Genomic DNA, 144,179 nt, shown 5'->3' on the forward strand with positions numbered 1-144,179 from the left:
AAGTCAGCAAATGAGAGCGCCTGGGGAATAGGTGTAGTACTGGGGGCTACAGGGGTTAACCTCGACATCACGAGAGGAACAGAGGAGGAGTAGGATAAGGGTACGGCTAAGACCTATAAGAACTGGTCGTCTAGTGCATTGGGAACAGAGAATATAAGGAGCAGATTTCTGGGCGTGGAAGAATAGATTCAGGGCATAATGTACAGACAAGGATATGGTAGGATGTGAGTACAGGGAGGTAAACCTAGGCGTTGAGTGACGATGAGAGAGGTTTCGTCTTTGGAGGCACCAGTTAAGCCAGGTGAGGTCTCCGCATGTGTGGGGGGTGGGACAAAAGTGCTATCTAAGGCATGTTGAGCGGGACTGAGGGCTCTACAGTGAAAATAAAACAATAAGAACTAACCAAGACAGCAGTAGACAAGGCATATTGACATTAGAGAGAGGCATAAAGCAATTTCTATTTGATTTATTTCACCTTTATTTAACCAGGTAGGAAAGTTGAGAACAAGTTCTCATTTACAATTGCGACCTGGCCAAGATAAAGCAAAGCAGTTCGACACATACAACAACACAGAGTTACACATGGAGTAAAACAAACATACAGTCAATAATACAGTCGGAAAATAAGTCTACATACAATGTGAGCAAATGAGGTGAGATAAGAGAGGTAAAGGCAAAAAAAGGCCATGGTGGCAAAGTAAATACAATATAGCAAGTAAAACACTGGACTGGTAGATTTGCAGTGGAAGAATGTGCAAAGTAGAGAGAAATAATGGGGTGCAAAGGGGCAAAATAAATAAATAAATACAGTAGGGGGAGAGGTAGTTGTTTGGGCTAAATTATAGGTGGGCTATGTACAGGTGCAGTAATCTGTGAGCTGCTCTGACAGCTGGTGCTTAAAGCTAGTGAGGGAGAGAAGTTTTTCCAGTTTCAGAGATTTTTGCAGTTCGTTCCAGTCATTGGCAGCAGAGAACTGGAAGGAGAGGCGACCAAAGGAAGAATTGGTTTTGGGGGTGACCAGAGAGATGTCCCTGCTGGAGCGTGTGCAACAGGTGGGTGCTACTATGGTGACCAGCGAGCTGAGATAAGGGGGGACTTTACTTAGCAGGGTCTTGTAGATGACCTGGAGCCAGTGGGTTTAGCGACGAGTATGAAGCGAGGGCCAGCCAACGAGAGCATGCAGGTTGCAGTGGTGGGTAGTATATGGAGCTTTGGTGACGAAATGGATGGCACTGTGATAGACTGCATCCAATTCATTGAGTAGGGTTTGGGAGGCTATTTTGTAAATGACATCGCCGAAGTCGAGGATCAGTAGGATGGTCAGTTTTACAAGGGTATATTTGGCAGCATGAGTGAAGGATGCTTTCTTGCGAAATAGGAAGCCAATTCTAGATTTAACTTTGGATTGGAGATGTTTGATGTGAGTCTGGAAGGAGAGTTTACAGTCTAACCAGACACCTAGGTATTTGTAGTTGTCCACATATTCTAAGTCAGAACCGTCCAGAGTAGTGATGTTGGACGGGCGGGTAGGTGCAGGCAGCGATAGGTTGAAGAGCATGCATTTAGTTTGACTTATATTTAAGAGCAATTGGAGGCTATGGAAGGAGAGTTGAATGGCATTGAAGCTTTTCTGGAGGGTTGTTAACACAGTGCCCAAAGAAGGGCCAGAAGTATACAGAATGGTGTCGTCTGCGTAGAGGTGGATCAGAGACTCACCAGCAGCAAGAACGACTTCATTGATGTTTACAGAGAAGATAGTCGGTCCAAGAATTGAACACTGTGGCACCCCCATAGAGACTGCCAGAGGCCCGGACAACAGGCCCTCCGATTTGACACACTGAACTCTATCAGAGAAGAAGTTGGTGAACCAGGCGAGGCAATCATTTGAGAAACCAAGGCTATCTAGTCTGTCAATCACCACATCCTCATCGGCAGACTCGATAGCCTTGGTTTCTCAAATGATTGCCGAGTCGAAAGCCTTGGCCAGGTCAATGAATACGGCTGCACAGTATTGTTTCTTGTCGATGGCGGTTAAGATATCGTTTAGGACCTTGAGCGTGGCTGCTGTGCACCCATGACCAGCTCTGAAACCAGATTGCATAGCGGAGAAGGTATGGTCGGTAATCTGTTTGTTGACTTGGCTTTCGAAGACCTTAGAAAGGCAGGGTAGGATAGATATAGGTCTGAAGCAGTTTGGGTCAAGAGTGTCCCCCCCTTTGAAGAGGGGGAGGACCGCAGCTTCTTTCCAATCTTTGGGAACCTCAGACGACACGAAAGAGAGGTTGAACAGGCTAGTAATAGGGGTTGTAACAATTTCGGCAGATCATTTTTAGAAAGAAAGGGTCCAGATTGTCTAGCCCGGCTGATTTGTAGGAGTCCAGATTTTGCAGTTCTTTCAGAACATCAGCCTACTGGATTTGGGAGAAGGAGAAATGGGGAAGGCTTGGGCGAGTTGCTGTGGGGGGTCTAGTGCTGTTGACCGGGGTAGGGGTAGCCAGGTGGAAAGCATGGCCAGCCGTAGAAAAATGCTTATTGAAATGATCAATTATAGTGGATTTATCGGTGGTGACAGTCACAGGTGTTGATCGGGAGAGCTAAGACAACGACGGGTAAATGGCGATGAATGGGCAGAGCAGGTCAGTTAGGTACATACAGGACCTGAGTTCGAGGCTGGGGCCGATAGATAAGCAAAATGAGGTACCGTGTTATTGAAACAGTCCAGGGAGCATCAGCTGTGTAGCCGTGTGATCATAGGGTCCAATGAGCAGCAATAGGTAAGTCAGGGAGCAGTTCGGTAGTCACTACTACGCTAGGTGAGTGGGAGACACGCGTTCAGAAAGCTAGTGGTCCGGGGCTAGCAGATGGGGCTTCGGTGACATCGCAACGGAAAAGCCTGTTGAAACCACATTGGACGATTATGTTGGCAGACAAAACGAAACGGATTGGCGGGGCTCCGTGTCGACAATAAAGGGTCCAGGCCAATTGGCCAAAGAGGCATTGTAGCCCAAGAATTAGCTGGTTATGGGCCTAGCTCGAGGCTAGCTCAAGGCTAACTGGTGCTTGCTTCGGGACAGAGGCGTTAGCTAACAGTAGCCACTCGGTTGCAGCTAGCTAGCTGCGATGGTCCGGTGTAATGATCCAGAGCGGCAGGAATCTGGTGATGTGGTAGAGAGAAGCAGTCCAATATGCTCTGGGTTGATATCACGCTGTGCAGACTAGCAGGTGTTGTCCGAGCTAAAGCTGGCTGCTGTCCGAGCTAAAGGTGAAGACTGCTAGCTGTGGCTAACAAAGACTAATAGCTAGTTAGCTGGCTAGCTCCAGATGGAGGTTCCAGTTATAAGGAATAGCAATAGCAGATCCGTACCACATTGGGTGAGGCGGGTTGCAGGAAAGTATATTTAGTTCGTAGATAAAAAGTGAGATTAAAATATACAGTGCCTTGCGAAAGTATTCGGCCCCCTTGAACTTTGCGACCTTTTGCCACATTTCAGGATTCAAACATAAAGATATAAAACTGTATTTTTTTGTGAAGAATCAACAATAAGTGGGACACAATCATGAAGTGGAACGACATTTATTGGATATTTCAAACTTTTTTAACAAATCAAAAACTGAAAAATTGGGTGTGCAAAATTATTCAGCCCCTTTACTTTCAGTGCAGCAAACTCTCTCCAGAAGTTCCGTGAGGATCTCTGAATGATCCAATGTTGACCTAAATGACTAATGATGATAAATACAATCCACCTGTGTGTAATCAAGTCTCCGTATAAATGCACCTGCACTGTGATAGTCTCAGAGGTCCGTTAAAAGCGCAGAGAGCATCATGAAGAACAAGGAACACACCAGGCAGGTCCGAGATACTGTTGTGAAGAAGTTTAAAGCCGGATTTGGATACAAAAAGACTTCCCAAGCTTTTAACATCCCAAGGAGCACTGTGCAAGCGATAATATTGAAATGGAAGGAGTATCAGACCACTGCAAATCTACCAAGACCTGGCCGTCCCTCTAAACTTTCAGCTCATACAAGGAGAAGACTGATCAGAGATGCAGCCAAGAGGCCCATGATCACTCTGGATGAACTGCAGAGATCTACAGCTGAGGTGGGAGACTCTGTCCATAGGACAACAATCAGTCGTATATTGCACAAATCTGGCCTTTATGGAAGAGTGGCAAGAAGAAAGCCATTTCTTAAAGATATCCATAAAAAGTGTCATTTAAAGTTTGCCACAAGCCACCTGGGAGACACACCAAACATGTGGAAGAAGGTGCTCTGGTCAGATGAAACCAAAATTGAACTTTTTGGCAACAATGCAAAACGTTATGTTTGGCGTAAAAGCAACACAGCTCATCACCCTGAACACACCATCCCCCACTGTCAAACATGGTGGTGGCAGCATCATGGTTTGGGCCTGCTTTTCTTCAGCAGGGACAGGGAAGATGGTTAAAATTGATGGGAAGATGGATGGAGCCAAATACAGGACCATTCTGGAAGAAAACCTGATGGAGTCTGCAAAAGACCTGAGACTGGGACGGAGATTTGTCTTCCAACAAGACAATGATCCAAAACATAAAGCAAAATCTACAATGGAATGGTTCAAAAATAAACATATTTTAGAATGGCCAAGTCAAAGTCAAGAAAAAGAACTGAAAACTGCTGTTCACAAATGCTCTCCATCCAACCTCACTGAGCTCGAGCTGTTTTGCAAGGAGGAATGGGAAAAAATGTCAGTCTCTCGATGTGCAAAACTGATAGAGACATACCCCAAGCGACTTACAGCTGTAATCGCAGCAAAAGGTGGCGCTACAAAGTATTAACTTAAGGGGGCTGAATAATTTTGCACGCCCAATTTTTCAGTTTTTGATTTGTTAAAAAAGTTTGAAATATCCAATAAATGTCGTTCCACTTCATGATTGTGTCCCAGTTGTTGTTGATTCTTCACAAAAAAATACAGTTTTATATCTTTGTTTGAAGCCTGAAATGTTGCAAAAGGTCGCAAAGTTCAAGGGGGCCGAATACTTTCGCAAGGCACTGTATATGAAAAAACGACTATTTACACAGGATGAGACACAGGATAAGACAAACACACGTCCGACTGCTACGCCATCTTGGGGAAAATATCAAGATGTCTCCAACCTCCATTTCACACACTCACAAACTGAAAATATGTGAGAGAGAGAGAGACTTAAATATCACATTAATTTGTACATAATGGGCGTGTTCGAGCAGATCACTTTTGTCAAATCAGTGAACATTGTTGGTCACCGCCTTTAAAAGTGTGTTGCACTATGGGGATCAGAATTGTCCGACTTGCACATACATGTCGACTGCATGAACTTTACAAAAATCAAGGGATCACGATTGAGGGTATTTTCGTCCATATCGGCTGAACCGTTTAGAAATTACAGCACTTTTGATACATAGTCCCTTCATTTTAGGGGACCAAAAGTACTGGGACCAAGAGACTGAAAAACAGCTTCTATCTCAAGGCCATCAGACTGTTAAATAGACATCACTAGCCGGCTGCCAGCTGGTTATGCAACCCTGCACCTTCCAGGCTTCTGGCCTATGTACATAGACATGGAATCACTGGCCACTTTAATAATGTAACACAAGTCACTTTAATAATGTTTCCATACTGCTTTACTCATCTCATATGTATATACTGTATTATATTCTACAGATTTTTTGTCAAGTGGTTAGAGCATTGGAAGTTCAAACCCCCGAGCTGACAAGGTACAAATCTGTCGTTCTGCCCCTGAACAGGCAGTTAACCCACTGTTCCTAGGCCGTCATTGAAAATAAGAATTTGTTCTTAACTGACTTGCCTAGTAAAATAAAAATTCCTACCACGCAATGATTATATCAAGCATTTGCTGTTTTTTTTTGTGCCTAATAGAAATGTTAAATAATGTTTTGTTAATTTTGGATTCAGTTTTAGTGTAAATAAGAATAGAATATGTTTCTAAACATTTTTCTATTAATGCGGATGCCATCATGATTAGGGATAATCCGTAATGAATTGTGAATAATGATGAGTGAGAATGTTACAGACATACAAATATCATACCCCCAAGATATGCTAACCTCTCACCATTACAACAACAGGGGAGGTTAGCATTTTTGGGGGGTTATGACATTTATGCCTAACTTTCTCACTCATCATTATTCACAATTTATTCATTCAAAACAAACAGCAAATGCATCCAACAAGTCTGTAGAGTCACAAGCTTGATGTAATCATTTCATACTAGGAATATGGGACCAAGTACTGAACTTTTGACTACTTTAATACACTACAAATGAATTTGTCTCAATAGTTTTGGTCCCCTAAAATGGGGGGACTATGTACAAAAAGTGTTGTAATTTCTAAGCGGTTCACCTGATATAGATGAAAATATCCTCAAATTAAATTGTGTCATTTAAAATCCAAAGTGCTGGAGTACAGAGCCAGAACAACTAAAACATTTTCACTGTCCCAATACTTTTGGGGCTCACTGTATCTACCACAAATACCTTGTACCTATGCATATTGATCGGGTACTGGTACTTCCTGTATAAAGCTCCATTCTTGTGTATTTAATTTGATTTCTCGTGTTACTATTTTGTAAGGGCTCGTAAGCAAGCATTTCACAGTACAATCTACACCAGTTGAATTCGACGCATGTGACAAATAAAATTTGATTTGATAAAAGTCAGACTGTAGACGCTACACAACACTAGAGGGAGCCAGCAGCATTGCTTTTACTGGCACATTAGCCTAAAAGAAGCCGACAAAGAGACTGATATCAAGGCTACTGGCACCTCAACAGTTTTACAGGTGTCATATCTTAATTTGATCACTCTATTGTCACGGAGAGTGTTCCTGCACCTCAGGAAACTAAAATAAACCCTATGATTTACATTAATACCCTGAAAACCCGCTGTTCTTTCTCTCTCGTGTGCAACTACACTTTTAAAAGTTAATGGAAAGAGCAAATGGCACTTTCATGTTCACAGCAACAGGAAATAAATGTACACTGTATGTACTGTAATTACCAGAGTTTATAAATGTCAGGGTGTCATATATGTATTACAGGGTTCAGAAAGTATGGTGGTGTCGTAGTGAACACTAATGCAAGATCCCTCTGCATTAGACCCACTTAGTTCTAAGTGAAAGTGAAAATGTAATGGCCATGTCAAGTAACTTTCATTTCAACTCCTGGAATTACCCCCGCTCTGTGAAATGAAATGCAAAAGCACATATCGTCCTCTCACAGTGAATTCGAGAAGAGAAAGGAAGACGAGCTGACATTTTTTTCTGTTGGGACTGACTTATGATTAAAAGGTAATACAATAATTTTGTATGTCATTGGTATGTTTGCAGATTGGTAGATCGATGTCTAATAGGGAGTGTACGTCCAAGTAAATCAAGTAGGTCATAATCAATCTTTGAACTGTGTTCTTTGATTCATGAGATATGTGTTTTGAAATAACAGTATGTACTGCATCTTCACAAGGAATCTCTTTAAATGTGGTTAATATAGCAATCAATAAAAAGGCATGTTTCTGAAAGTTTCATAGAATAGAAGAGCCCTTTACTAATTTCAATGTTCTATTTCCCTAGCCTCTGAGGACAGTTGATAATGAGTGGCTCACCCCTGCTTGCACAGGTAAGCTGTGTAACACTTCCACAGAGACAAAGTACGGCTTCAGCGCCTTGTACTCACTATTTTTGGTGCCAAGCAAGTCGGGCTGTCTAGAGCCACTATAGGACAGCATTAAGTTATTAAGATGTATTCTTGTCCACAGTGTAACGTTGAGCAGTTCAATGGCTATGTGTTATGTGCACACGTCAAAATGTGATATGTTTATTGACCCACACTATTTACAGACAATTTAATCAATAGGTTGTTCATCTTAATCTCACAACTAATTGTTTATGACATATGTCTCTCTCTTTCCCCTCCCCACCAGTCTGTTCTTCCAACCCCACTGAAGTGCCCCAGTTGCCACCAGGCTGGGGCCAGAAAGGTCAAAGGTCAGTGTGCTGTGTGTAAGCGCTGCTCCGAGACCCTGCGCCGTGTCTACCAGTTCTGCTGGGCCTGTGGGAGGGAGTGGCACCAGTCAGGAGGAACCCTGGAGGGCCAAGGGGTCCATTTCTCCTGCCCTCTGCCAGGCTGTGCCCTCAGGGCTGCCCTCCTCTCCCCAGAGGTCATTGTTGATCCAAGCAGTTCAGCCCAGGGATGCCCCTTCTTCAGGGCCTGTCCTCACTGTAAGGCCATCCTCACTCACACTGGAGAGGGATGCCCCAATATCATCTGTCCACACTGCCAAAAGGAGTTCTGCTTCCGCTGCTTGAAGGAGGAGTGCTATGATTATGAAGAGGAAGATGATGATGATTTTGAGTATCCTTTACCATGCACTGTGGTGGACAACAGTCAGTCTCTCAGAGAGTTGGAACTGTAGGGGCTATGCAACGGTCTGTAGAACATATTTTACGGCCTCATTCATTACCACTTGCAAAAGGAAATCATCTTGATTGTAATTACTATTGGAATTATTACATTAGTTCTATGGTACAAAGACATCATATTGCTATGCTGCATTGCTTCTGTATAGTTAAATGCAATCTGTCTAATACTCAAGTAAAAGATAAATAAAGCCAGAAGTTATCATTTGTGTTTTCACACCAGTGGCGTGTATTCATGGATGCCAAGGGAAGCCAGGCCCCCCCCCCCAAAAAAAATTAAAATAAATAAACATATAAAATCGTCTGTGTTTTCATATCATTTTTTCAATTCACAAAAGGCTGAATGCACAGTATCTCACCTGAGAAAGCATCAGAGGGAGCGAAACAGTGGCCCTGTGATGGCCATCTATCTGATTCTGTCTGGTCATAAAGAGTATGACATTGTTGCCGCCCAAAGCATTGAATGCAAGGGAAAGAATAGCCAATCAGCGTTAAGCTAAACTGAGTGAGCTCAGCTGTGAATGGTCCTGGCACACAAAAAAGTCTCAAGGGAAGCCAGTTTGTATTTGACTTTACTCCTATCACATCGCATCAAGAGAAATATGTAATTGACAGAAACAACTTGAATTTGTCATGTACTGTCATGTTGTGTCTTGTCTCTGTCCTTTCCCTTCACCCTGTCTCCCTCTGCTGGTCATTGTTAGGTTACCTTTTCTCCCCCTCTTTCCCCCAGCTGTGCCTTGTCTCCTCCTAACCACCTCGTCACCCCTTTTCCCACCTGTTCCCTTTTTCCCTCTGATTAGGTCCCTATATCTCTCTCTGTTTCTGCTCCTGTCTTTGTCGGATTCTTGTTTGTTGTGTTTCATGCCTGAACCAGACTATCGTCATGTTTGCTGTAACCTTGTCCTGTCCTGTCGGAATCTGCCGGTCTATCTGAGCCTACCTATGTTTGGTTATTAAAGAAGCTCTGTTTAAGTTAATTCGCTTTTGGGTCCTCATTCACTCACCGTAACAGAATTGTTGCATCTTATTGTGTTGTTGTCCTAGCTAAAATGTTGTGTTGTTAGCTAGCTAAAATCGCCCCTTTCCTAAATTAGCCATGGATGGAGAAGGGATTGGACTTGTGGTTTTACTTATTTCTCCGTACTGGCCAGTGATCATGGCTCACATTAACATCATCATGCCGGAAACCCTAGACCCACTCCAATTAGCATACCGCCCCAACAGATCCACAGATGACGCAATCTCAATCGCACTCCACACTGCCCTATCCCACCTGGACAAAAGGAACACCTATGTGAGAATGCTGTTCATTGACCACAGCTCAGCATTCAACACCATTTACAACATTAACAATGTCTGCACTGTATTTCTGATCAATTTGATGTTATTTTAACAGACAAAAAAAATAGATTTTATTTAAAAAACAAGGACATTTCTAAGTCACCCCAAACTTTTTAACAGTAGTGTATATTATAGTTGGTGTCAGAGGAAGGTCCAAGAAATGGTCAAGACTCCAGTCCCCCAAGTCATAGACTTTCTCTGCTACTGCACAGCAAGCGGTACCGGAGCGCCAAGTCTAGGTCCAAAAGGCTCCTTAACAGCTTCTACCCCCAAACCATAATACTGCTGAACAATTAATCAAATAGCCACCTGGACTATTTACATTGCCCCCCCAACCCCCAGCCTCCCTTTTGTTTTTACACTGCTGCTACTCACTGTTTATTATCTATGCATAGCCACTTTACCCCTACCTACATGTACAATTTACCTAGACTAACACGTACCCCCACTCATCGACTCGATACTGTCACCCCCTGTATATAGCCTCATTATTGTTATGTCATTTTCTTGTGTTACTTTTTGATATCATTTTTGTACTTTTTTTTATTTAGTAAATATTTTCTTAACTATATTTCTTCAACTGCATTGTTGGTTAGGGGCATGTAAGTAAGCATTTCACGGTCAGGTCAACACCTGTTTTATTCGGCGCATCAAATCAAAATCAAATCAAATCCAATTTGTATTGGTCACAAAGACATGGTTAGCAGATGTTAATGCGAGTGTAGCGAAATGCTTGTGCTTCTAGTTCCAATATATTATTTGTTAGATATTACAGACCTACCAGTTTCCCAACAACTACATAATACACACAAATCTAAATATATGTACATATGGTTGAGCGGTGGCCGAGCGGCATAGCCATGGTCCAGACAGAGGATCTGCTTCGGGAAAGTCGTATTCCTGGTCGTAATGTTGGTAAGTTGACGTCGCTCTTATATCGAATAGTTCTTCACGGCTGTATGTAATAAGACTTCATATTTCCTCGGGTAACAATGTGATTATAAACTGTCTATGACATGATATGATTGCTGAACCCATTTGTCACATGCAGAGGTTGCTCTCTATTTTTAGCACATAATCAAGATGGCGTCGACAGAGATGGTCGCCTTTTCGAGTCCTTAGAAAACTATGCCGTTTTTAGTTTTTTTTATGTATTCTTTCTATTTTTCTGTATGTATTATTTGCCATTTCTCGCATCCACAGATGGTGGAACTTCCATTCCAGACTAGTGTTCTAACAATAATTATTTTGGCCTCTGACACTATATACTGTCATGTTATAATATAATCATACATAACTGGCACCTGGCTGTGGCATTTTAAATAGCCTATATGTCTGAACTATAGGGACTTCACCACTATTTTTAGCACAGGCTTATTTGCTGCTTACGGACTTAAAGCCATCTACATTTAATCTGGTGTAAATTCAAGGCTTTATAGAACACAGAGCAGGGTTACTACTGCTGGAAAATAGTAGTAGGCCTACTTCTTGGGGTGACATTTAAAAAACATTTTTTAAACTATATGCAGTACGAGATAACTGGATAATGCTTTTGGATTTCATATATTTCCATGCTGATTTTTATGATTTTTATAAACTGGGTGGTTCGAGCCCTGAATGCTGATTGGGTGACAGCCGTGGTATATCAGAACGCATACCACGGGTATACCACGGGTATGACAAAACAGTTATTTTTACTGCCCTACTTACATTGGTAGCAAGTTTATAATAGCAATAAGGCACCTCAGGGGTTCGTGATATATGGTCATATACTCCACGTTGCATCATGCATAACAGCCCTTAGCCATGGTATATTGGCCATATACCACACCCCCTTATTGCTTTAGTATGCTACTTACCCCCATCACTTGTTATTTCAGTAAGTGCACTACTAGAAGTCTTTGTTCTTGTGTGCGTGAGAGAGATATTCCCAGTGGCAAGGTGTGCAAATAGTGTGTATGAAGGGGTTAGGTGTCTGTGTGTTCACAGTAGTGTGTCTGGCAGTAGGAGGTAATCTGCAGGTGTAAAGAGGTCACTGAGATTAATAATCAGGTGTTTTCCAATGGGATCTAAGTTTGTTTCATAAGGCCTTTATTTATGGAGCGAGACCAGAGATAGCTGGCTGCCCCACTTGGATTCAGCAGCCTACTCTTAAACATTTTAGTCATTTAGCAGACACTCTTATCCAGAGCAACTTACAGGAGCAATTAGGGTTAAGTGCCTTGCTCAAGGGCACATCAACAGATTTCTCACCTAGTCAGATTGGGGATTCGAACCAGTAACCTTTCAGTTACTGACCCAACGCTCTTAACCACTAAGATACCTGCGTCTTTAGATGCCAAATGTGTCACAATGATGCCTTATACATAAATGTAGGTCCTCAGACCCTCATAGTGACCCTTTAACCGTTAAACAATTGCCCTGTAGTTCTACTCCAACATTACACGTCAGTATATCATTCACACACGCACATCTATTTTTAGCCTGCTTATTCATAGTCGAGTAACTCCATATAGCCTACAGATTAATGCTGGAGCCAGAATAGCTGCTATTACTTCACTAAGATATTTGATGTAGTCACCCGATCAATAGGAGGGGGGGGGGGGGGGGTGTCTGCTGTGTACCTAAGCTGCTTTCATGTTCCCTCCACCTACAGGTCTGCCGGTGGCCACTTTGACTTAAAGCTTAGGGAGAAGGAAAGAAGAAGAGAGAATTCCGTTCAAGACAGATGCTCCAATAGTATAGTGCACCTTTCTAGGATTGTGTCCTACTTACTACCTTCTACTCTATGCTGATTTTAGAGAGTTGCCTCCAGAATTGAATATTTAAGTGTTTCTATTGTAACAATGTGAGACATTGAAACAATGGAATTACATACCTCAAACAACTGTCCATGACAATAAACCAAAAGGCATTGTTATATGTGATATATTCCAAGGGCCCTCTCTTTGGCAGGTAGATGTTTCAATGTCACTTTGCAATATTTGTTACAATTGTACTTTTTTACATTTGATGTGTATGGATGTGTGTTTGCCCTAGATGATCTGACCTTACTTACTTACCTTATTACTGGGCTGTATTAAGACCAAATTACACTGTGACCACGGGTCAAAAGAGCATGTTCTCTCGTTGCTCTCTCTGTGGTTGCTACAGTTAAAGGGCCAGTGCAAGGGTTTGCTAGCTTTTTGAGGCTTTATCCCTAAGTGTGACCTTGCAGTGTCAGTGCAGTCAGCCTGTCCCACATGCTGCTAAGAGGCTTGCAGGTAGCGGCTCAGTTTAGCAGGACCCCATCTGACTAATCTGATTACTTTAACTGGTCGTGACATAGAAGAACACACTTGTGATCGTATGACCAGAAAGCTGTATGACAGCATTCTCCCAATATGTGAGTGTATGTGTGCATGTGTTTGCATGTGTGAGATATTTCTCCTAAGAAGCAGCCAGTCACAGCCCAATAAACTGTGCCATTCCCCCCTCTATCTGTATAGCAGGCCATTTCCAGGCATCCATATACTGTACCTACCATGCACATTGCATCTGAATCTATGGGCTGGCTTGGGTCAAAAGGCCAAAGACAGACTTGTAACTCACCCCAATATATTTTCAGCCGTGGTATCTTTATCACTGTCACCACTTTGCACTTTGTCCTCTAAATATATTGCCATCTTATGGTCCTGAGTTATAGTCATCGTTGTGGTTAGATTTGCCTTTCTCTGGTTAGCTGGTGGTTAGATGCACAAAGAGTGTTGTTCGTTGTGGTGTGCCACAGTAGGTAATGAAATTATGCTAAGCATTGTCCACACATTGTAAACTGTCAAAGAAAAAATGGTTAACTTATTTTCACATCTTTAAAAGTTGTCAATCATCTGTTCTCAGATTAAACATTTTCAGCTCTCTAAGATTCACCATTTCAGACCACCATTGGTGTCTGTAAATTGAAGGTGAGATTGTTCTCACAAAACATCCTTTCATACTAAATATCACTTAAACAACACTAAAGCCCATACCTGTACATAGCCAGGACAGTCTTTGTCCACTTTAAATACAAGCTGCTCTCTTTCCTTAAGCCCCCCTTCTCATCCTCTGCCATTATGTAAGGAGCACCTGTAACCACCTGTAGATAGCACTCAGACATCATATGAACAATAAAGTAAATAAACAATGAATTAAACAAATGACGGGCTCAGTGGCCTGTGTGAAATTGTGAGGATGAACTCATGGTAGCATGAAATCAAGATCTCAAAGTAATTGTTTCGGTGTAATGGCAAAGGATGCTAGACTTATCCATTCCAGGAAGTGGAATCCCCTTCGCCATGTCACACAGCCGGTGCAATGCCAATCCAATGGAACTGTTGTTAGGCAATCGGACGGAGGTGAAGATCAGGGGAGGGAACAAGGAGGGACATCTAAACCAATCAAAGCCCATTAGATTTGTTTCATGCTACTTTCGTAACCAAGTGGAAGTTGAGAATTTACCAGTTGCATTCACATGCTTTGAACTTTGAAACACTGATTGTTGATAGCCAACAAACTGTAAACCATAAACTCAAAGTACCGCTGTCATGCTTGTAAACAAATGATAGTGTTTAAAAACCATAGTAATAGATTGCTTTTTATAAATAATGTTTTGTTGTTGCATTTAATGTCCAAAAATGCTGTTATCAAGGTAATTTCCTTTGTAGGTGACGTCAGAGGTCAGCATGTGGGAGAAGTGGGAGCTCAGGATGATAGATGAGTTTCCCCAGTTGGAGGGCCGTTCAAGTGGATTTCCCAGCCGTATGTGTTAAATTTCCACTTCCCACACAGTTAGGAACGCAGCATTGGCATGCAATGTCAGTGTCACACTAACTGTAGTCCATGACTCCAATCTCACCACCAGATCAGTGTAACCACTAATGGGGATTTCCAGGTTCAGGTAGAGTTATGGCAGCAGTCTGCAATGTTGGTGCACATAGCATAATCCAAAACACATATGAACATGCAAGTTTACATGGTTCCTGCCAGAACCAGGACTTTGTAGAAGACGGAAATGGCCTCTACCATATTTTTTTTCTGCCAAATGTCTTAGTTATTATTTTTTTGCGGTTTGACACTGCTAATCAATGGGGGAATTCCAACCCCAGTCAAGCGCATGTACAGTATCTAGAACGCAATTCCTTTCTACATGCTTATTCTGACCTTGAATTTAAGCATGAGTTTAGGGTGCTATTCAAATCAAATCAAATCAAATGTATTTACATAGCCCTTTGTACATCAGCTGATATCTCAAAGTGCTGTACAGAAACCCAGCCTAAAACCCCAAATAGCAAGCAATGCAGGTGTTGAAGCATGTTGGCTAGGAAGAACTCCCTAGAAAGGCCAAAACCTAGGAAGAAACCTAGAGAGGAACCAGGCTATGAGGGGTGGCCAGTCCTCTTCTGGCTGTACCGGGTGGAGATTATAACAGAACATGGCCATTCAACCACTATTTGTTTGGGGTGGAGATCCAATAAATGAAGGTGTGTTGGAAGTCTGTCTATAGATATGCAGTTTTCTGACCTTTACTTAATTCCCTAATAATTCCAGCACTGTTATGTGCGAGGAAACCATGAATAAGGTCGAACGAACCTACTGGTTCCAAGTGGGAAAACCATTTACTACATTTTTTCATATAGAAAAAAAATACTATTCTCCATGCACTGTAATTTACAATTTGACAAGAGCTGTTGATAAGAGTAAGGTAACAGAATACTCTGTTTGGATGAGGGAACTGTAAATATAAATTACACTTGTTTTAGATCTATTTTGCCTTATAATCGCTGGAGACAAATGTGAAACCAAACTGAAGGATATCAAAATATCAACTTTCCCACAGTAAAGTTTATGAAATGTTGTACCATTATGCAGAATAGAAATTGTACATCCTTTTAACTTGCAGGGATGGGAACTCTTGAATGTCTTAATTATAGGCTACTCAGACTTCTCTGTTTATTATTTCTATCATGTTAAATACTAGCCACTATCAGTATTGACAGTCTGTAGGCCTAATAACCAGACGAATATGCATACAGTACCAGTCAAAAGTTTGAACACACCTACTCATTCAAGGGTTTTTATTTTTCAAAATGTTTTCTACATTGTAAAATAATAGTGAAGACATCAAAACTTTGAAATAACATATATGGAATCATGTAGTAACCAAAAAAGTGTTAAAGAAATTAAAATCTATTTTATATTTGAGATTCTTCAAAGTAGCCACCGTTTGCCTTGATGACAGTTTTGCACACTCTTGGCATTCTCTCAACCAGCTTCATGAGATAGTCACCTGGAATGCATTTCAATTATTAGGTGTGCCTTGTTAAAAGTTAATTTGTGTAATTTCTTTCCTTTTTAATGCATTTGAGCCAATCAGTTGTGTTGTGACAAGGTAGGGGTGGTAAACAGAAGATAGCTCTATTTGGTAAAAGACCAAGTCCATATTATGGCAAGAACAACTCAAATAAGCAAAGAAAAATGACAGTCCTTCATTACTTTAAGACATGAATGTCAGTCAATAAAGAAAATGTCAAGAACTTTGAAAGTTTCTTCAAGTGAGTCGCAAAAACCATAAAACACTATGATGAAACTAGCTCTCATGAGGACCGCCACAAGAATGGAAGACCCAGAGTTACCTCTGCTGCAAAGGATACGTTTATTAGAGTTAGCAGCCTCAGAAATTGCAGCCCAAATAAATTCTTCACAGAGTTCAAGTAACAGACACATCTCAACATCAACTGTTCAGAGGAAACTGCATGAATCAGGCCTACTAAACACTACTAAAGGACATCATTAAAAAGAAGAGACTTGCTTGGGCCAAGAAATACGAGCACTGGACATTAGATAGCTGGAAATCTGTCTTTAGGTCTTTGTGAGACTTGAAGCATGGAGGGCTTCCCGAGTGACACAGCGGTCTAAGGCACTGCATCTCAGTGATAGAGACCCAGGTTTGATCCCGGGCTGTTTTTTGTATGCTATTTTAATATATGAAAATTAACCAATGATATCAGGCCACACCCAGCCGTGATTACAGACACCTGTGTGTGTCTTTTGACTCTATATAAAACAAGTCACCCCGCAGTGTTTGTCATTATACCCTGATGAAGACAGCTTGTCTGTCGAAACGTTACATTTTTGCATCTGAGCTCCTAGAGTGTGCTGCTTGCTTTTATTATTTTAAGTGTTCCACTCTGCTAGCCAGCACCTCATCTAAATAGGCGTGCATTTCTTTCGCCTCTAGATTGATCCCGGGGTGTATGACAACCGGCCGTGATCGGGAGTCCCATAGGGCGGCGCACAATTGGCCCAGTGGCGTCCGTGTTAAGGGAGAGTTTGGATGGGGTAGGCCGTCATTGTAAATAAAAATGTGTTCTTAACTGACTTGCCTAGTTAAATAAAGGTTAAATAAATAAAAGAGGAGGTGTGATGGTGTGGGGGTGCTTTGCTGGTGACATTGTCTGTGATTTATTTAGAATTCAAGGCACACTTAACCAGCATGGCTACCACAGCATTCTGCAGCGATAAGCCATCCCATCTGGTTTGCACTTAGTGGGGCTATAATTTGTTTTTCAACAGGACAATGACCCAAAACACACCTCCAGGCTCTGTAAGCGCTATTTGACCAAGGATAGTGATGGAGTGCTGCATTAGATGACCTGGCCTCCACAATCACCCGACCTCTACCCAATTGAGATGGTTTGGGATGAGTTGGACTGCAGAGTGATGGAAAATTAGCCAACAAGTGTTAAGCATATGCGGGAACTCCTTCAAGACTGTTGAAAAAGCATTCCTCATAATGCTGGTTGAGAGAATGCCAAGAGTGTGCAAAACTGTCACCAAGGAAAAGGGTGGCTACTTTGAAGAATCTCAAAGATAAAATGTATTTTGATTTGTTTAAATTTTCATTCTATGTGTTATGTCATAGTTTGATGTCTTCGCTATTATTTTACAATGTAAGTAGCAAAAATAAAGAAAAACCCTTGAATGAGTAAGTGTCCAAACTTTTGAGTTGTACAGTATATTTAGATGGATTTATTTTATTTATCCCTAATATTCTGAACTCTTTCTCTCGATATACAGTGCATTCGGAAAATATTCAGACCCCTTGACTTTCTTCACATTTTGTTATGTTACAGCCTTATTCTAAAATGTATTAAACAATACCCATAATGACAAAGCAAAAACTGTTTTTTAGAAATGTTTACAATATTTGTATTTTTTTAATGAAATATCACATTTACGGAACTATTCAAATCCTTTACTCAGTACTTTGTTGAAGCACCTTTGGCAGCAGTTACAGCCTCGAGTCTTCCTGGTTTTGATGCAACAAGCTTTGCACACCTGATTTGGGGAATTTCACCTATTATTCTCTGCAGATCCTCTCAAGCTCTGTCAGGTTGGATGGGGAGTGGAACAGCACAGCTATTATCAGGTCTCTCCAGAGATGTTCGTTCGGGTTCAAGTTCTGGCTCTGGCTCTGGCTGGGCCACTCTGGATATTCAGACACTTGTCCCAAAGCCCCTCCTGCGTTGTCTTGGATGTGTTCTTAGGGTCGTTGTCCTTTTGGAAGGTGAACCTTCGCCCCAGTCTGAGGTCCTGAGGGCTCTGGAGCAGGTTGTCATCAAGGATCTCTCTATTCACCTTTGCCTCGATCCTGACTAGTCTCCCAGTCCCTGCCGCTGAAAAACATACCCACAGTATGATGCTGACACCACCATGCTTCACCATAGGGATGGTTCCAGGTTTCCTCCAGACGTGACGCTTGGCATTCAGGCCGAAGAGTTCAATATTGGTTTCATCAGACCAGAGAATCTTGTTTCTTATGGCCTGAGAGTTTTGATTTACCACAGGTGGACTCCAATCAAATTGTAGAAACCTCTCAAGCATGATGAATGGAAACAGGATGCACCTGAGCTCAATTGCGAGTCTCATAGCAAAGGGTGTGAATAATTATGTAAATAAGGTATTTCTGTTTTTATTTTTAATACATTTGCAAAAATGTCTAAAAACCTTGTTTCCCTTTGCAATTATGGTGTATTGTATGTAGATTGATGAGGAAAATATTTGATTTAATCAATTTTAGAATAAGGCCGTAACAACCAAATGTGGAAAAAGGGTAGGGGTCTGAATAATTTTCAGAATAGACTGTATTCTAGTGAGTATATCGACAAAATTCTAAATAAAAGGTACACCGTATTTAAAGGGATGGCTAAGATAAATATACTTAAAACCCTATTGAACAGAAAATCTGTTGACCAGCAAGTGGGAGGGTTTTCAGCGGTTGAATTAAATTTATTCAGAGCGCACAAGGTAGTCACACCTGCGAAGCACATTGATCTAACTTCACTGTCCAATTTACAGTAGCTATTACAGTGAAAAACAACTGTGCTATTGTTTGAGGAGAGTGCACAATTGTGAACTTGAAAATGTATTAAGCAAATGGTACCAAGAATATGCATATCCTTGCTTCAGGGCCAGAGCTATAGAAAGTTAGATTTTGGTATGTCATTTTAGGTGAACATTTAAAGAAAGGGGCAGATCCTTAAGAGGTTTAATAAACCAATTAGGCACATTTGTGTAGTCTTGATACAACATTTTGAACATATACAGTGGGGAGAACAAGTATTTGATACACTGCCGATTTTGCATAACATAAGTATTTGATACATCAGAAAAGCAGAAATTAATATTTGGTATAGAAACCTTTGTTTGCAATTACAGATATCATATGTTTCCTGTAGTTCTTGACCAGGTTTGCACACACTGCAGCAGGGATTTTGGCCCACTCCTCCATACAGACCTTCTCCAGATCCTTCAGGTTTCGGGGCTGTCGCTGGGCAATACGGACATTCAGCTCCCTCCAAAGATTTTCTATTGGGTTCAGGTCTGGAGACTGGCTAGGCCACTCCAGGACCTTGAGATGCTTCTCACGGAGCCACTCCTTAGTTGCCCTGGCTGTGTGTTTCGGGTCGTTGTCATGCTGGAAGACCCAGCCACGACCCATATTCAATGCGCTTACTGAGGGAAGGAGGTTGTTGGCCAAGATCTCGCAATACATGGCCCCATCCATCCTCCCCTCAATGCGGTGCAGTCGTCCTGTCCCCTTTGCAGAAAAGCATCCCCAAAGAATGTTTCCACCTCCATGCTTCACGATTAGGATGGTGTTCTTGGGGTTGTACTCATCCTTCTTCTTCCTCCAAAAACGGCGAGGGGAGTTTAGACCAAAAAGCTCTATTTTTGTCTCATCAGACCACATGACCTTCTCCCATTCCTCCTCTGGATCATCCAGATGGTCATTGGCAAACTTCAGACGGGCCTGGACATGCGCTGACTTGAGCAGGGGGATCTTGCGTGTGCTGCAGGATTTTAATCCATGATGGGGTAATGTGTTACTAATGGTTTTCTTTGAGACTGTGGTCCCAGCTCTCTTCAGGTCATTGACCAGGTCCTGCTGTGTAGTTCTGGGCTGATCCCTCACCTTCCTCATGATCATTGATGCCCCATGAGGTGAGATCTTGCATGGAGCCCCAGACTGAGGGCGATGGGCCGTCATCTTGAACTTCTTCCATTTTCTAATAATTGCGCCAACAGTTGTTGCCTTCTCACCAAGCTGCTTGTCTATTGTCCTGTAGCCCATCCCAGCCGTGTGCAGGTCTACAATTTTATCCCTGATGTCCTTACACCCTCTCAGGTCTTGGCTATTGTGGAGAGGTTGGAGAGCCGGAATTCTTACTGGTTGGTAGGTGATCAAATACTTATGTCATGCAATAAAATGCTAATTAATTACTTAAAAATCATACAATGTGATTTTCTGGATTTTTGTTTTACATTCCGTCTCTCACAGTTGAAGTGTACCTATGATAAAAATTACAGACCTCTACATCCTTTGTAAGTAGGAAAACCTGCAAAATCGGCAGTGTATCAAATACTTGTTCTCCCCACTGTATGCAATGGTTCATTAGACCAGTCTAAAACTTTGCACATACACTGCTGCCAACTAGTGGCTAAAAATTGCGCCTGGCCTGGAATAATACATTATGGCCTTTCTTCTGCATTTAAAATTAAAAAAATAAAAAGTTGTTTTTTTTGTATTATCTTTTACCAGATCTAATGTGTTATATTCTCCTACATTAATTTCACATTTCCACAAACTTCCTTTCAAATAGTGTCAAGAATATGCATATCCTTGCTTCAGGTCCTGTGCTACAAGGCAGTTAGATTTGCCGAAATTTTAAAAAAAAAGGGTCCGATCCTTAAGAAGACTGAATGAGGTAAGTCTGGATACCAAATACTGAGAAGTGCATAAGAAAGGCGAGCGTAGGAAAGGCGTTAATCTTCTACGTCTGAATTGGCCCGCAAGTCATTAACAGCCTCCTCAAATGAAACTTCCATTGTTACTCTGGCCTTGGTGGAAGCCACATGACCTTTGAGTTTTTCATTTTTAATAAAATAACATTTATTGTGTGCATCTTAAAGATATAGTTAACCCAAATTACAAAATGACACATTGGTTTGTTTACCCTGTAAGCAGTCTATGGACAAGGTATGACAGCAATCCATGCTTTGGTTTAATTTCTTTGTCAATGTTTTCGAATGCTAACATTTTAGCATTTGTTGCACAAATCCCATTCAGCTCATGGCACCGATATTAGCTTTTTGTGCATCATGTTCAAATGCATTGATTTCATGGTGGTACCGTGGTACTGCAGGTGGTCCGCAATTGTTTGAAAGATTTTGTATTTTTCTTTCAAAAATAGTAACAGTTGGGAGTATTAATGGCATTTTAAGCAATTTTACTTTACTATTTACAATGTAAATAGTTTATAATAATAACAAGAATAATTGGCATATCTGTTACATTCACTGAGACAATCGACTCTAAATTTGTCCGGCAAGATATTTTATATGAAACATATCTGCGACTGTGATGGTGGTCCTCAAGAGCTTTTGACAGTGATTTGTTGGTCCCCGGAATGGAAAAGGTTGAGAACTGCTGTACTACTGTATGACCCTGGGAATGGGTAGAACACATTCCTCTATTTTCACCTTCTTTCTCTTCTATCTAATCCCTTATTTCTTTCCCTCCCCCCTGAGCCTGAACTGCACACTCACACTCCCACACTGTTAATTATGGATTAAAAGCTAAAGCGGGTTGAGAAGTCAAAGCTTGCCTGTCCTGCTCAGCCATTCCCTACCCTTCAACAGTTTTCTCTTACCAACTATCAGTCTATATAGTGTATCTGTTATCAGAATGGGTGAATCTCACCCTTCTTCTTACATCCCTCTTAGTCCCTTGCTCCTAGGTTTGGGGCAGGTCCCAGTCCAAAACAGGGGCAGCAACTATTAGGACTAAATTACATGAAGCCTATGAATTTGCTTGGATTTGTACAAAACAGATTCTAACAAGAGGATTGTAAAAACAAGAGGAACAATTTTAAACTGCTCTGATTTCCCCATCCCCCTTTCTTGGAATACTTTTTATTTTATATTTTCATGCGAAGATACTGTACCTGCTCTATTGCTGAATTTCAATCTCCTCGTCATCTGGATCCCTGCCATTCAAAGACAGAGAACATCGATATGGCACTGTTATAGACAAACTATTCCAGGTCAGCAACACTTCCAATCTATATGATTTTGTTTGATTATGTTTTAGTACTTACTGTTTTTATTTCAATACATTCTAACCTAACTTGTATGCTCTTGTGCTGTCTTATAATGTAATTTATAATGTTTATCATTGTAAAACTATATATACAATTATAGTGTATTTTTCTTTCATTCAAGGCTCATCTGTAAATGACACCTTGGTCTCAGTATGACTCCCTGATAAAATAAAGGTTCAATAATTATGAATGAATTATTCAGTCAGTGGTTAAAATACTTAAAAAGGACTGAGCTTTTCAGGTAAAATTTTGTGAAATTGTTGTGCCCACCTGCATAGGTGTGTGTTCAGTTGGTGCTAATGTTTTCACTCCACAGAGATGGATCAACATCATCTATTGCAGCTGCAGTGATATCAAGATACCTGGATTACACAGTTATATTTCAATTTCAGATTCATAGAGGAATTTGTTTATGATGGATTCAATAATCCTAGAGTCACAGCACATTTTTGTTGTACGATCAGTAAAGGTTTTATCACCAAGAGACTTGGTGCTTTTCATTCTATATTTATCCAGTATTCCTTTCTCATAATGTGTTTCGTATCTCAAATCCTCACAGCTAATGTAATTCACTTGAATGTACTGGATGTCCAGTCATAATTTTATTTAAATACAACTAACATTGGATATGTTTCTGACATAAATTCTGTAAATGGGACCATGAGGCCTGCATCACTTTACAGCTCATGTCATCACTACAGCTACTCTCACCAAAATGCCTGATGTTAAGTTGCCTGGAAAAGTCATGGAGATTCAAAAGTGGTAACTGAAACAGAAAATGCAGAAACCTGTGTCAAGATGGCACAAAGGAAACTTTTGTTGATATGCAAACTCAAACACTAAAGAAATACATTTATAATGGAGATGTATTGGTTTAGTGGTTTAAATGGCTTAAACTTGTACTCGGGCTATAGCAATATTTATGGTAACGCATCAGAGCAAGGGGATAGCCTACTGTAGGCCTCAGTACTTAGCCTATTAGCAGGTTCTTAGCCATTGCCATTATTAACTTTTGATGATAGCCATGTAGCTTAGCTACGGCTTGTACACTGTGTGCTAGCTGTATGTCCTAGCTGCAATGCACAATAAACAATAACTTTATTGTTGTACAATCACCCAATTCAGCAACATTTGACTTTAATAGACTAGAGATATTTTGACACTGCTCAGACTTGCTCAGACTTTACTGAGAACCGGTCATGTTTTGTCATGTCAGCAGGGCAGAGTAAAAGATTCACTGAGGACACAGCTGCGGGAAGTAGGGTTGCTGACGGTGATGCATCACCCGTGAAAAAAATCGTAATAAAAAAAAAAGGAAAATAAAAATAGTTTTTCACAAAAGTTTTTCACACTGGTCCTTTAATAATCCTGTATTAGCGGCTGATATAGCCATCAACACCAGTGTCTACAGTGGGGAGAACAAGTATTTGATACACTGCCAATTTTGCAGGTTTTCCTACTTACAAAGCATGTAGAGGTCTGTAATTTTTATCATAGGTACACTTAAACTGTAGGAGACTGAATGTAAAACAAAAATCCAGAAAATCACATTGTATGATTTTTAAGTAATTCATTTGCATTTTATTGCATGACATAAGTATTTGATCACCTACCAACCAGTAAGAATTCCGGCTCTCACAGACCTGTTCGTTTTTCTTTAAGAAGCCCTCCTGTTCTCTACCCATTACCTGTATTAACTGCACCTGTTTGAACTTGTTACCTGTATAAAAGACACCTGTCCACACACTCAATCAAACAGACTCCAACCTCTCCACAATGGCCAAGACCTGAGAGCTGTGTAAGGACATCAGGGATAAAATTGTAGACCTGCACAAGGCTGGGATGGGCTACAGGACAATAGGCAAGCAGCTTGGTGAGAAGGCTACAGCTGTTGGCGCAATTATTAGAAAATGGAAGAAGTTCAAGATGACGGTCAATCACCCTCGGTCTGGGGCTCCATGCAAGATCTCACCAAGGTCCCCCTGCTCAAGCCAGTGCATGTCCAAGCCCTTCTGAAGTTTGCCAATGACCATCTGGATGATCCATAGGAGGAATGGGAGAAGGTCATGTGGTCTGATGAGACAAAAATAGAGCTTTTTGGTCTAAACTCCACTCGTCATATTTGGAGGAAGAAGAAGGATGAGTACAACCCCAAGAACACCATCCTAACCGTGAAGCATGGAGGTGGAAACATTCTTTGGGGATGCTTTTCTGCAAAGGGGACAGGACGACTGCACCGTATTGAGGGGAGGATGGATGGGGCCATGTGTCGCGAGATCTTGGCCAACAACCTCCTTCCCTCAGTAAGAGCATTGAAGATGGGTCGTGGCTGGGTCTTCCAGCATGGCAATGACCCGAAACACACAGCCAGGGCAACTAAGGAGTGGCTCTGTGAGAAGCATCTCAAGGTCCTGGAGTGGCCTAGTCAGTCTCCAGACCTGAACCCAATAGAAAGTCTTTGTGGTGAGCAGAAAGTCCGTATTGCCCAATGACAGCCCCAAAACCTGAAGGATCTGGAGAAGGTCTGTATGGAGGAGTGGGCCAAAATCCCTGCTGCAGTGTGTGAAAACCTGGTCAAGAACTACAGGAAACGTAGTTTGCAAACAAAGGTTTCTGTACCAAATATAAATTTCTGCTTTTCTGATGTATCAAATACTTATGTCATGCAATAAAATGCAAAGTAATTACTTAAAAATCATACAATGTGATTTTCTGGATTTTTGTTTTAGATTCCATCTCTCACAGTTGAAGTGCACCAATGATAAAAATTACAGACTTCTACATGCTTTGTAAGTAGGAAAACCTGCAAAATCGGCAGTGTATCAAATACTTGTTCTCCCCACTGTATATGAAAATGTCACATTTAGTACAAAAAAATATATAAAGTAAAAAAATTCTACCTGATGACATCTTCAAAAGTTAAAACGTTTTTAAAACAGTGATTTTCAAAGACTATGCGGTGATGTGGGGAGCAGAAAAGTACCCTACCATTTGCTAGAAACTTGCTGCATTTAAATAAAAAAATGTAATCCAACCCTTTGATGCCACATAGAAGCATTTTTTAGGACCTGTTTTCTTATCTTTTAAACAACAGATAATAGAAACACACTTTTCATATGTACACTGGTTTGGTGCTGGAAATATGGAATATGAGCTTGAAAAGTGGCGGAATTTCCCTTTAAAGAGAGAGGAACAGTAGGCCTTCACTTTTTCTGTTTAACAAATACACTACATGAAAGTAAAACTGATAGTGAACGAGAGTAAAAAGCTTTGGAAAGCCTTAAATGAAATTTTGGACAACAAGGCTAACTCCGCTCCATCATTCATTGAATCAGACGGCTCATTCATCACAAAACACACTGATAACTACTTTAATAATTTTTTCATTGGCAAGGTTAGCAAATTTAGCATGACATACCAGCAACAAACGCCAACACTACACATCCAAGTACAACTGATCAAATTATGAAAGACAAGCATTGTAATTTTGAATTCCGTAATGTGAATGTGGAAAAGGAGCAAAAAATGTTGTTGTCTATCAACAATGACAAGCCACCGGGGTATGACAATAATAGGATAATAGCGGAAGATATTGCCACTCCCATTTGCCATATCTTCAATCTAAGCCTACTGGAAAGTGTGTGCCCTCAGGGCTGGAGAAAAGCAAAAGTCATTCCGCTACCCAGGAATATTAAAGACCCCTTTTGAATTTTCATTTTATACATTTAAACTTTATTTAACTAGGGAAGTCAGTTAAGAACAAATTCTTATTTACAATGACGGCCTACCCCAGCCAAACCCTAACCCGGACAGCGCTGGGCCAATTGTGCGCTACCCTATGGGACTCCCAATCACGGCCGATTGTGATACAACGCAGGATCGAACAAGGGTCTATAGTGACACCTCTAGAACTGAGATGCGCCACTCGGGAGCTCAAAGAGCTGACCAATCAGCCTCTTACTAACCCCTTAGTAAACTTTGGGAAAAAATTGTACTTGACCAGATACAATGCTATTTTACAATAAACAAATTGACAACAGACTTTCAGTATGCTTAAAGGGAAGGACATTCAACAAGCACAGCACTTACACAAATGACGAATGATTGGCCGAGAGAAATTTATGATAAAAAGTTTGTGGGAGCTATTTTGTTAGACTTCAATGCGGCTTTTGACATTATCGATCACAGTCTGCTGCTGGAAAAACATATGTATTATGACATTATATCCCCTGCTATATTGTGGATAAATATTTACCTTTTTAACAGAACACAGAGGGTGTTTTCTAATGGAAGCTTCTCCAGCATAATCAAGGTAGAATCAGAAGTTCCCCAGGGCAGCTGTCTAGGCACCTTACTGTTCGGAAAATATTTGGTAAAAGAGGATGATAGCGGTAAAAGTGGTAAAAGAGGATGATAGCAGTACCGGTTATGTTATGTGTGATGATTGTGAGGTGCCATACATATTCAACAGTCACAAGACGGAACTTCAAATAACCTTATGGCATGTCAAGGAAACTGTAGCCTACAGTTTAGATTGGTTAAATGGAAACTGAAATCTGGAAATTGACTTACCAGAATAACTTATGAATCGACATCCCTGTGTTTTGAGTTTTACAGTTCTGCGCTTGGCCTATATATGAAGGGACTACATATATCATTTATCTACATATTTCACAGTGAATGCTTTTGTTTATGTGTTTTGTGCAAATTAATTGAACATCACCTAATGCATCATAAAAAAATATTGTGCCTATTTAATGCAACCCTTGCTGTTAATAGATCGCAAAGCAGCATACAACTGAACTAAACGTTTGGAACAAGTTCAGTTTCTCATTTATTGCCTAAAAAGGCATATCAAGTGCAAGTTAGCTGTTTAGCTCATATTTGAAGGCTGGGGGCGCATTTAGGACGTCATCTACTGCGGATCGCTAAAATATCCTATTGATTATGATCACACTTCCTCAATTCAAATATAATGGCGACACTATACCAATGATGGTTTGGTATGTTTTAGAAACTTTAGAACCAAGCTCGAGTTGTCAGTGTAGCCTGTTATCGCCTGGATTTGTTGAAATATCTTCACACCTAGAAAAAAAACTTCAGGATTCCTTCATAACTGTCCAATGGTCAAAAAAAAGAACGAATGAATTACAGGGAGCTGTTTGGAAAACAACGCATGCCGTCTGAATCGTCCTCTAGAATAACATATATTCTGCTGTAATAAATACATAACCAATGTTCTCTACTTTTGTCCTATATTTATATTGTATTTTTATTTTTATCCCAGGCCCTCTTCCCCGCAGGAGGCCTTTTGCCTTTTGGTAGGCCGTCATTGTAAATAAGAATTTGTTCTTAACTGACTTGACTGGTTAAATAAAGGTTAAATACAATAAAAAATAAATAGTAGTCCTGTGAAAATAGGGCTATAGCCTAAATAATAACTCCTGCAGAATTAAGCAACACTTGCAGTAAAATAATAGACCAAATGTTGGCAAAATTTGGATTTGGGAACAGGAGTGGAGAAACATGATTGATTTCTTTCTGCATCTTGAGAGAATGCCATGCTCAGTTAGATACAATCTGTAGAGGTGCTGTCTTCATCATAAAACACAATAAAATCTGATAGCATTTCAACCACATAAAATATGCATCGAAGGTGAACTGAACTCTAATCAGAAACATTTTGGGCCATTTTCACAGCTTTGGACATCTTGCACAGAAAATCTTTTAGTGTTTGCTCCCCAAAAGGTGATAGAAAACTTTACAGATGTCAACAAGATTGAAGCATTAATTCTACCGATCTATTACATTCTGTTGAGCAAGGGTTTAGTTAGTCTTCTAGGCTAAGGCAACATATAATGACAAAAGAGAAGCTACATGTATCTAATTATAGACCCTGGGAATGGGTAGAACACATTCCTCTATTTTCACCTTCTTTCTCTTCTATCTAATCCCTTATTTCTTTCCCTCCCCCCTGAGCCTGAACTGCACACTCACACTCCCACACTGTTAATTATGGATTAAAAGCTAAAGCGGGTTGAGAAGTCAAAGCTTGCCTGTCCTGCTCAGCCCTTCCCTACCCTTCACCTGTTTTCTCTTACCAACTATCAGTCTATATAGTGTATTTGTTATCAGAATGGGTGAATCTCACCCTTCTTCTTACATCCCACTTAGTCCCTTGCTCCTAGGTTTGGGGCAGGTCCCAGTCCAAACTACTAGCAACTACTAGGACTAAATTACACGAAGCCTGTGGGTTCAAGTTTACTAACAAATAGCCTACCAAAATGTAAGAAATTATATACAGAAACATATCTAAACCTGACAAAAAAAAATTGTTCTTCAGTTTTTGACTGTAGACGATAGCACATTTTCTATGCTTGCGGGTTAGGGTTGGGTGCGGGCCTCAGATATTCACTTTATCACATATAGTCAGGTGGTTGCAGATGGGTTATTAGCAATTGGAGACTTGTGCGGATGAACAAACAGTTGACCACCTACTATACAGTGCTATACACGTAAGCTACTGCAGCAACTGAAATGACTGCAGCACAAAGAGCTGCAGTTAGTTTCAGAATGGGTGGCAAGGAATAAATATTTCAAAAACTAAAAGCTTTGTATTTGGAAGAAATCATTCCCTAATCCCTAAACCCCAACTAAATATTGTAATGAATAATGTGGAAATTGAGCAAGTTGAGGTGACGAAACTGCCTGCAGTAACCGTGGACTGTAAACTGTCATGGTCAAAACATGTTGATACAACAGTAGCTAAGATCCAGGAGAAGTCTGTCCATAATAAAGCACTGCTCTGCCTTCTTAACAACACTATCAACAAGGCAGGTCCTACAGGCCCTAGTTTTGTCACACCTGGACTATTGTTCAGTCATGTGGTCAGGTGCCACACAGAGGGACTTAGGAAAATTACAGTTGGCTCAGAACAGGGCAGCACAGCTAGCCCTTAAATGTACATGGAGAGCTAACATTTGTATCAAGACTGCACAAATGTGTCTAATTGGTTAATTAATACATTTTCAAGTTCATGACTCTGCACTCTCCTCAAACAATAGCATGGTGTTCTTTCACTGTAATAGCTTCTGTAAACTGGACAGTGCAGTTAGATTAACAAGAATTTAAGCTTTCTGCCAATATCAGATATGTCTATGTCCTGGGAAATGTTCCTGTTACTTACAACGTCATGCTAATCACATTAGCCTACATTAGCTGAACCGTCCCATGGGGGACCCACCGATTATGTGAAGGTTAGGAAAATTACAGTTTGCTCACAACAGGGCAGCACAGCTGGCCCTTAAATGTGCAAGGAGTGCTAACATTAATAATATGCATGTCAATCTCTCATAGCTCAAAGTGGAGGAGAGATTGACTTCATCACAACTTGTTTTTGTAAGACGAGTTGACAAGCTGAATGCACCGAGCTGTTTAAACTACTAGCTCACAGCTTGGACACCCATGCATACACCACAAGACATGCCACCAGAGGTCTCTTCACAATCCCCCAAAATACACCTTATGGAACAGCGGGGAGTGTGAAGAGACATATACAGGTACAGACACATTCATACACACACTAGCACAAGCACTCTACACACACTTACATTGTAATATTGTTGTACGGTGGTATTATATATTTCGTATTGTAGATTGTATGTAGTGGTGTAATAATGTTATATTATGTAAGGTTTTATATTTTGTTTTATGTGTGATGTAAGTGCCTTAATGTGTTTGGACACTGGCAGCAGCTAATGGGGATCCCTAATAAATACAAATACTACATACACAACACAATTTTAGCAAATAGTACTTTTAGTTTAAAATGAGCACATTTCATTTGAAAACATTTAGTTTGAATGAGCACTTTTCAGACCCGCTTATACCTGGTTCTAACATATATCATTTTTCCTGTTTTTGTCCACATTCTGATTGTGCCCACATTTTCAGACAGGTGTAGGCGATAAAAATACTTATTGTGATCTGACTGTGATCAGATCAACCTGACCACCTCCGGAGGTACTGTATGCAGGCACGCATTCTGTCTGGATAACTTAAAAGTCTAGATGGATCTGGACAGTGACACCAATTAAATCTTCATAATCCCGCCTTCTAAAATGATTGACAAGTGGCATCATTGAATTATGGCATCAATATGTGTTTTAAAATAAATGTTAAAACACATTGATAAAGAATAGCTGTCAAATAAGTTGCATACAGGGAGGGACCAGGAAATCTGGTCACAATGCGGACACAGCAGAAGGATATGATGTGTAGACATATTTCTGAAAATGTGGGCACAATCAGAATATGGACAAGATCAAGACAAAAGATGCATGTTAGCACAAGTTATAAATGAGGCTTGTGTTAGAAAGTGAGAGGGAAAGGGTCAAGATGGTGACAATGGACTTCTCTCTCAAATCCAGTTAACTCCATCAGGGTTAAGGGTAAATTCCATTTAAATTCAGGAAATATTTAATTAAAATAAAATAAAATAGAATTGTATTGGTCACATACACATATTTAGCAGATGTTATTGCGGGTGTAGCGAAATGCTTGTAACATTTTGCTACACCCACAATTGAGAAAGGAAACTGAAATTCCAATTTTCCTCTAAGGAATTTCAGTTTACTTCCTGAATGGTCTGGATTTAAGTGGAATTGACCCCAAACCTAAACTCCACAGTTCTATAGACAGGACATGATCTCATAAAAAGTAAGTGATTATCAGATCAAAGTGTATTGATGGTCTTCCTAATCCAGTTATTTCTGAAGTTATTACAGAGTGAGATAGAGGCCACCAGGGAAGGAGAGGCTGACCAAGAGGTCACAGGGGGTGAGTGACTTCAGAGAAAGAGAAAGCGATAGGGACATGGAAGACAGATTACGAGCCACGTTATTTGGCACCGCTCACACCATGGCTAATGGCCCCCACCTGTGTCAGCAGCTAATCTGATTGCCACTTGCATGTCATGGAAGCTGCCTAGGCACAGAGCTGAGCATTGATTCAGCCATGGTTTCAGGGCACCCTGGTCTGAAGAGACAGATGGACTGAGCTCCTCCAACATCACATTACATTCTTATAATGGGGATAGTCTTTGTCAGTCTTGTTTACCAGTGATTTCTCTTACATCATTACTTAATATGTTCATACAGTATTTATGTTGTCCAAAAGTAGTTTAGGGCTCTATTCAATCAGATCCGCTTTAGCTGACATCCGCATAATGGTTGTTTTTGCAGTGTCAGAGGTGGAACTGCGTTGGATTATATAGCCTACCTAAAGCGGGCATTGCCATTGGCTGCACTGAGTCGCATTAACAGAAATCCCACACAGCCTTGTTTGCAAGTTCGAACAACGGAATGTGAGATGTAGAAATCCTAATAGAAATCCCCATTGAGCATAATTATTTATATTTTGCCTACACTTTCTCGTTCTGCAATTCTAACGTGAGTGGGGCGGGTGTGGCTTCCTGACAATGAGAGCGAGAGCAACTGCTCACCGATTTCGGTTCCAACCCAGTTCCACCTCTAACACTGCCAAAACATCTGCCATGCAGGTGTCTGCTATCGCCAGTTAACGCTTGATCTGATTGAATCTAGACCTATATATGTTATGTAATTAAACTATATTAATGATAATACAATTATTATGGAAACAGTGCCTTTCTGAGCTTCTGATGACATTGTAGCTCACTGACAAAGACAGAGCTTTGTCCTAGAAAATTGAGACAGAAGATAAAATATGCTTCAATATGTCTCATTTTGTTTTCTCTCACTCATATGTTCCATGGAAGCAGTGATGGCTGGGAATCCAGAGGTGACCTTCACAGCTCTGGGCTAATGCCCTACAGAGTGCTAGGGGGCTGAATCCCTTTCGTACACACACACACTCTTCTGTCACTTCCAACCCTCCATTCCTCATCTGTGGTGTCTGACTCTAGATCGAAGCCCTGTGGGACAATGGCATCTCACAGAAACTCTAGTTTCCTCCTCAACCTCTCCCACCACCCACGATGGACACAAGATCCCTTAATGAGGGAGAGAAGGAGACAAAGAAGGACAGAGGATACAAAAACAATGAACAGTCTGACCCCCGCATCCTCATCTGCGGTGCTACGCTCCAGAAGCTCGTGGGGAAACTGGCTGATGTTACCCCTGCTGATGGCCACCTATCTACCCTGTGAGGCCTGGGGCGCCACTTTCACTGTGGCCATAATTGGTCCCTGGACATGTGACCCTATGTACTCCAAAGCCCTCCCTGACCTGGCTGCCCGCCTGGCCACCGCCCGCCTCAACATGGACCCCTACACTAAGAAAGGCTACTGGTACGACTATACTCTCGTCAACGAGGACTGTAAAACATCCAATGCCCTGGCCCGCTTCTCCTCTCTGGAAGGCTATGGCTCGGCTTTCCTCGGCCCTACTAATCCAGGCTACTGCTCATCGGCTGCTCTGTTTGCGAAAAACTGGAATAAGCCCTTTCTGTCCTGGGGTTGCCTGAAACCAAACATGGAGGATGGACAGTATCCCACCTTTCACAGGCCCCTGCCTCTGTCCTCCCGGGTTCTGTTTTCTGTGCTGCGGTACTTCCGCTGGGCCCATGTGGTCATTGTGACGTCAGAGGATGACCTGTGGGAGGCTACAGGACACGAGCTGGCGGCCTCTCTTATGGCCCTGGGCCTGCCGGTTATCAATGTGGTCACCATGGAGCCGGACAAGGATGGGCCCACAAAGGCCTTGAAAAGGATTCGGGAGTTAGACCGTGTCAGAGGTGTGTATGCGCATTTGTATTTGGTTGTTCATGTGTGTGTTTGTTTACGTGTGTGCGTGCATGCATGCGTGTGTGTGTGTGTGTGAATGTCTGACTTACTGTCATGTATTCCATTACAACACACTGCCATACTGCAATGACTAATAATGGTCTATTCGATTCCCTTCTTCTGTCCTCTACTTCCAACTTTACTACCTTCTTACTTTCCTCATCCTCCATTCTCCCTTCTCTGTCTCTGCAGTGGTCATCATGTGCATGCACTCAGCGTTGATCGGTGGTGAGGCCCAGTATCAGCTCCTAACCTCTGCCTCAAACATGCGTATGATAGACCGTGGCTATGTTTTCATCCCCTATGACACCCTCACATATTCGCTGCCCAAGGGCACAAACCTTCATGCTCTGACCAATGACAGCTTGTTGAGAAAAGCCTACGATGGAGTTCTCACCATCACCATGGATTCTGGTGAGAACACTTTCTATGAAAGCTTCAAAGATGCTCAGGAGAAATTTGAGATTCGCACCAGCACTCCACCAGATCAGGTGAGACATCCCAGAGCACAGCTCCTGAGGCATTCATCTAGTCATCATTCATCATTAGCCACACATGCCATGGACATGCAGTACTGTAGCAAGCACATTTGGTTGCACAACAGTCCTACTGAGTTGTAGTTCTTCAGAAACAGGTACCCTTAAGGTATTTGTACCTCTTAAACATTACAACCAATGTTGTTGGAATGTTTCAGTACTGATGATAATGACTAGTGGTTTGTCAGTGTCTTGGCAATGGTACATTTCTCTATTCCTGTACTCCCTGCTTACCATCATCAAAACTCCTACTGCCAGTCTAAAGAGTCTACAGACAGTCTTCAATAACAGCTGGTCAGATCAATGATTGATACATTGTCACCACTCTTCTCCCCTACCTAGGTGTCTCCATTCTTCGGCACCATCTACAACATGATATATTACATGGCCTATGCAGTAGAGAAGAGTCGCATGGTGGCTGGGCGCTGGGTGGATGGGGAGACCATGCTCCAGAGCGATGGAGGGGTCGACTTTGAGGGCTTCAACCAGCACATCTCATCCGATGAAGATGGGTTGGGGATGCTGGCTCGCTACGTGGTACTGGACTCTGACGGGGGAGACAAACTCTACATGACACACACTCTGGAAGCCCCCCATACCCTTGGCAAATTTGGGGCGGTCAAGTACAATGGGCGCTCCATCCACTTTGCTGGCAGTAGCCCCAGCACAGACTCCCGTTGTTGGTTCAGTCCATACATCACCTGCAGTTGGGGTAGGTGGTCTAGCATTGGCGTCAGTGATGTACCAGTAGCCTATGGTAAAATTAGGTTTGTGTTCCCTCAAACTCTTTCTCTTTATCACTCCCTCTATCCCCCTCTCTGCCTTAAGGAATGGACGCAGGTACTATCTTCTTTCTGTTCATCCTGTTCTGTGGGTTGGTTGGAGGTGGAGCTGCCTTTTATATGAAGTAAGTTAAGCTCAAACACAGTGAGGAGTGTGTAAATCAGCTGCCTGTTTTGTCTTCTGTGTTGAACACATGCTTTTGTTTGTAATGAGGTTACTGATGTTTTGTGGTCTTGCCCTTTGTGTCTGTCCAGGAGAGGTGGACAGATTGGAACTATCTTTGGAGGATCAGGGGGAGGAGGAAGGCCCTTAAAAGTAGTCTTGAATCTGGATGACCTCATTTTCATCAATACCCAGACTAGCCAAAAGGTCAGTGTGAGGCCTATGATACCATAAAGGCCCATTTGTGTGTGTGTGAGTTTGTGTCTATTTAAAGTCCCTTATCTTTGATGGACTGTCTATTCTGAAGCCCTTGTAATCTCTCTCTGTAAGTAGAAGCTGAATGAGGACAGTATGATGAACAGTCAGCTGGACGTGAAGACGCCTCGCCACTCAGTGTCGGGACGAAGCTACTTTGGCTCCACCCCTGACAGTTCCAATGTCGCTGTCTTTGAGGTGGGTCACATGTCAATGTGGGGAATCTACTGTAAAACTACTGTAGAACAGAGACAGCAATCCAATATTCAAATGTTTGATGCCCTGCACTTAAGAAATAGTACTAATATGTAACTGGACCAAGTTCATATGTGATGATGCACTCACCCAATGTTGATACTCTTGTCTTCTTGACAAACAGTAATGAACAAAACTATCTCTGTTTAGTGTCCTTGTCCCTAATATTTTGCGTTTTCCAGATTAAAAATTGGCTAAACCTGTATATTCCACTAGGGTGACTGGGTTTGGTTGAAGAAATGTCCCAATGGAAACACTGTGTCAAGTGTCAGTGATGGCACTCAAAGTATTTTCACCAAGGTGAGTGACTGTCTGAGTGAGCCAGTCAAAACAGCAAGACATTGAATCTGTCTGCCACTGCACTGTTCCTCTGTCATAACCTACCTCTCTCTCTGTCCTCTCCCTCTCTCAGCTCAGGGACATGCGGAATGAGAATCTCAACCTGTTCCTTGGCCTGTTCCTCGACTCTGGGATCTTTGGTGTTGTGACAGAGCACTGTACCAGGGGCAGCTTGGAGGACCTTCTCAACAACGAGGACATGCGCCTCGATTGGATGTTCAAGTCCTCCCTGTTGATGGATCTGATCAGGGTAAGGAGGGAAACAACTCTCACGTTCATAGATATGTCTGACTATATCTCTCGCCTCGAGTCTACTCTGTCTCAATCCTTCCTTTCCCTCCCAGGGAATGAAGTATCTGCACAACCGTGATGTCATCCATGGGCGCCTGAAGTCCCGAAACTGTGTGGTGGACGGACGCTTCGTGCTGAAGGTGACTGAGTATGGCTTCAACGAGATCATAACGACCCAGGGTGTCGACTTTGACGAGGGCAGGCCTGAGGGTAAGTCCACAAGGACACATACACTACACTCAACATATCAGAGCCAGCAAATCCTCCTCCTTATCATTTACCAAGTCATTACACGAACAAAAGACACATGTGTCCGTTTTCCCCCCTGGTCAGGTTATGTGATCACGAAAAACTCATGGCCTTAGTAATGTTCACTCTTATCACCATGATCCTTTTATAGGGCGGCAGGTAGCCTAGTGGTTAGAGCGTTGGACTTGTAACCAAAAGGTTGCAAGATTGAATCCCCAAGCTGACAACGTAAAAAATATATACAAAATAACTGCTCCTGAACAAGGCAGTTAACCCACTGTTCCCAGGCCGTCATTGAAAATAAGAACATGTTCTTAACTGACTTGCCTAGTAAAATAAAGGAAAAATAAATAAAAAATCCAAATGTTTGAAGGAAGGTGAAATACACCAACCCCCTCTTGTCCCCTCCCTCCCTGGTCCACCTTGCAGATCAGCTGTGGACGGCTCCAGAGCTACTGAGGGACTCCAGTTTGATGAAGAGAGGATCGTTCCCAGGGGACGTTTACAGTTTCGCCATCATCATGCAGGAGGTCATCGCCCGCTGTGCTCCCTTCTGCATGCTGGACATGCCTCCCAAGGGTGAGAACTCATATCAAACAATACCACCATAACCTCATGTCAGATGTAAAACAAATACAGAAGGATGACCACCATGCCAATATGAACAGTACAATTGTTTGAGATCATAGGAACCACCAAAGGTTTGAAAACACTCAAAACAATGCAACAGAAGTTGTGTGTGTGTGTGTGTGTGTGTGTGTCTGTGTTTGACAGAGATCATCAGTAAGTTGAAATCCCCCCCACCACTGTGTCGGCCTACTGTGTCAGTGGATGAGGCTCCACTAGAGGTGATCCAGGTCATGAAACAGGCCTGGAGCGAGGAGCCAGACAAGAGACCCACTTTCGAGGAGATCTTCAAACAGGTCCTTTACTGTACACAAACATACACAAAGCTACACATATACAGTCAGGTACAAAATTATTGGCACCATTGATAAAGAGCAAAACTACTGCATAAAATAAATAATACAAATACTGAACTATATTGTATGCTAAAAAAATGGGAACATTTTATTATTTTATACTAAAACAATTACTCAGAGAAAGATTTTGTTTAACAAGTAATATTTTTTTTCTCAAAAAGATAGGGGTCAAAATGATTGGCACCCCTGTTTTCAATACCTTTCAATACCTCACCGTGCGAGTATAACAGCACTGAGCTTTTATCCCAAAAATTATATGAGATTGGGAGGGAGTATGGACCATTCAGAATCTTTACAGATCCTTGATATTCTTTGTATCCGCTTATGGGCGGCCCTCTAAATTCAACCACAGATTTTCAGTGGGGTTCAAGTCCAGAGACAGATGACCATTGCAAAATGTAGATTTTTGTGGTCAACTAACCATTTCTTTGTGTATTTTGATGTGTGGTTTTGGTTATTGTCTTGCTGGAAGGTCCACTTGCAGCCAAGTTTCAGCCTCCTGGCAGAGGCAACCAGTGCTGTTTTGGCTAAAATGCCCTGGTACAGGGTCAAGTTCATGATGCCGTTGACCCCAGGACCAGTGAAAGCAAAATAGCCCCATAACATCAAAGATCCACCACCATATTTTACATTAGATGTGGGGTTCTTTTCTGCTTATGAATCCTTATTTTGACGCCAAACCCACCACTGTTGTGTGTGGCCAAATAGCTCTATTTTCATGTCATCCAACAAATGCAAACCTCTGGAGTTTGCTAAACGGCATTGGAACCGGTGCAATAAGAGCTCTTTGGCCATGCACACCAGTAGTGGATTTGACATTGAATTAAGGATGCATAAGCAGAAAAGAATCCCATACCTACTGTAAAATATGGTGGTGGATCTTCGCAAGGTGAGGTATTGATAGGTTTTGAAAACAGGGGTGCCAATAATATTTTTTTGCGAAAAATATTATTGTTAAACAAACATTTTTGAGTATATAATGTATCTCAGTATTTGTATTATTTATTTTATACAGGAACTCAAAACAACATGCTTTTTGTGACCAACTTTTTATTTAGGTTTGTCATAAAAAGATATTGTGGGGGTGCGGGAGTTACAGGTACAAAAAAAAACATCAAAGAAATGCATATAAAGATAACCCAAACCCATCCCTCCTCAGTCCCCATCCACCTGCCCGCATCCTCCCTCCCCATCCGGAACCTGTGCCTCCTAACAACAACTCAAAATGACATGCTTTTGTGAACCATATTACAGTAATATGTAACACACTTCACCCCCCCTCACTGCATGCTGTATGTTTTCCCTTCCATCCCTTAGTTCAAGAGTATAACCAAGGGAAAGAAGACCAACATCATAGACTCCATGCTGCGTATGTTGGAGCAGTACTCCACTAACCTTGAGGACCTGATCAGGGAGAGGACAGAGGAGCTGGAGGTGGAGAGGAAGAAGACTGATAACCTTCTGGCCCAGATGTTGCCGAGGTCAGTGCCCCTCCCCTCTCCTGACACTTCAAATTAAAAGCTGCACATGTTAATTTGCAACATCACATTTTTTTTTTTTACTGTATTGAGAATATATTGTTTTCATCCATTGGTTGCTTGTCATTTATTCTCTACCTACACTCCTAACCTCCATCCACATCTGCATCCCTCTATCCACTCCTTTCTGTTGTCTAACCCAATAGGTCTGTGTGCCTGGCCCTGAAGACGGGCAAGCCTGTGAGACCAGAGCACTTCTCTGAGGTCACTCTGTACTTCAGTGACATTGTGGGCTTCACCACCATCTCTGCACTCAGCGAGCCCATTGAGGTGGTAGACTTACTCAATGATCTCTACACACTCTTTGATGCCATCATCGGGCAGCATGATGTCTACAAGGTGAGTATCCTGTCCTGCTGCAAGATAGTTGTGTCCAATATTAGTGATGCAATGGAAGCTTGTTCTAGTTTCAATACAAATCCTGGAAGTAAATGGGTGCATTTCTTAGTGTGTACGAGTTTGTGTCACTGACTCCTTTCTACGTGATTAAAAAAATAATCATCACAATTGGGACATTAAAGATATTTCATTTATTTTATTGAACCTTTATTTTATCAGGGAGTCATACTGAGACCAAGGTGTCATTTACAGATGAGCCCTGATTTACATCAATTATAGAAAATACACTCATCAAAAGATGAGTACAAAATGCAACCAGAAAGAAAAACACGGTCATAACAAACTAACACATTCATCAGTAATAAGGTCCTCAATCAGCTTTCTGAATCGCCCTAGAGGCACCAGAACATCACATTCATCAGTAATCAGGTCCTCAATCAGCTTTCTGAATCGCCCTAGAGGCACCAAAACATCACATTTAAGGACATTTTGAAGATTGTTTCACAAATAAGATGCAAGAAAACTAAAAGCTGATGTCCCTAACTCAGTAGAGACCAAAGGACTTTTTGTAAAAAGGCTTTAGAAATGAAAACATAAGAATGTATCAACCTATGTGACAACAGAGGGACAACCAACTTTCTGGTAGAGAATGCAGTGATGAGTACTAATAATAAATAATTAAGTGCAGTGGACTATGATAAACTGCATCTAATGGGTTTAATGAAGTGCAGTGGACTATGATAAACTGCATCTAATGGGTTTAATGAAGTGCAGTGGACTATGATAAACTGCATCTAATGGGTTTAATGAAGTGCAGTGGACTTTGATAAACTGCATCTAATGGGTTTAATGAAGTGCAGTGGACTATGATAAACTGCATCTAATGGGTTTAATGAAGTGCAGTGGACTATGATAAACTGCATCTAATGGGTTTAATGAAGTGCAGTGGACTTTGATAAACTGCATCTAATGGGTTTAATGAAGTGCAGTGGACTATGATAAACTGCATCTAATGGGTTTAATGAAGTGCAGTGGACTATGATAAACTGCATCTAATGGGTTTAATGAAGTGCAGTGGACTTTGATAAACTGCATCTAATGGGTTTAATGAAGTGCAGTGGACTATGATAAACTGCATCTAATGGGTTTAATGAAGTGCAGTGGACTATGATAAACTGCATCTAATGGGTTTAATGAAGCGGCAGCTGCGTTCATATAGATGATGTCGCTATAGTCTAGGACAGATAGGAACATCAAACTGAATAATCTGCTTTCTACTATTTAGCGAGAGTCAGGACCTATTTCAACTATTATTATTATGATACTATTATATTGATATATAATATTGATTGATTGTGTGTACTTCAGGTGGAGACCATCGGAGATGCGTACATGGTAGCCTCTGGAGTTCCAAACCGGAACGGTAGACGCCACGCAGCTGAGATGTCCAACATGTCCCTGGACATTCTCCACTGTATTGGAACCTTCAAGATGAGGCACATGCCTGACGTCAAGGTCAAGATTCGTATCGGCCTGCACTCTGGTGGGTGACACATCTCAAATTATTTGTCATAATGATATCCTCTGAATCAGTGTTCATAATGTAGACAGATTGACTGTCCTTTTCTTTAAAGCCATAATTCTTCATTTGTTTTTCAGCCAAACGGTAACCCCACTACTTAGTTTTCTAAAAATCTGGGTGATAATATAATAATAATAATAATACATGCCATTTCATGCTTACATGAGGCTGAAGAAATGTTACTCTCAAATTCATAGATGGAGCTATGGATAAAATGACTGGCAATCCATGAGGTCAACTGCTATAGATTGCAGTTCATGCCTGAGCAACCAAGTCAACAGATGAATTGTAAAATTCAATACATAAGCAATCTACACTTTTGCTACATCATATTGAAAATTAATTGAGAATGAGTACATTCATTCAATCCTTGTATTGGAATTCTCTGGAACATGGCATTAACGTCAGAGTATTGGTCAAAAGTGTATTTTTACCTGATCCCCGTCTAGAACGTATTCCTGGAACTGTGAAATGTCCTCCACTTAGCCCTGTCATCCTATTAGTCTTCACTGCCTAATGCTTTCTCGTTACTCTACCCTACCAATTCATATGGAATGTTTTACACATTTCTAGCAACACAGAGGTGGCTACTTTTAGGTATGAAAAAGGACAACTCAGAAATAACACAATGGCATAAAATACAAATATTCTAATGTCTCTTCTAAAGATTGAAAGGATATTCTGCAATCAAACTGATCAAATGAAGTTCATTTGCTATTTCTTTGCTCCAGAGACTTTTGTGAGACATATTGTAGGCTCTTTGAATAAGTCATGAATCACAAGTTATATATCAGGAATTATGTTGCTTCTGATCTTCATTATTTTATTTAACCTTTATTTAACTAGGCAAGTCAGTTAAGAACAACTTCTTATTTACAATGACGGCCTATCAAAAGGCAAAAGGCCTCCTGCGGGGACGGGGGCTGGGAGAAAAATAGAAAAATAGGACAAAACACACCACGACAAAAGAGACACCACAACACTACATAAAGAGAGACATAAAACAACAACAAAGCATGGCAGCAACACAACATGACACCAACATGTCAGCATGTGTATCATCTGTGTTTGTGTCTGTGTCTATCAGGCCCTGTGGTGGCAGGTGTGGTGGGTCTGACGATGCCTCGGTACTGTCTTTTCGGAGACACTGTCAACACAGCCTCTCGAATGGAGTCCACAGGGTTGTGTGAGTACCTCGCATTCGTTCTTTGGCCAGTCACCAGTGAAATCACGCTGTGTGAGGCCACTAAGGATAGGGACAGGTGTATGGCAGTTTGTGTGCCTGCAACACTAAAGAGGTTTATTATAAGCAGTCCTGACTAATCCTTTAAGACTATCAGTGGAATTAGTGGGCAAATTCAGGGTTTAAAGGCCCAGTGCCATTAACAACATGATTTTTCTGTGTTTTATATATTCTTACTCACCATGAGACCTTCAGTTTCTTGGCAATTTCTCACATGGAATAGCCTTCATTTTTCAGAACAAGTATAGACTGACGAATTTCAGAAGAAAGTTCTTCGTTTCTGGCCATTTTGAGCCTGTCATCGAACCCACAAATGATGATGCCCCGGATGCTCAACTAGTCTAAGAAGGCCAGTTTTATTGCTTCTTTAATCAGAACAACAGTTTTGTGCATAATTGCATAACATAATTGCATAACATAATTGCAAAATGGTTTTCTAAGGATCAATTAGCCTTTTAAAATGATAAACTTGGATTAGCTAACACAACGTGCCATTGGAACACAGGAGTGATGGTTGCTGATAATGGGCCTCTGTATGCCTATGTAGATATTCCATTAAAAATCTGCCGTTTCCAAGTACAATAGTAATTTACAAAATTAACAATGTCTACACTGTATTTCTGATGCATTTGATGTTATTTTAATGGACGAAAAATGTGATTTTCTTTGAAAAACAAAGACATTTCTAAGTGACCCCAAACTTTTGAACGGTAGTGTATATCTAGGGTATTTCTAGAGGTAAGGGGCAACCAGTATAGTAGCTATAGTAAGTAATTACTATTGTAGGTGGCAAAAGAGAACAGTACATCTCACATCTACTCCCACCAAGTGGCCATAGATATGAATTGCTGCACAAAGAGTGTATGGACTCGGTCAAAAATGTTCTTGTGAATATATGGGCTCAAACACAATAGATTACCTTGTGTTGCTCTACGCTAAATCAGTATATGGTCATCCATATAAATGAATCAAAGTCTAAATATATGTAGGATATGTGAATGCTGTATGAGTTCATAATGTTGATACTCTTTAGACAAATAACTAATGGTAATTGTTTACATTGAATTTGTTCTGTGTTTGAGTACTTGAAGTCTAATGCTGCCTTTGTGGTTGCTATTGTTGTTTATTATCCCAGCTTACAGAATCCATGTCAACCAGAGCACAGTCGATATCCTGCATGAACTAAAAATGGGCTACAAAGTAGACACCAGGGGCATGACAGAGCTGAAGGTAAATAAACACACACACACACACACACACACACACACACACACACACACACACACACACACACACACACACACACACACACACAGAGAGAGCGAGAGAGAGACAAGACAGAAAGATCCAAATTAATCTAACTCACTACTTATTCTGTTATTCCCTATTTCTATTTCAGGGGAAGGGAGTTGAAAACACTTACTGGTTGGCTGGGAGAGCTGGGTTTGACAAGGTTCTGCCCATACCGCCTGACCTTACTCCAGGGTAAGATTTAACATGCCTTCCTGCTCTATTTACATTGTGCTTTATGTTTGCCCTAACTATACTGTCATTGACTCTCAGTCCTGCTGGGTCCTTTTGCCAGCCCCCTTGTCAGTAATACTTATGCAACCCTGTTTGTATCAAAACAGTTGATTTTCATCTAGCTAAGTCACTGTGGATATAGAGGATAAGATGTCAGAAAATAATTTAGAAAAAACTGATAATGTGCTGACCCATTTGTCAGATTGCGTGGTTGGAACTAACAGTTTTCTAAATCATAATTTCTCATTCTATTTCTATGTGCTGCTGACATGACCATTGTGTCGTGCTTCAGTTCACACGCTGACCCAAATGTACAATTCCTCATCTACCACCTGTTTAATCCATGTTTAATTAATCCGTGTCTCCCACTGCACTACATAATGTGTGATGAACGCTCTGCCTGGTAGGCAGCAAACATTGCTGTAGTGTTTCAACACATTACCCTGGTGGTTGCCTCATTTAGCCCTGTCCACATTTTATAACTGTGTTAAGAGTTCAAACTGAGACACGGTTGTCACCAGGGGTTGCTGAAAACAGTTGTCATTGTGGACAGGGCTTTTGTTGCTTCATATGCTGGGATATTCTGAGTGCTCAGTGTGCACTACCAATCGAATAAGCCTTCTTTCTTTGACTTTCCTCAGGGCAAGTAACCATGGCATCAGTTTGGAGGAGATTCCTCCAGATAGAAAACAGAAATTCCTTGACCGGCAGGCGAGGAATAAGTAGCCTGTAAGGTACGCCTGGTTTCCTGTCAAATTCTAGATTTACAATGACTTTATTTCCCCAAATGGTTTGTAATGTGAGTGATGTCAATTCAGGTACATACAAATCCATTGTTCTGCATTTACGATATCCTTTTAATTGATAATATATAAGATTATTTTCCACAGATAGTGTGGCCCAGTCCTCCACCTACCTGTTGGAGTGAAAGACCAGAGAGGTGAATAGAGCAGGTTGGTAGAGACAAGAGGATGGGTTAGGGGTGCGTCTGACAGACAGTCTGTCGCATCCCCCCATGTGTCCTGTCAAGAGTGCTGATCCACATTGCACAAATAAGCCAAAGTTGGAGAGACACTGTCTGTCTTCAACACATTACATTTGTTGCACAGAGCAAAGATATGTTTAAACAAGAGTTTATTAAATGTACTGTAGAGCATATGTGGGAAACAGGAGGGATAAATAAAGGGATATTACAATCATGGACCAAAATACCAAATACACTACAAAAGTATGTGGACACCCATTCAAATTTGTGGATTTGGCTATTTCAGACACACCCGTTGCTGACAGGTGTATAAAATTGCGCACACAGCCATGAAATCTCTATAGAAAAACATTGGCAGTGGAATGGCCCATACTGAAGAGCTCAGTGACTTTCAACGTGGCACCATCATAGGGTGCCACTTTTCCATCAAGTCAGTTCTTGATTTTCTGCCCTGCTAAAACTGCCCCGGTCAACTGTAAGTGCTGTTATTGAGAACTGGAAATGTCTAGGAGCAACAACAGTTTAGCTGCGAAGTGGTAGACAACACAAGCTCACAGAACGGGACTGCCGAGTGCTGAAGTGCTTAGAGTGTAAAAATTGTCTGTCCTCGGTTGCAACACTCACTACAGAGTTCCAAACTGCCTCTAGAAGCACCGTAAGCACAATAACTGTTCATCAGGAGGTTCATGAAATTGGTTTCCATGGCCTAGCAGCCGCACACAAGCCTAAGATCACCATGCGCAAAACCAAGCGGCGGCTGGAGTGGTGTAAAGCTCGCAACCATTGACCTCTGGAGCAGTGGAAAAGTGTTTTCTGGAGTGAGGAATCATGCTTCAACATCTGGCAGTCCGACGGACTAATCTGCGTTTGGCGGATGCCAGGAGAATGCTACCTGCCCGAATTCATAGTGCCAACTGTAAAGTTTGGTGGAGGAGGAATAATGGTCTGGGGCTGTTTTTCATGGTTTGGGCTAGGCCCCTTAGTTCCAGTGAAGGGAAATCTTATTGCCACACCATACAATGACATTGTAGACGATTATATGCTTTTAACTTTGTGGCAACAGTTTGGGGAAGGCCCTTTCCTGTTTCATCATGACAATGCCCCTGTGCACAAAGTGAAGTTCAGTGAGATCGATGTTGAAGAACTTGACTGAGCTGCACAGAACCCTGACCTCAACCTCATCGAACACCTTTGGGATGAATTGGAACATCAACTGCAAGCCGGTCCTAATCACCAAACATCAGTGCCCGACCTCACTAATGCTCTTGTGGCTGAATGGAAACAAGTTCCCGCAGCAATGTTTCAAGATTTAGTGGGAAGCCTTCCCAGAAGAGTGGAGGCTGTTATAGCAGCGAAGGGGGGACCAACTCCATATTAATGCCCATGATTTTGGAATGAGATGTTCGACGAGCAGGTGTCCACATACTTTTAGCCATGTAGTGTCAATTGATGTACTGTAGGAGTCTCTGTAGAATGAAAACATCACAGGACAAACATGGGAAGAGACGGACTTCTTGAAAAAAACGTTAAATGTCCATTATATCGTGTACAATATACTGTATTTATCTCTACTTTGCTTTATAGAAATATTGGACAGATTTCATTTTAAACACCCCAACGGTGAATGAAAAGTATTCATACTCAACTATATGACATGCGTATATTAAAATGTAGCATGCACTGTAATGTATCTAACCTGTTATATTTAAGTTTGGTAACGTCGTCTCTCACAATAATACAGTACATCGATCTTAGAAGTTTTTTTTTTACAGATATAAGGTAGACTGTTAAAGAATTTGGTCCAAGGCGTTCTCGTTTTTTTATTTTCTTATTGTCCTGCTTCAGTAATTAACGCCTTCTATTTGTTTGAAAGATAATTTAGAAAATTCAATCCATTAGAAAATATTAATTCATATTTTTTTCACAAATTTGCCAGTTGGGACATTAATTGAATAATTTTCAAATCAAGTAAATATGTTGCAAAATCACTGTTCCCAGAAATTAAGCTTCACTTCAACAGATTATTAATAAACGTTGACTCATAGATCTAAACTCTTATCTATTGAGACAGAACCATCTATCTGCTCTTCTCTATCTTTCTGAAATCATGCTTTATTCATGTTTTCACTGTATTTTGTTATTCAACCAAATCCAGGTATGTATGTATAGACACATTTTGTTTTATGGTATTTATATATCAGTACTGTTTTATGGTATTTATATAACAGTAATGTTTTATGGTATTTATATAACAGTACTGTTTTATGGTATTTATATAACCGTATATCCCAATTTTATTTTTTAAAGAACTGTACATTTGTTTTAACATTAAGTGATATGCATTTTCTTACAACAATGACATTGAATGAGCAATGGGATTAATAAATGTTCCAATGGGATGAAAAATATGTAAACCCACATTATAAAATGATAAGGTCACAATCTCAATTCTTACAGGGTCATGTCATTCAAGCTATTTTCTGCTACATATATTGGTTCAAATAGTACAAAATGCAAGGGAATAATAATGGCTGCAGTCATTTTTAGTTTATTTCTACATATGCTACAATACACCTTGGAGTCATAGGGGACTGCTTACAAATTAAGAGCAGAGACTGGAATACACACCAGCTTGTACTGCACATGGTTCCTAATAGGAAGTGATGTATTCAAAGGATGAGCTACACGTATTTGGTCTGAAAGATATAGACTGTCTATCAAACCCAAATAGCAATGTTTTATTTGGTATCATGATAACTGAATTGTAAATCTTGCGGTGTGGTCTCATTGTGTGTGCTTGTGTAAATAAATAATGGTTTTAGTGATGTCTGAATGTACTTCTTATTTTTTGTTGTTGCATACAACACTTTTACATACAACAACACGTAACACGATCTCATTACCAACTGCACATGTAAACATGGCCGGAAATCCTTGACCTTTGGCTGATGGTTTTAGAATTTTGAGAAAATCTTAATGTTGAATTGATGGTTCACAGTATTGTGAATGACTTCATACAGTAAAGGTAAAATACTTTAAGTTGTCATGACATGATCAGTGATTATCTTTTCTATATTCTCTGCATGAAACAGACATCATTTTAGCTGAATGTCAAAATCCTGGCTGGTTTAAGAAAAGGCATTCCTTGTGAAAGTAACAATATAAAAACACAAAACTATATAGTCTAATCAAAAGGTAAAGATAAGGTTTTAAAGATGGTGCTGTTCGGGAAGGCCTATATCATGACTGCACGGTGGGAATAAGCTACATAAAACAATTTGATGAGAGCTATGAATCATACTATCCAGTGAAATTGTAGTATGCCTATTTAGGATACAGACTGATCCCCACCACTTGGTTTAGTAGAAAGCTGAGGGATAGGGCTGGAGAAATGTAACCACTCTCAAATTCAAAGACAGAGCGATTGATGCAAGGACTCACAGTCATGAGAGCATTTTTACATATTTTGAAGCTATACATTCACTCACCTGAAAGCAAAAACATAAACAAAAGACAATATCACTTTATATTTTCTTTGGATTATAATCGGGAAATTAGGCAGTTGTAGCCCAAAACCATTAGTCTTATATTCTTAAATAATAAATGGTTACTTCTATCATTTTCGGAAATTAGTAATAAATGTCATAATCAATGTAATAAATTAGTCATTACATTGGTGTGAGTTCAAGATAAATTGTATGGTCATAAAGCGTTACTGATAAATGTAGCATCAACTGAACGCTATTTCTGTTATCTGCCAAAGGCGGTAATATATATTCTGGGTTGTAGGATTATACGAGTGATGCGTGATATTGCCCATCCTAATGGAGCGGACTCAATCTGAACTGTACCAGAACCAGAGCACGAAGGCTCCGCCTACTCAGCTGGAACTAGCTCGAGCATTGGTCTGCATTGTGTTATATAGATAAGGATTCTGTGGGAGTGATTTGACTGTACAAAAATTCTGATTGGTTTGAGACTTTATCAGTCAAGGTAGCAGTAGCAATAGAGGCTTTCAGAGATAAATCATTTGACACAATATATCAACTGTTTCTGGTTACTGTCATTGACATCGAGTGATTAAGCCTGTTATTTCTCGGAAACTAATAGCAGGTGTCATCAACCACGCTCGAAGAGTCAGCCATCAAGCCTGGCCTTTTTTCTATTCGATTTGCTGCTAAACCGAAACGTCTGAGCAATTACTGGTTGATTCACATCTTGTAACACTATTTAATTGCTCACAATGCAGGACACAGCATCGCCAATAAGCAGATTCATTACGCGTTTCACGGATTTCCAGGAAGACCGATAACGAAAGGTAAAACTTGGATGAAGAAATGCATGTCATAGCCACATATTTTCTTGTATGCTACTTCTATTAAGAACAATGATTCATTTGGAAATGTACTATGTTTTGCTGTGTATATGCGCCAGTCGCTCTCTAGAACTTGCTTTAGGCCTATAGCCCAGTGGACTTTATCGGTGTCTAATATACATATTTATACATTGTGTGAAACAGTGTGATCATATGGAAATAATGCAACCGTTCGCCGCTGCAGTTATTGCGACGTGTCATTATGTCTCTAATACGAATCTCGGGTAAATATGTTTTAAAATGGGTATGGAAGTTTTCAAAATTTAACGGTCCTTTTTCGTTTCAACTATGTATATTTCTGTAGCCTAGTTACTGTTGTGTTGTTGAGCGCACGAGGGCGGGGCCAACCCAAATAAATGTGGGGAGGGAAAAACGAAGACAACAAACCCTCCAAATGTAGGCCACCGTGCGTGACCCAATTCCTCGTAACACAGCGACTGAATATGGAACACGGCGTTCCCCCGCCCCTCGTCACCGCTCGGCACAGTTCCAGGGCAAAGCTCTGTGTTTTACTGTGCCAGGATGGTAGGTTCAATAAAAATGACATTACAAGAAGTAGGTTATCACTATATAACACTGGATTCTAAAGGGATTCCTCGTATTGCTGTTATTTCACAGTCTCTACTGATGATGGCAACAAACACACACAAAGTATTTAAAAGAAACAAAATAATAGATTCACTATTGGATTGTGAATCAGAATGCTTAATAGTAGTCAAGTTTATCTTCTCCGTCTTCCCTTGAATCAAGCCATACTTCTAAAAGTGAGCAGGGTGAAGAGTTTTGTATTAAAGTATCGGGTTTTCTTTGCTCAAGCAGCTGTGTGACAGATATTTTGTTTTGGGCCCCTGGCAGTGTGATCAGTCTGTCTCTGACCTACTTTCCTCCTAACTTCATACCTGCAATGCTATTAATATCCCTGACATGGGGTTGGAGGAGCAGCACACAGCATATTCAACTGGACCTAGTTTTACCCTTATTATCAGTATCTCATCAACATATTATTATATTATACAGCTGCCTATAACTATTTCCTATTAATTATTGTGGTCAGGTCAGGACAACCTACTTCAGGGAACTTCAGCCCTGTTCACAGAGACCAACCCTCCTGTAGGTTTTCACTCCAACTAACCTGGTTCAGCTCATCAACCAGCTACTTATTAGAATCAGGTGTGCTAGATTAGGGTTGGAGTGAAATCCTACAGGACGGTAGCTCTACAGGTACAGAGATGGCGAGCCCTGGCCTACTTAATACCTGCTACTTCTTAGCACAGGGTTTCACAAACTCAGTCCTGCCCCCCCCCCCCCCCCCCAGGCCCACCCACTGAGGAGCCAGGCCCAGCCAGTTTCATCAGCTGTCCATGTGGCTGGCCTTAGACTATCCCGCAGGTGAAGAAGCTGGATGTGGAGGTTCTGGGCTGGCGTGGTTACACATGTTCTGCGGCTGTGAGGCCGGTTGGATGTACTGCCAAATTCTCTAAAACGACGTTGGAACTGGCTAATGGTAGAAAAATTAACATTCAATTCTCTGGCAACAGCTCTGGTGGACATTCCTGCAGTCAGCATACTAATTGCACACTCCCTCAACACTTGACAGATCTGTGGCATTGTGTTTTGTGAAGAAAACTGCACATTTTAAGTTACCTTTTATTGTCCCCAGCTCAAGGTGCACCTGTGTAATGATCATGCTGTTTAATCAGCTTCTTGATATGTCACACCTGTCAGGTTGATGGATTATCTTGGCAAAGGAGAAATTCTCACTAGCAGGGATGTAAACACATTTCTGCACAAAAGTTTAGAGAAATAAGCTTTTTGTGCATACAGAACATTTCTGGGATCTTTTATTTCAGCTCATGAAACATGGGACCAACACTTTACATGTTGCGTTCATATTTTTGTTCAGTATACATACATTTGATTGACACATCTAGGAAAAAAAGCTGGAGATACATTTAAGTGAAGTAGAACAAAGTTTTATGAATAATCTCCATTATCCTTCCACAGTAATGTTACTGGATATATTTGGAAATGCTTAAAAAAATTCAAGTCTGATTTTACCAATGTAGGTTATCTTTAATTGTGTTTGATGTGTTTTCAGAGGCCAGCCATGGAGGACAGGAGAATTCTCCCTACAGGGGTAGCAGGTGATCCAAAAACAATGGGCATACCCTTAGAGGTCAAAACTGAGCCGGACACAAACACCCGTAGGGTGAGAGAGGAGGCACTGCCTACCATACCCATCAGGGTTAAAAAAGAGGACGTCTCTGACGTGCCACTCAAAGTGCCCAGATTCCAGTACGTGGACTTTCCTTCGCTGCACCAGTGCATCCAGCAGCTCACCGTGCCACCCTTGGACAGCTGGCTGGAGGGTTGCCCTCTGGCCCTGGGAAGACCCTCTGGAGGATGTGCCCCTCTCACTTCCAAGGAGAAGGTTCCCAAGTTTAAGTATGTGGATTATCCCTCTCTGCACCACTGCATCCAGCAGTTGTCTGTGCCGCCTCTGGAGAGCTGGAGCTCGGGGTTGGCCAGGCCAGGGAGTGCGGCGACAGGGGGACCTGGATCCACCACCTCTCAGCCCAGCTTTGTGAGGGGGAATCAGACAGGACAGGGAGATGTTTCAGCATCGGCTCAAAAGCAGGACAAGTACACTGCTTTCCCCTTCCCTGGTCCTGACCCCAGTTCCATCCAGTTTGTGAACTCCTCAAACCAGGCATCCCATAAGCCTCAACTGCCTCAAATGCGCTTGAGCAGTCTGCCCCGAGCCAGTCCCGCAGTAAGCTCACAGGGGGAAGAGGCTCACAATAAGGTGGTGTGTTCAGATCAGCTGTCTCAAAAGTCCTCTAATCCCAAATCTTGGGTTGCTGGAATGAAGCGTGTCAGAGGAGCAGGGCTACTCCATCAGAGTAATAGGAAGTCAGCTGGTGATGATAATTGGCACGCAGACCTAAAGAAATCTCCAGAAAGTCATCAAGAGGCCAAAGTGGAGCTCAGTGACTCTCCTGACCTAGGGCAAGGTTTTTGGAGAACCATCCCAGAGTCTGTCTGCCCCTTTTGCCAAAATATGTTTTCAAATCCAGAGGAATTGCGGATCCACCAGAAGAGTCACAGAGAAAAGGTGAGTCTGTAGTACCTTGAAAAATGTTCTGAATATGTGACAAATCCTTCTTTATCCAATCAAATTGTGTATCAAAGAATGATGAATCTTGTCTCATGATGTTTGTCATATAATTTCAGAAGCCACATTGATGTCTTGACCAAGGACACGTACAGCTGACAACAAGGAATATCTTCACAACTGTGCATCTCCTTCAGTACTTACTACACAGGCGTGGATTGTGGCAGTCATCTTCACAAATTATTGGTCACCTGAAAGGGGTCCACTGAGGTGGTTTTGAGTGTTGTGTGTTTATCTTGATGACCTACTGTAAGTGAGGGACTACAAACAAACTCCTTTAGCTAAGAGCCTAATTCATAATTCAGTTTAGGAATTAAATGTGAAATGAAATGTAATAGATTGCCCTGCAGTGGCTCTTGATAGTCTTACAACTCTTCATTTACTTATGGGTTAATTTGCCAGGAGGTGGTACACATTAGATTAGATATAACAGGAAAATCAACCATTCGATGTTTCAATTCAAATGTCAGGAATTCGATTGAAATGCAAAGCAATGCATTCATTTTTGTGCTGCGGTAGTTGAGAATTTAGTTTTAATTTATTTTCCTTAAAAGGGATGCCAATGTTTTCCTGTTTACAAGCTCTTGTTGGTGAAGTTTCGCTTTAAGGCAAAAAACATTAGTAAATTGGGGTATCAGCACCTTGTTCACTGGAGATGGCTGCCTGTTCAGTATTTTTAACATAATTATCCAGCTTTGGATGCCTATAAAACTATTAGCTTTTGCTGCGAAACAACACAGGCTTCTTTATTATTATCTAATGTTTTTATGCTTTGTATTTTGATGTTTCTTTTTTTACAATGGTAATTACATATTATTGCTTGTAATGTCAAGAAATAACTTTACACTTTTCTTAAACTTCGTTTTCAATTGTCTGTGTGCATTAAAGCTTTTCTAGTAAAGATTATTACTCTACTTTCCAGCAAATGCTATACGCATACAAGTGTCACATTATTTTCAGTACATACTATGGTAGCCTACACTACACTGTTCTCTAAAAAAAATGCCAAGAAAACATCCATGATTATTAAGAGTTCAACCTTTCCATCAACAACATAATTACAAAAACTATTTGTGATGATGTATGGCTATGCCATTTAAAACTAGGCCCAAAACAGTCAATGTAAATATTCCGGGTGGCCATTTGATTAATTGTTCAGCAGTCTTATGGTTTGGGGGTAGAAGCTGTTAAGACCTAGACTTGGCACTCTGCTACCGCTTGCTGTGCGGTAGCAGAGAGAACAGTCTATGACTTGGGTCTTTGGGCCTTCCTCTGACACCGCCTAGTATATAGGTCCTGAATGGCAGGAAGCTGTACTGGGCCGTACGCACTATACTTTCTGTAGCACCTTACGATCAGATGCCGAGCAGTTGCCATACCAGGCGGTGATGTTGATGGTGCAACTGTATAACATTTTGAGGATCTGGGAACCCATGCCAAATCTTTTCAGTCTCGTGAGGGGGAAAAGGTCTTGTCGTTCCCTATTCAAAACTGTCTTGGTGTGTTTGGACCATGATAGTTCGTTGGTGATGTAGACACCGAGGAACTTGAAATTCTCGACCCGCTCCACTACAGCCCCATTAATATTAATGTGGGCCTGTTCGGCCCTCCTTTTCCTATAGTCCATGATCAACTCATTTGTCTTGCTCACATTGAGGGAGAGGTTGTTGTTCTGGCACCACACTGCCAGATCTCTGACCTCCTCCATGTAGGCTGTCTCATCATTGTCGGGGATCAGGCCTACCACTGTTGTGTCGTCAGCAAAGGTGTTGGAGTCGTGCTTGCCCTTGCTCATAGGTGGAAAGGGAGTACAGGAGGGTACTAGCTCGCACCCCTGAGGGGCGTGTGTTAGTGTTGAGGATCAGCGTGGCAAATATGTTGTTGCCTACCCTTACCACCTGGGGGCGGCCCGTCGGGAAGTCCAGGACCCAGTTGCAGAGGGAGGTGTTAAGTCCCAGGGTCCTTAGCTTAGTGATGAGCTTTGTGGGCACTATGGTGTTGAATGCTGAGCTGTAGTCAATGAACAGCATCCTCACATACTGTAGGTGTTCCTTTTGTCCAGATGTGAAAGGGCAGTGTGGAGTGCGATTGAGATTGCGTCATCTGTTGGGGCAGCCTGCCAGACCATAACTAAATGCTTTCATATAAACAATGTGGCATCACTGGCATGGGACCTTCCATTCAAAGAATAGGGATATTCCACTTGGGATGCAATGTTTCACTTACACATTACAACTACAGCTGAGAGCTGTGCAGCAAAAGTTTGATTGATGAGGACTATGCGAAGAAGACCTAAAGTTAAAAGTCTGTCTACTGAAAACCCTCAAAATAATAGATTTTAAGGTAAGGGTTGGGGTTGGGGTTAAGGTTAGGGACATCGCAAGGATCCAGAAAAGGGATCTGGTAACCCAGAAGTAAATTCGGTCAGCTGCATGATTAACTCTGTCTGTGCTTCTGTGTTCATACTGTAGGTGCAGAGGAAAAGGTGAAGCGAGAGGATTTTCTCTGCTCAAAATCCAATAAATGGCCTAGCTGGCTTCTGGTTGGCAGGTCATTTGACAGTCACCCAATAGCGCCCGTACTACACTTGGTTTGTTGGCAGGTGCCGCTGCAACTGCGAGTCACTCAATAACGCCCCACTGGATAAACCGGTGTCAGTGTCAGATCTGACTGCCTAACTAATCTAACTCACTGTTGCGCCGATCTGCATCACAAACATTTTGGAAGCTGTTTCACTGATTCTCTTCCATAACTCCACCCCATAGTTACTGTTGCTATAACCAGCAGTTACTGTTCCTCATCTGTGTGGGAGCGGTTCGTGGGAAAAGGGGAGAGATTGGGCAAAGTACTGCAAGCGAACGTTAGCTAACAAGCTAGCAGCTAATTATGCGGCTATATATTGCATGTAACTAGCTAACTAGTTAGCAACTCGTTTGTTACTGTATAAAATAGTATATAGACGTGTTGATTGTATTCTCTGAACTAATAGCTTCAGCACCTTGGTCAGTTAGTTTCCAGGCCAATAAGCTAGCTAGCAAGTTGTGTGGTCATTTAGCTAGATAGCTGCTGTGCAATATAATCAAAGCCATTTACAACCTCTAAACACATCATTGGAAAGTGTCAAGTTGTGTGTATATGTCAGCATTTTAAGGGATAAGTAGATAAGACAATCTACTAAAATCATTCTGGTTGAACACATTTTGGCACACAGTGACTGTGGGAGAAGAACCCCTTAGGCTGAGTTTCATTACAGTAGGCTATTTGAGTTTGTCCTTGGTGAGACAGTCTTTACAAATACTGCTGGTTTATCATTTGATAAAGTTTGTGCAGGTCCTGTTCTGACTGGAGATGTCCACCTGACTGCCCCTCCAAAACCATATTTTGTGAAACAGTAAAACTTGCTTGTGTAACGGATGTGAAACTGCTAGCTAGTTACCGCCCGGGTATGGGCGAGGGGACGGTCTAAAGTTATACTGTTACACTTGACTCAATACTGTTAATGCCGCTAGCCCTTAGTATAGCTATACTGCATAATTACTTTTTCTTTGCAAATGTCGACTGGAAATTCAGAGGCATAATAGCCGATAAGTGTTTAGTTAGTTTATTGCTTTGTCATGCCCATGCCATAGCAATCAGTCTGCACAATTAACAAATAATTGTATTAGTGACCTGTGATAGAGACATTGTTCTACAGGTAACAGTTATTCGTGTCCTTGGAATCACTGGTGTTCAAGAAACATGTTACAATTTACACAACATGTTCAACTAAGTTTCCTTGATAATGGTTTCTAACATACAATTGCCAGAACTTCACTGAAGAGCAAGAACATTTTTGTATTGTAATTCTATTTGTAGAACACCTTATTGAACATGTGACTTGTTTCTGGTAACAAAGTGGCAATGTAAATTTGACTGAACAGTTTCGCAATAGTGGATAAGTCTGCCCTCTTCTTCCTCATCAGTACAGTTAGAAACATTAGCAGTAGAATTGGGGACAAAGTGATGTTCCTCCTCTGTTTCTCTCAGCTATGGAGACAGGTCATCAGCCTGAAACATCTGTGAAAAAGGAGCACAACTTATGTATTGGTTAGCATGTGTGGAAACTTAAAACAGAAGAGGTCAGTCTAATGCACCAGGGTAGTCAAGGACAAATGAAGTGTGAATTAGACTTTCTGTGTCCCGATTCACCACCCTTCTCCCCCACCATACATTTATAAACATTGAATTGATGTCGTCATTGGCTATAGAGGGAGTTTCCATCATAAAATCCATGACACTGCACATTTTGGGAGATGGGTGGACAATCAGGACTTACGCCTTACGCCTTTACCCTAAGTCAAAGTAAGCACTCATACAATCACCCTCATGGGCTTAAAAGGAATAGACGGGTGTAAGGAATATGGTGGAACTGCAGTTGGTCAGTGGAACAACTACCTTCTCATAGTTTCCTGAGGGTTGGAACACAAAATAGATTAGTTGAAAGGCACAGTTTCAGTTCTCGAGCAAATTAACTTGTATAGAAAATACTTTTCTTCCAAAGATAACTTTTGTAGCCTTCAAATATCACATCAGAAAAATGAAACTGAATCAGACTATTTCCAGTCCATATCATAGGTCATACCCTTTCAGAGACTCTGGTACTGTCGCCACTGTTAACAACTGACAATATTTACTTGGTATGCATACAAGGCAAAGGTAAACATGTCGTCCCCAAAAAATTATTCCGTCCCCTTGGGCCAATTGAGATATTGCGTGTGATTAACACATTTCAGTTATTTACTATAGTTCCTGCCTTGGGTCAATCAGTATAATTATCTAAATGCTGGATCTCTATGGCAAGATGCATCATTCCCCCAAGTGCGGGCAAGTGTTGTCTGAGATATTGTGTGTGACGAATGTATGAATGGACAGAGACATATCCACAGTCTACTACCCCATTTCATTGCGGGGGACAACAAAACCCCGACTTGTGTGGTGGAAAGTAAAAAAACAGCATAGTATGCCTAATTAAACAGCATAGTATGTAATGAATTCATTTCCTCTACATATCCTCCCTTTTGAGACTAAGTCTCAACCTAATAGGAAATGACTTACGAGCATTTCCATCAAACAAGCATTAACATGAGGGGAAAGAGGGAAAGTAGAAGACTGGTCACTATGATGGTAGTGGCCTTTAACTTTTTCACACCACCAACATATGGGTGTGATCATTCTACAGTGGTCCCTGCAGCGTACGCTCAAACCGATGTGATTAGAATGCTTATTTAGAACGTCCAGTTTTGATTGGTGCAACAGTCAGCATTTGAGCTGACCACACTGTTTTTTTCACAGAAACATTTTGCACAAACACAGTCCTTATATAGTTATGTCCAGAATGTGACCAGTTTATTTTTGGATGCAATGTTCAGACATTCACAGAAGTAGCTACAACATAACACAATCTTCCAAACCGGAAAATGTAGGCTAAATTTATCCTAGCGCTAACTGAGGAAAGATTGAAGTAACATAAGCATTCATATTTTCATAACTCTCGGTTGATAGAAACTACAGCAGGAATTAGCTAATAGCAATTACTATATAAAAATAATCACATCATGGGTGAGCTCACCATTGATCTAAATAATTGTGTAAAACACTTTCTAGAAATTGAAAGTAATCCAACAATGGGTTGTATGTGCACGCCACCATGTTTGTTTTTTCTCATCAACCAAAGATAAGAGGAGACAAGATGGGTTTGGTCTGTTTATAGTATGCATGTTGAAGGGGGTGTGTGTTATGGATTTATTTTTCTCAATAATGACTAATTATGTATACATATCAATCAGGACTGACTAATCAGAATACTATTATGTACTGTATATGTATGAATTTTCTTTTAATCCTAGTACTGAATATAATGTGTGTAATTATAATCAAGAATTAGAACAATGACTGTCTGTTCCGTGGTAGAAATGAATGAACGTATCGTCAGACTGGCTAGAATGCTTATCTACACAGGAAGACCTTGGCTCAGTCATAAATGATCTAAATTGGTGTGGGACGATGCGGGAAGGCTTGAGAACTATACTGCCATTGTACAAGAGTGGAGAAGAGACGGGACAGTTCGAAAACTAATGACGTCATTTTCAGTTTATAACCTGTGGTAAATTGTATCGTGTTCAGTACTCTCGAGAATAAACGCTACTGATTGATTTTGAGACTGGTCTCTGACCATTTTATGCAAATAAGGGTCTTACAAATTCTTAGGAGTGGGCAGTGTTTAATTGAATTGGTTAAATAAAACATAAAGGAATTTAATTCCTGCAACAGTGTGTCGTCTACCATCGTTCACATCCCATCATTCACTTCTGGAAGTTTACTCAAAAAGTGAACCCTCCCTCACCTCATTTTGTTATAAAATCCTTGGTCCGACAGACGTTTACGTGAAACCCAGAATGCGTTGTATTTCAACAAACATGGCTCCACACATAGCTGGAATTAGCTTAGCTCATCATAATCAGTACAACCTTCATAAAAGTATTTTACACACATAATGTGTCCATTACAATCTATGCAAGAATCGGAATGCATGATTTGTCACCAGTACTTGAAAACGTGAATAAAACAGTATATAAATAAATAATTACCACACAAAACATTTTCTGATAATGATGTATCGATACAATTGGCACGTGCCGGCAGTCAATCACGTAACCTCTCACTCCCACTCTGAGCGATTCAGTGTTGTTCTTTCTGTATGTAGCTAGTGAGCTAAGCTGTAGCATTAGCAATGTCTTTCAAAAGGAGACAACTCACAAATGCGGAAAGATTTTGTACAATTCTGACAAAGTCAGGAATCAGATTCTGACAGTGACAATGAGGAGCTGCCCCCCAACCTTCTAGCCATTGAGAACCCTGAATCTGATGACCCCTTGTCCCCTGACGAAGCCCGAGGTCCCTTTGAAGATGCTGGTGTTGAAGGAGGCAGACTGACAGTGGATAATGTACAGGAGGTCTGTGGTAGCTGGAAGGCTGCCAGCCATTTCCTGGCCCTGCTGCTTGCTTTAATGAGTCCCAGTCTGGATTGCAAAGCCCCTTGCCATTTCCCTCTGAGGCAGAGTGCTTCATGCTGTTTCTGACAGAGGAGCTGGTGGGAGACATACTAGAGGAGACCAACCGCTATGCCTTGGAGCTGCAGGAGAAGAGAGAGCCAGGAGTGAGGGGGAAATTCGCTAAAAGGGTGACAATCACAATTAGTGAAATGCATACCTTCCTGGTGACAATCCTTCTCATGGGAATAGTAAAACATAACTCTCTAAGAGAATACTGGAGCACAGATCCTATGTTCGCAACTCCCTTCTTTGCCACCCTCTTTTCCCAAGGCTGCTTGCTATTTCTGCTGCGATGCCTGCATTTTGTCAACAAATCTACTGCCAACCTAAATGACCCGTTACACAAAATACGAAATGTTCTTACCAGCTTGACATTAGCATTTGGTAGGGTCTTTGTGCCATACAAGGACCTATGCATTGATAAGTCCCTGATGTTACGGAAGGGTAGGCTGGCGTTCCACCCAAAAGGCAAAGGTTTGTGGTCAAGTGCTTTGTTATGTGCGACGTGAAGACAGGATTTGTCCAGGACATTATAGTTTACACAGGATCCACCATTGACATCCAACATTATGAGGGGCTTGGGGTGTCTGGTTCCATGCTGGCTCCATGCTGGCTCCTCATCTCGGCAAGGGACACACTTTGAATGTGGACAATTGGTACAGCAGTCCCACACTCTTCCAGCAAGTGTTTTCTTGCTGTGTTTTCATCCAGTACTGTTAAGGAGTGAACTTTAGGATACTAAACCTGGCCTCAATCTTCAACTCCAAACATGTCCAGTTTCTGAAAGTGCAGAATAAAGAGGAATTATTAGTAATTAGAATACAATATCAGGATATAGCAATAAAACAATATTACAAAGAAGTAACACTGCTATAAAAATTATAAAATTGTATTGTCAAAATCAATAATATGAGTCATATAACAGTAAGAAACAGTAACTGTTGAGCTCCACAAGAGTGCAGGGCAGAACAGGGCTATGCTAAACATGCCAATTGAAAACAAACCATGGTCATAAGGCCAGGGTAGCTTCAAAAGCCAACACAAGCTAATACTTCTCCGACGCAATTATCATTGTTTTACAGAGCTAATAGAAGAATGTAGGTAGCTACATAAGCACGATTTACTCAAACACCATAAAGGTTATGAAATTAGTCATGTTACCTTGCGTGTCCGCGGTTATAAGGAATACACACACATATATTATGCTCCAGACATACTGTGAGCTATAGTAGAAACAACATAACGGCATACAGAAACTTGTACAATGTAATAAGGCACTTACTTTGTTAGAAACGCACACATGTTCAAAGTTATTATCATTTAGTAATGAAAACAATAATGAAGGTGAAGCGGAAAATGCTAAAAAGTTTGTGCAGGTCCTGTTCTGACTGGAGATGCGCAAATGTCTGCATACTTGATCTGCGTGTCACACCCTGATCTGTTTCACCTGTCTTGTGCATGTCTCCCCTCCCCACCAGGTGTCTCCCATTTCCCCCTATTATCTCCTGTGTACCTGGTTTTCTGTTGGTCTGTTGCCAGTTCGTCTTGTTTTGTCAAGTCTTACCAGTGTGTTTTCCTGTTTTCCAGTATCTCTTGTTTCTGTTTTCTAGTCCTCCCGGGTTCTGACCATTCTGCCTGCCCTGACCCTGCCTGCTGTTCTGTCCGATTTCATTTGCCTTGGATTACTGACCTCTGCCTGCCATTTGCCTGCCCCGTTTTGTAATAAACATCTGAGATTTGAGCGCCCTAGTTTGAGAGCAGTGCAGATGAACTATCCTGTTGTGTAACTGACATCATGTGTATTAAAAACTCACGCTGGGGCAACCGCTAGATATATTTGGAAGTCAAGTGTGAAAAGGTTAACTCTACCTTGGGAGCACCATTTACAGAATCTTCGCAGTGGGCATGGCCTATGCACATGCTGCACCATTAACTCAATGTTTTTAGATGGGTGTTATGGATTATCATCATCTCCATCAGACATGTAATCAGGCATAGGAAATTAATCTGGTTTTACTGCACAATTTCTTAACACAAGATATAATAAGCATTATTGCAAAAAAAATAACTAAGCCATAAATCAACCAATGGAATATTGTAGCTCCAATAAGACCAAATAATGACTGAACCCATCCAAACGGATTCCAATCGTTGTCTGGTTGGTGTTCATTTGCGAGATCACAGCTGAGCTCTTTCAGATGTTTCACATTTTTCTCTTATGTCATTGGGCCAACTCACAATAGCATCTCTGAATTCTTTATTAGATTGGAATTTTCCGTCAGCAGGGAAATGCTGCCCAATTTTATCCATGATTAGATTTATTTTCATATTTGAGCCGAATTTGTAGAATGTTCTCACACTTCTTTAAGTGCCGCTATGGCTTTGCTATAGTTAACCTCTTCTATTCCAACTTTTACGGGAGTGTCAGAGACAATGGATGACATTTCAATGGTGGTTATTTCTGTGCCTCTCTCAACGGTGTCCAGGGTGTTTAGATTTCCTCACTCACGGTTTTAATATATGCCAATCTTAACCATTTTCCAAGGTAGTGATACCCACTTCCCTGGAGAGTAGGTATGGTATTTGTGCCTGTTGATTGGTCATGGCACCTGATACCTTGTATTAGAACCAATACTGAAGCTTCTGCCAATTTACTACTGGAGAATATGGGAGACCTAATGTCTTATACCATTCTCACGCTTCAAATATCACTGTTGTTGACAACACATATTACCAAAATTAGGGTCCATCGTCCATCCATAATACAAATATCTCGTCAATACACACACACTCAGGAAACAAAAACAAACACACTCCCTCAAAATACTTTTTAATCACTCTATGTAATTTTACATTTTGTACCCACATGGTAGTTCCTCCAATGCAAATATCCATGTAGGGTTTAAATTTATAGCTGGTTTCCCAATCATAACCAACTGTTCTACCAGTCCACTGATTCAATTATTTTCTTTAACAATGTTTTCTAACCTGCAGGAATGTTTTTCTATCTTCTATCTCAGGATTGTGCCCAGGGATCACATAACTCGTAACCATGTCATGTCATCCCATGTCTGCTTCTGTGCTCAACAGAGAACCCCCCTACCCTGCTCCAACAGGGCAAGTCGTCCCAGAATTTCTCCTTTAATTAAAGATATCTCTGCTGCAACAGAGTTCCTAATTAAAAATTATAGGACTTCCCCTATTAGAAATAACTGAGTTTCTAACTAGGGGTGTCTTTTGTGCCAACAAAATACTTAAAGTGCACAATCTGTTCCCAGAACAGGATTTTCTATGATGTTTGAAAGACAATCAGTCTCACTCTTAACTCCGTATGTTCGGGATGGCGTATCCGTCCACTAACGCTCCCTGCCGGGTTCGAGGCAGGTCCCTTTCTGCTCAGCTTAGTGTGGGCTCCCTAAGCCACGTCTAACGCAGCCTCTGTGCGGAGATAACCTTGGTCACCCCGGGAACGAACAGCAGACGGAGTTAGCCATCCTATGTCTTTGCCAAATTGTGATGGGAATTCTAACCAAAAGAAGAGAGACTGTAGATTTCTTCAAACAGTAAGATTTGCAACAATGAGATTTGCAACAATGGAGTAATCAATAATTACTCATATAGTTCAGAGTTGAATGCCCAATGAACAGTTGGCTCTCTCCTTTTATAGAAAGTACATCCTCGTATCTATGTGACAGTTGCAGATGTGCATAAACAGTGCCAGTGAACAGAGTTGTAAAAAGTAGTTTAGCTCATCTGTGCAGATCAAGATAGCTGATATCGCCACCATTCTATGTTCCTCCCTGCAATTCCCACATAGCTAAATTCCTGCCGATTGTAAACACAGGTCACATACTGCGGTCGTACCCAAACGGCTCCTAAATCTGTATGCTCGGATTTATGACTAAGTCACACAAGACAGGTTTGTAACAGTAAAAAATACTAGGATATAACAATGTAAAATTCTTTAAGTAAAAAACAGCATAGTATGTCTAATTAAACAGAATAGTATGTAATAAATTAATTTCCTCCACATTTGCAACAAGCAACATGTTATATACAGGAACTCAGTGGGAGAGGATGGGACTACAATATGAATAGAATTAAATGTCATGCCGTAGAGTATCCCGTATGTTCTTTTGTTGGCATAGAGGTGATTGAGAGAGCACACAAGGGCTACGTCCCAATTCTCCACCCTTCTCCCTAAGTATGCACTTCTTGTCATGAATTGAAAAGCATAGGATTGGTGTAAGCATTGAAAGGAGGGCGTTTCCATTGCTAAATCCATGAAAAAAAGTATAGAAGTGCACACATTGGGAGAAGGAAGAGAACCTGGACACAATTCAGCAACACAATGTAAGTCCAACTCATTTGAGTACTGCCTATGAGGAGAAAGAGTGTTTCACACACAGTCTGTGACACATGATGTGTCTTTGGGTTGCACAATCAGTGCCAAGTAATGACTTACAAAGACTTGGAATCATAGAGTTAGATACAGTACAGAATCTATACCTGTATGCTTGCAAGCCCTCTACCTCCTATCTATCCAAGCAGTAGTACTTAATATGGGACACCATGTTACAGGGCCGGCGAATCAGTTAGACAGGCCTTTGAATTCCACATTTTTCATGGGATCTCCTATGTGCGCACGACAGTGAAGAACCACCGTACCTGTTTAGCTAAAAGAAACAAAAAAATGTGCATGTTATTTTGGCATTACTTCATGCATATCAGTTTGCAAACAATGTAAAAACATGAATAATAATCCTTGAGTTTAATAAAGCCGCATACAAACATGGAGGCGTTTCAGCCTAGCTCAGTGATTTCTGTGGTGGAGGGGCAGCCATCGAAAGCACAGAGCGTAGGTGTTATTAATTTTCTCTAGTTGCACCATGATTGGCTCAGTGTTCTGTCACTCATGGGGACACAACATCACTGCAGAATCTTCAGGAAGAGCTAGGCAGTTCAAGCCCCCTTGGGTGCTGCCATTGATTTACATTATAAGTGCTCATCCACGAAGGCTCAAGGTCATTGGCCATAGATATAATGATGCCAAATCACGTTATATCTAAGGTAGCTTTGATTGGACTGATCATGTCAACATCATACTTTCAAAATCTTATCTAGCAAGGTAGCTAGCTAGACAAGCAGTCATCGTCATGAATACGCTTGACAATCTACTGGCAAATCCTTTTCAATCCTTGTCAAATGAAGAGAAATTATAGATAAAACGTATCGGTGCTCATCGCCATTGGACATAAACATTAACCAACAAGTCGGAAATCCCAAATTCAACAATGAGTGGTTTGGAATGAACCAGTGGCTAACTGCAATGCAAAGCAATCACTATTTTGCTTCCCCTGCTTGCTATTCGAGGAGAGAGTGTGTGGTCCAAGTCTGGGTTTAAGTATTTAAAATATCTGTCTGAAAGAGTCACTTTTCCAAGCTTAAAAGGATAAACATTCACACGCAACACCATGGGACAGAAAAGGTTGAATAGATTGGCCAGCTGTCAATCCAGCATGACTTCTGCCGTGTTCAAAACAACTGGGAACTTAGAAATCAGAACTTGGAAATATCTAACTTCGGTGTATTCAAGACAACTGGGAACTTGGGAAAAAACTAACTCAGACCGGGAAAATATGCGGTCGTCCAAAATATGCGGTCATCCAAATTCCAAATCGCGAACTCTGGTCTCTTTCTAGAGCTCCGACTTTATTAAGACCTGAAGATCACTGACGTCATGATTCAACCTTGTTTTTTTTGAGTTGCCAGTTATCTTGAAAGTACCATATATCCAGAGAATGCCAAACTTTAATGACAAAGTGTGCCCACAGAAGGTCTGCCACGCCACCTTCCTGTTCAAGTGAGCACAACACAACAACGGTCCAAAAATAAGCCTGTCTTGTATGCTGCTGTATAAATTATGTAATATGCCAGGGATATATGTATACTGTAGCTAAGACAGTAATACTATGTGTATGTTGTGTAGTAAGCTGTTAGTAGCCCATGTGTCTCACCCTAAACATTTAGTCCCCCTCTCCCTCTCAGATCTTAGCCTATAGCCTACAGTTCGGACTTGGTGGTGCACGTTAAATAAAGGTTAAAACAACAACAACAAAAAATGTTTTATTCTATAGCCAGTTTTAGAAAAATGTCATCATCGAATATTGTAAAAGCTTTCATTGTCTGTTTATATGCCCCTGTTATTTATCCTACATTTCTGACTTAGTGTACAGGGAGAATACTGTAAGAACGGCCCATGTTCTGAATTCTGTCGCTGTCCATTTCAAAAGTGCTGAGCAAATAGGCATATTGTCTGTCTGAGCTCGCTCATTGTCTTAACAAAAAATTATGGCTTGCCTCGTCCTCTCATCGTCCCCTTGTTATATTGCCTATATAGGTCTGTCTCATTAGTATCTAATTCATATTTTTAGGCAATGTTGGAATGATGCATTTCTTTGTTTTGCTTATTTTGTTTATTATAATTAGCTCATATGCTTTTCTCCACAAGGAGGGGATACTATAATGTTGTTCGGTCTGTAACCATGTTATGAAGAGAAAGTTCAGTAATAGACCCATGTAATTCAAGTTGATTTTACGAGGGTTGTGTTGATTGCGCAATGCCGTCTCTGCATCGGTATAGGCCTATTGCCTGTAAGTGGATCCTCATGATTGTTCCCTTCCTTTTTTGACCACATAGGCATAATAATAATAATAATCTCGATGCGGTAACACATGGCAGCCGGTGCCAAATGTAATATCTAAATTACCCTGCAGTAAACGCCTCAACATCTTGCTGAATTTATCTGAACACCGATCTGAAACTGGGGGAAACGTAGTCGAATATTTACCTTTTCTACGCCGTTGGGTGGACGGCGTTCGCGCATGTTGGATGCATCTATGTCTTGTCGTTTGTCGTTATCCGACTGACCGGTGTTGCCAGGGGAGCCATCTTCTGCCTCTCCTCCCCCATCGGATAGCGGAGTCGAAGGAGCACAACAAGAGGAGCATGGCAATCAATGATGGTCGCATGTCGTGAGCCATGGAAGCCGAAGACAGCATCCTCGTGCAACGCAGTCTCCACTCCCAATGAGAAATTGATGATAAAAAGATTGTGGGGGCTGCTTTGTTAGACTTCAGTGCGGATTTTGAAGTTATCGATCATAGTCTGCTGCTGGAAAAACGTATGTGTTATGGCTTTACACCCCCATGCTATATTGTGTAAATAGAGTTACGTGTCTAACAAAACACAGAGGGTGTTCTTTAAGCCCAGACTTGGACCACACACCCTCTCCACTGAATAGCAGTCCAGTGATTGCTTTGCAATGCTTGCAGTTAGCCACTGATTCCTTTCAAACCACTCATTGTTGAATTTGCGATATCCAACTTGTGCAATGCTTATGGCCGATGAGCACCGATTCGTTTTATCTATCATTTTTCTTCATATGAAAAGGATTTGCCAGTATATTGTCGACTTGATTCATGATGATGGCTGCTTGCTAGCTAAGATTTTGAAAGTATGATGTTGACATGATCAGTCCAATCAAAGCTACGGTAGATGTAACGTGATTTGACGTCATTGTATATGTAGCAGGTGAGTCTTCTTGGATGGGCTCTTCTAATGTAAATCTATGGCAGCACCCAAGGGGCTTGAATTTTCAATCTCTCCCAAATCAAATATTATTGGTCACATACACATGGTTAGCAGATGCTAATGTGAGTGTAGCGAAATGCTTGTGCCTCTAGTTCCGACAGTGCAAGTAATATAACAATTCCACAACTACCTAATACTCACAAATCTAAAGGGATGGAATAAGAATATGTACATATAAATATATGGATGAGCGATGACCGAGCGGCATAGGCAAGATGCAACAGATGGTATAAAATACATTACATACATACAGTGCCTTGCGAAAGTATTCGGCCCCCTTGAACTTTGCGACCTTTTGCCACATTTCAGGCTTCAAACATAAAGATATAAAACTGTATTTTTTTGTGAAGAATCAACAACAAGTGGGACACAATCATGAAGTGGAACGACATTTATTGGATATTTCAAACTTTTTTAACAAATCAAAAACTGAAAAATTGGGCGTGCAAAATTATTCAGCCCCCTTAAGTTAATACTTTGTAGCGCCACCTTTTGCTGCGATTACAGCTGTAAGTCGCTTGGGGTATGTCTCTATCAGTTTTGCACATCGAGAGACTGAAATTTTTTCCCATTCCTCCTTGCAAAACAGCTCGAGCTCAGTGAGGTTGGATGGAGAGCATTTGTGAACAGCAGTTTTCAGTTCTTTCCACAGATTCTCGATTGGATTCAGGTCTGGACTTTGACTTGGCCATTCTAACACCTGGATATGTTTATTTTTGAACCATTCCATTGTAGATTTTGCTTTATGTTTTGGATCATTGTCTTGTTGGAAGACAAATCTCCGTCCCAGTCTCAGGTCTTTTGCAGACTCCATCAGGTTTTCTTCCAGAATGGTCCTGTATTTGGCTCCATCCATCTTCCCATCAATTTTAACCATCTTCCCTGTCCCTGCTGAAGAAAAGCAGGCCCAAACCATGATGCTGCCACCATTATGTTCGACAGTGGGGATGGTGTGTTCAGCTGTGTTGCTTTTATGCCAAACATAACGTTTTGCATTGTTGCCAAAAAGTTCAATTTTGGTTTCATCTGACCAGAGCACCTTCTTCCACATGTTTGGTGTGTCTCCCAGGTGGCTTGTGGCAAACTTTAAACTACAATTTTTCAGTTTTTGATTTGTTAAAAAAGTTTGAAATATCCAATAAATGTCGTTCCACTTCATGATTGTGTCCCACTTGTTGTTGATTCTTCACAAAAAAATACAGTTTTATATCTTTATGTTTGAAGCCAGAAATGTGGCAAAAGGTCACAAAGTTCAAGGGGGCCGAATACTTTCGCAAGGCACTGTATGAGATGAGTAATGTAAGATATGTAAACATGATTAAAGTGACGTGTTCCATTTATTAAAGTGGCCAATGATTTTGAGTATGTATGTAGGCAGCAGCCTCTGTATTAGTGATGGTTGTTTAGCAGTCTGATGGCCTTGAGATAGAAGCTGTTTTTCAGTCTCTCGGTCCCAGCTTTGATGCCCCTGTACTGACCTCGCCTTCTGGATGGTAGCGGGGTGAACAGGCAGTGGCTCGGGTGGTTGTTGTCCTTGATCTTTTTGGCCTTCTTGTGATATCGGGTGCTGTAGGTGTCCTGGAGGGCAGGTAGTTTGCCCCCGGTGATGCATTGTGCAGACCGCACCACCCTCTGGAGAGCCTTGCGGTTGTGGGCGGTGCAGTTGCCGTACCAGGCGGTGATACAGCCCGACAGGATGCTCTCAATTGTGCATCTGTAAAAGTTTGTGAGGGTTTTAGGTGGCAAGCCAAATTTCTTCAGCCTCCTGAGGTTGAAGAGGCGCTGTTGCGCCTTTTTCACCACATTGTGTGGGTGGACCATTTCAGTTTGTCCGTGATGTGTACGCCGAGAAACTTAAAACTTTCCACATTCTCCACTGCCGTCCCATCAATGTGGATAGCGGGGTGCTCCCTCTGCTCTTTCCTGAAGTCAACGATCATCTCCTTTGTTTTGTTGACGTTGAGTGAGAGGTTATTTTCCTGACACTACACTCCGAGTGCCCTCACCACCTCCCTGTAGGCTGTTTCGTTGTTGGTAATCAAGCCCACCTACTGTTGTGTCGTCTGTAAACTTAATGATTAAGTTGGATGCGTGCATGGCCACGCAATCATGGGTGAACAGGGAGTACAGGAGGCACAGCCCCCACACCACTAGAGAGATATCTTCAACCAACAACTTACTACCCTGAAACAAGGCCAGTATAATACACAGAGATCTCCCCCACGGCATGAGCCCGAGGGGGGCGCCAACCCGGACAGGACGATCACGTCAGAGACTCAAGTGATGCATCCCTCCTAGTGACTGCATGGAAGAGCACCAGTAAGCCTATGACTCAGCCTCTGTAATAGGGTTAGAGGAAGAGAATCCCAGTGGAGAGAGGGGAACCGGCCAGGCAGAGACTGCAAGGGTGGTTCGTCACTCCAGTGCCTTTCCGTTCACCTTCACACCGCCTACTTTTGTTATCCAACGATTTAAGACTGGGCATAATAGGCTACTTTTTTCCACTAATTGGTCTTTTGACCATCAGATCTTTTTCAGAGTTGATCAGATACCAATTTGTTTAAAAAAATTACTTAATAAACCTGCCTGTCTAAACACAGCCAAAGTGCATCTCTGAATGGCTCCATGCATTCATCCAAACCAGTCTGGACAGGGTTGATCTTTATGCATGGATGTTTACATATGATGTGTTTATATTATTGGAATATTGTATTGTGAATAACCTTTAGTATAGGCCTAAACAGTAACAAAGGAAAAACGTGGCATGCTGGGAGAACGGCTGTGGATTAGTTTCTTCCAAATGTTGTGATTCATATGTATACAATGGATATGTACAAATGATCCCCAAATTGATAGTACAATGTACACACATATGTACAATTTGTGAGTGTGTGATATGGGGGTCGGAGACATTTACAAACAATGGCAACACTGCCATGTTGCACTGATCCTTTCTGTTGAAAAACCACATCAGTGGCTGTAGCAGATGCACCTGCCCCGACTTCTGTCTGCCGTCGGTTGCTTCAGCCTTACTACTTAAACAAGCCCAATAGATAATCTTTGATACTGTTAGAAATTGAGAGTTGCCCACCCTTGCAAAAGGCCATCCCTAGTTACCACAGACAAGTCATTAACCATGCACATTTCTACAATTTATCTTATTACATTATATTTGACATTTGAGTCATTTTGCAGATACTCTTATTCAGAGTGATTTACAGCAGAAATTAGGGTTAAGTGCCTTGCTCAAGGGCACATCGGCAAATTTGAAACCTAAACTTAACTTCTGATAGCACGTGATTATATTCCATTCTGTGGAACTTTCTGTCCATTGATGAACATAGTGTGTCCATCAACTCTGTCACATGTCCTGTGGTTACATTTGCTTCTCTCTGGCGGCTGGCTGTGATTTGCTGCAGACCGTTACACAGGAGTATCATTTCTGAAGCTGTCTAATAGCTGAAAAGAGAGAACCGTAACTTATTAGTTCAGGTTCATGTTTTGTCTATTGATACTACGTTCTCATCTACTGTTCATATACATATATAATACTGGATTAAATAATGATGTAGTAATAACTGCTTACTGTACCTCTCTCCACTGAACTCCACAGTGACCTGCTCAAAGGGTTCCAGGACTCTGCACACCTCCTCCACCACCTCCCATTCCTCTTGGGTCAGAGCATCAACAGGTGCATTGACAATGGCTAGGGTAGAGATGATGGCATCCTTTGACTCAAGAAACCGCTTCAACATATAAAATGTTGAATTCCACCTTGTAGTGCAGTCTTGTTTAAGCCTCAGCTCAGGCATCCCCATCTGGCGTTGTGTAGACTTTAGTTTTTCAGCACCTACTGTGCTCCTGTGGAAGTATTCCACGGCTGCTTTCACTTTATCCACAGTTGGCTTCATCACCTTCAGAGCATCTCTTACAATCAGGTGTATTGTGTGGGCAAGACATGGATGATGGGTCCATTTTTTAATTTTCATGGCTTTGGTTATGTTAGCTGCATAACCAAATGCATCCAAATGCTACTGTGCTTCCGACTCATTTTCCAGCTGTTGTTTTCACAGCTGTCCTTCCTCTCTCTCTTCGCTGCTAAATGTGTGACTGTGAGTGAGTTGGCTCAGCCCTCCCTCACGCTTCTTTGGTTCATTGGTTGACACTGTGTGTCTGTGTGTCTGATTGACAGGAACAACAGGTGTTAGTCTGAGCAGACAGTCAGAATGAATGTGTGTGCTTGAGCATTTAGGCCAATATTATATAATTGTTTTGTTCTTTGAATTAGTTAATTATATTCATTTAAATCTTTTGATTATTCATATCTTCATTTTTAAATATTTTTATAAAAAGATTTGTCTCCTCTGATATGCGAGCCGGCTCCCAACGTTCACCACAAGAGCCGGCTCTTAGAGCCGACTCGTTCGCGAACGACCCATCACTAATGTAAATACGTGCTGTTTCAGCTGCCAGTACCGCTTCTGTTGGATCTGCTTACAGTCCAGTGAGGAGTGCAGGAAATATGAGGAGCTGTACTGGTCTCTGTTCTGCACTAAACCCACAGTAGGCAGGCAGGTGTTCACCACGTAGCACTTGTTAGTGGCGAGATCATTCTGGATTTCTTACATACTCTTATTTGATTTCTTTATCCTGCTCTAGAGCTAAAACAATTTAAGCTATGAACACGAATCCATCTTTAAAACATAGACAGCCCCAACATTTTTGATAGCATTTATACTTTTCGAAATATATTTTTTGAAATAATCTCCAGTGGATTTCAATGGCAATAAAAGGGGCCATAAACTTTAATGGAAAAAACACATTTTCTCCTCTTTTACTGTTTAAGCTATAAACACCTAGTCTGGCTGATACCAACCTCGAAGTCCTCCTGACTTCTGAGTCTGGAAAGGATGTTTGATGTTGTCGGCACGATGCGTTGATAATGAAAGGGTGGTGCTTTTACCGGTTGGTTTTCCTCTGTGTCTTTCTCACTCAGACACCCACAGGCTCAGCCACAGAAGCCCCCCCCCCCCCCTGAAAAAGTCAAGGGGTGTGAATACTTTGAAGGAACTGTAAAATCCTTAACTAAAGCTGAATCCTACATGTACAAATTACCTCGATTAACCTGTACCCCCGCACATTGACTGAGTACCGGTGCCCCCGCTGGGTGCTGCAGCGGTCTAAGGCACTGCATCTCAGTGCTAGAGGCGTCACTACAGACCCTGGTTAGATTCCAGGCTTATCAAAACTGGCCATGATTGGGAGTTCCATTGGCCCAGCGTCTTTAAGGTTTGGTTGGGATAGGCCGTCATTGTAAATAAGAATGTGTTCTTAACTGGACTTGCCTAGTTAAATAAAGGTTAAATAAATAAAAATATAGCCTCGTGATTGTTAATTTAATTTTTTACTTTAGTTTATTTAGAAAATATTTTCTTAACTATTTCTTGAACTGCTTTGTTGGTTAAGGGCTTGTAAAGTAAGCATTTCACAGTATGGTCTATAAGTTGTATTCGGTGCATGTAAATAAAAATGGATTTGAATCATTGAGGAACTCCCAGATCAGTACAGTAGTTGGCAGTAATGCTCCTTTTTAGACTTGACCCTGTTATTTACATAGCTGTTATTAGCCAATGCTGTTGTACATGACACTAGAATCATAGGAACAAAATGTTTGAAGATCATGTTTCTCTATTGCAAATGTGATTGATATGACAGAATATATTCAGTAAGAGATAGACAGGATGTATTTGTTTTGTGGGGTTTTAATACAGAAACATGTCAGTTGGCAACAGTAAAATAAGCAAGCCATCGTACAAAACACTAGCTGAGTAAATGTGTATGGGAACAGATTGTCATATTTAACAGGATATTTCAAGCCGGACATTTGTCTATACATCATCAATGATGCACCTCACCTTGTATGAACCACATCAACTGTGCTGCACTCAAAGTTCTGCTCCCTTTGCCCCCAATTTGAATTATTTCTGTTCCTTCCGTTAAAAGACAGACTAAATTTATTTTAACATGTACAGTAAGCTAATACCATTTTTTTTTACCAGTCTCTCTGTATATCCCCAGTGCTTTCCTTGCTTCCTGTTTTTCCTTCCATTAGTCTTTCATGAAGACCTTATCATCCGACCCCTCCCATTGAGTGAGTGCGTTGGTGAAATCGCAGCCCCCCACAGTTTCGGAAAGTTTTCCCACACTGGCTGCAGGTGTAGGGCTTCTCTCCTGTGTGAATGCGGAAGTGTCTTGTGAGAGCCCAAGAGTGACGGAAGCGTGCATTGCACACGGTGCAGGCATATGGCCTCTCTCCAGTATGAATACGCTGATGGATCTTCAGGTGCTCCATGCGGTTGAAGTCTCGACCACACAGGGAACAGTGGTACGGGCTCCGCCCAGGGGGGTAGAGGTTGCGCTTGGGGAGCTTGTTCATGTCCTTCGGGTGAACAAGACTACGATGTCGCCGCAGCTCCTCTGACAGATGGAACTTTTCTCCACAGATCTTGCAGATGTGCTGTGCCGCAGCCATGTTGTTCACTTCATCTATCTGAGGGCTGTACATCTGGTGTGAGTGAGAGGTGGAGGCCCCAGAAGTCTCTCTGGGTGGGTACTGCTGCTTACCAAAGCCTGCATGGAGACCTGTGGCTGAAGAAGACGATAGGATGTCCAAGTCTGGAATGTCTGGGTTGAAGATTGGGGAGTCCGCTACAAAGTAAAATGAGAGAAAATTGATTAACCACTTGAAAAACTATCATTGTCACCTAACATGAGGTCAAATCCAGTTACTACAGAACTCTTTGGGCTGGTTTCCCAGACCCAACTTAAGGCTATTCCGGGACTAAACATTTTCTATTGAAATAGATTTTTTTTTGTCCGGGACTAGGCTTAATTTGTGTTTGGAAACCAGTCTGTAGTGAGGGACTTACATAGAGAGTGGCTAGTGGAGGGGGTGAATGAGTCTGGATCCCTGTGAGGGAGCTGCAGTGCCTCCGGCCTCCAATCCTCCAGCAGCCTAGTTTGAGCCAAGGAGAGACTGTCTGGACAGTAGTCCTCTTCTCCTCCTTCGGTGTGGGGACCAGAGTTCCTACTGCATCCCAGGTCTGCAGACTCCACCTTCACTTCAACCAGACACTTCACCTCTGCATTCTTTGTGGTAACTTCAGGGAAGGGATGGCTGTCAAGTGTGGATGTGTCATGTCCTGCGGTTGTCTCTGTGCATGCTCGGTTAAAATGTTCAGCATCTTCATGGGTGTCTGAGTACATGTTTGGGAGAACCGCTTTAGTCCCTGTAACGAAATATTGATAAGGAGATCATGCATCATAGCTTTGTGGAAACAATACATTACATAACATTTAAAATGTGAATAGTTAGTTCAACAGTAGTGAATGACAGTCCAACTTACCAGCTGCATCTCTTTGACTTAAGGTCGACTTGCCCAATAAATCTGGTTTAATATCTTGAGTGCAGATACGACCATCCTCACGGATCTCACAAAACGATTCGTTAAGATATGCAGGGATATCAGCAACTTCTGATTCAAATCCTCCATACCTATCCTCAACATTTTTTGTATGAAGAGACTGATTGGATTCATGAACCCCATGCTCTCCTTCTCTTCCCGATTTGATTGTATTTTGTGAGACGTTTAGAGAATTCAGCTGCTGATGAACCTGTTGAATTCTACTATTGGTACTGGCTTTGTCCCCTATTATTGATTCTACTTGACGTTCCTCTCCTCGCGCTGCACATAATTCAATTTCGGCTGCTTGCAAGCGAAACTTTAGTGACTTATTGTCCCGCAGCGTCTCGTGCATTTGATCCCGCACGTCCCTCAACACTTGGCCGACTAGTTTTGTAACCTCAACCACCGCTACCTCCACTGCTACTCCTAATGCATTTTGTATAGTAGCAGTCAATTCATCCTGAAACGAAAATGATAATTCTGCTACCAACGCCGTGTTTGGAGGACTCACGTTTGCCGACATTTTCGTGTTACCCTCGAACAAATTCTGACCTCAAGTCATGAGTTATTAATAATACTAAAGTCCAGAGATGTTTTCAAACAAGATAGCTAGTAGCTACGTATTTTAGCTTGTCCTGTATGTTAAACAACTGGCTGAGTGCATCTGGAAGTGTGCCCACGTTTGTTTGGTGAAAGCTGCTAACTCCCACCCCTTGCCTCTGACTGAACGCTGTCCCTCTGCTTGTTTAGTTCACTTACCTAGCAAGTACATAATTGAGTCTGTAGCTAACACTTAGTCACAAAATAATTCAAAACTATAATTTCAAGTGGCATTTAAAGAATTGTTGCATGCTTTCCAGTTAGCATCTTTCCTTGAATAATAACGGAAGTTTCTTCTTCCTGTTTGCTGTTAGGGCCAACCGTTGTCTATACCTTCACATTGCAGCCTATACCAGCAATATATTTCAAGAGACTATATGATAGATCATATAAGTAGAATACTTTTAACATAAACTCAGAATGTGTAATATACATGTTGGATATTGTGTTTTTATCAAGTCGTGTGAAATATATTGAGTGAAAAGCAACGCAATGTTAAACTCTGGCTTGAGTGTTTGTTGGCCATCTATTTCAAATCAAATGGTCATGTTCGAATGGCTAGTTACCACAGCCACAAAGTCATGACCCCCCCCCCCCCCCCCCCCACACACCTATTTTTACAATTTACCTTCTTAAAAATTGATTTTAAACATTGACCATAACCGTAACCACACTGCTGACCTTGTGTCTGACCTTTTAATACCAAAAAGCTACTTTTTGTTTTCATAAATTTTTACGATACACTTTGTGGCTATGGTAACTAGTGGAAACCGCGAGTACGAGATCGCATAATGCATCCTTCCTTTCCTACCCTCCTTGAAATGACGACTACTGGCAAATCAGAGTGAGTAAATCATTAGTGTGATCATTGTGAGGAAGGAGGACACCTTTTTAAAGGGCGTTGGAATTCTGTAGGCCTACAGCTATAAAATAGTCTTATGCCTTTGTTAGACAAAATGCTATTATTGACTGTATGATTGATTGATAGATGAGGAGGATGATGATGAGCAATTGATGTTGTTGCTGCTACCTTAGGCCTAAGGTTATTGTTATCATTTTCCATCATTTACTTTTCTTACATTTCCTTCCTCCTTGCCTAATGTTACCACGTATTTTAGCAGTGGTGGAAAAAGTATCAACTTGTCAAACTTGAGTAAAATTAAAGATACCTTAATAGAAAATGACTGAAGTAAAAGTGAAAGTCAGCCAGTAAAATCTTACTAAAGTATTTGGTTTTAAATATACTTAAGTATCAAAAGTAAATGTAATTTCTAAAATGTACTTAAGAATCAAAAGTAAAAGTAGAAATAATTTCAAATTCTTTATATTCAGCAAAACAGACGGCACCATTTTATTTTACATTTTTTATTTATGGTTAGCCAGGGGCATGCTCCAACACTCTTGATAAGTGTGAATTAGACCATTTTCTTGTCCTGCTAAGCATTCAAAATGTATCAAGTACTTTTGGGTGTCAGAGACAATATATGGAGTAAAAAATACATAATTTTCTTCCGGAATGTAGTGAAGTAAAAGTTGTCAAAAATGTAAATAGTAAAGTGAAGTACAGATACCCCCCAAATATGTTTACTTAAGTACTTTACACCACTGTATTTTAGTGATTGCATGTAGACATTTGATGTAGACATCCCCCACACTACCTCCTGGACATCTCTTATTAAAGAGAGGTTTGTTTGTATCTAGATCGTTCTCTTTACACTACCCAAGTATCTCTCCTGGACATAGTTTGTCTTCAAAAGTTATGTAGTGTAAAGAGGCCCTTAGCCTGTTGGACCTGGGTGCTGTTCATCCTCATGGTGCTGAAGCGTTGACCGCAGCGCTGTTAACATTTATGACGTTGAAAAACTGACGTGGCGCTGTTCACGGCCGTGGGTGCTGAATCAGCATCGATCTTTTTGCTTTCAGCGCTGACTACCGTGCAGGCTGCTTGATGTATAGCCCACAGAATGTGCAAAACCCATAAAACCCATACAGGGAGTGACCAACAGGTGTCGCAAACGCTCTGATGAAAACATGATTAAATAAATCTGTCAATGGTCAGAAGGGATACCGCATTGAATAATTAAAAAAATGTTAGGTATGGAAATTGAATGATCTGACTCACAAAAATATAATCCGTAGATGTCTGGTCTTATTTTCTCTTTTTGACTAGTTAAGGGGTATATTTCTGTAAGTACATATAACGGCTAAATAGAACATGACTTAGCCTAATTGGCTAACTTGGATATGTATTGATCAGTCCATCGATGGTAAAACATGCGATCACTGGCTTGTGATAGCCTACATAAAATAGCCAATATTTCTGTTTTTTTAGCAGGCCTACAGTAAACAAGAACCCGAGATCCTGTATTTTATGATAATTAACCTTAACTGAACGCAATGTCCTTTCAGTTTTGCCCCACTATCAATCTCAAGACCCAAACAGTCATTTGACTGACGTTTCAATAGAAGTGTGCAGCAGATGAACATGCATAGAGGAGCATCAATGTGACAGTCAATGCAGAGTAGTAGTAGGCCAGGCTACAGTAAACAGACGGAGTAGGAGTGGGCATAATACTCCATCCAGCAAGCAGCATAGGCTGGCTATAGGGACCAGTGCAGGCGTCAGTCGCCGCATGTGCCAGTCTGTGTGTGCTCGCAGACGTGGGAAAAGGTTGATTTATAGAAATAACACATGTTCAAATTAGCTCGCTTTTTCTGAACGCACGCGCGTTGGATGCTTCACTATATGGAAACGATGAGAAGGAAAATAGTAATGTGGCTATAATAAATGAATAACCTGCTCGTTTTAGTGGGGGTGATTTTAAGCAAGCAAAACAAGAGACCTGCCTAGTAATGGAGAACGAGGCTGCGGAGCTGCTACAGCAGCAGCAGAGCTACGAGGACGTTCGGAAAAGCGGGTATCTCCGCAAGCAGAAATCTATGCACCGGCGATTCTTCGTTTTGAGGGATGCCACGGAACAGGGCCCTGCCCGTCTAGAATATTATGAGAATGAGAAGAAATTCCAAAGCAAGTCACCTGTCCCGAAAAAAGCGCTGAATCTGGAGACTTGCTTCAACATCAACAAGCGGGCGGATTCCAAGAACAAGCACATGATAGTGATGTATACCCGCGGGGAGAGCTTTGCCATTGCCGCAGACAGCGAGGAGGTGCAGAATGAATGGTACCAGGCCATGCTGGACCTTCAGTGGAAATGTAAGCCATAGTACAAGGGTTTACTATACATGCTCAATTTTCCCCTTGTGCGTTTAGTCTGCATGGGCCAATGTTGGTCTAGCCATTCTGGATTGACATCCATTTGACATTTACATCTGTAACGCGACATCATGTTAAGGTATCCTTTATAGCCCATCACACGTGTGATGCTCTTTGTAGTGTGTATATATATATATATATATATATATATATATATATATATATATATATATATAGTACATTGAATACAGAATATTGCTATTATAAATCAAGATATGAGCAGGTGCATAGCAGTTCAAATGGGGTGGTGGACCACTGCTGCACGCGCACTGTCTCAGCAGTATAATAACCATAATAATAATGTTTTTCATCATTTACATTTTCCTGCATGTTACCCTACAACATTATTGCAAACGTGCATGAACCAGCATATGGAATTGTTGTATTCTTATTTGCGACCAAATAGGCTGCAGGACGCCATCATTCATAGCGCATAGTCTAGGCTACTGCAGAGGATGCAGCCGAGTAGTCCGCTGTATGTTTTTATTTTTCTACACAAAATTCTGCACGTCGTGCGCATAACCTACATTTCTGTGCTATGGCGTTGGCTGGCATGGGGGAGAGCCGCAGCATCTCCGTGTTTTCATTTGGAAACGGGTTTCTATTCGTTTCCGTCGTGTTTAAAGTAGGTTGTTATGCTGTGACACTAACTCCCACTGCTATCGTTTCAGTAGTAATATGATATAAAAAAAATATAATAATGATTGTAATAATGTGTAATAATCATTTCCTCAACATTACGTTTGTCTTTATTGTAAGGGCGTAGATATTGTATTTTCTATTTATATAGGCATATGCATTTGGGTCGTTCCACTAATTGAGTACCTTTTAAGTAGTGTAACTTGGTCCCAAAAACGTTTGATTTCACCTAATTTTAACATCGTCAAGGAGCACATGTTCAACTTAATAAGAAACGTTTTTTCCATCTCAAGAGGTTAAATAAAAAAAAGACTATATTAATTGCCTATTAAGTGCCAAACAAATCAACAGTGTTGACTGTAACAGGGTGTCAATTAAAAACGCAAAATGCACTCATTTCGTTGAACAACCCAATTTAAGATACACTATAGAGAACAAGGCTACACTAACACATATGTTGGTTTCTTGAGTGGAGCATGAATGTTGCTAGATGAAACATATCTGGAGTTACAATGTTGATGGTCAGTAATAACATTGTAATTAGAGTATTGACACCTTGTAGGTTATAAAGATTGATCATTTTCATGACTATAAACAGTTTTTATTGCACCAACCCAATAATGTTAAAGAAATGGTTTTGAAAAATATGCCTTATTCAAACAATATTAACTGTCACTCCACCACATGCTCTTAACCATCATGCAGGGTTTTTGTTAGATGAATCTGTCTTCAAAAATAGTGTTTTATGAATGCGTTCATGCAACAACACCTGCCTGCGTGAATAATGGGGCTAGTAATGTGTCTCTCACATGGACAGCGATTTTTAAGCCAGTTAAGATGCGGCGTTCCTAAATGTGCAGTATGTGCTACAACTGACGTTCCTTCTGACCTTGACACTATAGGAATATTGTATACAATATTTTGGTCTCCTGTCTGTCAACCGTCGTAATGTTCTGTCTCTCTGTGTGTGTCTCTCTCTGTCTCTACACTGTAAATCTCTTTGCATAGTTTTTTGTCTTGCTGTGTATTGATATGTGTCTTTGTTGTGATTCTCTGCAGGTAAAAGCCCAGAGAATTGTGGCAGTGGTGGGGAGTGTGGACTCCCCTCTCCTCCAGGCCCAGCTTTTAAGGAGGTGTGGCAGGTCAAGGTGTGGCCTAAAGGGCTTGGCCAGGCCAGAAACCTAGTGGGCATCTACCGGCTGTGCCTGACCGACAAGACGGTCAACTTCGTCAAGCTCAACTCTGACATGGCCACCGTGGTCCTACAGCTGATGAATGTGCGTCGCTGCGGCCACTCTGAGAACTTCTTCTTCATCGAAGTGGGCCGCTCGGCCATGACGGGGCCTGGGGAGTTCTGGATGCAGGTGGAGGACTCGGTGGTGGCCCAGAACATGCATGAGACCCTGCTGGAGGCCATGAAGGCTCTGAGCGAGGAGTTCCGCCAGCGCAGTAAGTCCCAGTCTGTGGGAGCTACAGCTGGAGGTGGCACCGCCTCCAACCCCATCAGTGTCCCCACCCGCCGCCACCACCCCAACCTACCCCCCAGCCAGGTGGGCTTCGGCAGACGATCCCGGACCGAGACCCCTGGAGCAGGTGGGGCCAGCTGCACCAGCACTTCACCCACACCACGCAACGGATTCCCCAGGGCGCGTACAGCCAGCATCGGGGGAAGGATGGAGGAGGGTGGAGGTGGACCCAGGGGGGCATGGGCAAGTTCCAGTCCCAGCCTGAATGGATCCTGTTCCACTACACCCACCCTGAGACCCAAGCCCACCAGAGCTCCAACCCCAGCTAAGATCACTCTCAGCCTGGCCCGCTACACCCCCAACCCAGCCCCCTCCCCAGCCCCAAGCCTCTCCTCCAGCTCTGGTCATGGCTCAGAGTGTGGACTAGTTGGAGGGGCAATGGGAAATGTAGCCATTTCCTCTTACACCCGTGTCCCTCAAAGAGTCTCTGTGTCGGGCTCCCCTAGTGACTATGGCTCCTCAGACGAGTATGGCTCCAGCCCTGGAGAGCACTCCCTGCTTGTCCCCAGTCTGCCAGCAGGGTCCCATGGGGGGATGGGACACCATGCTCATGGAGAGAGCTCTTCCAGCTACATAGTGATGGGCCAGAGAGAGAGCCTCCCTGGGTCCAATCAGCGTCCTCAGGGCCGCAGGATGCTGCGGCGCTCCTCCAGCAGGGAGTGTGAGGCAGAGCGCAGACTCCTCAGCAAGAGGGCCTCCCTGCCCCTGGCTGCCCACGAACGCCTGGCCCCTCGTAGGAAGGAGGAAGAGGATGAGGATGAAGAGTACACTGTCATGTCGCAGAGTATTAGCAGGGATGCCTTTGTGTCACAACGTGGATCAGGGGGCTCGGCAGCAGGGGGCTCGGCAGTGGCAGTCGTGGTTGGGGAGACCCGGGCGAGGGCTGATGGGGTCCGAGGAGAGGTGGGAGGAGGAGGAGGGGCACCAGTGGACAGTGGCTACATGGCCATGTTACCCAGAGTGACAGCTTCTCCTGTTTCCCTCTCTCTATCTGTGGCCGTGTCTGACGTCGGTGCCAAACCTGGGGCTGATGATGAGTACATGGCCATGACTCCCAACAATAGTGTGTCTCCCCCCCAGCACATCTGCCTGCCTGTCTCAGAGGGCTACATGGTCATGTCCCCCAATAGCAGCTGCTCCCCAGACTTGCATGGAATGGCCATGTGGGGGAGCAGGGGCAGCATGGAGAGCCGAGCTGGCAGTGACTACATGAACATGTCTCCTATCAGCATCCGCTCAGCTTGCAGCACACCACCCTCCCAACCTGAACAGAACCAGTTACAACCCAAGATGGTCTACTCCTACTTCTCTCTGCCACGGTCCTACAAACACACACTCTCTACACGCTTCGAAGATGACTTAGATCAAGGGAAAAGAAAGGAGGGGGGTCATCATGACCATGACGGTCCTGGAAATCGGGGTGGACAAGTGGGCTACAGCAAGAGGGACACAGCCACAGTTGGCCCTGCAGGAGGCTGTCAACTCTCCCTCTCCTCTTCCTCCTTCTCTTCCAGCTCAGCTAGCAGTGAGAGCCTGGATGATAGGCCAAAATCAGTGGCAACAGGGGGAGGGCTACGACTAACAAGAACAGGGACAGGGTTCAGGAATGGCGGATTCAGGAATGGGGGAGCACGCTCAAAGGACGGATCCTATCAGCAAAAACGTGCATCGCATGGCCCAGGGGGACAGCAGATGAAGCCTCGTCCCCTCAGTGTGTCGGTGGACATGTCTAAAGCTAACACTTTGCCAAGGGTTAAGGAGAATCTCCTTCCCACAGTGCCTCAGAGCCCTGGGGATTATGTCAGCATAGTGGTCAGGGGTGGTGACATGGGGTGCAGGAGAAGAGACCAGTGGGGGCCAGAGCATGGACTGTCAGTGACCCATGGAACCCAGAGGCCCCTGCACCGTCCAGCCCTCTGCCACAGTGGCTCCACCAACCTCCCCCGCAGCTTCTCTGTACCTCTGGCCACCTCCGCTGCCTCTGCTGAGTACGTCAACATGGACTTGGGGATGGGGAACTCCCCTTGCCCATCCCCCCGGAGCCCTGTTAAATCACCTTTCAGCCTGCCCCCAGCCATCGCCCCGAAGCCCCGAGTTTTGGCCCGTAGTAGGCCCTCTCCTAGGGCAGCAGAGGGCAATGTAGGTGGGCATAGGGCGGCAGTGCCAACAGACTTACCCACATCATATACAGACTACACAGAGATGGCCTTCAGCGTGGGTTCAGTGCCTAACCCTGCAGCGCTTGCCATGCACGCTGCCCAAAGATCATCAATGGAGCAGGAAACAGGCTTGGTCTTTCCCTCAGAAAAGTCCTATTCATCTCCTGCCCAGAAGCAAAGCAGCAGGCTGGCCAGAGACAGGGTTGACAGGGGCGACCAACTGGGACGGAGACGCCACCGCTCTGAGACCTTCATCATGACTCCTCCCTCTCTCCCCTTCCACCTATCCTCCTCAGGCTCCTTGTTCTTGGAGATTGCCCAGGCAGCATCGCCTCATCGGCACGGAGGGCTGGAGGGGGGTTCACCGTGGGAGAATGCACAGGCAGCTATGTCTCAATGTGCCATTCCTGCTGCACCTGTAGCCCAGGCTTCATCCTCTGGGTCTGCTGAACAAGGCCTTAACTATATTGATCTGGACCTGGCCATTAAGGACAGCTCTCAGGCTGGACTGGAGGGGGGAGCCACCATCCCCCACAATGTCTTCACATCCGTCCACAGTGGGGTAGTTGGGGGAGGCATGACTGGTTTGGGGAACAACCCTGGCTATGCCAGTATTGATTTCTGCAAATCAGAGGAGTTGAGAGCACATCATCAGAGCAGCAGGAAAGATGTAAAAGGTAAATGTACTCTATCTGTTTTCACCAAATGCACACAGAAATGAGTATGTTAGCTATCAAAAATATGATCAGTAGTAGAAATCTTTGTTATTCTGTGTGATGGAATACATTTCTGGCACACAATTGCTTCAGTGTTGGCTGGCCTCCTAAAATGACTGCTTGAGTTGAAAAATACATCTTATTTCACCATCAGAGTTTGCAAGGGTATTTACACATAGGGAAGCATGGACAGTTTTCAACCACTCCACAAATTTGTTGTTAACAAACTATAGTTTTGGCAAGTCGGTTAGGACATCTACTTTGTGTGTGACACAAGTCATTTTTCCAACAATTGTTTACAGACAGATTATTTCACTTTTCATTCACTGTATCACAATTCCAGTGGGTCAGATGTTTACATACACTAAGTTGACTGTGCCTTCAAACAGCTTGGCAAATTCCAGAAAATGATGTCATGGCTTTAGAAGCTTCGGATGGGCTAATTGACGTCATTCGAGTCAATTGGAGGTGTACCTGTGGATGTATTTCAAGGCCTACCTTCAAACTCAGTGCCACTTTGCTTGACATCATGGGAAAATCAAAAGAAATCAGCCAAGACCTCAGAAAAAAAATTGTAGACCTCCACAAGTCTGGTTCATCCTTGGGAACAATTTCCAAATTCCTGAAGGTACCACGTTCATCTGTACAAACAATAGTTACCAAATACAAACACCATGGGACCACACAGCCGTCATACCGCTCAGGAAGGAGATGCATTCTGTCTCCTAGAGATAAACGTACTTTGGCGCGAAAAGTGCAAATCAATCCCAGAACAACAGCAAAGGACCTTGTGAAGATGCTGGAGGAAACAGGTACAAAAGTATCTATATCCACAGTAAAAATAGATCTATATCGACATAATCTGAAAGGCCGCTCAGCAAGGAAGAAGACACTGCTCCAAAACCGCTTTAAAAAAAGCCAAACTACGGTTTGCAACTGCACATGGGGACAAAGATCGTACTTTTTGGAGAAATGTCCTCTGGTCTGATGAAGCAAAAATAGAACTGTTTGGCCATAATGACCATCGTTATGTTTGGAGAAAAAAGGGGGAGGCTTGCAAGCCGAAGAACACCATCCCAACCGTGAAGCACAGGGGTGGCTGCATCATGTTTGAGGGTGCTTTGCTGCAGGAGGGACTGGTACACTTCACAAAATAGAGGGCATCATGAGGAAGGAAAATTATGTGGATATATTGAAGTAACATCTCAAGACATCAGTCAACAAGTTAAAGCTTGGTCGCAAATGGGTCTTCCAAATGGACAATGACCCCAAGCATACTTCCAAAGTTGTGGCAAAATGGCTTAAGGACAACAAAGTCAAGGTATTGGAGCGGCCATCACAAAGCCCTGACCTCAATCCTATAGAAAACTTGTGGGCAGAACTGAAAAAGCATGTGTGAGCATGGAGGCCTACAAACCTGACTCAGTTACACCAGCTTTGACAGGAGGAATGGGCCAAAATTCACCCAATTTCTTGTGGGAAGCTTTTGGAAGGCTACCCGAAACGTTTGACCCAAGTTAAACAATTTTAAGGCAATGCTACTCAACACTAATTGAGTGTATGTAAACTTCTGACCCACTGGGAATTTGATGAAAGAAATAACAGCTGAAATAAATAATTCTCTCTACTATTATTCTGACATTTCACAATCTTTAAATAAAGTGGTGATCCTAACTGACCTAAGACAGGGAATTTTTACTAGGATTAAATGTCAGGAATTGTGAAAACTGAGTTTAAACGTGTTTGGCTAAGGTGTATGTAAACTTCCGACTTCAACTGTAACACCAACACTCCTTCTCAAACGACCTCAAACAAACCCTGTCACCTTTTTGTCCATCTATGAGAGGTTGTCGAGACCAGTGGTTCCCAAACTTTTTATAGTCCCGTTCCCCTTCAAACACTTAACCTCCGGCTGCATACCCCCTCTAGCACCAGGGTCAGCGTATTCGCAAATGTTATTTTTTGACATCATTGTAAGCCTTCCACACACACAATATACTATACATTTATTAAACATAAGAATGAGTGTGCGTTTTTGTCACAACCCGGCTCGTGGCAAATGACAAAGAGCTCCTATTGGACCAGGGAGCAAATAATAACAAAATAATAATCAATAATTTTGCTCTTTTTTTAGCCATCTTACATATAAAACCTTATTTGTTAATCGAAAATTGTGAATAACTCACCATAGGTTAATGAGAAGGCTGTGCTTGAAAGGATGCACATAACTCCGCAATGTTGGGTTGTATTGGAGAGGATCTCAGTCTTAAATAATTTTCCACACACAGTCTGTGCCTGTATTTAGTTTTCATTCTAGTGAGGGCCGAGAATCCACTCTCACATAGGTGCGTGGTTGTAAAGGGCATCAGTGTCTTAACAGCGGGATTTGCCAAGGCAGGATACTCTGAGCGCAGCCCAATCCAGAAATCTGGCAGTGACTTCTGATTAAGTTCAATTTTCACAGAACTGCTTGTTGCAATTTCGATGAGGCTCTCTTGTTCAGATATCGATAAGTGGACTAGAGGCAGGGCATGAAAGGGATAACGAATCCAGTTGTTTGTGTCGTCCGTTTTGGGAAAGTACCTGCGTAATTGCGTACCCAACTCACTCAGGTGCTTCGCTATATCATGTTTGACATTGTTCGTAAGCTTGAGTTAATTTGCACAAAAACAAATCATACAGTGATGGAAATACCTGTGAGTTGTCCTTGTTAATGCAGACAGAGAAGAGCTCCAACTTCTTAATCATAGCCTCAATTTTGTCCCGCACACTGAATATAGTTGCGGAGAGTCCCTGTAATCATAGATTCAGATCATACAGGCGAGAAAAAACATCACCCAGATAGGTCAGTCATGTGAGAAACTCGTCATCATGCAAGCGGTCAGACATGTGAAAATTATGGTCAGTAAAGAAAACTTTAAGCTCGTCTCTCAATTTACAAAACGTGTCAATACTTTGCCCCTTGATAACCAGCGCACTTCTGTATGTTGTTAAAGCGTTACATTGTTGCTTCCCATATCATTGCATAGTGCAGAAAATACACGAGAATTCAGGGGCCTTGCTTTAACAAAGTTAACAATTTTCACTATAGTGTCCAAAACATCTTTCAAGCTGTCAGGCATTCCCTTGGCAGCAAGAGCCTCTTGTGGATGCTGCAGTGTACCCAAGTGGTGTCGGGAGCAACTGCTTGCACACGTGTTACCACTATGTCTCCCTGTCATAGCTTTTGCACCATCAGTACAGCAGCTACGTTTTGCTACATACGGACCGTTAGTGTAACAGTTAATGTGATTGAATGTTAATTATTTGACTAGGCTACCTGTATATGACAGTGTGTTGTTATTTAACTGAACACTAGATGGTTTAATTTTATTTTTGGCAGTGAAACGAGGCTACTCGGGCGAGAAAAAAACCTCACCCAAATGTATAGCCCCGTTGGAAAATATAAATGGGCTGTTTGAAAATGTGAAGAAAAAAAAGTATATATATACAGTATATATATATATATATATATATATGTAAGTATTTATATATATATATTTTAATGTGAATCCCATTTTATTTTGGCGTTCCCCCGACGTTATTGCGTGTACCCCTGGGGGTACTCATTCCCCAGTTTGGGAATACCTGGTCTAGACAATTGATTGTGCTGGGTCATGAAAGCTAAAGTGTAGCCCATTGATGGCTGGAGAAATAAGGGCTTTCATTGTACAGGGGTTACAATAAGATCTGTGTGGCACTCAACTATGATTTAGCATTATTAACATTGGTTGCCTTTTTAACACAGCAGAGGTTGTCATTTGTAAACTAGGACTGTTTTAGTTTGTAAAAACTTGATAAAGGCTAACCCTGGCCCCACCACCCCTGGATTACACAGGGATTAGATTGGGGAGGGGGACAAATACACACCAGGTTTACCTCCCCATTAATTCTAACCAAATCCAATGAAGGAATTCTTACTTCTGGAGAAATGCACACTAAAGAGTTTAAGAGTTAATGTTTTGTTGTAACCCTTACCCTCTTAGCTGTTTTTCATGAGGATTGCCTTTATAAAAGCTTGTGTTACTGTTGTAAGGACACCATCTTCTACAGTGTTTACCGCTGGTGTAATTAATGAACACTTCTCACGTCAAGGAGAGCCTTTGGGTGATGCACCGTAAGCCGTGTATAAAGAACTGAAGTGGAATACAGGTTAGGTTACATGACATCATCCTTTAGCATTCTTCAATCGGATGACTGAAGTTGAACCATAAACTATGACATGTCTGGTGGTCAGCAGGCTGTACATCTAACCATGCCCTGACCAGTGTCAGTGGTCTTCGTCACCTGTGGTAGAGATTGTTTGCTGTCAGTGTATGTCAAAGGATTACTCATGAGCCCTGTGTCAGCAGCATGTACACAGTGTGTTACAGAGCCTGGAGAAAGGAGCCAGATATTTTGGGTTCTTTGATTTTGCTTACGTCAAAGGAAGTCTTATTCCCTTTGTTTCCTTAGTGATGCCAATGAAAGTGTTGTTGTTTTCACTCTGCTCCCCATTGCCCAGTTCTACTGAGCATATTCTCTCTTTTTCATTTCCTCCTTGTTGTGAAACCATTTCCTTAACCCCAAGGTGCTTATCCTTCAGTGTGTGATTGAACAGCCCAGTCAGCTCTTGTGTGGTAACAACAATCACCAAGCATAAAGTGGTTACTCCTCTTAGTGCAATGTTCAGTTCCTCACCCAGCCAGATACACTTGATTTATGGATCTTTGTTTTTGCCCTAAAGCGTTCAGCCATGTCTGATGTGTACATTGGCTTCCCGTCTGTGAGAAGTGTTGAGCTGCCTTCCAGGCTGAGATTTGTATAGCTGCCTGCCAGGCTCAGGGTTGTCTATAGAGAGTCTTTCGTAATCACAAGTGGGCGTTCAGAGAGTGAAGCCAATTGATTTGTCTACTGGTAATGAGCCATTTCAGATGGGTGGAGGTGGAGGGGTCAGGATTGTGGCCAGGTGTTTGTGTTGATGTGTGGGTGGCTTGTTGGCTTTAGACTTTCACGTGGCAAATGCTGTAGGATGTTGTGTGTGTGTGTGTGTGTGTGTGTGTGTGTGTGTGTGTGTGTGTGTGTGTGTGTGTGTGTGTTATATAGAAATGGAAGCCAGAGTGTATTTATATGATCCAATGACTGGAGAATTTATGTTTATCAAAGGGAACAAAACTACATTGCAATGGAGGATGATGCAAGAGGTGAGAGAGGTTTATGGATTAACATTGTCATCTGTCCACTCTGGTTGAAGGTATACAGTTTATTAGGTACACCCATCTAGAACCTGGTCAGACCCCCCTTGCCTCCAGAACATCCTGAATTATTTGGGGAATTCTACAAGGTGTCGGAAATATTCCACAGTGATGTTGGTCCATTCTAACAGAGTCATGTTTCGGAGGACTCATGACTCCTGATCTTCGCCTCGCCCGAGTCCGTAGGGGAGTTGCAGCGATGGGACAAGACTGTAAAAATACCAATTGGATCTCACAAAAGGGGTACAAAGTACACAAAAAAATGTATTTAAAAAAATGGAATAGATGGTGGTACATTTATGCTGTGAACAGCCCATTCCATCGCATCCCAAAGATGCTCTATTGCGCTGAGGTCTGGGGACTGTGCAGGCTGCTTAAGTACACTAAACTCGGTGTCATGTTCCAGGCAATGTTTTTCCACTCCTCAATTGTCCAGTTTTGGTGATCACATGTCCTCTGGAGCCGCTTCTTCTTGTTTTTAGCTGATAAGAGTGGAACCCGGTGTGGTCGTCTGCTGCAATAGCCCATCCATGAAAAGGAAAGGAAAAGGGGGATACCTAGTCAGTTGTACAACTGAAGGATCAACGAGTTGTGCATTCCAAAATGCCGTTCTGCAGACCACTGTTGTACTGTGCTGTTAGTTGTCTGTTTGTGACCTGCCTGTTATGCAGGATTCTTGCCATTCTCCTTCGACCTCTCACGAACGAGCTGTTTTCTCCCACAACACTGCCGCAGACTGGATGTTTTTTGGTTGTTGCACCATTCTCTGTAAACCTTAGACACTGTCTTGCGTGAAAAGCGCAGCAGGGTGGCCGTTTCTGAGAAACTGGATCGACAATCATACCACACTCAAAGTCACTTAGGTCACTCCTTTTGCCCATTTTAACGTTCAATCAAACAGTAACTGAATGCTTCAATGCCAGTCTGCCTGCTTTATATAGCAAGCCACGGCCACGTGACTCACTGTCTGTAGGAGAAATACATTTTCGTGAACCAGGTGGTGTACCAATAAACTGGCCTGTGAGTGTAAATAGTGAGGGATGAATAGTTAGTTTTTAGTTAGTTTATGGATGTTGAAATATTGAGTTTTTATGGGAACAGAATGCAGATTCTTTGTTAACAGATGAAATATGAGCGAGAGAATAGAGCTGAGAACTCTTGAGAAGGGAGGTACGGAGGACGAAGAAGGCCTTGTTCCAGCTCTTTACAACAGTGCTTGTGTTGAGAGTTCCAGCACTGACTAAGGTCACTCACTATACAAGCAGTACTGTAACAGTAGCAGTGGAGGAGGCAGATGGGGCTGTTGAGCAGAACAGAACAGAACCATTTCAACCTGAGGTTGAGTCATCAGGTCTTTTGTATGTGCTTCCTGTGATGTAGAAGAGTAGTGGGGGACCGTAGGCTACTCATGGTGGTGGAGGCCCAATGCCATGCTTATAAACCTCTTTGAAAACTGTTTCTTCAGACTTGACAAATAAAATGTATTTTAAAAAATTCATGATAATTTGATTTGGCCACATTATAAGGAGTCCCCTGTTTTTTTGTTGGCTCATATTTAGTGTAGCAGGAGTGGAATGTGTTGTGTTGTTGTTGCCACAACTGAAGCAATGACCAAGAATGCAAAGCGCCCCTTGTTTTGTGATTGGGCTGAGTGTTTACTCCCCTTTGCCGTCTTTGGATCCACTCTTTGTCCCCAAGCTGGTTGTTCCCAAGCAGAACCCTGATATCCTTCTGTTCTACTCTCTAGTGCTGCTCACAACCATCTGTGGTGTATTGGAAACCTTATTCTTCAGAATAACCAATCATAATAATTCCAAAAAGGGTTATGGTTTTAATTAACTAATAGTAATTGGGTTACTGCCCTCCAAAGATTGTGATTGGCTAATGAGAGGCAAGGGAGGGGGTCACCTGGGAAGGCAGTAGGGTTATTAGTAGGGCTGAAGCAGCAAAGAGTGATGGCTAGCTGTGTTAACTGTGTGAATGTGAAATAAACGTGTTCCGTTGTTTTACAATTAGTGAAGTCTTGGAGTCATCAGTAAAGAACCCAGCATCTAAGATGTAACACCATCCACTCAAACACTTCCATGTGAGGTCATTAATCACAATGGTCCTATGAATATTCTCTTTTCTCCCTGATTTTTCTGTTGTTTTTGTGTCAATTAAAACGGCATTGTTTAAGTGATACACTCTGAGATGTAATGTTATTTTAGCTTTCAAAAGCCATGCTTTTGTAATGCTGAAAACAAGACAAAATATCATTATTTGATGCAGCTTTCAAACATGTCACACAATGAAATGGGTGGGGGGAAGGGAGAGGGAGAGGGGGGATTCAGTCTAGCTCACTCTCAAACAGACTGAAAAGGAGACAGACAAAGGAGTTTCCCAGTGGCATTGTTAATGACCTGTGTACAGACAGCGAGGAAAACAAAAAACAAAATCTATTGATTGACATTACAGTTACGTGCGCGTGTGAGACCGATAGAGACAAAGAAAGAGATCTCCTTTTTTCGGGCGTCTCAACCATTTTCCCATTAGGCTTCGGAGGTGATTGTAAAACCTCTCCTTGATGGTACTGCTAGGATGTTTGTTAACACCTATATTTATTCTTCCTTTCTTTCAGAATGTTAATGACACATCTTCATGTGGACATTACTCCTGGGATTGAGCAGCACTGTCCAACACTCCTCCTTCTAACCATGGTGGGGTTGGTGGGCAACGGGATGTTTCTCACTGGAAGAGGAGTAACAGAGGTGAAGATATACCCATCAAATCATCATTAACTATTTGTCATCCTATCCAGTTGTTGCTATCCAATACTAATGTGTGCCAAAAAACTGCTGGTTATAACCAACACGACATGGTTATTTGAGGTAGAAAAATCTAGCCAATCAAGAGTGATTACAGCAACTCCAACCAACAACAAGGATCTAATGATATTTTGTTTATTTTTCCTAAGCATAAACTTCATGGAAATTGTTATAAAAATGTGAAATAGTATAAAGGTGCATACAGAAAACAATATAGTATAAGCTACAAAAATATAGAAATATATATATTATACTTTTTAAAAAGTGCCTAATTTTTTGAGTGTAGCCATTTTTACACAGGGAATGTTGAACAGGTCTGTTAGAAGGGAAAATATGTTGGTCTTGAATATAATTTTGTTAAGAATATTGTGAATACTGTATGTTGAAAATGTAATATAAAGTTATATAGTAAGAATAATCAAACTGCCTTACCGTGTTTGTGAAAGTACTTAAAGAATAGCCTCTTTTTACTTTATGCTGTGCCTCATGCTTCAGTCACAATGAAGGCTCTCGTTCTCTCACTTTCCTGCCTGAACCCTACCAGCTGGATATCAGCCAACAACTAATGCTGCATAAAGACACACACACACACACACACACACACACACACACACACACACACACACACACACACACACACACTTTAATAGTCCTATATGTGGTCCAGCTGAGTAGATGAGGTTGATAGTAGTCACATTTACTGCTGAGATACTTGTGTTTGCCAGAACATTATTACACAAACAGGCTGAGAAGGGGATTGGATGTCTTATCAATGTGATTAAAGGTTCCTGTATGGCATGTGTGTGTGCAAGAGCATGATTAGAGTGGAGATGGATATCAATTAATTATGATATTTCCAGACCACATGATGGCTTCCCACAGCCTGTCAATTACCAACAGGGTAACTTTAATTTATTTCATAATAATATTCATCCCTTAATCACTTGCTTGTTAAAGGGGCAATCTGCTGTTGCTACATCCATTTTTGGACTTATAAATTGATGATATGTGCCCACTGATTCTTAAAGAATTTAACTTAGAATTGCCTCATGAGCTTCGTTCCTCTGTCGTGTCTCATCAGAACCCCAAATATGAGCTTGTTTTACTCCAACATTTGTAAGCAAAGTAAATGTAAGTAAATCAAACATGGTTAATACAATCATTTTGTTATCATGTATTAGTCCTTCCATCGCTCTGTCTGAATTTGAGAGTGGTTACCTTTCTCCAGCCCCATCCCTCAGCTTCTTTTTTTTTACTGAAACAAGGAAAACTCTTTGTTTCACCTGCTAAATGCTGCTTTAAGGTTCCCCCCTCTATATAACCACAGACAATTACAATCATATCACACACACGTCCCATGTTTTACCTGTTCCCAGATCTGTTTGTGCTTTCTTTCCAACTCCAAATGACCATAGGAGCTGGCACGATAGTACAAACAGACCAGGAACCAGGGTACATCCTCTGTGTATCCCAAAAGACACTCAAGTGCCTGGCTGCCTGTGTTTTTTGGTGTCCTCACATTCTACCGGTTACCCTCACTCATTCTCACTAGGTTCCCATTCCCTTATATTTCCCTACCCCTCCTGTACCAGTCAGATTCTCTTGCAGAAAAACTATTGGTATTTTTGATGTGGTGGCACAGTTTTATGAAATCACTTTAGTGATTTGAACATAGCCCACCCATTAATGCTAGTGTCTTGTGCTTTAATGCAGAGACATTTAGTGCCAAAATCCTGTATTACATAGACCAGTGGATTACTCATACTTCACTATGGTAGACTTATGCTGTTGTTGCTCTTAAGTTCGTTTCAACATACAGGCTAATGGCATTGCTTAATGGGACTTTTAGAATATGCCTTTCTTTCTTCTTCCCTTAAAATGATTATTCTTATTTGGGGATTTTCATTACTGAGTTTCTCTTACCTCATAATCATGTCTAGAGACTCTGAACAGACGTGACAGTTGGTCTGAAGCCCCCCAGGGCTGTCTGAGAAGGGTTCAGGATCACACCTTAACTTCCCCAGGGCTGTCTGAGAAAGGTTCAGGATCACACCTTAACTTACCCACATGTTGCTTCACTTAACCACCGTAGCTATGGAAAAGTCCAATCAAGAGCTTTGTATTTTACTGGGTATCGTTTTACCTCTCATTTTTTTTGTGGTGTCTTTTAATGCCTTATTATTTTCTATATTAACTCTCACATGATACAACAGCTGTATAAAGGCGCTTTTTAATCTAGAATAAACATAATTCTGTCAAGTCTGAATACTCTTTGTGTGGTGAACTGCAGAGATGTGTTCTCTGTTGCTGTAGTGTGTTCAGCATAACGCCATACAAAGTGATGTAGAAATGAGACATATATATATGTATATATATATATATATATATACTGAAACCCCTCATCATATCAAAATACATGCCAATAGTTGTGGGAAAAGGGTATGATATGTACAATCATGGTAATAATTCCTATTACCAAGGAGAGAGCTGTATACTTATTTCAATGCTATTAATATTACAATGACTGACAATGATGTATAATGTATTGTAAAGAGGAGAAGGGGCAGGATCTATGGGTATGTACAGTATTCTGTGTATAAGGGAGTAGGCTTCAGGGGAGGGATATGGGCATGGGGTTCATGAAAATGTTATGGAAAAGATTTGTGTTCAAAACAGAATAATGCTGATGAGTCATGCCTGTGGTGTAAACAATGTCACTTTGTTTCTTGGAAAAACGGAGGAATGAAATAGAAAGAACAAACTTTATTGTGTGTCGTGTCTGTTTCCTAGATCAATGGCAATGTTATTCAGATCAAATTCATTAGAGCCACTGAAGTGGTTCAACGTGTCAACAAACAAACCAGCCAGTCTAGACTGTAATAAGCCATCAGCGAGCCAGCTGAAATAAGGATATGCCTGGGGGACAGAGGGGTGCTGGTTGGCTGTACATGTTTATTATGCTCGTCTTCCTGAACACAGACAGTCACAATCCTTCCTACTGTATGCAACTTCATGACATCAGAGACTTCTGAATCCTCACAACATACACACTGGTTGGTAAGGACCGTGTAAGGGTTGGGACGCACATATACACAGTTTTAGTCTATTTTTTATTTGCTAATTGTTTTTATCTTTTACCTCTGCATTGCTGGGAAAAAGGGGCTCATAAGTAAGCATTTCACAGTAAAGTCTAAACCTGTTGTATTCGGCGCACGTGACAAATAAAATTAGATATGATTCGATTTTGATTTATTCCCAAACCTACAGGATAATAGTACTTTATCTGAGTGGAAATTGAAATGTGATTAAGCATCAGATATAAACAGTGAGGGATGACCTATTAATCATAAACACATGACTTTGACATGTCTGGTCACTTTAAAATTGAACAAAGAGTGAAATAATCGTTTTTTTCTTGTGAACACAGAACGTAGGCCTATTATGGACGAAGTTATCCAATAGGAAAAACAAGATGAGGGGATATACAATATATATAATATAACTGATGTTGACGTTTCAGCTCTGAGGCCTTTCTCAATACCAATCACAAAGTGACAATGACAAAGTTTGTTACGGATAAACTCATTTGACTCAATGTCTCAACATTACAGTTATATTTCTGCATAGACTCAAAGCATCTGGGTTTGGATTCAAATAAACACGTTTATTCGTTTTCAATGAGACGTGTTGGGATGTAAAACTCAGATGTTTCTGCCACATTTTGTTGTGCTTCAGCCATCATTTAAATGGTGATGAGAAGCCTAGCAAGCTTAACGTTTTCTCCATAGGTCTTCTTCTGCATGTACAGAAAACATGTGTGTAGGCATGTTTTATTCATGTTTTCTTGTCAACAGTATTTTTGCCTCGTTTGCAGACTTTATTGAATCTTTATGAATACATATAGCGCCATCTAGCGTACACTGACAAGCATTTACCCTGCAATGCAGGGTCGATTGAAGCCATGTAACTCCCCAAAGCAGGACATTTTATAGCTGGACAATCTTTTAAAACTTTTCTTTAAAATTCAAGGAAAATCTGATATCCTCTTTGAACAGAATGCGTTGGATCTCATTGATTTCCAGTTACATGTTGTGGAGAGGCCTTCCTCTCACACACCCACACCTGACTCTTCCTTTGGTCCAGGTTAATTGAGGGCTGGGATCCTCACATTCAGCCGCATATTCAGCATCCTCCTGAGGATCAAACAAAGGTAATAAAGGAAGTTATTAGGAAATATTTCCTTTAAAGGCCCAGTGCAGTCAAAAACATGATTTTTATATATATATTTCCACACTATGTGGTTGGAATAATATTGTGAAAACATACAATTATGATAATTCCCTTTCAGTGTAAGAGCTGTTTGAAAAGACCGACTGAAATGTTATGTCTGTTTTGGTGGAGTGGAGTTTGGCCTGCCTGGTGACAACACACATTTGTTAATAGACCAAAAAAAAGAGAGTTCCAAATCTTTGTGCCAAAAACAGATCGTTTTCAGGTTTCCCCTCCCAACTCAGACCACTCACAGACAGACCTGAAACAATCTTGCCTGAGAAGTTGCTCTTTGCTAAGAAGCTATTTTTGTTTATTTTTGACAATTTTAATTGAAAACAATCACAGTAAGGTACTACTTAATTCGATTTTGAGATAATTAAAAAAAAATATATATATATACAGTGGGGCAAAAAAGTATTTAGTCAGCCACCAATTGTGCAAGTTCTCCCACTTAAAAAGATGAGAGAGGCCTGTAATTTTCATTATAGGTACACTTCAAAAATGACAAACAAAATGAAAAAAAAAATTCCAGAAAATCACATTGTAGGATTTTTAAGGAATTTATTTGCAAATTATGGTGGAAAATATGTCTTTGGTCACCTACAAACAAGCAAGATTTCTGGCTCTCACAGACCTGTAACTTCTTCTTTAAGAGGCTCCTATGTCCTCCACTCGTTACCTGTATTAATGGCACCTGTTTGAACTTGTTATCAGTATAAAAGACACCTGTCCACAACCTCAAACAGTCACACTCCAAACTCCACTATGGCCAAGACCAAAGAGCTGTCAAAGGACACCAGAAACAACATTGTAGACCTGCACCAGGCTGGGAAGACTGAATCTGCAATAGGTAAGCAGCTTGGTTTGAAGAAATCAACTGTGGGAGCAATTATTAGGAAATGGAAGACATACAAGACCACTGATAATCTCCCTCGATCTGGGGCTCCACACCCCTGTGGGGTCAAAATGATCACAAGAACGGTGAGCAAAAATCCCAGAACCTAGTGAATGACCTGCAGAGAGCTGGGACCTAAGTAACAAAGCCTACCATCAGTAACACACAACGCCGCCAGGGACTCAATCCTGCATTGCCAGATGTGTCCCCCTGCTTAAGCCAGTACATGTCCAGGCCCGTCTGAAGCTTGCTAGAGAGCATTTGGATGATCCAGAAGAAGATTGGGAGATGTCATATGTTCAGATGAAACCAAAATATAACTTTTTGGTAAAAACTCAACTCGTCGTGTTTGAAGGACAAAGAATGCTGAGTTGCATCCAAAGAACACCAGACCTACTGTGAAGTATGGGGGTGGAAACATCATGCTTTGGGGCTGTTTTTCTGCAAAGGGACCAGGACGACTGATCTGTGTAAAGGAAAGAATGAATTGGGCCATGTATTGTGAGATTTTAAGTGAAAACCTCCTTCCATCAGCAAGGGCATTGAAGATGAAACGTGGCTGGGTCTTTCAGCATGACAATGATCCCAAACACACCGCCCGGGCAACGAAGGAGTGGCTTCGTAAGAAGCATTTCAAGGTCCTGGAGTGGCCTAGCCAGTCTCCAGATCTCAACCCCATAGAAAATCTTTGAAGGGAGTTGAAAGTCCTTGTTGCCCAGTAACAGCCCCAAAACATCACTGCTCTAGAGGAGATCTGCATGGAGGAATGGGCCAAAATACCAGCAACAGTGTGTGAAAACCTTGTGAAGACTTACAGAAAATGTTTGACCTCTGTCATTGCCAACAAAGGGTATATTACAAAGTATTGAGATAAACTTTTGTTATTGACCAAATACTTATTTTCCACCATAATTAGCAAATAAATTCATTAAAATTCCTACAATGTGATTTTCTGAATTTTTTTTTCTCAATTTGTCTGTCATAGTTGAAGTGTACCTATGATGAAAATTAAATGAATGAAAATTATCATCTTTTTAAGTTGGAGAACTTGCACAATTGGTGGCTGACTAAATACTTTTTTTGCCCCACTGTATATATAAAATCATGACATGAAATAGAATAACTTATGGAGGATATCTGCATTCCCTATCTTCTTAAACATGTCAAGGAATTTGTTGTAATGCATTGCTTGGAAATATGGTTGAGATCTTTACCATAAAAGAAGACAGTTGGTGAACTCTCTTTAGAATTCATAATCTATAGCAGAAGATAGTAATTATTCACTGCAGTAAATAACTGACACCACCTAACCTTTGTTTATTTCATACAAATGGGACAGTGCCCTCTATTGAATAAAAGGTTAAAACAAATATGTGGGTAAACAACAACATCAATAAAACTATGTAGGTGTTAAATAGTAGACACACAGAAAGTGTGGGCCCCATAGCCTCATAACATAAACCAAACCAGATTGTGTGTGCGTACGTGCATGCTTGCGCGCGGACAGCCAGTCACAATGTCCCCATCACCTCTCTACCCCTCCATCCCTCCAGCTCCTCCACCCTCCATCCCTCCAGCTCCTCCAGCTCCTCCACCCTCCATCCCTCCAGCTCCTCCAGCTCCTCCACTCTCCATCCCTCCAGCTCCTCCAGCTCCTCCACCCTCCATCCCTCCAGCTTCTCCACCCTCCACCTTCCAGCTCCTCCAGCTCCTCCATGCTCCATCCCTCCATCCCTCCATCCCTCCAGCTCCTCCACCCTCCATCCCTCCAGCTCCTCCAGCTCCTCCACTCTCCATCCCTCCAGCTCCTCCAGCTCCTCCACCCTCCATCCCTCCAGCTTCTCCACCCTCCACCTTCCAGCTCCTCCAGCTCCTCCATGCTCCATCCCTCCATCCCTCCATCCCTCCAGCTCCTCCACCCTGCATCCCTCCAGCTCCTCCACCCTCCATCCCTCCAGGTCCTCCACTCTCCACCCTCCGCCTCATCCCTCCATCCACTCCAGCTCCTCCACCCTCCATCCCTCCATCCCTCCAGCTCCTCCACCCTCCAGCTCCTCCACTCTCTACCATCTGCCCTCATCCCTCCTTACCTCCAGCTCCTGCACTCTCCACCCTCGGCCCTCATCCCTCCATCCCTCCAGCTCCTCCACCATCATGCCTCCAGCTCCTCCAACTCCTCCACCCTCCATCCCTCCATCCCTCCAGCTCCTCCACCCTCCAGCTCCTCCACCCTCCATCCCTCCGCCCTCATCCCTCCATCCCTCCAGCTCCTCCACCCTCATCCCTCCATCCCTTCAGCTCCTCCACTCTCCACCCTCCACCCTCATCCCTCCATCCCTCCAGCTCCTCCATCCCTCCAGCTCCTCCACCCTCCATCCCTCCAGCTCCTCCGCTCTCCACCCTCCACCCTCATCCCTCCATCCCTCCAGCTCCTCCAGCTCCTCCACCCTCCATCCCTCCATCCCTCCAGCTCCTCCATCCCTCCTTCCCTCCAGCTCCTCCACCCTCCAGCTCCTCCACTCTCCACCCTCCACCCTCATCCCTCTATCCCTCCAGCTCCTCCATCCCTCCAGCTCCTCCACCCTCCATCCCTCCAGCTCCTCCATCCCTCCTTCCCTCCAGCTCCTCCACCCTCCTGCTCTTCCACTCTCCACCCTCCGCCCTCATCCCTCCATCCCTCCAGCTCCTCCAGCTCCTCCACCCTCCATCCCTCCATCCCTCCAGCTCCTCCATCCCTCCTTCCCTCCAGCTCCTCCACCCTCCAGCTCCTCCACTCTCCACCCTCCACCCTCATCCCTCCATCCCTCTAGCTCCTCCATCCCTCCAGCTCCTCCACCCTCCATCCCTCCAGCTCCTCCGCTCTCCACCCTCCACCCTCATCCCTCCATCCCTCCAGCTCCTCCATCCCTCCAGCTCCTCCACCCTCCATCCCTCCAGCTGCTCCGCTCTCCACCCTCCGCCCTCATCCCTCCATCCCTCCAGCTCCTCCAGCTCCTCCACCCTCCATCCCTCCATCCCTCCAGCTCCTCCATCCCTCCTTCCCTCCAGCTCCTCCATCCCTCCTTCCCTCCAGCTCCTCCACCCTCCAGCTCCTCCACTCTCCACCCTCTGCACTCACCCCTCCATCCCTCCAGCACCTGCACTCTCCACCCTCGGCCCTCCATCCCTCCAGCTCCTCCACCCTCCATCCCTCCAGCTCCTCCACCCTCCGTCCCTCCAGCTCCTCCACCCTCCATCCCTACAGGTCCTCCACTCTCCACCCTCCGCCCTCATCCCTCCATCCCTCCAGCTCCTCCAGCTCCTCCAACCTTCATCCCTCCATCCCTCCAGCTCCTCCACCCTCCAGCTCCTCCACTCTCCACCCTCTACCCTCATCCCTCCATCCCTCCAGCTCCCCCACTCTCCACCCTCCGCCCTCATCCCTCCAGCTCCTCCACCCTCTATCCCTCCATCCCTCCAACTTCTCCACCCTCCAGCTCCTCCACTCTCCACCCTCCGCCCTCATCCCTCCATCCATCCAGCTCCTCCACTCTCCACCCTCTGCCCTCATCCCACCATCCCTCCAGCTCCTCCACCCTCATCCCTCCATCCCTTCAGCTCCTCCACTTTCCACCCTCCGTCCTCATCCCTCCAGCTCCTCCACCCTCCATCCCTCCACCCTCCAGCTCCTCCACTCTCCACCCTCCACCCTCATCCCTCCATCCCTCCAGCTCCTCCACTCTCCACCCTCATCCCTGCATCCCTCCAGCTCCTCCACTCTCCACCCTCATCCCTCCATCCCTTCAGCTCCTCCACTCTCCACCCTCCGCCCTCATCCCTCCAGCTCCTCCATCCTCCAGCTCCTCCACTCTCCACCCTCTACCCTCATCCCTCCATCCCTCCAGCTCCCCCACTCTCCACCCTCCGCCCTCATCCCTCCAGCTCCTCCACCCTCTATCCCTCCATCCCTCCAACTTCTCCACCCTCCAGCTCCTCCACTCTCCACCCTCGGCCCTCATCCCTCCATCCATCCAGCTCCTCCACTCTCCACCCTCTGCCCTCATCCCTCCATCCCTCCAGCTCCTCCACCCTCATCCCTCCATCCCTTCAGCTCCTCCACTCTCCACCCTCCGTCCTCATCCCTCCAGCTCCTCCACCCTCCATCCCTCCACCCTCCAGCTCCTCCAGCTCCTCCACCCTCCGCCCTCATCCCTCCATCCCTCCAGCTCCTCCACCCTCATCCCTCCATCCCTTCAGCTCCTCCACTCTCCACCCTCCACCCTCATCCCTCCATCCCTCCAGCTCCTCCATCCCTCCAGCTCCTCCACCCTCCATCCCTCCAGCTCCTCCGCTCTCCACCCTCCGCCCTCATCCCTCCATCCCTCCAGCTCCTCCAGCTCCTCCACCCTCCATCCCTCCATCCCTCCAGCTCCTCCATCCCTCCTTCCCTCCAGCTCCTCCACCCTCCAGCTCCTCCACTCTCCACCCTCCGCCCTCATCCCTCCATCCCTCCAGCTCCTCCAGCTCCTCCACCCTCCATCCCTCCATCCCTCCAGCTCCTCCATCCCTCCTTCCCTCCAGCTCCTCCACCCTCCAGCTCCTCCACTCTCCACCCTCCACCCTCATCCCTCCATCCCTCCAGCTCCTCCATCCCTCCAGCTCCTCCACCCTCCATCCCTCCAGCTCCTCCGCTCTCCACCCTCCACCCTCATCCCTCCATCCCTCCAGCTCCTCCATCCCTCCAGCTCCTCCACCCTCCATCCCTCCAGCTCCTCCGCTCTCCACCCTCATCCCTCCATCCCTTCAGCTCCTCCACTCTCCACCCTCCGCCCTCATCCCTCCATCCCTCCAGCTCCTCCATCCCTCCAGCTCCCCCATCCCTCTAGCTCCTCCACCCTCCGCCCTCATCCCTCCATCCCTCCAGCTCCTCCAGCTCCTCCATCCCTCCTTCCCTCCAGCTCCTCCATCCCTCCTTCCCTCCAGCTCCTCCACCCTCCAGCTCCTCCACTCTCCACCCTCTGCCCTCACCCCTCCATCCCTCCAGCACCTGCACTCTCCACCCTCGGCCCTCCATCCCTCCAGCTCCTCCACCCTCCATCCCTCCAGCTCCTCCACCCTCCGTCCCTCCAGCTCCTCCACCCTCCATCCCTACAGGTCCTCCACTCTCCACCCTCCGCCCTCATCCCTCCATCCCTCCAGCTCCTCCAGCTCCTCCAACCTTCATCCCTCCATCCCTCCAGCTCCTCCACCCTCCAGCTCCTCCACTCTCCACCCTCTACCCTCATCCCTCCATCCCTCCAGCTCCCCCACTCTCCACCCTCCGCCCTCATCCCTCCAGCTCCTCCACCCTCTATCCCTCCATCCCTCCAACTTCTCCACCCTCCAGCTCCTCCACTCTCCACCCTCCGCCCTCATCCCTCCATCCATCCAGCTCCTCCACTCTCCACCCTCTGCCCTCATCCCACCATCCCTCCAGCTCCTCCACCCTCATCCCTCCATCCCTTCAGCTCCTCCACTTTCCACCCTCCGTCCTCATCCCTCCAGCTCCTCCACCCTCCATCCCTCCACCCTCCAGCTCCTCCACTCTCCACCCTCCACCCTCATCCCTCCATCCCTCCAGCTCCTCCACTCTCCACCCTCATCCCTGCATCCCTCCAGCTCCTCCACTCTCCACCCTCATCCCTCCATCCCTTCAGCTCCTCCACTCTCCACCCTCCGCCCTCATCCCTCCATCCCTCCAGCTCCTCCATCCCTCCAGCTCCTCCATCCCTCCAGCTCCTCCAGCTCCTCCAGCTCCTCCATCCCTCCAGCTCCTCCATCCCTCCAGCTCCTCCATCCCTCCAGCTCCTCCACCCTTGCAGCTGCATTGATTTGCTGACATTCCAAACCACTAATTAGGTCATTTAGAAAAATGTTAAAGTAATGTCAGAATGTCTGATAGCCTTACCCCTTGTCTCTCTAAAACCACACTTCCCTTCCTCTAGCCCCCATTGCCTTGTCTCTCAGCCTCACCATGGTCTCTTTCCAATTATTGGCCGTATTTCGGAATCAAAACCCCTACCACTCCATCCTAGCCCTTCTCATCACCAATGTGCTACTGTTAGGTGTGCTACACATGAGGACACATTGGGGAAGGGATCACACCCACATGACCGTGTCGAACTGAGGTTGTCATTGATAATGTGTGTGGTGTGGGCCTGGATGGAAGTGTTTGTCTGATGTGTGAAAATACAGACACAATATAATGATCACACATGCATGGATGGACGGACGCACACACACATTACTGTTTGTGGTTGGGGTGATTAGGCAGCCTGGCCCCATATTGCAACAAAGGACCTCATCCACAGATGTGGGAAGGGGGCCCTCTGTATGTGTGTGTGTGTGTTTGTGTTTGTGGTTCTCTCTCTGTGTGTGTGTGTGTGTGTGTGTGTGTGTGTGTGTGTGTGTGTGTGTGTGTGTGTGTGTGTGTGTGTGTGTGTGTGTGTGTGTGTGTATGTGTGTGTGTGTGTGTGTGTGTGTGTGTGTGTGTGTGTGTGTGTGTGTGTGTGTGTGCGTGCGGCAGCCCCGGCAGCTCCCTGAGGTGTAGAAGATTAGAAGCAGTCTCTCTGGAGGGGTCATTAGACGCCACTGATTATCTAACTACTCCTGAGCCCCCCCCCCCGTCACCCTCAAATCCCCCACACTAGCCCATGCTACCCCCCTCATATCTCCTCATCCCCCCCTGGGGGTTGAGGTAGGGTCTGGTGTATGTGGTATGTAGTCATCTGATATGATACGGAGTATACTTGGGGTTTAGAGGGGTTTGGATGGATTAACAGTTCTCCTTGCACCCGTCAACTCTCACCACCAGGTTACAGTCATTGAAACGGTTTGTAGTGTTTTGAAGATGCATGGGTTTTTAAAGAAGACACACCTGATTTAGCATCAGTCCTACCATAAATCACTCCCTGATTATAAGGCAGAAACAAAACCTGCAGATCTGCAGCCCTTGAGGACTGAACCTGTGCACCCATGCCTGCTCCCATATGCCTGGTTCAAGTTCAATATTGCCATCTTTCCACAAATCCTCTCCCTGGTCCTCCCTGCACCAGTCATGTCTCACCACCAGATGGCAGTCACAGACAGAGTTTGGCTAATGAGCAAGTGGACAGGCAGACAGACACACACACACACAGATACTGTGTTTGGCAAAGGGCCATGTTTATATTAGGCACAAGTTATTTTTCTAATTTGCACCTGATGTTCTCCTTAATGAAGACAGAGGAAAATCCCTGTAGAGAGACAGAGCTGTGCTAGAGCCAAGTCTCAGGACAGAACGTCATAGGAAAATGCAGTAATTAAGGCATCAGAGTGTACACACAACACACACACAGCATACACACACACATGTTGAGTATGAGAGGATCATTTGAACAAAGCTCTTTCCCTATTTAAGATTTTTGAAACAAAGAAAGCATGGTGCAGTCTGTCGAAATGTCAACCATTATGACACAATGGCGCAATTAAAGGTGCTATTTTCAATTGAGGGGGATATGATTACCTTCTGAATAAATACATCTGAGTAGAACCAATGTAAAACGGGTCACGTACAGTATGAGAGAGAGTAGTTGTGCGTAAAGTACAAAAAATGTGTGTGTGTGTGTGTGTGTGTGTTTGTGTGTCTATGTGTTTGTGTGTCTGTGTGTGTGCTCCATGTCAGGTTGTGTTCATTAGAACCAGCAGAGTGTAGCCCATAAGTCAGTACTGGGTCTTTCCTGTACTAATCGTCCTACTGCCATTAGGAAGTGTCCATTAGGCTGCTTTCTCTCCCCTCAACTAACCACTCCTTATCTTTACAACACCTCAGAGACTATTTCCTTTTCTCTTTCTCTCTCTCTCTCTTTCCCCTTCCACTCTCTATCTCTCTCTCTCTTTCCACTTCCACTCACTCTCTCTCTTTCTTTCCCCTTCCTCTCTCTCTCTCTCTCTCTCTCTCTCTCTCTCTCTCTCTCTCTCTCTCTCTTTCTCTCTCTCGTTTCATAGGGTGCCATGTGCCGCTGTGTCATTCCTAGCTGCAGGGCATTGGAAAGGGGGATTATATGAAGAAAAATATAAAATATTAAAGTCTCACTCCTCCGAGTGGAGAACACTGGGAGCCACTTGTAACATGGTCCCAAAAGAAAGAAGAGCAGAGAGAAGAGAGAGAAAGAGAGGGTGATCAGGGGTAGAGGTCAATGGATGGGGTGAGTGTGCAGAAGATAAAAACACATCCGGGACGTGTCCTCAAGATGATTAGCCTGTATGGGACCTCTCCTCTCCTCTATTTCCTTCCCCTCTACTCCCCTCCACTAAACTCCACTCCCTTCCCCTCCTCTCCTGTCCTGTCCTGAGCATCGCCAGCCATATTGGTTTCATACATAATGATGAACTATCTGGGCTATCACTGGTGCTTTAAGGCAGTATAGGTGTGTAGGTGTGTGTCTGTGTGTGCTCATCTGTGTGTGCTTGCATGTACTGTAGTGAAGAGAGCAAGCCTTCACAGTACAATGTGCCTGTCACTGTGAATAGACTACGATGGGATCAGAGCAGGTACGCAGTGCTATATTTGTAAATCCCAAGAGATCACAGACGCTGAGGGACTCTGTGATCCACCAATAACAGACCATCAAACTGATGACACAAGTGTTACCTGACGCCTCTGGCATTAAAAATAAATGAAATATGAATGATATGTTGTACTGTTATACACACATGCATGCACACACACACACACACAGACACACAGACACACACACACACACACACACACACACACACACACACACACACACACACACACACACACACACACACACACACACACACACACACACACACACACACACACACACATGCTTGTTTTACTATCCGTGTGGGAACCAAACAATTGATTCCCGTTCAAAATACAATTTTTAACCTTAACCCTAACCCTTAACCTAACCGTAACCTTAACCCCAAACCCTAACTCTAACACTAAGCCTAACCCATTACCCAAACCCTAATTATAACCCTAAACCTAACCCCTAAGCCTAAAATATATGGGGGCCGGCGAAATGCCCCCACTTTTCATGTTTTACTATCTTTGTGAGGATTTCTTGCGAGTAAAACAAAAAACACACACACATATGACATGGGCATGTGATACAGAAACTGCCTGGCTAAGAGTTAACACAAGATGGGGCTCGAACAGTGGGAGAACGAGAGAGAGAGAGAGAGAGGGAGAGAGAGAGAGAGAGAGAGAGAGAGAGAGAGAGAGAGAGAGAGAGAGAGAGAGAGAGAGAGAGAGAGAGAGAGATGAGAGAGAGGAGTATGAGGGAAAGAGAGATGGGTGATTGACTGTCATAATAACACAGCAGCTGGGTGGAAATTGAGTGAAAATCGATCCATTTGATTTATAAAGCCTTTTTTGTTTATATCAAACAGCTTCACAGTTACCCTGCCTAGAACCCAAAGAGCATGCTGAAGCACAGTGGCAAGGTAAACTCCCTAAAAAGATGGAGAAGAGATCCTGATAGCAGTCGGACTCAATGGGATAAGATGGACAGGAGTGGCTGTGTTAAGATCCAGTAAGGGGGAGGTTGATGGTGAGGGGGGTGTAGGTGGTGAAGGATCAACGGCATGACCAGCTGGACTTAAGTCAGGGTGTCCTTGGGCTGTGGTGTCTTCAGCAATTGCAGTGGAAACAAACAGAGAGAGCGAGAGAAAGACACGGTTAGTGGCAACATGCTGAAGACAACACATCAGATAAAGCAGTCTGAACACCCAGCACATATAAACTATTGCAGCATAAACATTGCAAAGAGGGGTGGTCAGAGTCACCTGGGATGAAGCCAATCAGGAAGGGAAGTTAGTTAGTGTTAGGGTTATGGCTGGGGTTAGGCTTGAACCATGATGTGGACATGAAGTTAGGGTTAAGGTTAGGGTTATGTCTAGGGCTAGGGTTGACCTGTGATGTGAACATGAAGTTAGGGTTAAGGTTAGGGTTGGTGTTGAACTGTGATGTGGAGATGATGCTAGGGTTAAGGTTAGGGTTATGTCTAGGGATGGTGTTGACCTGTGGTGTGGACATGATGCTAGGGTTAAGGTTAGGGTTATGTCTAGGGTTGGTGTTGAACTGTGGTGTGGACATGATGCTAGGGTTAAGGTTAGGGTTATGTCTAGGGTTGGTGTTGAACTGTGGTGTGGACATGATGCTAGGGTAAGGTTAGGGTTATGTCTAGGGTTGGTGTTGAACTGTGGTGTGGACATGATGCTAGGGTTAAGGTTAGGGTTATGTCTAGGGTTGGTGTTGAACTGTGGTGTGGACATGATGCTAGGGTAAGGTTAGGGTTATGTCTAGGGTTGGTGTTGAACTGTGGTGTGGACATGATGCTAGGGTTAAGGTTAGGGTTATGTCTAGGGTTGGTGTTGAACTGTGGTGTGGACATGATGCTAGGGTTAAGGCTAGGGTTATGTCTAGGGTTGGTGTTGAACTGTGGTGTGAACATAAAGTTAGGGTTAAGGTTAGGGTTATGTCTAGGGTTGGTGTTGAACTGTGGTGTGGACATGATGCTAGGGTTAAGGTTAGGGTTATGTCTAGGGTTGATGTTGAACTGTGGTGTGAACATGAAGTTAGGGTTAAGGTTAGGGTTATGTCTAGGGTTGGTGTTGAACAGTGATGTGAACATGAAGCTAGGGTTAAGGTTAGGGTTATGTCTAGGGATGGTGTTGAACTGTGGTGTAGACATGAAGTTAGGGTTAAGGTTAGGGTTATGTCTAGGGTTGGTGTTGAACTGTGGTGTGGACATGATGCTAGGGTTAGAATGTGGGTGAATTGTAAATGTTTTTCCAGTAGTAATAGAAAGACATCATGGTGAGACCATGACGTCTGTGCGAGGGAGCGTAACACAAGTTAGTCCGCCAATATGTGATGACTGCAACCCGGAGACTCTCCACTTTAAACTCAGGCACAGGCTTAGCAGTTTAAACTGTTTAAAGAAACCTTAAGCCTGAACCAGGGAGGGGTGAACATGCCTTTGATGATAGATAGATAGCTCTGATCAAGGGTCTAGAATTGTTGGCCTTCTAAAGAAACCAGAGAGCAGGGTCATATCAGGGCTCTGTGCTGTAGAACTAACTGGGCTGGAGCTGAGAGAGGAGAATGCTGATGATGGCAGATGGTTTATTGACTGCTGTTCCCCCTGGAGGGGTTAGATTGTGTAATAACCCACCTACTGGTTTACACACTCAACACTCCACCCCTCTCCAACCCTCATTACACAAACACACACACTCGTGCACGCACACACGCATACACGCACACAGGCACACACGCATACACACACACAGGCACACACACACACACACAGGCACACACACACAAAGGCACACACACACACAGGCATACACGCACACAGGCACACACGCATGCACACACACAGGCACACACACACACACACACAATGATTTGACAAAAGAACATGCCCTGATATCAACCCAAAGGCAAAACACTCAGAAATAAACCATCAAGGATATCAAAAACAACTACTTTGCCAGTATATTTCCATAATGTATTGTATAGTATCAAACGGTAGCTAACCGTATTCCACAGAATAAAGTAAGTTACCTCTTTCTCTCAATCTGATGCAGGCAATCTGTTAGTCAACGGCTGTTTTACTGGCACCACCATCTCACCCTGAGTGTGTGTCTCTGGGTGTGTGTACGTCCTCTGCTGCTCATCCAAAGATCCAGAGTCTTCCGCTCTACGCTCTCTGCTCCAGGGCTCGAACTCCCCTTTCAGTCCTGCCATCACACACCTGCTGTTGGCATAGTGGCGAGGGGGGGAGCAGTACACAATGGCAACAGATTGTGCTATTTGTCACAGTAAGGACTGTGGTAAAATAATATACTAGTACCCTCTCCTCCCCCTTCATACCCTTTTCAAAGAATGCCAACAAGGGTCTTTTATCAGCGTCTGTAGGGTACAGTGCATTTGGAAAGTATTCATACCCCTTGACTTTTTCCACATTTTGTTACATTACAGCCTTATTCTAAATAGATTACATTATTTTCCCCCCTCATCAATCTACACACAATACCCCATAATGGCCAAGCAACAATTATTTAGCAAATGTATTAAAAATAAAACCCAGAAATATCACATTTACATCAGTATTCAGAGCCTTTACTCAATACTTTGTTGAAGCACCTATGGCAGCGATTACAGCCTCGTGTCTTCTTGCGTATGACACTACAAGCTTGGCACACCTGTATTTGGGGAGTTTCTCCCATTCTTCTCTGCAGATCCTCTCAAGCTCTGTCAGGTTGGATGGGGAGCGTCGCTGGACAGCTATTTTCAGGTCTCTCCAGAGAAGTTTGTTCAGGTTCAAGTCCAGGCTCTGGCTGGGCCCCTCAAGGACATTCAGACTTGTCCCGAAGCCACTCCTGCGTTGTCTTGGCTGTGTGCATGGGGTCGTTGTCCTGTTGGAAGGTGAACCTTCGCCCCAGTCTGAGGTCCTGAGAGATCTGGAGCGGGTTTTCATCAAGGATCTTTTTGTACTTTGCTCAGTTCATCTTTCCCTCAAACCTGACTCGTCTTCCAGTCCCTGCCGCTGAATAACATCCCCTAGCATGATGCTGCCACCACCATGCTTCACCATAGGGATGGTGCCAGGTTTCCTCCAGACGTGACACTTGGCTTTCTGGCCAAAGAGTTCAATCTTGGTTTCATCAGTTTCTCATGGATTGAGAGTCTTTTGTGGTCTTTTGGCAAACTCCAAGTGGGCTATCATGTGCCTTTTAGTGAGGAGTGGCTTCCTTCTGGCCACTGTACCATAAAGGCCTGATTGGTGGAGTGCTGCAGAGATGGTTGTCCTTCTGGAAGGTTCTCCCATCTCCACAGTGGAACTCTGGAGCTCTGTCAGAGTGACCATAAGTTTCTTGGTCACCTCCCTGACCAAGGCCCTTCTCCCTCGATTGCTCAGTTTGGCCGGGCGGCCAGCTCTAGGAAGAGTCTTAGTGGTTCCAAACTTCTTCCATTTAAGAATGATGGGGGCCGCTGTGTTCTTGGGGACATTCAATGTTGCAGACATTTTTTGGTACCCTTCCCCAGATCTGTGACTCGACACAATCCTGTCTCGTGAATCTATGGGGAATTCCTTCGACCTCATGGCTTGGTTTTTGCTCTGACATGCACTGTCAACTGTGGGACCTTATATATATACACAGGTGTGTTCCTTTCCAATTCATGTCCAATCAATTGAATTAACCACAGGTGGACTCCAATGAAGTTGCAGTAACATCTCAAGGATGATCAATGGAAACAGGATTATCTTGAGCTCAATTTCAAGTTTTATAGCAAATGGTATGAATACTTATGTAAATAAGGAATTTCTGTTTCTTATTTGTAATAAATTTGCAAAAAATTCTAGAAGGCTTTTTTTGCTTTGTCATTATGGGGTATTATTTGTAGATTGCTGAGGAAATTGTTTTATTTAATCAATTTTAGAATAAGGGTGTAACGTAACAAAATGTGGAACAAGGCTTGCATGTACGTTAGATTATGCTGATCTGGTTTGGCTGTTCAGGAAGCAGTAGCCGTGACAGCTTTAAAGCAGGCTGTGGTTACAATGTTGAGGGCCATATCTGATCTTATCAACGTTCTAATTTTACTCAACACTAGAGTGGAGAGATACTACAACTGATCATTTCACATTAAGAGGTACTTAACCCTCCTATTATGTTGCGGGTCAATTTGACCCATTTCCACTTTTGAGTTGTCAAAAATACTAGTTAATACTTTTTCTCCATGAAATTAAATTTAAACCTAACTTCAAATTGTGGACACACTGACGTGATGTGCAATTTCTGTAGATTTTGTATACAAACATGATGTTGTGGTTCATTTTGACCCGGAGGCTTTCACCTGTATAGATATTGGCACAGGTCCAAAATAAACAAGTGTCTTTGATATATTTTGTTTTGACTGGTTCTGGTTGCACTTTTATAGTTATGTTTGGGTGAAAAGGAGCTTTCCCAAGCTTCTCCTTCTCAGTGCGAGAGCAGCATCTCTCTGACACAGACACTCAAAAATGAGCTCCAAACAGAAAATGCTTGTTTGTGAGAAAGGAAATATGTTTAACAAATGGTTCTTAAATATAGATTTTTTTTAAAATCAAATGTTCTTGTATTTCTTCTTTTTTAAAGGTCTGACATGACAAAATAACGTTTGGCCTGTTTTTACTTGATTCTTTGACTGTCTTGAATGTGTTTAAACTGTGCGGGTCGATCTGACCCATTTTTTCAGCAAAGCACAAGGGTTACACAAACTATTAAACTATATATTTACATAAACTTGTGCAGAGTGATTTAAGTGTGATACTTGTTTGTCCTTTGAATGTAGACAATAACACATGTAAACTTGCTTAATCAACTTAATCAAGTTCTTAAGGTGCAGTTGTTGCTGTCACAAATCAACTCAACAAAGCATGGTGTCTTTTTGTTTTTCATATACATTCAGGTCCAAAATGATTGGCACCCGTGATAAAGATGAGCAAAAAAAACAGCATAAAATTACTAATATAAATACTGAGCTACATTGTATCAAACCTACCACTGGTGTGCATGGTCAAAGAACTGCATTTCAATGTCATTCAATGTAAATTCTTGGAGTTTGTTAATTATGGATCCGCCCCCTTTTCCCCCCAATTTTCGGCTAAAATGACATACCCAAATCTAACTGCCTGTAGCTCAGGACCTGAAGCAAGGATATGCCTATTCTTGATAACATTGGAAAGAAAACACTTTGAAGTGTGTGGAAATGTGAAATTAATGTAGGAGAATATAACACATTAGATCTGGTAAAAGATAATACAAAGAAAAAACCATGCGTTTTTTGTATTTTTTTTCTCATCATCTTTGCAATGCAGGAGAAAGGCCATAATGTATTATTCCAGCCCAGGCACAATTTAGATATTGGCCACAAGATGGCAGCAGTGTATGTGCAAAGTCTTAAACTAGTCCAATGAACCATTGCATTTCTGTTCAACATTTTGTATCAAGACTGCTCAAATGTGCCTAATTTGTTTATTAATAACTTTTCAAGTTCATAACCGTGCACTCTCCTCAAACAATAGCATGGCATTCTTTCACTGTAATAGCTACAGTAAATTGGACAGTGCAATTAGAATAACACGAATTTAAGCTTTCTGCCAACATCAGATATGTCTATGTCCTGGGAAATGTTCTGGTTACTTACAACCTCATGCTAATCACATTAGCCTATGTTAGCTCAACCATCACGTGGGGGACCCACTGATCTTGTAGAGGCTAAACAACATTGGCACTTGCGTTGGAACCGGTGCTATAGTCAGATGACATGAAAATAGAGCTATTTTTGCCACGCACATAAGTGGTGGGTTTGGCGTCGAAAAGAGTAACCATATGCAGAAAATAACCCCATACCTAGTGTAAAATATGGTGATAGATTTTTTGATGTTATGGGGCTATTTTTCTTCCACTGGTCCTGAGGCCCTTGTTAAGGTCAATGACATCATTAACTTTATCCAGTACCAGGACATTTTATCCAAAAACCTGGTTGCTTCTTGGCCGGAAGTGGATCTTCCAGTGAGACAATAACCCCAAGCACACATCAAAATCCACAAAGAAATGGTTAATTGACCACAAAATCAACATATTGCAATGGCCATCTCATTCTACGTACTTAAACTACATAGAAAACTTATGGTTTGAATTGAAGAGGGCAGTCCATAAGCGCAGACAAAGGATATCAAGGTTCTGGAAAGATTATGTATGAAGAAATGGTTTAAGACCTCTCCCAATGTGTTCTCTAATCTCATACATTTTTTTAGAAAAAGGCTCAGTGCTGTTAGCCTCATAAGGTGAGGTATTGAAAGGTATTGAAAACAGGGGTGCCAATCATCTTGACCCCTATCTTTTTGAGAAAAAGTATTACTTGTTAAACAAAATCCCTTTATTTGTTAAATTGTATTTGTATAAAATAATATAATTAAAAAAAATGTAGAGCTTACAATATAGCTCGTTATTTGTATTATTTATTTTATAGTCTTTTTTGCTCATCTGTTTTAAGAGTGCCAATAATTTTGGACCTTACTCTATCTCTTTAACCAATGTGAAATTCAAATAAAACCCAGTGATTAACTCTATACGACCATCTAAGTAGTGCAAATTGATTGATGGTGTGTGTGGGTGCGTGCAAATGTGTGTCTATGTGTGTGTGTGTGTGTGTGTGTGTGTGTGTGTGTGTGTGTGTGTGTGTGTGTGTGTGTGTATGTCCCATGGGACTGTCTGCTCTGTGTTCCAGGTAATGTAGTGACAGGGACTGGCAGAGAATACAGCGCTAAGCTAACAAGAGGGGAGCTCCATCTATCTTTCCCAGTCAGCTCCCAGCCAGGATATTGATCGCGAGGGAATCACACAAAGCTGTTTCCAGACCGATCCCTGACTCCAACAGCCTGGTGACAAGACTCCCAACATGCTCTCCCCCTCCCGGGAACGCCTTAGTAACACTTTGGGAACGTCTTGGGATTTAGGAATGGGAACAATAAGGATTTCTCAAGGAAAAGATTTTGTCTCAAGACTTGGGGAGCATCTCAATACTCTAAAGTGGCTTCCTGTCCTTGTTTCTTCTCCTTTACTTTGCCTGTACTGATCTGAGAAGCCAGAATATATGACATCAATATAGTGGACGCATACTATGTCAGGTGTTTGCTTTCATCTGTCCAGTTCTTTGACATCAATGCAGATGAAGAAATGGGACAAGGAGGTGTATAACACCTCAACTTTAGAGTATTGACACTCATCCCAGGACTTTGCTATTTACGCTACAACTAATTTGTGCAGATTATGGAAAGGAAATGAGGACGACACCTAATATATTTTTTAATGTCTCCATAGATTTGTGTGGTTGCATTTCAGGTGTGTTTCAGTGGCTTTAGCATGAGTCATTAGAGATATTTCCCTACCAGGTCAGTCAATAGCGGTGACATGAAATCTGCACCTAACACTTTAGCACGTCCTCCGTTATTGGCATTCACTTCAACACCAGCAGCAGAGATATTGACAAGCAGTGTACAGCTACCATTATCACTATAATCAGGATCACTGCTCTGATGCAAGTGTATGTGGTTCACCACGATACTCCATGGAAGATGTTATTATAGTGCTAGAGATAACCCAACACCAAACATGGAGAAAAATACTACATCTATTTATAGTAGCAGCAGCAGATGCAATAGAAGCAGCAGATACACTACATTTCCAAAGGTATGTGGACACCTGCTCGTCGAACATCTCATTCCAAAATCATGGGCATTAAGCTATAACAGCCTTCACTCTTCTGGGAAGGCTTTCCACTAGATGTTGGAACATTGCTGTGGGGACTTGCTTCCATTCAGCCACAAGAGCGTTAGTGCGGCTAGGCGCTGATGTTGGGCGATTAGGCCTGGCTTGCAGTTGACTTTCCAATTCATCCCAAAGGTATTTGATGGGGTTGAAGTCAGGGCTTTGTGCAGGCCAGTCAAGTTCTTCCACACCGATCTCGACAAACCATTTCTGTATGGACCTCTCTTTATGCACGGGGCCATTGTCATGCTGAAACAGGAAAGTGCTTTCCCCAAACTGTTGCCACAAAGTTGGAAGTACAGAATCGTCTAGAATGTCATTGTATGCTGTAGCGTTAAGATTTCCCTTCATTGGAACTAAGTCAGAATCATGAAAAACAGCTCCAGTGTCATGTTGGTATTAATGATTCAGGAGACAGACGCAGGAATGCGTAATAGTTTTTTTTATTGTACCGAAATGACGGCGTGCCGTGTAAAGGCACAGGGACGAAGACCAACCAAACACTATACAAAACACAGGGTAGAAATCCAAAACAAAAGAGCGAGGAGTACCTCAAATAAATCACACACATGCACAATGATTAACACATGGGACGAGACCTGTAATCATCTGCGCAATCCACAATGGTACGAAAGCCAAAACACACAGCACAGGTACTCACACGCACCAACACGCATTGTAACAATAATCAACAGCCCAATGGAAACCAAAGGGCACACTTACAAGTACTAATCAGTGGGAATAGGGGACAGGTGTGCGTAATGAAAGTTCCGGAGGGATCCGTGACACCCAGACCATTATTCCTTCTCCACCAAACTTTACAGTTGGCACTATGCATTCGGACAGGTACTGTAGTATTCTCCTGGCATCCGTAAAACCCAGGTTTGTCTGTCGGGCTACCAGATGGTAAAGCGTGATTCAACCCTCCACAGAACGTGCTTCCACTGCTCCAGAGTCCAATGGCGTTGAGCTTTACACCACTTCAGGACTCGGCGGTCCCATTCTGTGACCTTGTGTGGCCTACCACGCCACTTTGACAGTTGGTTCCACATTGAAAGTCATTGAACTCTTTAGTAAGGCCATTCTACTGCCAATATTTGTCTATGGATTTGTCTCAATTTTACACACCAGTCAGCAACAGGTGTGGCCAAAATAGCCAAGTCCACTAATTTGAAAGGGTGTCTACATACTTTTGTATATATAGTGTAATAGTGCATACAATATGCTATTTTCATGAATGGGTATTGTAGACTTAATAACAACATGAAAAAGTCAGATGGTCTGGTGGAGATGTTCCACAGACATGGACTGACAGTCCAGACAACATGCAGAGACAGTAAGGTCATTAGTACAGTTAATACTGTTGAAGGAAGGACAGAGACAGATGTGTCCGGGAGCTATAGATCTATGGTGCATTATCTGACTCTCAGGGGAACCCACTAAACGCCCTAACGAAACAACGACTCAAAACACAATGGAAACACAACAGTCAAATAGACAGAGGATGGGATGGGTGTGTGCCCAAATATTTCCTTTTTTAAAATCCCCCACCTACACTCAAGGCTGGTCATGTGATACACACACGCCAGAAAGGACACACACAAACACACAAAAGGAATGCTGGGAAGAGTAGGTATAGACACGTGTCACACAATACAACACAGATAAGAGAAGAGACCGTCGGTTTAGACTGACATGATTCCTCTGGCCTTAACACAAAGACACATTGGGAAATGCAACATCACATCACGCCACACCATACTACGCCAAGAAAACCTGTTGGGGTCTGAAACTGAAGTAACAATGGAGAGAGAGATAGAGATTGAAAGTGAGAGAGATAAAGAGGGAAATATCAATGGAGTGAAATGACATAAATGAGAGGAGGGAGGGATCGAAAGAGAGAATAATAAGAGTACAGCAAAATATAATTTCACTCATTATCTGGTGGCTGTGTTAAAATATGCGTTACAGTGAATCTAAGCAACAGTATAGAGATTATTAGTCACTGCAATGGGTAAAATTTGCCACCATGTGCCTTAGTGTGTGTGCAGTGAGGCTGACTCTAAGGCGTACAGACACTTCCATATGGCCCAATGACAAATCTCTTGCCGCTGATCACTTGTAGAACACTTGGCTGACCTGCAGGTTCTATTGTTCTGCTTCAATCAGGCATTGTGGGAAAGGGGCCCCAGGGTCAGGGGTTACCACGGAGATTCATATACATGCCTTGTTCTCCAGCTAATCTCTATACTGTTGCTTAGATTCACTGTAACACTATACACTTCCAGGCCTTTGAGTTTATTACCAGACTTAGAGGAATAGAGAGGAGAAATTTAGATAAGGCGGGGAGGCACAGAGAGAGAGATAAAGAGAGAGACCGAGAGAGAGTGTGAGACAGAGAGAGAATTGACAAAAAACAGAGCAAACTAGAATGCTATTTGGCCCTAAACAGAAAGTACACAGTGGCCTGACCACTGTGACTGACCCAAACTTAAGGAAAGCTTTGACTATATACAGAGTCAGTGATCATAGCCTTGCTATTTATTTTCCCTTTGGTACTTTAATAACTATTTGCACATAATATGACATGTCTTTATTATTTTGAAACTTTGGTGAGTGTAATGTTCATCATGAATTTTTTTATTGTTTATTTCACTCTTGTTTATTATCTATTTCACTTGCTTTGGCAATATGTTTCCCATGCCAATAAATCCCTTACATTGAATTGAATTGAAATTGAAATTGAAAGAGAAAGAGAGAGAGAGAGAGAGAGAGAGAGAGAGAGAGAGAGAGAGAGAGAGAGAGAGAGCGGGAGAGAGAGAGAGAGAGAGAGAGAGAGGGAGAGAGAGAGAGAGAGAGAGAGAGAGAGAAGAAAAAGATCAAGGAGTGAGTGAAAGGGGCAAAGATAAAGAGAAACCTCTGACTATGCAGACAGACAAACAGTCACAATGTTCATCAAGCTAAAAGCACAACAGCACACACACAGAGTACCACATAGAGTCCCAGCTGACCCTAGGGCCATTGTGTCCCGTCAGTGGGAGTAAGCTGTAATGAATACAGGCTAAGCTTGTAATTAGTAGGGCAGGGCCCAACCCTCTCAGCCTCTCTGCCCAGCTCACAGAGTCCTGAGCTGGGCCACAGCACGGCTACGCACAGCACACTGCCAGGCATCCCAGCTGACACAGCAGCTCCACACCACCATGGGCCTGGGGGGATACCTCTACCACACCGCCCATCATATGTCATGCCTGGAGGGGTGGGGGGTGTTGGAGAGGAGTGGAGGGGAGTGGAGTGGAGGGGAGGGGGGAGTTATATGAGCATGCCTATAAATCTAGAGATAGTCCTCATCATCCTCCCATCTTCTCTCCCTCGTTTCATCCCTCAGGGCAGTTTTTACTCCCCCCCCTCTCCCCCTCTCGCTTTCACGTAATCCCTCTTTCAGTCACGATCTCTCTTTCTCTTTCTCTCCGTATGTCTGTGAATTTAAAAGTCACTGACAATCTGCCGCCTGCTGGTATTGCTGGGGTAAATGACATGCTGGCAGACTAAACGTATTGCACCAATGCTGGTTATGCCTCTACTTTATCTTCTGTGAATGTGTTCTTTTTAATTTCATATAATGCTGCAATAATATTTTTATCACCTACACACACACACACACACACACACACACACACACACACACACACACACACACACACACACACACACACACACACACACACACACACACACAGCAGGAATGAATCCACTCAGGACCGAGGCTGCGTCCAGGCCTCTTGGCCTGCGGAATGGCCTCTTGATTGTGAGAATGTGTAAGGAACAAGGAGCATCCATTATACATCAGTGGCATCACTTATTAATCCTGCTACCCTGTCTGTCTGTAAACATACAGCCTACAGCCTCCCTCTCATCCTCACTATGCTGTGTGTGTGTTTGTGTATCAAATAAAAAATGTACACTGCACACTGAGCATAATAACAATTAAGACACTTTTTTGATGAAAGGTATTTGCTCTTATAAAATCAATCACAATAACATGAGATTTATCGCTACTCTAACGACTCATTTCAATGTTTGGATTCATTCAGTCAATACAATATTGCATGTTTAGTTTTCTTTAGAGACTTCCGCTATCTGTCTAATAGCCTGTTATGAGACTAACGTGTTTCTGAAGGCTGGAGATAAAAACCTCTCCGTTAGAGAAGCAGCTTGTCACCAGTTACTGTATATAGCTGATTCAACAGGCTATATGTTTCTATCAATGCTCCTCTCTTCTTAATGGTCTCTGAACTGCTGATATCAACAAAACACATTAATGCACCTGGCTGTGAGTGAGATGGTCTGATGATGTATGGATCAAGTAATATAGAGTCTCTAAAACGAATAGACACGCTGGGTCACTTGCAGTGCTTTTTGTTGTTCTTGTCTTTATTGAAGGACTGTCTGTCAAATATCAATACGGTACATTATATCCATGCACTTCATTTGAGGGCGTTACACAGGAGAATATTGTAGAGGGTTTTTAGAGCACTAAATTACTAACCCTGTGTTATGGGTTAAAAGATGTTGCAGACATTACACTTCCCACCTACCTCAGACAACATTGACTTCAAATACCAAATTCAGCCAAGGTGCTACACTGAGGTTATTGTTGCTTGCTGTGTATGGCCAACCAAGCATAACAACTGCCCAAAAAGAAACAGCTCCACAGTGACACTCATGTGTTAACCCATGCAGGGCAGGATTATGGGCCGAACACTAAAGCTGTCAAACAGCCAATCAATATCCTCCTCTACGTTATGACCAACTCTCCCATGATTGCAATGACAACATAATTAGTGTTGCGTTTCACCAATCAGATCCATTACAACAACATAATATATATTTTGGGGGAGTTATGTATATACAGTGCCTTCGGAAAGTGTTCAGACCCCTTGACTTGTTCCACATTTTGTTAGGTTACAGCCTTATTCTAAAATGTATTCAATCATTTTCCCCCCTCATCAATCTAAACGCAATACCCCACAATGACAATGCAAAAACTGATTTTTGGAAATCTTTGCAAATGTATATATTTTTTAAAACAACTGGTAATTTCACATTTACATAGGTATTCAGACTCTTTACTCAGTACTTTGTTGAAGGACCTTTGGCCATGATTACAGCCTCGAGTCTTCTTGGGTATGATGCTAAACACTTGGCATACTTGTACTTGGGGAGTTTCTCCCATTCTTCTATGCAGACCCTCTCAAGTTCTGTCAGGTTGGATGGGGAGATTTATTTTCAAGTTTCTCCAGAGATGTTCAATCGGGTTCAAGTCCGGGCTCTGGCTGGGCCACTCAAGGACATTCAGATACTTACAATTTTTTTTTTTTAAGTGACTTGTCCCGAAGCCACTCCTGCATTGTCTTGGCTGTGTGCTTAGGGTCATTGTCCTGTTGGAAAGTGAACTTTCGCTCCAGTCTGAGGTCTTGAGCGCTCTGGAGCAGGTTTTCATCAAGGATCTCTCTGTACTTTTCTCCGTTCATTTTTGCCTCGATCCTGATTAGTCTCCCAGTCCCTGCAACAACAAAAAGCAGCCCACAGCATGATGCTGCCACCACCAGGCTTTACCGTAGGGATGGTCAAGTTTCGTCCATAGGTGACGCTTGGCTTCAGGTCGAAGAGTTCATCCTTGGTTTCATCAAACCAGAGAATCTTGCTTCTCATGGTCTGAGAGTCTTTAGGTGCCTTTTAGCAAACTGCAAGTGGGCAATTATGTGTTTCTTACTAAGGAGTGGCTTCAGTCTGGTCACCCTACCATAAAGGCCTAATTTGTGGAGTACTGCAGAGATGGTTGTCCTTCTGGAAGGTTCTCCCATCTCCACAGAGCAACTGTAGAGCTCTGTCAGAGTGACCATCGGGTGCTTGGTCACCTCCCTGACCAAGCGCCTTCTCCCCCGATTGCTCAGTTTGGCCGCCAGCTCTAGGAAGAGTCTTGGTGGTTCTGAACGTCTTTCATTTAAGAATGATGGAGGCCACTATTTTCTTGGGGACCTTCAATGCTGCAGAAATGTTTTGTTACTCTTCCCCAGATCTGTGCCTCGACTCAATCCTGTCTCGGGGATCTACGGACAATTCCTTCAACCAAATGGATTGATTTTTGCTCTGACATGGACTGTCAACTGTGGGACCTTACATAGACAGGTGTGTGCCTTTACAAATCATGTCCAATCAAGTGAATTTACCACAGGTGGACTCCAATCAAGTTGTAGAAACATCTCAAGGATGATCAATGGTAACAGGATGCCCCTGAGCTCAATTCCGAGTCTCATAGCAAATGGTCTGAATACTTACGTAAATTAGATATTTCTGTTTGTTTTTTTGTAATACATTTGCTAAAATTTCTAAAACCCTTTTTTTGCTTTGTCGTTATGGGGTATTGTTTGTAGATTGCTGAGGAAAAGGTTTCACTTAATCTATTTCTGAATAAGGCTGTAACGTAACAAAATGTGGAAAAAGTCAAAGGATCTGAATACTTTCCGAAGGCACTATTTGACTAATAATTCAACTATTTGATTGGCTGATGAGGACCAATAAATCAATTAACATTAACTAATCAACAAATTGTGTTTATATTTTCCCTCTGGGAAGGACAGCTTGACTGACATGTAGTAGCTAGTAACTGTAGTGTAGTATATTAGAGTCAGTCACCTCAGGGCACAGGCTATACTGAGCCTCTGCAGGGAGGACTCCAACTGACCAGCAGCACCTGTCAATCAAAAAACACTGTATAGTCTATCTATTATATAGTCTCTCTCTATCAGCTCTGAGTGAGTCTGAGTGGGTTAGGGATGTACCGTAAGACAAAAACACACTGTATGTGCATAGCACACACAAGTATGTAGACACCATAAAGACACACACGTGTACACAGTACATACACACACATGTAGTACATTGCTTGTTCTGAAAGACAGAGGGGAAGAATAGTTTTGGTAATGGACTAGAGAAAAAAATACATACAAAGACAGAAAAAAAGAGAGACACAGTGGAAGAGAGAAAGGTAGAGTGAGTGAGACAGGGAAAGACAGCAGCGCAGGGCGACGAGGTTGGTCCCTCATTGCCCTCTGCTAGCTCTGCTAAGTGGAAAAGGCTTTTTTCTCTCATCCTCTGTTTTCTCTGTCTACCTTTCTATTCATTAAATATTCACCACTCCATTCCCCGCTAATTGTTCCCAACAAGCCGGAGTGCCCTGCCTGCTGGAATTAAATTATCCCATTAGCGGCTGTCTCCGTAAGAGCAGCCAACCCAGGACGTGTATGTGTGCGTGTGTGTGTAACACGCAGGCACGCACAAATGGACACACCCACGAGCACACAGTGTACACACTCTCTACCTCTCCCACATACCCAACAGAACTCAGGCTGAGTGATACTAGGTGCTATACAGTAAAAACACAAACAGAACATATTGCAAGCACAAATATTCTACATTTACACAGATTTTTACATTAACACACACACACACGCAACCCACACACACACACACACACACACACACACACACACACACACACACACACACACACACACACACACACACACACACACACACACACACACACACAGGCCCTCTGAGAGCCATTTAGAGTTTAAGCAAATCTAATAAAGTAAATCTAATATGACTGTAAATGTATTCAATACTTCTCTTTCTGAACAAGGAAGTTCAAAGAACAACATGGAGACAGTACAGAGACTCACCTCTCCTCTGAGTTAACCCTGCACGACTCCCGCCGCATAAACTTACACTCAACACGTTCTAATTGGGACAAACTACAACAAACTGCATTCAATGTACATTTACTCCTCATACTGTTCTGTACTCATAACCTCTGCCTTTTGTTCACCGAATGAAGATTGTGACTAAATTATATGCTTGCTTATAGACACTACCCACCATGAATACATGCATAAACAGCCCATTATCAGCCTGAAAACGTTATCCTGGCAGGTTTTTGCAAAAAGGTAAAATGTCACAGAAGCTGATGTTTTTCTCAATACATTGCAGTCAATGGGAAAAAATGAGTGTCACAGGGTTGATGCTTACAAATTGTCAATACATTGCAGCCAATGGGAAAAGATGAGTGTCACAGGATTGATGCCTAAGTGAATACATTGCACTCAGTGGGGGAAGATCAGCATCACAATATGGACACAGAGAAAGTAATTACAAATATGACACCATCCTTCACTCCCTCCCTCCCTCTCTCTCTCTCCTTCTCTCCCTCTCTCTGTCTCCTTCACTCCCTTCACTCCCTCCCCCTCTCTCTCTCTCCTTCTCTCCCTCTCTCCTTCACTCCCTCCCTCCCTCTCTCTCTCTCCTTCTCTCCCTCTCTATCTCTATCTACAGTTGAAGTCGGAAGTTTACATACACTTAGGTTGGAGTCATTAAAACTTGTTTTTCAACCGCTCCACACATTTCTTGTTAACAAACTATAGTTTTGTCGGTTAGGACATCTACTTTGTACATGACACAAGTCATTTTTCCAACAATTGTTTACAGAGAGATTATTTCACTTATAATTCAGAGTATCACAATTCCAGTGGGTCAGAAGTTTACATACACTAAGTTGACTGTGCCTTTAAATAGCTTGGAATAATCCAGAAAATGATGTCATGGCTTTAGAAGCTTCTGATAGCCTAATTGACATAATTTGAGTCAATTGGAGGTATACCTGTGGATGTATTTCAAGGCCTATGTTCAAACTCAGTGCCTCTTTGCTTGACATGGTGAAATCAAAAGAAATCAGTCAAAAAATTGTAGACCTCCACAAGTCTGGTTCATCCTTAGGAGCAATTTCGAAATGCCTGAAGGTACCGCATTCATCTGTACAAACAATAGAAGGCAAGTATAAACACTATGGGACCACGCAGCCGTCATACCGCTCAGGAAGGAGACGCCTTCTGGCTCCTAGAGATGAACGTACTTTGGTGTCGAAAAGTGCAAATCAATCCCAGAACAACAGCAAAGGACCTTGTGAAGATGCTGGAGGAAACAGGTACAAAACTATTTATATCCACAGTTAAACTAGTTCTATATCGACATAATCTGAAAGGCCGCTCAGCAAGGAAGAAGCCACTGGTCCATAAAAAATCCAGACTACAGTTTGCAACAAAGATCACACTTTTTGGATACATGTCCTCTGGTCTGATGAAACAAAATAGAACTGTTTGGCCATAATGACCATTGTTATGTTTGGAGGAACAAGGGGGAGGCTTGCAAGCCGAAGAACACCATCCCAACCGTGAAGCACGGGGGTGGCAGCATCATGTTGTGGGGGTGCTTTGCTGCAGGACGGACTGGTGCACATCACAAAATAAATGGCATCATGAGGATGGAAAATGAGGTGTATATATTTAAGCAACATCTCAAGACATCAGTAAGTAGTTAAAGCTTGGCCGCAAATTTTATTTTTTTATTTTTTTATTTCACCTTTATTTAACCAGGTAGGCAAATTGAGAACAAGTTCATGGTGGCAAAGTAAATACAATATAGCAAGTAAAACACTGGAATGGTAGATTTGCAGTGGAAGAATGTGCAAAGTAGAAATAAAAATAATGGGGTGCAAAGGAGCAAAATAAATAAATAAATAAAATAAATACAGTAGGGAAAGAGGTAGTTGCTTGGGCTAAATTATAGGTGGGCTATGTACAGGTGCAGTAATCTGTGAGCTGCTCTGACAGTTAAAGCTAGTGAGGGAGATAAGTGTTTCCAGTTTCAGAGATTTTTGTAGTACGTTCCAGTCATTGGCAGCAGAGAACTGGAAGGAGAGGCGGCCAAAGCAAAAATTGGTTTTGGGGGTGACCAGAGAGATATTCCTGCTGGAGCGCGTGCTACAGGTGGGTGATGCTATGGTGACCAGCGAGCTGAGATAAGGGGGGACTTTACCTAGCAGGGTCTTGTAGATGACATGGAGCCAGTTGGTTTGGCGACGAGTATGAAGCGAGGGCCAGCCAACGAGAGCGTACAGGTCGCAATGGTGGGTAGTATATGGGGCTTTGGTGACAAAACAGATTGCACTGTGATAGACTGCATCCAATTTGTTGAGTAGGGTATTGGAGGCTATTTTGTAAATGACATCGCCGAAGTCGAGGATTGGTAGGATGGTCAGTTTTACAAGGGTATGTTTGGCAGGATGCTTTGTTGCAAAACAGGAAGCCAATTCTAGATTTAACTTTGGATTGGAGATGTTTGATATGGGTCTGGAAGGAGAGTTTACAGTCTAACCAGACACCTAGGTATTTGTAGTTGTCCACGTATTCTAAGTCAGAGCCGTCCAGAGTAGTGATGTTGGACAGGTGGGCAGGTGCAGGCAGCGATCGGTTGAAGAGCATGCATTTAATTTTACTTGTATTTAAGAGCAATTGGAGGCCACGGAAGGAGGGTCTTCCAAATGGACAATGACCCCAAGCATACATCCAAAGTTGTGGCAAAATGGCTTAAGGACAACAAAGTCAAGGTATTGGAGTGGCCACCACAAAGCTCTGACCTCAATCCTATAGAAAATGTGTGGGTAGAACTGAAAAAGCATGTGTGAGCAAGGAGGCCTACAAACCTGACTCAGTTACACCAGCTCTGACAGGAGGAGTGGGCCAAAATTCCCGCAACTTGTTGTGGGAAGCTTGTGGAAGTCTACCTGAAATGTTTGACCCAAGTTAAACAATTTTAAGGCAATGCTACCAAATACTAATTGAGCGTATGTAAACTTCTGACCCACTGGGAGTTTGATGAAAGACATAAAAGCTTAAATAAATAATTGTCTCTACTATTATTCTGACATTTAACATTCTTAAAATAAAGTGGTGATCCTAACTGACCTAATTTTGACTAGGATTAAATGTTAGGAATTGTGAAAAACTGAGTTTAAATATATTTGGCTAAGGTGTATGTAAACCTACGACTCCAACTTTAGGTATATATATATATATATATATATATATATATATATGTATATATATATATAGAGAGAGAGAGAGAGAGAGAGAGAGAGAGAGAGAGAGAGAGAGAGAGAGAGATTGGAGATTGGAGAGATCAGCTGAAAGAGCTGAAAGAGCAGCAATGCTTAAATTGGTGAAAGACCCAAACAGACATATCAAATCAAATTGTATTGGTTACATACATATATTTAGCAGATGTTATTGCGGGTGTAGTGAAATCCTTCACTTCCTAGCTCCAACAGTGCAGTAGTATCTAACAATTCACAACCATACACACAAATCTAAAAGTAAAATAATGGAATCTAGAAAAATATAAATATTAAGACCAGCAATGTCGGAGTGGCATTGACTAAAATACAGTAGAATACAGTATATACACACAGTATGAGATGAGAAAAGTAGTATGTAAATTGCTGGGGCGGCAGGTAGCCTAGTGGTTAGAGCGTTGGGCCAGTAACTGAAAGGTTGCTGGATTGAATCCCAGAGCTGACAAGGTAAAAATCTGTTGTTCTGCCCCTGAACAAGTCAGTTAACCCACTGTTCCCTGATAGGCTGTCATTGTAAATAAGAATGTGTTCTTAACTGACTTGCCTAGTTAATTAATGGTTACAATTAAAAAAATGCAAGTGGCTACTGTTCCATTATTAAAGCGGACAGCAATTCCATGTCTGTGCCTTGCGAAAGTATTCGGCCCCCTTGAACTTTGCGACCTTTTGCCACATTTCAGGCTTCAAACATAAAGATATAAAACTGTATTTTTTGTGAAGAATTAACAACAAGTGGGCCACAATCATGAAGTGGAACAACATTTATTGGATATTTCAAACTTTTTTAACAAATCAAAAACTGAAAAATTGGGCGTGCAAAATCATTCAGCCCCTTTACTTTCAGTGCAGCAAACTCTCTCCAGAAGTTCAGTGAGGATCTCTGAATGATCCAATGTTGACCTAAATGACTAATGATGATAAATATAATCCACCTGTGTGTAATCAAGTCTCCGTATAAATGCACCTGCATTGTGATAGTCTCAGAGGTCCGTTAAAAGCGCAGAGAGCATCATGAAGAACAAGGAACACACCAGGCAGGTGCGAGATACTGTTGTGAAGAAGTTTAAAGCCGGATTTGGATACAAAAATATTTCGCAAGCTTTAAACATCCCAAGGAGCACTGTGCAAACGATAATATTGAAATGGAAGGAGTATCAGACCACTGCAAATCTGCCAAGACCTGGCCGTCCCTCTAAACTTTCAGCTCATACAAAGAGAAGACTGATCAGAGATGCAGCCAAGAGGCCCATGATCACTCTGGATGAACTGCAGAGATCTACAGCTGAGGTGGGAGACTCTGTCCATAGGACAACAATCAGTCGTATATTGCACAAATCTGGCCTTTATGGAAGAGTGGCAAGAAGAAAGCCATTTCTTAAAGATATCCATAAATAGTGTCGTTTAAAGTTTGCCACAAGCCACCCGGGAGACACACCAAACATGTGGAAGAAGGTGCTCTTGTCAGATGAAACCAAAATTTAACTTTTTGGCAACAATGCAAAACGTTATGTTTGGCGTAAAAGCAACACAGCTCATCACCCTGAACACACCATACCCCCTGTCAAACATGGTGGTGGCAGCATCATGGTTTGGGCCTGCTTTTCTTCAGCATGGACAGGGAAGATGGTTAAAATTGATGGGAAGATGGATGGAGCCAAATACAGGACCATTCTGGAAGAAAACCTGATGGAGTCTGCAAAAGACCTGAGACTGGGACGGAGATTTGTCTTCCAACAAGACAATGATCCAAAACATAAAGCAAAATCTACAATGGAATGGTTCAAAAATAAACATATCCAGGTGTTAGAATGGCCAAGTCAAAGTCCAGACCTGAATCCAATCGAGAATCTGTGGAAAGAACTGAAAACTGCTGTTCACAAATGCTCTCCATCCAACCTCACTGAGCTCGAGCTGTTTTGCAAGGAGGAATGGGAAAAAATTTCAGTCTCTCGATGTGCAAAACTGATAGAGACATACCCCAAGCGACTTACAGCTGTAATCGCAGCAAAAGGTGGCGCTACAAAGTATTAACTTAAGGGGGCTGAATAATTTTGCACGCCCAATTTTTCAGTTTTTGATTTGTTAAAAAAGTTTGAAATATCCAATAAATGTCGTTCCACTTCATGATTGTGTCCCACTTGTTGTTGATTCTTCACAAAAAAATACAGTTTTATATCTTTATGTTTGAAGCCTGAAATGTGGCAAAAGGTCGCAAAGTTCAAGGGGGCCGAATACTTCCGCAAGGCACTGTATATAGGACAGCATTGTTGAGTTACTGGGCAGTACCTGGCTAGTGATGGCTATTTAACAGTCTGATGGCCTTGAGATAGAAGCTGTTTTTCAGTCTCTCTGTCCCAGCTTTGATACACCTGTACTGACCTCGCCTTCTGGATGATAGCTGGGTGAACAGAAATGGCTCTGGTGGTTGTGGTCCTTGTTGATCTTTTTGGCCTTCCTGTAACTTCGGGTGTTGTAGGTGTCCTGGAGGGCAGGTAGTGTGCCTCTGGTGATGTGTTGGGCAGACAACACCAACCTCTGGAGAGCCTTGCAGTTGCGGGCGGTGCAGTTGCCGTACCAAGCGGTGATACAGCCCGACAGGATGCTCTCAAACAAAATGTCTTCAGCCTCCTGAGGTTAAAGAGGCACTGTTGTGCCTTCTTCACAACTCTGTCTGTGTGGGTGGACCATTTAATATTGTCAGTGATGTGTACACCAAGGAACTTGAAGCTTTCCACCTTCGCCTCTGCGGTCCAGTCGATGTGGATAGGGGGGTGCTCCCTCTGCTGTATCCTGATGTCCACCATCCTCTCCTTCGTTTTGTTGACGTTGAGGGAGAGGTTATTTTCCTGGCACCACTCCGTCAGGGCCCTCACGTCCTCCCTGTAGACTGTCTCGTCATTGTTGGTAATCAGGCCTACTACTGTTGTGTCATCTGCAAACTTGATGATTGAGCTGGAGATGTGCGTGACCCCGCAGTCATGGGTGAAAAGGGAGTAGAGGACGGAGCTGAGCACACACCCTTGTGGGGCCCCTGTGTAGAGGATCAGTGAAGTGGAGATGCTGTTTCCTACCTTCACCACCTGGGGGCTGTCCGTCAGGAAGTCCAGGACCCAGTTGCATAGGGTGTTGGTTCAGACCCAGTGCCCCGAGCTTAATGATGAGCTTGGAGGGTACTATGGTGTTGAAGGCTGAGCTATAGTCAATGAACAGCATTCTGACATAGGTATTCCTCTTGTCCAGATGGGATAGGGCAGTGTGCAGTACGATAGCATTTGTATTGTTTGTATATCTATTGGGGCATTAAGCAAATTGAAGTGGGTCTAGGGTGTCATGTAAGGTAGAGGTGATATGATCCTTAGGTAACCTATCAAAGCACTTCATGGTGACATAGTAATTTAGTTCAGTTACCTTTGCTTTCTTGGGTACATGAACAATGGTGTACATCTTGAAGCATGTGGGGACAGCAGACTGGAATAGGGAGAGATTGAATATGTCTGTAAACACTCCAGCCAGCTGGTCTGCCCATTCTTTGAGGACATGCCTGGAGATGCCTTCTGGGCCGGCAGCCTTGCGAAGATTAACACGCTTAAATGTTTTACTCATGTCAGCCACAGAGAACGAGAGCCCGCAGCCCATGGGAGTGGACCACTTCAGTGGCAACTGTGTCATCCTCAAAGCGGGCAAAGAAGTTGTTTGGCTTGTCTGGGAGCAAGATGTCGGTGTCCACAACGTGGCTGGTTTTTCTTTTGTAATCCCTGATTGTCTGTAGACCAGGGCCACATACGTCTTGTGTCTGAGCCGTTGAATTGCAACTCCACTTTGTCTCTGTACTGACATTTTGGAAGGTGGCCCAAAATCCTGACTTGGAATTCCGAGTTGGATGACCGTTAAATTTTTTTCCCCATGTTTTCCCTGTCGGAGCTAGTTTTATCCGAGTTCCCAGTTGTGTTGAACTCGGATATTTTCCAGTTCCGAGTCATGCTGGATTGACAGCATGGCCAATGTTTTCAAACATTGCCCCTTTTTATCCAACTGGTAGTTACGATATGTCTCATCGCCACAACTCCCCTATGGACTCGGCGACGGTCGAGAGCCAATGCCGCACAGCTTCTTGACACACTGCTTGCTTAACCCGAAAGCCAGCCGCACAAATGTGTCGGAGGAAACACTGTCGAACTGACGACCGTGGTCAGCTTGCAGGTCCGCCATAAGGAGTCGCGAGAGCACGATGAGATGAGGACATCCAGGCCAGACGACACTGGGATAATTGTGCGCACCTCATGTGTCTCCCGGTCATAGACGGCAGTGACACAGCCTGGTGTCGAACCCAGGGCTGCAGTGGCGCCTTAGCACTCATTGTTGAATTTGTGATTTCCAACTTGTGTAATGTTTATATCCAATTACCGATGAGCACCGATTCCTTTTATCTATAATTTCTCTTCATATGACAAGGATTGAAAAGGATTTGCCAGTAGATTGCCGACATGATGCATGATGATGACTGCTTTTCTAGCTTGATTGCTAAGATTTTGAAAGTATGATGGTGACATGATCAGTCCAATCAAAGCTACCGTAGATATAATGTGATTTGATATCATTTTATCTGTGGCCAATGACTTTGAGCCTCCTTGAATAGGCACTTCTAATGTAAGTCTATGGCAGCACCCAAGGGGCTTGATTTTTTTAGCTCTTCCTGTACATTTTGCAGTGACGTAGTGTCCCCATGAGTGACAGAACACTGAGCCATTCATGGCGCAACTAGAGAACATTACCAAACCTTACGCTCTGTATTTTCCGCTGGCTGCCCCACCACCACAGAAAGCACTGCGGTAGGCTGAAACACCTGCATTTTTGAGATGCCTTACTCAAGAAAGCAAGAAAGAGACCACGTTTGTATGAGGCTTTGTTAACTTTATTTTACATTGTTTGCAAACTGATATGCGACACATATTAATGCCAAAATAACATGCAAAACAGGCAACAAAAAAATCAGCTCCCAGACAAACAGGCAAGCAGGCAGGGAGGAAGTTCAACAACAATGAGAAAAAGTTAAAAATCAAGTAAATTAACATAAAGTAAATGGCAGTAAAATATAACAAACGTTTTAGCATAAGTATAATACAGGAAAGCACAATTTATAGTCCAATATTTACATGTGTATTGGGGAATGGGGGGCAAGTGTATAAATATAGCAGTATAATAAGAGTCTGGTGGCAGCAGTTGTGATGTCTGCTAAGGTGTGTAGAATCAGAGCAGGTGGTCAGTCCAGTTCAAGTGTTCAGCAGTCCAATGGCTTGTAGATAGGGTTGAGCCGGGATCCGGACAAGAAGTTAGTGTCAGGGTTATGGCTAGGGTTAAGGTTGATCCAAGATGTGGAGATGAAGCCAGGGTTAGGGTTGAACTGGGAGTTGATATGAAGCTAGAGTTAGGGTTAGGGTTAGGTTTAAGAGGGTTTCTGCTTCCGCTGGTATCAAACCTTGGGTTACACGGGCCTATTGCAACTTCCTGCTCTCTCTGCATATTGCAAATCAGTCTGGTCTGCAGAGGGTGGGGGAACATAGGGTGTTTTTTTGCCTGAGGGATCAACGGAGGCCGAGAGCTCAGAGTGGTCAGCTACGATGGTTCAATGACAGGAACACAACAATGAGAGGAAAACAAAGGTTGATTAACTGAAGGTAAACAAGTAAAAAATACATGTTATAAAAGCATGCAAGCTGGACCAATGAATTAATAGACACATAACTATCCTTGCACACAACCAATCTTATAGGGATGCCCTGTGTTGAGGTTCAGCTTCCTGTGGCAACAGGAAGTGTCTTAATTAATCCTCAACATGGTCCTTCATTCTCTCCCTACAGTTACACAAAAACACTGTCTTCCATCCTCTGTATGATTCTTAACGTAAAGTCTTGAAAGACATAAAGACAGGACATCGTTAAAGAGTGTCCCCAGGAGGCTGTAAATTAACTTGCGATTAGAGGAAGTTACTTAATTAGGGGAAATAGGGGCGGTCACAAATTGTACATATTTGTGACAGGGGGACCCGGCATATGAAATTTGAAGTCAATCGACCCAAAAGCATTTTTTAGCTGCATTGGACAAAATGATCTTGCAGATCTATGAACTAAGAGCGTTTTTTAATTAATTCTTGAATTAATTCTGAAGAGGATATTGGTCAATTTTTTTTAGATTGACTTGTCTGCCTGTCTGTCGGGCTTGTTGGCCTGTCAGTCAGTCTGCCTGCCTGCCTGCCTGCCTGCCTGCCTGCCTGCCTGTCTGTCTGTCTGTCTGTCTGTCTGTCTGTCTGTCTGTCTGTCTGTCTGTCTGTCTGTCTGTCTGTCTGTCTGTCTGTCTGTCTGTCTGTCTGTCTGTCTGTCTGTCTGTCTGCCTCTTTGCCTATCTGCCTCTCTGCCTGTCTGCCTCTCTGCCTCTCTGCCTCTCTACCTCTCTGCCTCTCTGCCTGTTTATGGGAGAGAGGAGGGAGAGAGATGAGAGAAAAGGGAGGGAGGAAAAGAAGGAGGGTGAGAGAATGGAGGTGGAGGAGGTAGAAAGAGGGAGGAGGGGTAGAGTGAGGCAGGGGGATAGAGGGGAGAGAGAAGGAGAGGGTGAATGGGGGAGGGGGAGAGAGAGTCAACAGACAGACAGAGGTGGGAAAGAGGAGGTAGTGGGAGAGAGAGATGAGAAGAGGGGGATTGATTGCATGGGATTGAGAAAAACGTCAACCCTGTGACACTCATCTTTTCACATTGACTGCAATGTATTGAGAAAAACGTCAACCCTGTGACACTCATCTTTTCCCATTGACTGCAATGTATTGAGAAAAACATCAGTAAAATGCAACAATTTCAAAGATTTTACTGAGTTATAGTTTATACAAGGAAATCAGTCAATTGAAAGAAATACATTAAGCCCTAATCTATGGATTTCATGTGACTGGACAAGGTGCAACTATGGGTGGTCCTGGGAGGGCATAGGCCAACCCAATGGGGGGGGGGGCATTCAATCAGAATGCGTTTTTCCCCACAAAAGGGCTTTATTACAGACAGAAAGAAGAAATGTGGCACAGTGTGTAAATGATAACACAGTGCAGGAATTGAAGAAATTGATAACCATTTGGGAAGTGAAGGCTGGAATTAAATTAACTATGCAAATTAGCAAAAGATGTGTGCATTAAGGAAATATACACCTGGCTCAAATAGGTAGCCTGTCTCTAATTAGCACCTGTTGTGTTCCGTGATTTAAGCAAATAAACTCCCGGGCTATTAATGTAAGTTTTACTGTGTTTCATAATGCATGTCATGTTTTTTTTTTTTTAAAGGAATAAAAAAAAGGGAAAAAAACTGAAATGGAAAGAAATATATATTTTTTTCCGAACCGAAACCGAACCTAACTCAAAAAGCATTCATCTCTCAGTACTATGCCCCTATCACAGCAGAGGTCAATAGTGGTGTATTGACAGCCTGACGAGTCCTACTTAGTCCCCACTTAAGACAGCTCTGAGCCACGCTCTCATGTTAGTCTCAGGAGGCAGGGATGGAGGGATCATGGAGAGGGAAACCGAGAGGGAGAGAAGGATTAGATGATTTTGGCTGCGGTGAGGGAGGGTATCAGACAGTGGAGGGATCACTGTGAAAAGATTGGGGGCAAATAGTGAACTACTGTTCCAATTCTTCTAGGGATCGCTTCTAGTTTTTTCTATGTCCATTGTTTTTAGAAGTAGGCAGAATATGTACACATGGGGGAAAGACAGACTGGCACATTTTACTGTTTTTGCTATTATATTCTCAAAAACCAAACAAACTACACAAAGTAATATGAATTTCAAATATAGGTTTACATATCTATCTCATGTATTATGCAAACAGCCATTAGAATAATTATTTTCATAAGAATGGCATTATTTCTAGCAGCATGTGGTGGTGGCTCATGTCCCAGGTCACCCTATCCCTCGGCCAGCCTTGGAACGAATAAGGACAGTAAATGTGTCAGTATTATGTGGCTGTGACCCAGGGGACCCTGAACAGGACCAGGGGACACCCTGTGTTTGTCTGCTCCAGAGTTTTATTTTATTTAACCCTTATTTTACCAAGTGAGTTGACTGAGAACACATTCTCATTTACAGCAACGGCCTGGGGAATAGTTACTGGGGAGAGGGGGGGGGGGGGGGGGGGGGGGGGATGAATGAGCAAATTGTATCACCCCAGAGTGAGAGAGCGAGAGAGGGAACCTCAGTACAGTATGTTGACAAGTTAGTGACCTGTTTCCTGTCTCTGGGGTTCCTCAGGCAGACAAAAGACACCTCATCACCACTACTTGATGCTAATTAAGACACCCTCATTAGACCATCATTAACCCTCTTCTCAATGTTCTCTTCCTTGCTGCCTTAATCTTTCTCTCTCTGTCTTTTCCCTGTCAGTGTTCTCCCAACAACATCTCCGCTCTCCTTTTTCTCTATATTCTGTTAGTTACTTCCATTGTGGGGAAATTAGCTAAATAACATTTGATAAACTAGGCGATCTTTAAATATTAATAATGTATTAATTACATTCATGTGGCAAAACAAACCCTGATTAATGATTTATGGGCTTCAGGCTCAGTTTACTTACTCTTTCACTGTCCAATGCGATTCAGTAGAGGAATTAGGAGGAGTGGTAAATAACAACAGGAAAACAAACACATAAGTTTATGTGTGTGTGTGTGTGTGTGTGTGTGTGTGTGTGTGTGTGTGTGTGTGTGTGTGTGTGTGTGTGTGTGTGTGTGTGTGTGTGTGTTCCTGTGCGTAAACTACAAAAATGCATTCAGACATACTTTAAGAGCCAGAGAAACATTTGTAAAAAAGAGTGGGAGGGAAACCGGTAAGAAGAGAAAAGAGAAAACAGAGAGATGATGGGCTGCTGTCTGACCTTTGGCCTTTTATCTCCCTACTCCTCCATCTTTAGTTACAGCCCATGTGGAGTGCTGTAAACTCTGACCCATGTGATGACCTTGGGCTCTCCAGGAGACTGCACCACCAGGGTCGCATACAGAGACAGTTGTGTATAATTCCGACTTTCTAAGTACATATAGATGACACATTTATAAGACATTACAAAATGGTGTATTTTGAGAGGGTATAAAATAAAGAGAGTCGAACACTCTATATATATATATATATATATATATATATATATATATATATATATATATATATATATATATAAACTCCCAGTAATTTATTGGGTAAAATATGAACATTTCGATATCACTGATGCCGAAAACATTGGTGTTTTACCTATTCATATTTACCTATTCATAATTCATATTTAAAGATTACCTAGTTTAGCCATTTTTATTTAGCTAATTAGAAGGAACATTGATCCCGAAACGTTGGTGTTTTACATAATAAATTACTGGGAGTTTATATATATATATATATATATATAGAGTGTTCGACTCTCTTTATTTTATACCCTCTCAAAATACGCCATTTTGTAATGTCTTAAAAATGTGTCATCTATATGTACTTAGAAAGTCAGAATTGTACACAACTGTCTCTGTATGCGACCCTGGTGGTGCAGTCTTCTGGAGAGCCCAAGGTCATCACATGGGTCAGAGTGTTCGACTCTCTTTATTTTCATAGTTTATTCACCGTTAGTAAGCACCTCTACACTAAATAATATTCTCTGGATGTGCGCCAGCTCATGCTTTTTATTCAAGTATTTTGAGAGGGTAACATTTTGCTGTCCCTTGTTTGAAGATCGCGAGGGCTTTTTGACACAAATGTATATCCTTTTAAAGAAATTGTAAAATAAATGCCATGTTGCTGGTAACCAAACATCGCCTCTGGATATATTAATGCTATACTGTTTTTCTCTAATCCTCAACTCTGTAACAGAACACATCCCTCCCCTCAGCCTGCAGTGTCAGATGCAAACCACAATGGCCACGAGCAATGCAAAATAAATGTACATATACACGACTGTATATGTCAGTGAATCATTTCATCCACACCGCTCGCGTGTGGACTTGGTTCTATTTGAGGCACTCCATGCGCCGCAAGTCCCCTCCTTATTGGATATCAGGAAGATACAGACCCACGTGGACACTTGAAGGACAAACAAGGAAAGATTATTTCAAGCTAACTAACTAAAAACTAACTATGTTCACCTTTTTATTTGTGGATTAATCGTTGGAGTAGAGAAACACACAATTTTGTATGACTCCTGGTCAAAATTCTACAAAGAACCAGCTATAGAGAGAACCATATGCATGACAGGTTAAAAACCAACCCAATGATAATCACCCAGGACAAACTAGCTAGCAACTGGTACTTTAAACTGTTTGTCATGATCACGTCTGGTAGGGATAAACAAAATCAACATGCCAGCCACCCTTTCCTCTTCCAGACCAAATCACCAGCTACCAACTAACACTCTCCAGCAACCTTACACCCCTTTACCATTCTCCAGTGCACTCCTCTGTTTTCATAACCCCCATGCTTGCACGCATGTCCAGCCACCCGCACGTAAGTGTACGTACGCACACACATCACTCTCCTGAGTTAAAGCAGCCTCCCTCTTCCAATAAATATTTCACAGGTGGAAAGTTTAGTAAACAGAGTCGTGGAGGGGGTGCTGTTGCTTGAGACACCGGTCATAAGGGGAACAGGTGATGTGTGTGTGTGTGTGTGTGTTTGGTGTCAGATTATCTTCTCCTCTCCTCTCCCTTCCTCCTCTCTTCTCCCTTCCTTGTCTCCTCTCCCCTCTCCTCATCTCTCAGCTGAAATTAGACCTATTCGTCACTCTCTGCTCCAAAACAAACAAACTGTATCCTGAGTTGATCTGAGGAGTAGAGAAGAGACACTGGACCTACAAACCACAGCCTGAGCATCAGCTACAGTACCCAGCTACTCTACCCCCTGTCTGTCTGACTGCCTATGGGACCTATAAGTGTGTGTAACACCATATTGTCACCCTATAACCCTACTGTGGCACACAAACCAATTCCATTCACCACCAGGAAGAAGTTATGTATCATGGCAGTGGTTTCTACAGTAAATAAAACGTGATAAAAGTGGTTTAAAATCCCGGCTTTGAATTGGGTGAGAAGGAAGAGTTCAGGTTACTCTGTATTATGTATTTAACTCTTCTATTAATAGGTGATGAAAACTAACTGGTGGTAATTTATCCCATTCCCTACGGCCAGGGCTCTGGGGTGACAATCATTGCCATCCAGTGTATAAATTTGGCATTCAGACTATCTAGAGTGCTGAATGAAGGACTTAACTTATAGCATTGTACAAATACAGACAAAGACAATCAATAGGGGGCAGCTAGAGGGTCAGACAGGACATCGAAGAGGACGAGAAGGAGAGTGGAGTTAGAGAAGTGAGAGACGGGGTAAGGAGAGAAAGACAGAGAGGAATAATGTGAGTAAGAAAGGAAAGAAAAAGAAAGAGAGCTTAGAAAGTTAAAGAGTGTGGGATAAGTAAAGAGGGGATAGGGAGAGATAGAGGAAGAGTGATAGGGAGAGAAGGGGAGAAAGAGAGCTGGGGGGAGGGTGGTAGCTTGCTAAGTAAGTAAGTGACAGCAGTGAAACCTGGGGCAGTGAAAGAGTAGCCGACCCCGGTGTTGGACCCACTCAGGCTGCATGGCAGAGCAGGGAGAAGGGCTAAGCTGAGGGAGAGGGAGGGCTAGGGGCTGAGAGTGGGAGAGGGGGCCCTGCTCCAGGGAGGATAATTGGAGCAGCCCAGGCAACATATGGCTGAGCAGGGCAGTCTGCTGCTGCACCAGCTGTGGACTGGTGGCTGGGATCACAGAGCCACTAAAGAGCCCCTCTCTCCTCTCTTCTACACCCCCCCCCCCCCCCCCACCCCCCACACCCCCCCCCCCAGCTTGCCTCCATTCTCTCGTTCCACAAACACTTATTTAAATGACATCTCTGATTGGACCCCCAACCCCCTCCTCTGCTCTCTCACAAACACACACTCACACCCCTCTCTCTGCCTTGCATGCCCCCAGGCTGCTCTTAATGCAGAGAGACAGGGGAAGAGGAGGCGAACAGAGCGATGGAGAGAAAGAGTGAGGAAGAGAGGCCGGATGAGTCAGAATGAGTGGGGTGTGTCACTAAATGTCTAAATGTAGTTCTATTTTTTTTTTACCATGGATAAAGGATGTTTTGAAAAGTGACAGTTTGTAGCTACCATTTTCTCCCTATATCCATCTCTCCTTCTCTCCCTCTTTCCTTCTTTTATCTCTCTATGAAGATAGATCATAGCTTATAGTAGTGTAAGCTGATGTAATATGGATGAGTCTCCTCAAAGGCTTCAAACTGGCAGGGGACTCCCCAAAGAAGAGGGTGACTTCACACAGTCAACCGTTTTAGCTGCCCTCACTGTGTGTGTTCCTATTTCACTGTGTGTGTGTGTGTGTGTGTGTGTGTGTGTGTGTGTGTGTGTGTGTGTGTGTGTGTGTGTGTGTGTGTGTGTGTGTGTGTGTGTGTGTGAGTGAATGAGTGTGTGTGTGTGCCACTACACACTACACTACTACAGTATATTCAAGAGAAAGTGTGAACACTAAAAACAACAGAAACAAAACAACATCTCATTGCAAAATGGGCAGGTCAGGTGGTGTTGGTGTTCCAGACAGATTTGTGCCCCTGAAATATCCATGAATGCCTGAGCATTCCCCCTGACAGATGGTGTAACAGAAATGCAAACACGTTTTAGTTTAAATATTAATAGTCTCTTAGGGAAAGTAATTGCATTTTTCTCTGCTTGACGGAAGAAACGTGGGTCTGATTGAAGGTGTGAGATAATCTCTAGGAGGAGGAGTTAAGATGGAGCGTCATCTTGTTAACATCCAAAAGCGGAAGTTGCGTCACAGGCTCTCTATCCATTTCCCCAGAAAACCGGATGCATCCCATCTACAGCACAAGTAAAAAGGGAATTGTTGGTTCAAAAACTCAAAGGAATTATTAATGATGATGTATCAGCACAACGGGTGTCTATAATTAATCACATTCCTGAGAAACATATACAGAAGGTAACATGGAGCCACACACACGGGCACACACACACAGGGGAATCCCTCAGAAGTGCTAGGGTACATGGGATAGCTATCGTCTCACCATCAAGTATTAATCATGTTTAAGGAAGACGAGACGGAGGAGAGAATCCCATCCTGTTCCCTCTGTCTCAGAGAGAGAGAGGAGGAAGTAGGGTGAGAGAAAGAAACCCCCCCAAACTGAATAGAGATAGACACTGTGAGAGAGAGAGGCCCATACACACTAGAGACAGAGAGAGCCCCCCCACACAAACTCAAGAGATAAACACAAAGAGAGGCCGACACACTGAAAGAGATAACGGGGAGAAGATAGAAAAACTGCCATTGTTCCAATAAATTAACCCCCCAAAAAGATTTTGAATAATTGATAATGAGCTGATGTTTAATAATTCACATGAACAAATCAGGGAAGGTGGGGAGTTAATGTTTTAAGTGGATAGGGCGCACCTTGGCCTAGATCCCTGTGAACTGAGTGCTGGGCTAGGGCTGAGCAGGTCTATGGCCCTGAAGAGGAGCAGGTTAAGGAGAGGAGACCACTCTGACACCAACACACATTTCTATAACACACACTCCAATTCAGAATACACATAAATCAGTGTAGCCATGTGGTGACATTCACTGTAAGTATCAGGAATCAAGGTAAGACCCAAGTGCAGACTGTGTGAAGTAACAATGTTTATTGTAACCACAGGGGCAGGCAAATGAAAGGTCAAGACAGGCAGGGGTCGAAAATTCAGAGTAATAGCAAAGGTACAGGATGGCAAGCAGGCTCAGGCAGAGTTTAGTAATCCAGAAGTGGAGCAAAGGTACAGGACGGCAGGCAGGCTCAGGGTCAGGGATGGGCAGAGTGATCAGGTGGACGGGTACAGAGTCCGGAAAGGCAAGGGTCAAAAACCAGGAGGATGAGAAAAAGTGAGGCTGGGAAAAGACAGGAGCTGACAGGACAAACATTGGTAAACTTGACAAAGAAGACAAACTGGCAACAGACAAACAGAAAACACAGGGGATAATGGGGAAGATGGGCGACACCTGGAGGGGGGTGGAGACAAGCACAAAGACAGGTCAAACATATCAGGGCGTGACAGTAGCCACTTGGCGTCCCACCTGGGCGCATACCTGGTTGAGCGGCGTGCCGGCGCAAGAACTCAGAGATGAGGCCCAGGTCCCGGACGTACCTAGCGGACACCCGGCACCTCTCCTCCGGGCCATAACCCTCCCAGTCGACCAGGTACTGGAATCCCCTGCCCCGAGGATGAACCTTCAGGAGACGTCTCACCAGGTACACCAGTTGGCCTTCGATGAGACGGGGGAGAGGGGTGGGCCTGGAAACAGGAGCCAAGGGGCAGTCAGACATGGCTTTAACTCTAGACACAGAAACGATAGGAAAGACACGGAGGGTACAGGGCAACAGAGGATGAACAGCAGAGAGGCTAATGATCTTGGAGTGGGGGAGAAAAGTCTCGGCTTCCGGGGGTGTAGCCGCAGCACTATAGGGATGTGCAAGAGCCTCAGGCTTGACCTTCTTGGACACTGGTCGGTGCTGTGGAAACGAAGTTGCCCGGGCCTTACTGAACCCCTCCCAGAGGTCCCGGTACTCTGCAGGGCTGGCGGAGAGGTACGGGGCAATTTCCAAGCCCCTAGGAAAATGTCCCGAGGCAGGCAGAGCTGACTTCAGGCAATGAGTGTGGCAGGACGGGTTCCAGCCCACGATGGCACCAGTAGACCAGTTGATGAGGGGATTGGGTCGCTGGAGCCTGGAGAATCCCAATACCACGGGAATCTGAGGAGACTTGATATGCAGGAATTGAATAGTCTCGCTGTGATTCCCTGACACCCGTAGGTTGATGGGAGCAGTAATATGAGTGACCCGGCCTATAGGACGCCCATCCAGCACTCTAACTTCCATGGGAGTGGAGAGGGGCTGAGAGGGGATGTTCAGCTCGAAAGCCAGGGTAGCTTCCAAAAAGACTCCAACCGGCCCCAGAGTCAATGAGGACCCGGAGATATTTTGACTGGCTACCCCACAGCAGAATGGCAGGAACAAGGGTGTGAGCAAGGTAAGCAGGAAGGTTCTCCCTATGTCCCACCAGAGTACTCACTCCTACCAGTGAGCCTGATCTCTTTGAAGGACAAGAGGACACAAAATGACCAAGAGTCCAGCTATACAGACAACTCTTCATGTTGATCCTGTTCCGCTGGCAATAGCCCAGTTCTACCTAGATGCATAGGCTCGGGAAGCGGCGACTCAGCCGACTCCGCCGACTCTCGAGGAAGGTCAGGAGGCCTCGGGTTCTCTCGGCAACGGGAACTTCCGGGATGACTTGGAGGCATGGTGGAATCCCTGGACGTGTGAGTGAAGTCGAACTTCCTCTCCCTCCATCATTCCCATAGTCGCCCATCAATTTGGATGGTCAAAGTGATGAGGGAATCGAGATCCGTAGGTAACTCCTGAGCAGAAAGCACGTCCTTGACCTCCTCCGAGACGCCGTGCAGAAACATATCGAACAGCGCTCCCTGGTTACAAGCACTCTCTGCTGCCAACGTGCGAAAATCCACCGCAGGAGTCCTGCCGAAGCTGTATTAGCTCCGGGGCAGATTCATTCCCGGAGAACGGGATGAAAAAAAAATACCTTCTTCACCTCTTCCACAAACCCCTCCAGACTAACGCATATAGCCAGCTGCTGTTCCCATACAGGTGAGAGCCCTCCCGGACAGCAGCGTGATGAGGTAGGCTATCTTGGAGCGATCCGATGGGAAGGAGGAGAGATGAAGCTCAAAAATGAGGGCACACTGCTCGACTCTCCATTGAAGTGTTCCAGGGGTGGAAAACAGGGCTCCCGAGAAGGTGGAGTGGCCGATGAGACGGCGTTGCTAGCAGCTGAATCACTGAGGAGCTGCGGGGTTACCACCGTGGTAGGCTGCTTCCCGCAAACTGTTCAATGCCCGGTCATGGCGTTCAGCCAACGTTTGAACCCCATCCATAAGGCCACAAAGCAGTTCCTTGTGCCTCCAGATGGCGGCTCCTTGGGAGGAGATGGCATCACGTAGCTGGCCCGGGTCTGCTGGGTCAGTCATGGCCAGTTCGTACTATCAGGAATCAAGGTAAGACCCAAGCACAGACTGTGTGAAGTAACCATGTTTATTGTAACCACAGGGGCAAACGACAGGTCAAGGCAGACAAGGGTCAATAATCCAGAGTAAGAGCAAAGGTACAAGACGGCAGGCAGGCTCAGGATCAGGCATGGTTCAGTAATCCAGAAGTGGTGCAAAGGTACAGGGCGGCGGGCAGGCTCAGGGTCATGGATGGGCAGAGTGGTCAGACGGGAGGGTACAGGGTCAGGACAGGCAAGGGTCAAAAACCAAGGAGGACGAAAAAAAAGAGAAGCTGGGAAAAGACAGGATCTTACAGGACGAGCGCTGGTAAGCTTGACAAACAAGACGAACTGGCAACAGACAAACAGAAAACACAGGTATAAGTACACAGGGGATAATGGGGAAGATGGGTGACACCTGGGGGGGGGGGGGGGGGAGAGACAAGCACAAAGACAGGTGAAACAGATCAGGGGGTGACAGTAATTAATTACAATTTTTTTATAGCTTTGGTACTATTTTCACAAGTATGTTGTGAATTTTCAAAACTCAGTACAAAATTCCAAACGGGTAACATTTGTAACACAGCCAGTCCTACATTCAAAACCTTTGTTTGTAGTCATCTTTCACCACACAACCATTGATATGTGAAATAGTTTACTGTGAAATATAATGAGTACATTGTTTTAATCACCAAAACACAACATGATTATATCTTCTCAACTCAGTTATTTTAACAACCAGTTAATCCAATAGCAAAAAACTAAGGCACATTTGCCCTTTGAAAGTAGTATGCTACAGTAATGTAAATTACAGTACATTACACTGTTTTCACATTAGGCTATACACTTGCACTACCTATTAAAATTGACTGAACATCACATTTACATCATTTCTATCCCATGTGTGATCATTTTTCAAATGAAGGAAATGAAAGAAACTTCATGCTTAGCAGGCACTAGTTTGCATCAAGCATGTCTTGTGCATTTGGCCGTAGAGGCACTCATTGAAATCGCAGTAAATAACCTCATTGTTCATGCACCTGGGGAAAAACCTTGTGGCATTGCGATTTCAAGCCCGACATAGGTCTGGATTGAAATCATTGCATGCCTCATCCATGGTCTGAAGAAGGGTGGTACGCTAATGGGGATGGAAATCATACATCTCCCACCTGTATTGTAATCATGTATTATATTTTACAGTATTGTATTGTACTTACAGTATGTATTGTAGTGGTCCTGTACATGGCTCAGTTCATCAGAGCATGGCACTAGCAACACCAGTTGTGGGTTCTATTCCCAAATGGGTCATATACCAAAAGGTGTGGAATGTTGTCACTTTAGACAAACGTTTCTGCTACGTAAATTGCATGTATTATGGTATTACAATACTGTATTGGCCAATGCAAACAGACTCACACCTCTTCAGCACTGATCGAATGAACAGCCGAAAGACAAGCTGAGCACCTGTGCTCCACACTTTTCCCTCCCCTCCCTCCCTCTCATGCCTTCCCTTATCGTGGATCCGAATGCTGCACCCCAGGTTGCCAGGCATCGACTACACAGTTGCCAAGGAGGCATTGTGCATTATTAATGGGCCTTGCTCAGTTGCTCCCAAGGAGTTGAACCAACCCGACTGAACTGACCTGACCGAGCCAGTAACCAGACCGGATCTGGACCACACACACAAACACACCGATCATCGACCGCTCACCTGGACCGACCACACTGATCCATGGACCATTAACCTTCCTTAGCAACATTCTATCGATGGTCATTACACATCATATAATGAATTACAACCGTATCTCCCTCATATCCGATGTGTGCTTTCACTCAAGATAGAAGATCTAAAATCGAATTACCCTAACCTCCAATCCTAACTTTAACCAATTAAGGATTAAAAACATATCTGGTCCCGTATCAGAGGGTATGGGGTCATATTTTTCCTGTTGCAGACTGCATGTTTTCCTGTTGCCCCAGCTAGCTGGAGGACAGGTGTTAACCAACCAGCATCCCTCACCTGCTGTGCACCTTGCGTCTCCGCCCTCTGAGTCTGTCTGACGCAGCTGTTCCCTCGGCCAGTCAGTCAGTCCACTCGGCACCCTGTCCCTCTGTTTCTCTCTCCCTTCACCACCTCCATATCTCTAGATCATTCATAGGCTCTAAAAGGCCCCACAGCCTTCAGGACAGGCATGGTGTAGAGACCCACTGGCCTTCTTTCAAGTATATCCACATGCAGTTCTACCAGCGTAGTGCTGTGCCGTGGCACAGAGCGACTGGGCACCTCTGCTTTGAAAGGCAAGCAGGAGAGCGTGTGAGGGAGAGAGGAGGGAGGCTGGAAGTTTATATGTGTTCTCTCCCTCCCTGAACCAGGGGACAGGCTGGCTGAATAAATAATACAATAGATATTCCTCTGATGAAGTCTCGCCGCGCCATTCATAATTATTTAATTGTTGCTGTAATGAGAGCAGAGCACTGTCACTCCCTCTGCACCACGGACCGTGCTGCCTGCCAGGTAAGAGGTAGACTACAGAGCTGCACCAGGCAGCCCTACATGCACATAAAACCTTAAATACACTTACAAAACAGACAGTTATATCAATTAACTATGCTTATCTGCTGTATAAACAGCGTTACTACCAGGTAGCCTACAGAACAGCAACAGACCTGCGTTTGCAGGTACAGACCGCTAGACAAAGACATCCGTCATAGAGCACTTCTTTAGGGAGTTATGTCCAATAAACACAGAGTACCCGCGCAGGATGATGAATCAGAAAGAGTCAGAAAGTGCAGGTCAAAATCAGACAAGAGTGACGTGATCCCTAAAACTCAGAACTGAGACTCTGTCAGTGAATAAATACTGTGTTTACAATCTGTTCTCATCATAAACTCTACCTCCACACATCACACCTCATCATCTCTGGCAAACTGACTGCAGGCTAGAATGAGATTAAGAAAGATTAGACAGATTAGAGATGATCTCTTAGATAAAGATCAAGAGGTGCAGCATGCAGCCAACTGTTACCATTTTCTCATTCAACTCCATCACCGACATTAGATGTTTTATTTTGTTGCAGAGAAGACCCTGATGCCCTCAGATCTATGGTATCTCTGTCTAACTCTTTATCATCTCCTTTAAGACTAAAACAGTGTCCAAATGCAGATGGATGTGTAAAATCTTGTTTTAGAACAGTTGAACGTCTGCATGAGTTGTAGCCTTCACACTGTTGTGTCCACAGAGCCACGTTGGGGAGAAACTCTATGGGTGCATGGTAGGACACAAGACCCACATGTACAACAGCCTCAGACCAACATAAATATGTCATAACAAACTGATATACTCTCGTGACTGTGTGATGTCATTTGAGCATGA

General features: G+C 43.1%; 5 protein-coding genes and 1 long non-coding RNA gene across 7 annotated transcripts; 4 read left to right on the plus strand and 2 right to left on the minus strand.

Annotated features, from left to right (window-relative positions):
* Nucleotides 1-226: 226 nt before the first annotated feature.
* Nucleotides 227-8,749, plus strand: si:ch211-284e13.9 (E3 ubiquitin-protein ligase RNF144A). Its single transcript, XM_021623424.2, has 4 exons — nucleotides 227-238; nucleotides 7,257-7,324; nucleotides 7,604-7,649; nucleotides 7,954-8,749. Exons 3-4 carry the CDS (start codon nucleotides 7,623-7,625, stop codon nucleotides 8,443-8,445), a joined length of 519 nt encoding a protein of 172 aa, XP_021479099.1. The 5' UTR covers nucleotides 227-238; nucleotides 7,257-7,324; nucleotides 7,604-7,622; the 3' UTR covers nucleotides 8,446-8,749.
* A 13,187-nt stretch (nucleotides 8,750-21,936) lies between these two features.
* On the plus strand, nucleotides 21,937-44,653 carry LOC110537393 (retinal guanylyl cyclase 2-like). The gene is made up of 20 exons (XM_021623409.2): nucleotides 21,937-22,416; nucleotides 32,273-33,246; nucleotides 33,488-33,786; nucleotides 34,174-34,543; nucleotides 34,660-34,738; nucleotides 34,869-34,983; nucleotides 35,110-35,229; nucleotides 35,503-35,586; nucleotides 35,699-35,875; nucleotides 35,970-36,126; nucleotides 36,595-36,744; nucleotides 36,940-37,088; nucleotides 38,466-38,629; nucleotides 38,833-39,025; nucleotides 40,394-40,568; nucleotides 41,695-41,793; nucleotides 42,986-43,080; nucleotides 43,250-43,335; nucleotides 44,016-44,108; nucleotides 44,265-44,653. Exons 2-19 carry the CDS (start codon nucleotides 32,436-32,438, stop codon nucleotides 44,098-44,100), a joined length of 3,408 nt encoding a protein of 1,135 aa, XP_021479084.2. The 5' UTR covers nucleotides 21,937-22,416; nucleotides 32,273-32,435; the 3' UTR covers nucleotides 44,101-44,108; nucleotides 44,265-44,653.
* Nucleotides 44,654-48,287: 3,634 nt separating this feature from the next.
* Nucleotides 48,288-52,823, plus strand: LOC118937657. Of its 2 annotated transcripts, none has more exons than XM_036937373.1 (3): nucleotides 48,288-48,677; nucleotides 50,833-51,849; nucleotides 51,969-52,823. In XM_036937373.1, exons 2-3 carry the CDS (start codon nucleotides 50,842-50,844, stop codon nucleotides 51,978-51,980), a joined length of 1,020 nt encoding a protein of 339 aa, XP_036793268.1. In that variant the 5' UTR covers nucleotides 48,288-48,677; nucleotides 50,833-50,841; the 3' UTR covers nucleotides 51,981-52,823. The 2 variants fall into 2 exon arrangements, with proteins under 2 accessions (XP_036793268.1, XP_036793266.1); XM_036937371.1 differs by lacking the exon at nucleotides 48,288-48,677 and adding an exon at nucleotides 50,178-50,238.
* Nucleotides 52,824-57,776: 4,953 nt separating this feature from the next.
* Nucleotides 57,777-66,499, minus strand: LOC110537405. Its single transcript, XR_002475620.2, has 3 exons — nucleotides 65,852-66,499; nucleotides 59,365-59,780; nucleotides 57,777-59,080 (listed from the first exon to the last, which is right to left on the minus strand). It is a non-coding gene; the product is annotated as an uncharacterized LOC110537405 (long non-coding RNA).
* A 5,897-nt stretch (nucleotides 66,500-72,396) lies between these two features.
* LOC110537397 (zinc finger protein 473 homolog) lies at nucleotides 72,397-75,035 on the minus strand. The gene is made up of 3 exons (XM_021623418.2): nucleotides 74,061-75,035; nucleotides 73,584-73,943; nucleotides 72,397-73,362 (listed from the first exon to the last, which is right to left on the minus strand). The coding sequence occupies exons 1-3, from the start codon at nucleotides 74,641-74,643 to the stop codon at nucleotides 72,785-72,787; spliced, it is 1,521 nt and encodes a 506-aa protein (XP_021479093.2). The 5' UTR covers nucleotides 74,644-75,035; the 3' UTR covers nucleotides 72,397-72,784.
* Nucleotides 75,036-77,363: 2,328 nt separating this feature from the next.
* On the plus strand, nucleotides 77,364-94,142 carry LOC110537392 (insulin receptor substrate 1-B). Its single transcript, XM_021623408.2, has 3 exons — nucleotides 77,364-77,934; nucleotides 79,693-82,995; nucleotides 90,928-94,142. The coding sequence occupies exons 1-3, from the start codon at nucleotides 77,574-77,576 to the stop codon at nucleotides 90,933-90,935; spliced, it is 3,672 nt and encodes a 1,223-aa protein (XP_021479083.2). The 5' UTR covers nucleotides 77,364-77,573; the 3' UTR covers nucleotides 90,936-94,142.
* Nucleotides 94,143-144,179: the final 50,037 nt, after the last annotated feature.

Source organism: Oncorhynchus mykiss, chromosome 12, assembly GCF_013265735.2.
Source record: "Oncorhynchus mykiss isolate Arlee chromosome 12, USDA_OmykA_1.1, whole genome shotgun sequence".
In the NCBI taxonomy this organism is placed as follows: Eukaryota; Metazoa; Chordata; class Actinopteri; order Salmoniformes; family Salmonidae; genus Oncorhynchus; species Oncorhynchus mykiss.

Coding starts and splice junctions, on each gene's coding strand:
- LOC110537392 (XM_021623408.2), top strand. CDS start 77,574: ATGGAGAACGAGGCTGCGGAGCTGCTACAGCAGCAGCAGAGCTACGAG. Junction 77,935..79,692: donor GCTGGACCTTCAGTGGAAAT/GTAAGCCATAGT, acceptor GATTCTCTGCAG/GTAAAAGCCCAGAGAATTGT.
- LOC110537393 (XM_021623409.2), top strand. CDS start 32,436: ATGGCATCTCACAGAAACTCTAGTTTCCTCCTCAACCTCTCCCACCAC. Junction 35,587..35,698: donor CTCAAAGTATTTTCACCAAG/GTGAGTGACTGT, acceptor TCCCTCTCTCAG/CTCAGGGACATGCGGAATGA. Junction 35,876..35,969: donor TGTTGATGGATCTGATCAGG/GTAAGGAGGGAA, acceptor TTTCCCTCCCAG/GGAATGAAGTATCTGCACAA.
- si:ch211-284e13.9 (XM_021623424.2), top strand. CDS start 7,623: ATGAGTGGCTCACCCCTGCTTGCACAG. Junction 7,650..7,953: donor GCTCACCCCTGCTTGCACAG/GTAAGCTGTGTA, acceptor CCTCCCCACCAG/TCTGTTCTTCCAACCCCACT.
- LOC110537397 (XM_021623418.2), bottom strand. CDS start 74,643: ATGTCGGCAAACGTGAGTCCTCCAAACACGGCGTTGGTAGCAGAATTA. Junction 73,944..74,060: donor AAGTCAAAGAGATGCAGCTG/GTAAGTTGGACT, acceptor ATTTCGTTACAG/GGACTAAAGCGGTTCTCCCA. Junction 73,363..73,583: donor CTCCACTAGCCACTCTCTAT/GTAAGTCCCTCA, acceptor TTTACTTTGTAG/CGGACTCCCCAATCTTCAAC.